At 43.3% G+C, this 118,991-nt stretch overlaps 3 protein-coding genes, 1 long non-coding RNA gene and 2 other non-coding genes across 9 annotated transcripts; 5 read left to right on the top strand and 1 right to left on the bottom strand.

The window, feature by feature from the left end:
• The first annotated feature begins 5,369 nt into the window (after positions 1-5,369).
• FAM76A (family with sequence similarity 76 member A) lies at positions 5,370-31,424 on the top strand. 2 transcript variants are annotated; one of them, XM_036102967.2, is made up of 9 exons: positions 5,370-5,579; positions 6,845-6,909; positions 10,918-10,972; positions 11,711-11,863; positions 14,935-15,092; positions 19,853-19,939; positions 25,218-25,353; positions 28,496-28,597; positions 29,118-31,424. In XM_036102967.2, exons 1-9 carry the CDS (start codon positions 5,499-5,501, stop codon positions 29,202-29,204), a joined length of 924 nt encoding a protein of 307 aa, XP_035958860.1. In that variant the 5' UTR covers positions 5,370-5,498; the 3' UTR covers positions 29,205-31,424. The 2 variants fall into 2 exon arrangements, with proteins under 2 accessions (XP_035958860.1, XP_077929713.1); XM_078073587.1 differs by having other exon boundaries at positions 10,918-10,999.
• A 7,177-nt stretch (positions 31,425-38,601) lies between these two features.
• STX12 (syntaxin 12) lies at positions 38,602-75,852 on the top strand. Its single transcript, XM_036102963.2, has 9 exons — positions 38,602-38,843; positions 54,359-54,428; positions 55,953-56,052; positions 60,952-61,089; positions 64,864-64,907; positions 67,654-67,759; positions 71,671-71,743; positions 72,457-72,539; positions 73,855-75,852. The coding sequence occupies exons 1-9, from the start codon at positions 38,726-38,728 to the stop codon at positions 73,945-73,947; spliced, it is 825 nt and encodes a 274-aa protein (XP_035958856.2). The 5' UTR covers positions 38,602-38,725; the 3' UTR covers positions 73,948-75,852.
• On the top strand, positions 61,297-61,369 carry TRNAE-CUC (transfer RNA glutamic acid (anticodon CUC)). The gene has a single exon. It is a non-coding gene; the product is annotated as a tRNA-Glu (tRNA).
• Positions 75,853-82,313: 6,461 nt separating the features above from the next.
• On the top strand, positions 82,314-101,104 carry PPP1R8 (protein phosphatase 1 regulatory subunit 8). 2 transcript variants are annotated; one of them, XM_036102966.2, is made up of 7 exons: positions 82,314-82,455; positions 84,347-84,407; positions 90,066-90,141; positions 91,450-91,670; positions 93,444-93,588; positions 97,478-97,542; positions 99,645-101,104. In XM_036102966.2, exons 1-7 carry the CDS (start codon positions 82,400-82,402, stop codon positions 99,996-99,998), a joined length of 978 nt encoding a protein of 325 aa, XP_035958859.1. In that variant the 5' UTR covers positions 82,314-82,399; the 3' UTR covers positions 99,999-101,104. The 2 variants fall into 2 exon arrangements, with proteins under 2 accessions (XP_035958859.1, XP_035958858.1); XM_036102965.2 differs by having other exon boundaries at positions 89,988-90,141.
• Positions 86,349-86,514, top strand: LOC118542596 (small Cajal body-specific RNA 1). Its single transcript, XR_004920677.1, has one exon.
• A 74-nt stretch (positions 101,105-101,178) lies between the features above and the next one.
• LOC118542594 (uncharacterized) lies at positions 101,179-107,324 on the bottom strand. Of its 2 annotated transcripts, XR_013448311.1 has the most exons (3): positions 105,356-107,324; positions 104,004-105,078; positions 101,179-101,594 (listed from the first exon to the last, which is right to left on the bottom strand). It is a non-coding gene; the product is annotated as an uncharacterized LOC118542594 (long non-coding RNA). The 2 variants fall into 2 exon arrangements; XR_004920676.2 differs by having other exon boundaries at positions 104,004-107,324.
• Positions 107,325-118,991: the final 11,667 nt, after the last annotated feature.

The following is a 118,991-nucleotide window of genomic DNA, read 5'->3' as shown; positions in this document are numbered from 1 at the left end:
CTCTCTTGCTGTTAACTCCACATCTGCAGCTACTTCCCCCACTGAGGTCTTGAACCCCTCACAGTCATCCACGAGGGTGGGAATCAACTTTTTCTTCCCCTTTTTTTTTTTTTAAAGATTTTATTTATTTGAGAGCGAGAGATAGTGAGAGAGAGAGCACGAGCAGTGGGGAGAGGAGGAAGCTGGCTCCCCACTGAGCAGAGAGCCTGACAAGGGACTCCATCCCAGGACCCTGGGATCATGACCTGAGCTGAAGGCAGACCCAGGAGCCCCAAGGGAATCAACTTTTTCTAAACTCCTATCAAAGTTGATATTTTGACTTCTTCCCATGAATCATGAATGTTCTTAATGGCATGTAGAGAGGTGAATCCTTTCCTGAAGGTTTTCAATTTACTTTTCCCAGATCCACCAGAGGAATCACTCTCTATGGCGGTTATACCCTTAGGAAATGTATTTCTTAAAAAATAACACCTGGAAGTTGAAATTACTCCTTGATCTACGAGCTGCAGCATACGGATGATATGTTAGCAAGCATGAAAACAACAATTAATCTTGATGTACATCTCCATCAGAGCTCGTGGGTGACCAGGTGCATTGTTAACGAGCAGTAATATTTTGAAAGGAATCTTTTTTTCTGAGCAGTAGGTCTCAACAGTGTGCTTAAAATATTCAGTAAACCACATTATAAACTGGCACGCTTTCATCCAGGCTTTGTTTTTCCATTAATAGAGCATAGGCAGAGTAGATTTGGCATTGTTTTTAAGGATTTTTGGAATGGAAATGAGCATTGGCTTCAACTTAAAATCACCAGCTGCACTGCCCCTAACAAGAGAGTCAGTCTGTCCTTTGAAGCTTTGAAGCCAGGCATTGACTTCTCCTCTCCAGCTATGAAAGTCCTGGATGGCATCTTCTTCCAGTAGGAAGCTGCTTCATCTACACTGAAAATTTGTTGCTTAGTGTAGCCACCTTCATCACTGATCTGAGCCAGATCTTCTAGAGAACTTGCTGCAGCTTCTACATCAGCACTTGTTGCTTCAGCTTCACCTTGCACTTGTATTTTATGGAGATGGCTTCTTTCCTTAAACCTCACGGAACAACATCTGCTAGCTTCAGACTTTTTTTCTGCAGCTACCCCCAGCCTTCACAGAATTGAAGAGAGTTAGGGCCTTGCTCTGGATCAGGCTTTGGCTTAAAGGAATGTTGTGGTGGGTTTGATCTTTTATCCAGACCACTTGAACTTTGTATCAGCAATAAGACTGTTTTGCTTTCTTATTATTCATGTGTTCACGGGAGTAGCACTATTAGTTTCCTTCCAGAACTGAACCTTTCCTTTACATTTACAACTTGGCTATCTGGCACAAGAGGCCTAACTTTCAGTCTATTTCAGCTTTTGACATGCCTTCCTCACTAAGTTCAATCATTTCTAGCTTTTGATTTAAAGTGAGAGACTTTTGGCTCTTCCTTTCACTTGAACACTTAGAGGCCATTGTAGGGTTAGTAACTGGACTAATTCCAATATTGTTCCCTGTGTCTCAGGGAACAGCCAGTTTATAGAGCAGTCAGAACACACACATTTATTGGGGTCCCTCAGTGGCTCAGTCGGTCAGTTGTCTGACTCTTGATCTTAGCTCAAGTCTCGATCTCAGGGTCACAGGTTGAAGCCCCGAATTGGGCTCCACACTGGGTGTGGAGCCTACTTAAAAAAAACAACACATGGGACACCTGGGTGGCTCAGTCAGTTAAGCGTCTGCCTTCAGCTCAGGTCATGATCCCAGGGTCCCGGGATCGAGTGCCACAGCGGAATCCCTGCTCAGCGGGGAGTCTGCTTCTCCCTCTGCCTGCTGCTCCCCCTTGTGCTCTCTCTCTCTGACAAATAAATAAATAAAAATCTTAAAACACACACACACACACACACACACACACACACACACACACACACATTTATAAATCAATTTCACTCTCTTATATAAGGGTGGTTTGTGTTGCCCAAAACAATTACAATAATAACATCAAAGATTACTGATCACAGACCACTGTAACAAATATAATAATGAAAAGATTTGAAATATTGTGAGAATTACCAAAATGTGACACAGAGACAAGAAGTAAACAAATGTTGTTGGAAAAATGGTGCATACGGACTGGCTGGATACAGTGTTGCCATAAACTTCCAATTTGTAAAAATGCAATATCTGCAAAGTACAATAAAGCCAAGCTCAATAAAATGATGCATTCCTGTATGTCAAAAATAAAACGCTTGGTTTTGTCTCTGAAACCTTTCCTTCTTATCTTCCCTTTTGCTGGAAATGACACCACCATCCACATAACTGGGTACATTGATCATAATTTCTCCCTTTCCCTTACCACCACCTAAATCCAGTCCATCCCTAAATCCTGTTGACTCTCTCTCCAAAATATATCTTGAATCTGTCCACTTCTTTCACTGCAACATTTTAATCATCATCTCTCACCTGGATGAGTGCGATAGCTTCCTCACCAGTCTCTGTGCCTCCAGTCTATTTTCCTCGTAGCAGCCAGACAAATCTTAAAAATACAAATCTGTCACTTGTCTGCTTAAAAACTACCAATGGGGGTGCCTGGGTGGCTCAGTTGGTTGAGCGACTGCCTTCGGCTCAGGTCATGATCCTGGAGTCCCGGGATCGAGTCCCACATTGGGCTCCCTGCTCAGCAGGGAGTCTGCTTCTCCCTCTGACCCTCCCCCCTCTCATGTGCTCTCTCTTTCTCTCTCTCATTCTCTCTCTCAAATAAATAAATAAAATCTTAAAAAAAAAAACCCAAAAACTACCAATGGGTTCTTCCCCATTATACTACATACATTGTACTTTGAAAAAAAATCCATGTCCGTATCAGGGTCATCTGGACCCAGCCAATCCCTGCCGACCTCTCTCCTCGTCTCTGTCCCGCTAAGCTCTAGCTATAGCGGCTTCTTCATTCTTGTACATGCCTAGCTGTATTCTGCCTCAAGATCTTCACCTTTCCCTCTGCCCAGAACTTTCTTGGCTAAGTCGTATGGCTAAGTTCTTCTTGACCTTCACGTGTTGGCACCTCCTCAGAAAATTATTCCCTGATCTTCTCTACCCAGGTGACTCCCCTTATCTTCTCTCCCCTATCCTAACATTGTTCTCTATCCTTGCGGTACGTCTCATCGTGCATAGTCCTTGCTGTTCGACTGAATACTGAATAAAGATCTGTTGAAAGAATGGATTAATTCACCCTGCACTGGGTAAAGAGGATACAGAAATGACTTAGATATGGTCCTTATATTCCGTAATGCCATAGTCTGATGGATGAAAAATGTGTAAATAGGCATTTAGAAAGCTGGTAAGTAATACATTGGAGATCAGAACTGGAACACAGAGAGACTCATACCCCAGTTTGGGGTTATGGATGTGAGTAGAAGGGATGCTGTATTTACATCCAAGGCAGCAGCATCTCCCTAATAAGAAACACAGTTGGGGCACCTGGGTGACTCAGTCGGTTAAGCGTCTGCCTTCAGCTCAGGGCATGATCTCAGGGTCCTGGGATGAAGCCTCACATCGGGCTCCCTGCTCAGCAGAGAGCCTGCTTCTCCCTCTCCCTCTGCCCCCACCCCCACTCGTGTTCCCTCTCTCGCTCACTTGCTCTACTCTCTCTCAAATAAATAAATAAATAAATAAAATCTTAAAAAAAAAGAAAGTTTTTTTTCTTCTAATAATGAACATTTACCTAGTGTACCAAGTTCCATGTACTGTTTTTACTGTTTCTTGTTTGTTTATTTTGTTTGTGTTTAATATGCCCAAAGTAATACAGCTTCTAAGTGATTGAGCTGGGATTCAAAGCCAGTCTAGCTCCCAAACCTAAATTCTTTTTTTTTTTTAATGATTTGAGGTGAAATTCACATAATGTAAAATCTACCATTTTAAAGTGAACAGTTCAGTGGCAGTTAGTACATTCATAATGTTATGGAACCACTACCTCTGTCTAGTACCAAAATATTTCCATCATTCCAAAGTAAAACCCCTTACTTATTAAGTAGTTTCCCCCCATTACCCTCCATGTACTGTTTTTGATCCTCATAATGATCCAGTTGTACAACTGAGGAAAGTGAGGCTCTGAGTTCAGTGATAAATCCAAGGTCACACAGCTAGTAAATGTGGAACAGTAATTTTGAATCTTAGTTTTCTGACCCCAGAGCCTAAACCTTTGATTAACACACATCTTTGGGCAAATCCCCAAGAAGGGGGCTGGATTTGGGTTTCAGAGATAAATTTTCTTGGGGCAGGGATGTAGAAACCATAAGTGCATCCTCAATTGTAAAAAATGCACATTGCAGCAATTAGTATTGTATAGGTGGTTGGCAGAACCAAAAATAATCTAAGGCCAAGAGCAGCTATAGGGCAGGGACTTGGAAAGGTCAGCACTGCAGGAAACTTTGCCAAAGTCTCAAGAACAAGAAGTTCACAATTCCTTGGGCGGCGGCTATATGTGCCAAGCTGGGAGCTGAAGAGAGGCAGAGTATCCAGGAGGATGTGGCTTGCCTTGGGGTGGGGGTGGGGGCAGGGTCAGCCAGGAAACCTCAGGTGGTTGTTTGCAAGAAAAGCTGGGCGTGCAACTGGGGAACACAAAGTAGGAAACAGGCCTCAGGCCAAATGTATCCCACCCTGAGGGAGGCCATCAGACCAGGAGGACACTGAGGGGTGGAGGGCCTCGCCTTAGTATTGTTCTACATCCTCCTGGAGGGGCTGTCATCACTCTAAGCCCTCTTCTTCAACATAGGGGTCCCTCTCTGGGGCTTCCCCCTTTCTCTCTGGAGGTCAACAATCCTCGAGTTTCCCCCCTTTGTAGGGATCTCTGACAGAGGGCACCCCTCTTAGGTTGTCTCTCATGGTTTCCTCTTCTCCCTCCCTGTGATGGTGGTGTTCTCTCACAAGCCCTCCACCTTTTTCAGGTTCGGGATCTTTCCGGAGTTGTAGTTTAACAACGCGCAGCTCTCTGCCCAACCGCGCCCCTCCGCCTCCCAGAGGGCAGCTCCATGGAAACCAAAACATCACAACTCCGCGGAGGTATCGCGAGAGGTGCGGTTGCGCCCGCGGCCGAGGAGAGGCGGAGCGAGGGCGGGAACAAAGAGCGAAGTGGGAGGGGTCTGGGCGCTTCCGCGGTCCCGGGCGGGAGAAGGTACCTCCTAGTGGCGCCCCCGCGTGACTGCGCTTTACATAATCGAGGCCGCGCGCGTCATAAGTGGCGTATTCCAGCCCAGACCGAATCAGAGTTGTCATAAGCCCTGTGTTCCGCCCCTTCGTACTTGATGGACGTCGAAATAAACCAGTGAACGGGCAACGAGCGCCGCCGTGCCCGCCCCGATCCGCCCGCACTCGCCGGCCCGCCCGCTTGCCGCAGCCCGCAGCCTGCTGCCGCCGCCGCCGCCTGCTTGTCCCTCAGACTGTCAGATAAAGCGGCGGGCCGGGCCGGCTGGGCGGTGAGCACGGCCCCGGCCGGACATGGCGGCGCTCTACGCCTGCACCAAGTGCCACCAGCGCTTCCCCTTCGAGGCGCTGTCTCAGGGGCAGCAGCTGTGCAAGGTGCGCGGGCTGGGGCGGCGGCCGGGAACTGGGACGCTAGAGGTGCGGCCCGGAGCCCCCTGTTCTGCGGGGCCGCTCGGCGGGGTCCCCCGGGCAGGGCGTGGCAGGCCCGCCTAGCTGAGGCGCCTCACCCGCTCCGCTGAGGGCCGGCGGGGCACGTGGGGGAGTCCCGGGCTCCGTCCAGGCCCCCGCGGCCGGCGTGTCCCGGTGCTTAGCAACCGCGAGGGATTGTTCTCGGACCCCTTGAGGTCAGGGGAGGGGACAGTGGGTCCCCTGCTTGCCCCCGACCAGACGCACCGAGATCCCTCCTGGGCTGGCTTCCCCGCCGTTGGTTGCAGACTGAGGGACCCCCTACGCCGCCTGGTACTGAACTCCAGAGTTGGGTGCTGCCTGGGAGGAGAGTCTTCCCAACTCGGGCGCCTCACGGGCACTTTCCAGCCAGTCTCAGAGTCGGATGTGGCGCGGCTTTATAGAAAAGCCCCACAATTAAGCGCACGAAGCAAAAGGATTTTTCAGCATCCAGTTGGTGACCTTCGGTCCTGGCCCTAACCAGCTACTGTTTTTACTCCTGAAGATCCAAGTTCTTTTTTTCATTTGAGTTGCTTCATCTTGCTTTGCCTATTTAAGCTAATAGAAGTGCTGTGAGGTGACAGTTAAAAGTCACCAAGGCGTCCTGAGATGGATTTTGAGATATTCCCAGATAATCCAGAGTTTGTGCCTCTGATATGGGAGACTTTCAATAACTGTATGTCATCGTTGCCTCAAATGGCCATGACTTTGTCACTCTCTGTTTACCCTGTAGGAGAGAGCTCAGATGTTTGAGTGCTTTTTTTAGGCTTTATATAAATACATATGTATATTTGAAATATATATATTGCTTTTAAGGAAGTTTCATATAGGTAAGCAATAATGATTTTAATTTAGCATTTTCATTTCACAAGTGAACCTGCTCAAAAATCAGACAATGGAAGCGGCAGAACTGAAACTAGAATCCAGGGCTTCTGATTTCCAGTCTGCGGCTTATTCGTACATATTTTTGTTTTATAATTTATGACTAGTTCCATATAAATTCTTTCTTAATTCCCACATCAATGCAGGCCAGTGATGCCAATATTACAGAAGAGAAAAATAAGGCCCAGAAAGTTCAAGTGACTCACTCAAGCGCAGTGGCTACGCTGGGAATAGTACCCAGGTCTTCTGCCTCCTACTGAAGGCTGTTTCCATTTCTGACTGCCTTTTAAAATTATATCCTCATTTCATTTCAGGAATGTCGGATTGCACACCCTGTTGTGAAGTGCACCTACTGTAGAACGGAGTACCAGCAGGAGAGGTACAGTTTTTGTTGACCATGGAAGATGTTAATAGGCTTTTTCCTCTTAAAATCGACAATTAGTTGCTTTTCACGGTACAGATCTGTAATTGAGTGCATTATACACAGATTCTGCAGTTTTATTATAACACATTGACGAATACAAAACACACTTCTCGTTCCCTAGTTATCCATTGACTGCTTTAATTTTTAAAGTTACTTTTTTTTAAGATCCTTGATCGTTTTATATTGTGTTTATAATCTTTATGACACGAAGAAACCACAACAGTAAAACAGTGAGCCTCATGTTTCAGTATGTTTATATTCAGAGCTTCAAGAATTTATAATCGAAAGGAAGATACTTTTAGAAATGTGACCATTCTGATAAGGGTTTGTTATTTTTTTTTTTTTAAATCTCATTTTTAAAAATGTGAAAAACATTTAGGTGTGAGTAAACACACATTTTTGGGAGACTTGCAATAGCAGCAAAGTAGTTTATTGGTGTAGTAAGTTCTGTGGGACTGCAACTGTAATAGATCCTTAAAGCAGGGTGGGGTCTATTTGCTAGCTCACACATAGACCTAGAAACCTAATTTTAATCAGTCTTATTTCAGTTCTAGGAACATTTTCCCAAACATTTAATTATGGATATTTTCTTTTCTTTTCTTTTTTTTTTTTTAAAGATTTTATTTATTTATCTGAGAGAAAGAATGGGAGACAGAGAGCATGAGAGGGGGAGGATCAGAGGGAGAAGCGGGCTCCCCGCTCATGTGGGACTCGATCCCGGGACTCCAGGATCATGACCTGAGCCGAAGGCAGTCGCTTAACCAACTGAGCCACCCAGGCGCCCAATTATGGATATTTTCAAACCAGAAGTGGTTGAAAGAATTAGACAATAAACACTCATATACCCACCACTTAGATTCTACGATTTATGTTTACTGCATTTGCATTTATCCATTAGTGTATTAATCCATCTTATTTGTAATGCATTTTAAAGTTGTGGACATCAGTATACTTGATGCAAAACAGTTAAGCATGCATATCATTAACAAAATTCAACATTTATTTACGGTCCTTCATTTTTTTAGAGATAAAATTTGTGCACGGTGAAATGCTCAAATCTTAAGTACATCATTCGATGAGTTTTGCAAACCGTGTACATCTGTGTAACCCCAAACCCTTTCAAAATAATAGAACATTATCATCACCCTAGAGAGTCCTCTCATGCCTCATCCCACTCAATCCCTACCCTTCTTGCCTCCCTCACACAACTACTGTTCTGATTTTCCTTTCCACCATGGATCAGTTTTACCATTTCATAGAAATGGAAACATATAAAACATCCTCTAGAAGCATTATGTTTTAGCTTTTACATTTGGGTCTATGATCCATCTTGAATTAATTTTTGGGTGTGGGGGAGATATGAAGTTTGACCCTGAATTTGCACCATACATAAAAATTTATTGAAGATGGGGGTGCCTGGCTGACTTAGTTGGTGGAGCATGTGACTTTTGATCTCGGGGTTGTAGATTCGAGCCCCATGTTGGGTGTAGAATTTACTTAAAAAAAATTAAATCTTAAAAAAAAAATTGATTCAAGGGCACCTGGGTGGCTCAGTTGGTGTAGTGTCTGCCTTTGGCTTCGGTCATGATCCCCGAGTCCAGGGATCAAGATCCGCATTGGACTCCCAGCTTAGCAGGGAGTCTGCTTCTCCCTCTGCCTCTCACCCCCCTCGTGCTTTCTCTCTCTCAAATAAATAAATAAAATCTTAAAAAAAATTGATTCAAGATGGATCATAGAAATAGTTTTTCTTTGTATGTTTTCTGAGATGTCAGGAGCATTTGTATATATATATATATATATGTCCCACTTCTTCAGTAATAAATCTAAGCATAAACTCAAATGTTCAACATCACAGAATTGCTGATGTGAATCCTCTTTCTAAAAGAGTTTCCTTTAGGGGCACCTGGGTGGCTCAGTCATTAAGCGTCTGCCTTCGGCTCGGGTCATAATATCAGGGTCCTGGGATCGAGCCCCACATCGGGCTCTCTGCTTTGTGGGAAGCCTGCTTCTCCCTCTCCCACTCCCCCTGCTTGTGTTCTCTCTCTCGCTGTGCCTCTCTCTGTCAAATAAATAAATAAAATCTTAAAAAAATAAAATAAAAGAGTTTCCTTTAAATGCACCTCACTTCTTTTTTTTTTTTTTTTTTTTTAAGATTTTATTTATTTTTTGACGGACAGAGACACAGCGAGAGAGGGAACACAAGCAGGGGGAGTGGGAGAGGGAGAAGCAGGCTTCCCGCTGAGCAGGGAGCCCGACATGGGGCTCGATCCCAGGACCCTGGGATCATGACCTGAGCCGAAGGCAGACGCTTAACGACTGAGCCACCCAGGCGCCCCGCACCTCACTTCTTATACTGCCTCTTTAAAATGGAAGAAAATTGCCCTGGAAAATATTTTGTTTGAATATTTCATTTTAATTTAAATGTTTTCTACTTTGGCATTTTTCTTTGTTTTAACTTTATGGTCACTTTTATAGGATTTTATGGGAAAATAATCACAAAATAGCTCATAGGCTGGATTTTTATGTGATTTTATTTTCAGCCCCAGAATATTGTTTATTCTTGCACATCAAGCATTTGCTTGTACCTCCCTTTGTGAAGAATTAAACTTTATTTGAAGATGATTTTTTTCCCCAAGGTGGTTTATCAGTTTAGATATTTAGGTAATATTATCACCTCGGGACCTTCACAAGACAGAAGATGTTTTTAGGGGCCTGGGTGGCTCAGTTGTTAAGCGTCTGCCTTCGGCTCGGGTCATGATCCCAGGGTCCTGGGATCGAGTCCCCACATCAGGCTCCCTGCTCAGTGGGAAGCCTGCTTCTCCCTCTCCCACTCCCCCTGCTTGTGTTCTCTCTCTCGCTGTGTCTCTCTCTGTCAAATAAATAAAATCTTTAAAAAAACAAAAAAAAAGATGTTTTTATTTTTATCAGTACTTAGTTGTTAGAGAAATTGGAAGTATTGATAAAATAGTTGGTCATAGCACCTATTTCCTCACATCTGGGATTTTCATATGCTTTTACTTACAGAGGAGAGTGTAGACAGAGTAAAGTCAACGTGGATAGAACCTCTTTTTTTTTTTTTTTTTTTTTTTTTTTTAATTTTTTATTTATTTATCTGAGAGAGAGACTGGGAGACAGAGAGCATGAGAGGGGGAGGGTCAGAGGAAGAAGCAGACTCCCCGCTGAGCAGGGAGCCCGATGTGGGACTCGATCCCGGGACTCCAGAATCATGACCTGAGCCGAAGGCAGTTGCTTAACCAACTGAGCCACCCAGGCGCCCTGGATAGAACCTCTTAAGTTTGTATTCGAAACACATATACTTTATTTCTCACCTCAGGTTTCTCAGCTGTTTATCCAAATTGAGGAGAATTACTTCTAGTCCATTTCAGTCTAACATAATATTCTTTTGAGGGTTCTGTCCATATTTGATAATTTTGTTTAGTGATACTTGGAGATGTGATAATCTCTCCATTTTAACTAAAGTCTCATTTTATCTGAGCTAATAAAATTAGTAACCACAAAAGAATTAATAGAAGAGTTATTGGCCAGATACTCAACCTTCAGTTAACCAAGTATCCAGACCACGTATCACCTTGGCACTTAGCAATGAGCAAATTCTGTGGGCTTAAGGAGGAATCAGTTTTCAGATGTTGTAAGTAAGACAGGTTTTTTCTTTTTTTTTTTTTTTTTTTTTTTTTTTTTTTTTTTTTTTTATTTTTATTTTTATTTTTATTTTTTAAATTTTTTTTTTTATTTTTTCATTTGCGAGAGAGACGGAGAGAGAACAAGCAGAGGGAGAGGGAGAAGCAGGCTTCTTGCTGAGCAAGGAGCCCGATGCGGGACTCGATCCCAGGACCCTGGGATCATGACCTGAGCCGAAGGCAGACGCTTAACCATCTGAGCCACCCAGGCGCCCAAGACAGGTTTTTTCTTATAAAAACCTTGTGTCTCTTTTTTCCTTAACAGTAAAACCAATACAATATGCAAGAAATGTGCTCAGAATGTGCAGTTATATGGAACAGTAAGTAGGGTTTCTCTGTACCTAACAGTGAGTACTCAGGTCTCTTGGAACCTTATATTCTGTGGATTATTGATGTAATTACCATATTTTTATTAGAACTAGTTACGTGTAAATACTTTCTCAGTGAAGTTTATCTAGTGTTTGAGCTTTCGAGCTTAGCTAATATTTAGTATTGAGAAGGTCTGTGTTTATGTTCATGATGGCAGGATTGTCATTATAATTTTCCTTGAGACCTTCAGTAACCAGTATGAAAAGAGGACGGGAAAGATAGATCCTACGATGTGACTTCTTTGTTTGGTAGCAGTTGACTGTTCATTTTGACGAATGAATTTTTGTCTCTCAGTGTTAGGGTTCTGGATACTATGTCCTTGCAGGGAATCTCCCAACTTGTGATATGGTGATAATGGCAAAGAGGCCTTTTGAGAAATTTGGAAGCCCTTGCCGGTTTCTCCAAAGAACTGGTTCTGTTGAATTTCTCACAGAAGTCCCAGCGTATATACACGAATGGGGTTTTGTTATTTGCTCATTTATTTGTTTAAAAGTCAGTAGTCCTGTGCAGAAGAACACCTTATGCGTAGTGTTAGGAATTGGGCTTCATTTGATCAATGTAGAAGGAAATTTGTGAAGTCAGGAATACATTTTTACAATGCCTAATGAACTGTGTAATAGGAATGGTTGCTTTAAAAAATGCACTGGTATTTCATAATATACTCAGTTGACCCTTTTTCTCTCCTTAAGCCCAAACCTTGTCAGTACTGCAACATAATTGCAGCATTTATCGGCAACAAGTGCCAGCGCTGCACGAACTCGGAGAAGAAGTATGGGCCGCCATATTCGTGCGAGCAGTGTAAGCAGCAGTGTGCATTCGACAGGAAAGATGACAGAAAGAAGGTAAATCTCGGTGTTCTTGTTGACTTTCTTTTTCTTTCAGAGACATTAAGGTGGGTCACTTGTGTCAAAAAGACATAAACAAGGGGTGCCTGCTGGGCTTGGTGGGGGGAGCATACAACTCTGGATCTTGGGGTTGTGGGTTTGAGCCCCATGTTGGGTGTAGAGACTACTTAAAAATAAAATCTTTAAAAAAAAAAAAAAAGAGGGGCGCCTGGGTGGCTCAGTCAGTTAAGCATCCGACTCTTTTTTTTTTTTTTTAAAGATTTTTTTTATTTATTTATTTGAGAGAGAGAGAATGAGAGAGCAAGCACATGAGAGGGGGGAGGGTCAGAGGGAGAAGCAGACTCCCTGCCGAGCAGGGAGCCCGATGCGGGACTCGATCCAGGGACTCCAGGATCATGACCTGAGCCGAAGGCAGTCGCTTAACCAACTGAGCCACCCAGGCGCCCTAAGCATCCGACTCTTAATCTCAGTTCAGGTCTTGATCTCAGGGTGGTGAGTTCAAGCCCCGAGTTGGGCTTGGTGCTGGGCATGGAGCCTACTTAAAGCCTACTTTCTTTTTTTTTAAGATTTTATTTATTTATTTGACAGAGAGAGACACAGCGAGAGAGGGAACACAAGCAGGAGGAGTGGGAGAGGGAGAAGCAGGCTTCCCGCTGAGCAGGGAGCCTGATGTGGGGCTCGATCCCAGGACCCTGGGATCATGACCCGAGCCGAAGGCAGACGCTTAACAACTGAGCCATCCAGGTGCCCTAAAGCCTACTTAAAAAAAAAAAAAAAAGACATATGACAGAAAGGAATTCTCAGTTCCTTTTCTAGATGCTATTGACCTTGAAGATTTTTAGACTTTGTTTTCTTCATTTACTAAATGTGGACCATTTTATTCTTTTTTTTTAAAGTATATGTATATTTTTAAGTTTGTTATTTATGTATGTATGTATGTATGTATGTAATCTCTACACCCAAGGTGGGGCCCGAACTCATGACCCTGAGATCAACAGTTGCATGTTCTTTTGACTGAGCCAGCCAGGCACCCCTGGACCATTATATTCTAATATCTGTTGAGTTAGTATTTCATGAGAATCTGAATTACAGTGATCAATATCCCATATAAGTGAAGTGATGATTGGCAAAATTCTATTGAATTCTGTAAAGGAGAGATTGTAAGTTAAGCAGGATACATGACCAGTTTCACTATCTGACTCTAATTATCTCTATCTGTTGAAATTAAAAGTCACAAGATGACATGGAGGAGAGCCCTATGTGGAGCGATGGGGCATTGGTAGAATAAAAGTGGTTTAGATTTGTTCTGTTTAAAACTCAGTGACTTCTGGCTGCACTTAGAATAAAACCCAAACCCCTTGCCTGGCCTGCATGGCCCATACTTGCCTCTCAGTCTCATCTGACCTCACACCTCCCACCCCTCACCTTGTTTCAGCCACATTGGCTGCCTTTCAGCCCTTCAGACATGCCCGTGTCATTCCCACCTTTGTGCTAGCTGTCGTTTTGCCTGATACATCCTTCTCCAAAGCATCTTAACTGGTTCCTCATGCTCAGATGCCACTTCTTCACAGAGACCCTTTACTAACTCACTCACTCATCCCTTATCGTATTACCCTGTTTTATTGTTTTCATAGCATGTAACATTGTGAGAAATTAATCTTGCTTTTTTGCTTGTTTGTCCACCTCCACTAGAACATGAGCTCTGTCCATCTTGTTCTTTGCCACATTTCCAGTGGCCTGGCACATACTAAGTGCCCCCCATATATATTTATATATATATACTTAGATTGATAAAAGTTATAGTTTATTGAGAACTATTTCCTCTCCCTTTCAATTGTTTTACCAGAAATGGCCAAAATATTAATCTGAAATATATCTACAGCTTGCTGTTATTTATTGAGAAAAAGTGTGCTTCTCATTTTCTACTTTTTAAAAAGTGACTGAAAAAGTGATTATTTTATATATCTTTTTAAATTGAGGTATAATCAACATACCTTATATTAGTTTCATATGTACAGTATAATGATTATAGATATTTGTGTATATTGGAAAGTGATCACAATAAGTCCAGTTAACATCCATCATTATACACAGTTACAGAATTCTTTTTCTTGTTTTTTTTTTTTTTTTTTTAAGATTTTATTTATTTATTTGACAGAGAGAGATAGTGAGAGCAGGAACACAAGCAGGGGGGAGTGGGAAAGGGAGAAGCAGGCTTCCCGCCTGACCAGGGAGCCAGATGTGGGGCTCGATCCCAGGACCCTGGGATCATGACCTGAGCCGAAGGCAGATGCTTAACGACTGAGCCACCCAGGCACCCCGAATTCTTTTTCTTGTGATGAGAACATTTAAGATCTACTCTCTTAGCAATTTTCAAATATGCAATATAGTATTATTAACTATAGTCATCATATTGTACATTATATCCCCGTGACTTAATTATTTTATAACTAGAAGTTTATACTTTTTGACTACTTTCATCCATTTCACCTACCCCCCACTCCCCACCTCTGGCAACTATCAATTTGTTCTCTTCAATAAATGTTCTTTTAATGAAAGAATACAGTACAGAAACTTTTTCAGTGTCCAGAGCTACTTTTTGGAGATGCTTAGGCTTACAAGAGCTAACTCTTGCTAACCAAATTCATTACTTTACAATGGGAGGATATAACTCTCCAGTGACCAGATTACTCCTGCTTGCCAACCAGAGCACATTTTCTCTGAATCAAGATACTGGAGAAGCTGACTTAGGAATCAGGAGGTAGCATATAATAATAGTTGGAGTATAAGCTTTGCAGTCCCGTAGACCTGGGTTAGCTGAATGATCCTGGACAAGTTACTTAATCTTATTATGCATCAGTTTCATCATCTTTCCAGTGGGAAATAACAGTAGCTGCTTCACAGGACATAGGGAGATTTAATTGAGGTAGAAGACTTGCCTAAGTTCACACACCTCATAAGTGGCAGAATTGGGACTTAACCCAGAGGTTCTAGCTCCCAGTACCTATATTCTGTAGTACCCATGTGCTACATTCTCTTTTCTTTATCTTTGTCTTCTTGTCTTTCAGGTAGATGGGAAATTGCTGTGCTGGCTGTGCACACTTTCGTACAAACGGGTCCTTCAAAAGACCAAAGAGCAGAGGAAACATCTGAGCATCTCTTCCCGTGCCAGCCACCAGGAGAAGGAACAGTATAGTCGACTGAGTGGTGGCAGCCATTATAACAGGTAACCCCAAGATGCATAAGATAGGACTGGAAGTATTGGTTGGTCAGGTAAAATACGCAATTAGCCATGGAGGATACCATTTGGTATACATTTTCCTAGTCTTTTCTCTCTAGTTACTATGCTTAGGAGGAATCTCCTTTACCATATTTTACAGTTCGTGTATCTTCCAAGTGCCAGAGAGATTTCCATAAGGTATCAGGATTTCCTGACTTGGTTTGTATTGTGTCTGAAAAGTTTGTGGAACTTGTTCTACTTTCCCTGTAATGTTCTTCTCACCTTTGGAGTGGGTTATCTCCTTAAAAGTTTGGACATTTCACTTTCTGAGGCATGCAGCTTTTTTAATGCATATTTGGACAGGAGGTTGATAGATGTTCTAGGTTTGTCCTGGTGGGATCTAGTCAAAAAGATGTCCTTTCATTGTAGCCTTAGCTTCCTTTCAGAGTATCTGAGGTATTGTTAAGAGTTCTGGCTCCAGGGGCGCCTGGGTGGCTCAGTCGTTAGGCGTCTGCCTTCGGCTCAGGTCATGATTCTGGGTCCTGGGATCGAGCCCCACATCAGGCTCCCTGCTCTGCAGGAAACCTGCTTCTCCCTCTTCTACTCCCCCTGCTTGTGTTCCCTCTCTCGCTGTCTCTCTCTCTGTCAAATAAATAAATAAAATCTTTAATAAAAAAAAAAAAAGAGTTCTGGCTCTGGATTGAATCCCAACTCTGCCAGGTTCTCTGTGTGGGATCTTGGGCAAGCTTTTTTCATCTTTAAAATAGGGAAATAATAGTATTAACTCATGGAATTGTTGTGAACATAAATTATATAGTGCATGCATAGTGATTAGTTTTATAACTGGCATATAGGAAGCATTCAATATATTTTAGTTACTGTTTGTTATTGTTACCATTATGATTTTGTTTGTTCATTTAGCAAACATTATTAAGTACTCTCATGGGCCAACGACTCTGCTAGGAAGGCAGAGATGAATGAAAGAATCATGCTGCTCACCAAGAGTATGTAGTCTGGTAGGGAAGACAGACCTGAAATCAAATCATTGCAATATAATTCGATGAGCATGAGAAGCATCAAGATACAGGCATGAGAGGCAGTAGTAATTAACTGCCTTGGGAAGTCAGGCAAGAGAGGCTCAGAGAAGAGCTGGTGTTGGAGCTGGATTTTAGGATGAGTTGGAATCATCACAGAGGGAATGGGCAGAGGCATCCTAGGCTGAGGAAATAGCGTTTGTAGAGACATGGAGGGCGTGAGACCACGTGAAATCCTGGGGAATTGCAGGTTCTTTTATGTTGCTGGACTTTATGTTTGAGAGCCAGGGAATGGGAGAAAAGGGGATTCTGCAGACATGTTAAGGAGCATGAACCTAATCCTGGGGTCTGTAAAAAAAATTAACCCTGATTACTATGGAGAATACATTGGAAGAAAAAGAGACTGGGGGCTAGTTAAGCTTTTTTATGAGTCCAGGGTAAGAGATGTTAATATTAGAATCTCAACTGAGGCCATGGCACCAGAGATCAAAGAAGCAGATTCAGGAAGATAGTTTAGAGGGAGAATTATGAGAAATTTAGATAATTGATGAACAGGTAGAAGGGTAAGAGCTGGGTGAGTAAAGGATAATTCTCAGGTTTCTTACTTGGGTGAATAGGTAGATTCTTAGAATATAGGAAGAAGAGAAGTTCAGTTTTTAAAAGAGGAGTTTGTGGGGCGCCTGGGTGGCTCAGTCGGTTAAGCATCAGCCTTCAGCTCAGGTCCTGACTCAGATCCTGGGATTGAGCCCCGCGTCAGGCACCCTGCTCAGCAGGGTGTCTGCTTCTCCCTCTCCCTCTGCTTCTCCCTCTCCCTCTGCTTCTCCCTCTCCCTCTGCTTCTCCCCCCTCTCTGCTTCTCCCCCTGCTCGTGCTCTCTCTGTCTCTCTCTCTAATAAATAAATGAAATCTTTTTAAAAAATTCAAAAAAATAAAATGTTGAGTTTGGAGAATCAAGAATTATTTTTTGGGAGCTTAGCCTAGAACTCACAAGAAAGGTTCAGATGTGGCCCATTGGTAGCACATAAGAGTCAGTGGGAATAGAAGTTGTTATCAAGTGTGGATTCCTGCTGCTCCACCCCAGACTTTAATTCAATAGGATGTAGGATAGAGTCCGTGAATCTGCATTTGGGGAATACCATTTCCAACCCATATAATAAGTAGTTGTTAAAACCATGCTCTTGGATGATATAATTCAAGTTGGAAGCTGAGAACAGAACTCTAGAAGCACTCAAGAAAGATAGAGTGAGTATTTGTAAACCATGTATCTGATAAGGGATTAATATAAAAAAACTTATGAAGAATTCATACAATTCAATACTAAAAAAAAAAAAAATCCAATTTAAAAGTGGGCAAAGGACCTGAATAGGCATTTTTCCAAAGAAGACATACAAATGGCCAGTAGATACATGCAAAGGTGCTAAACATCACTAATTGTCAGGGAAATGCACATCAAAACCACAATGAGATATTACCTCACGTCTTTTAGATGGCCATTATCAAAAAGACAAGAGGGGTACCTGGCTGGCTCAGTCGGTGGAGCATGTGACTCTTGATCTCAGGGCTGTGCGTTCGAGCTCCACTTCAGGTGTAGAGATTACTTTAAAAAAAGAGAGAGAGGAAAAGACAAATAACAAATGTTGGTGAGGTTATGGAGAAAAGGGAACCCTATACACCATTAGTGGGAATGTAAATTGGTATAGCCATTGTGCAAAACAGTATGGTGGTTCCTCAAAAAATTAAAAACAGAACTACCATATGATCCAGTGGTCATTCCTGGGTATATATCCAAAGAAAATGAAATCGGTTATCTTGAAGAGATTATCTGTACCCCCATGTGCATTGCAGCTTTATTCATAATAGCCAAGAGATGGAAACAATGTAAATGATTTGCAATGAATGAATGGATAAAGAAAATGTGATATATATACATACACACAGGCATACTCTATGGTATCACTTCTATGTGGAACCTTTTTAAAAAGCCAATTTCAGGGGCACCTGGGTGGCTCAGTCGTTAAGTGTCTGCCTTTGGCTCAGGTCATGATCCCGGGGTCCTGGGATCGAGCCCCGCATCAGGCTGTCTGCTCGGCGGGAAGCCTGCTTCTCCCTCTCCCACTCCCCCTGCTTGTGTTCCCTCTCTCGCTGTGTCTCTCTCTCTCAAATAAATAAAAATAAATAAATAAATAAATAAAAAGCCGATTTCATAGAAACAGAGATTGGAATCATGGTTGCCAGGGGCTGGGAAAGGGGGAAATGGGGAGATTTAGGTCAAAGAGTATATAAACTTTCAGTTCTAAGGAGAAAAAATTCCGAGGATCCAATGTACAGCAGAGTGATTATTCTTAATACAGTATTATATACTTGAAAATTGCTGAGAGTAGATTGTAAGCATTCTTGCCGTTAAAAAAAGTTTACTATGTGACGTGATAGATGTGTTAATTATCTTAATCTTGGTAATCATTCCATAACATGTGTATATCAAACTGTCACATTGTATACCTTACATGTATACAGTTTGTCAGTTACTCCTCAATAAAGTTGGAAGGAGGGAAGGATGGCATGGTCAGTGGTATCAAATATTGAAGAGATCAAGTAAGAAGGGGTCTTTCTTGAGGGTGAACTCATTGGGGCTAAAACTGATTTTTAGTGGTGTTGTGGGACTCAGATAGTAGATTCACAGAAATGTACTGAAGAAGAACTGGACAAAGAGTTCAACCTGGTATCCAGTCCCAGCTTCACTATTGACAAGCTATATATCTTTGGGTAGGTCAGTTAACCTCAATGAGCCTCAGTTTCTGCAGAGTAGAAATAGTACCTTGTATATACCTCACAGAGTTGGAAATGCATATGAAACATTAAATGTAAAAGTTCTTTTTAAGGGGTGTCTGGCTGGGGGCGTCTGGGTGGCTCAGTCGTTAAGCGTCTGCCTTCGGCTCAGTTCATGATCCTAGGGTCCTGGGATCGAGCCCCACATAGGGCTCCCTGCTCCGCGGGGAGCCTGCTTCTCCCTCTCCCACTCCCCCTGCTTGTATTCCCTCTCTCGCTGTGTCTCTCTCTGTCAAATAAATAAATAAAATCTTTAAAAAAAAAAGGGGGGGAGTCTGGCTGGCTGAGTTGGTGGAGCATGCGACTCTTGATCTCAGGGTTATGAGTGTGAGTCCCACATTGGGGATGGAGCCTACTTAAAATTAAAAAAATTAAAAAGATTTTTAGAAAAGTACTTTTTAAACTATAAGATAGATTATACTTCTTATTAAAATTTTATTGACTCTGTTCTCGTAGTTATTAATAAAGCAGGTAATATTTAATTAAAGCTAAGAATTTTGGGGCCCTATGGAAGAGAGCTACCCATGCATCCAGGACCTATGAAATCAACACCTTGGTGGATTTTAATAATCAAGAATAGGGGCGCCTGGGTGGCTCAGTTGGTTGAGTGTCTGCTTTCAGCTCAGGTCTTGATCCCAGGATCCTGGGATCGAGCCCCACATCAGGCTCCTTGCCCAGCAGGAGGCCTGCTTCTCCCTCTCCCTCTGCCTGCCGCTCCCCCTGCTGTGCTCTCTCTCTCTCTCTGTGTCAAGTGAATAAGTGAAATCTTTAAAAAAAAAAAAATCAAGAATAATTAGCTCTTGTATGGAAGAGCTGTGATATCATGTTGGTCCCATTTAACAAACTTTTGTGATGTTTTATAAATCTTTTATTTCTAATGTCTGTCTCTCTATTTTTGCATTAAAAGCCAGAAAACACTTTCTACATCTTCAATTCAAAATGAAATCCCAAAGAAAAAATCCAAGTTTGAGTCAATCACAACCAATGGAGACAGGTAAGCCAGTTGGTGTGTGTGCATGCTTCCGTTTGAGCTGCTGCATATACAGTTCCTGAAACAGGAATACGTTCCAGGGTATGCCTTGGACCTAGTCTAGGGTTGTTATTGAGTCTCTGAGGGTCATTACATTAGCCACTTGATATCTTATGAATAAGCAGTGTCAATATTTGTTTATAACTAATCCTGTCTGTAAAAGACAAGCACATATAACTGGATTTAATAGCAACTGAATCCTGTAGTCCACAAATAACTCCCCCACACTAATTTTAAGAAGTCAGGAGCTGTATGCTTTTCATTGTGATCTGTGCCTGTGGCCTCCTCCAGGCAGGGCAGGAGTTTGTCTTGAGAAGTGGAGCAGAGACCAGTTGGAGTTAAGACAGTATTGCTCAGTCTGTGAGGGGTAATCAATGCTTCCTTAGCATGCAGAAGGCCCAATGCAGATACTCAATCAGCAGAGAACGAGATGCATTTAAATATTTTTACTTCTTTTTAAACCTGTCTAAATACATATTTTTATTTGCTTTCCCTTCTCCTGAGTGCTGCTTCCTCTTGCAGCTGCTTTGTCCTAATGTCTAGAGTGCCCCATTCGTGTTGGTGCAGTGTTGCTTCCCAGCCAAGTCTTGGGGCCTCCCATTTTCCTGTTTCTGCAGGCCCAGGCATCCTGAAGTGAGACAGTGACATACTCTTCCCCAAAATCCTTGGAATCATTTCCATTCTGAAAACGCCCAGTGTAGGTTCTCCCTCCCAGCCAGTGGTGGATATGGGAGTAGATTAGCACGTAGGCTTACCAGGGCTGAATTTCAATTAAGGAGCACAAAGCATCTGTGAAATGTATTCTTTCCTGTTACCTTTTTTATTAACTTGATTTCAGATTCTACAGGGTGTCTTTTTTTTTTTTTAAGATTTATTGATTTATTTGAGAGAGAGAGAGAGTGCGAGGTGGGGAAGGGCAGAGGGAGAGAATCTCCAAGCAGACTCCCCACTGAGCGCAGAGCCCAACACAGGACTCAATCCCACAACCCGTGAGATCATGACCTGAGCCGAAACCCAGAGTCAGATGCCCAACTGACTGAGCCACCCAGTCACCCCTCACTTTGAAAACATTCTGACAAGCCTTTTTTTTGACGTCCTTTTGTAATGTCATGCAAACCCCCAGTTTTTTTACTGAGTATCTATCTTGAATTCAGTTCTATACCAGATGTTAATGGTCTCACTTCTGAGCTGTCTGTTGTAGCTGCCTCCCCATTTTCAGTTGATCGCAGACTACTTTCCTGGCCCTACTTTTAAAATATCCATATATGCTCTTGTCCTTTCATTGTTATCTCCTCTTGTCTTCTGAAGGCTGCTCTCTAACAACTTTCCATTCACCTTGCTGTTCTTTTTTTTTTTTTTTTTTAATTTTTTTATTGTTATGTTAATCCCCATACATTACATCATTAGTTTTAGATATAGTGTTCCATGATTCATTGTTTGTGCATAATACCCAGTGCTCCATGCAGAACGTGCCCTCCTCAATACCCATCCCCAGGCTAACCCATCCTCCCACCCCCCTCCCCTCTAGAACCCTCAGTTTGTTTTTCAGAGTCCATTGTCTCTCATGGTTCTTCTCCCCCTCCAATTTCCCCCCCTTCATTCTTCCCCTCCTGCTACATTCTTCTTCTTCTTTTTTTCTTTCTTAACATATATTGCATTATTTGTTTCAGAGGTACAGATCTGAGATTCAACAGTCTTACACAATTCACTCACCTTGCTGTTCTACCACATTCTCCTCTCTTAGTTTTTAAGTTTTGAGGCATATTTGATTTTTTTTCTCCTTTTTTTCCTTTTCCATTAGCCTTCTGTATCATACAGAGGGAACACATCACGTTAGGTTTTGGTTTGTTTTTGTTTTTAAGATTTTATTTATTTATTTAAGCGAGAGAGAGTGTGCACGAGCAGGGAGAGGGGCAGAGGGAGAGGGAGAGAGCCAAGTAGACTCCCCAGTGAGCATGGAGCCTGACATGGGGCTCCATCCCAGGACCCCGAGATCATGACCTGAACCGAAGTCAGATGCTCAACCAACTGAGCCACCCAGATACCCCTAGGTTTTTTATAAAACCTTTTCTCAAATAATTTTATTTTTTATTTTTTTCATAAATTTTTATTTATTTATTTGGCGGGGGGAGGAGCAGAGGAAGTGGGAGAGAGAGTCTTAAGCAGACTCTGCACTGAGTGCAGAGCCTGATACGGGGCTTGATCTCATGACCCTGAGATCACAACCTGAGCTGAAATGAAGAGTCAGACGCTCAACCAACTGTGCCACCCAGGTGCCCCCTCAGATAGTTTTATACTTCTAAAATGCCTTTGTCTTTTTTTTTTTAGTATCCTGCAGAATTCACAGCTTCCCTCTAATATTTTCTAGTTTCTTGAAATTGTAGCAAAAACTTTTCAATTTAAGGAAAATCTGAGTTCATGTCTAGCTTTTCTTCCCAGAGAAAATGTACCAGCTACTTTTTTATCATATTTGTTTGTTGTTCTGTTGGTGATAAAAAAGCACTCTCAACATTGGGTGATGCCCAGGCACACCTTGTGGTTTATTGTTCTAAAGGACATTCTTTTCCTTTCCTCGTAGGTTTTTTTTTTTTAACCTTTTTTTTTTTTTTTTAAAGTCTAACTTTTTTAAGATTTTATTTTTAAGTTGTCTCTACGCCCAGCATGGGGCTTGAACTCACAACCCTGCGATCAAGAGTCACACACTCCACCGACTGAGCCAGCCCGGCGCCCCTCCTCATGGTTTTATTTCATTCTCCATTTGAAATATGCCTGAAAGAGTAGACTTACTTTGTGTGGCCTTTGAGGACAGACCCAGGGCCAAAGGATAGGAATGACAGGGAGGCAGGTTTTGGCTTACCCTGAGGAGGATTGCTCTTATATTAAAAGGTTTAGAAAAAGGGTGCACCTGGGTGGCTCAGTTGTTAAGCGTCTGCCTTCAGCTTAGGTCATGGTCCCAGGGTCCTGGGATCGAGCCCCGCATCGGGCTCCCTGCTTGTGTTCCCTCTCTGCTGTCTCTCTCTCTCTGTCAAATAAATAAATAAAATCTTAAAAAAAAAAAAAAAAGGTTTAGAAAAGACAAGAAGCTTCCTAGAGAAGTAGTGAGTTCCCTGTCATTGGAGATATTTGAAAAGAGACTGGATCTAATTTTCTGCCTTGCTAACCTAGCCGTCTGTTTTCATTTGATTTCCAGCAGTTCTTATTAATCAGAAGTTAGAGAGTTAGAAAGGTCAGGCCCTAACACAGGATAGACACAACTGGTTTTGTCAACAGTGTATTGGTATGGGAAGAATCCTCTCTTAAGAAGCAGGTAGAGAAGAACATTAGGAGCTTTTGGGACCACAAGATTTATATTAGCCCATTACTCTGTTTCATTTGTCATTCTAGTTACGGGCTTAAGTAAATTCTCTTGGATTGAGGGAAGACAGTCCCTTGGCAGGTGTTGAAATTGGTGGAGACTTTGATGGGTTCTTTCAGTATTTTCTCCTGCGTGCCTTGTTTTATTATATGGCATTTACTTTTTTGTTACCCAGTAATTCTGCATATTCATCAGTTATAAAAGCAACGGGTCCATTCTTCTGACATTCTTCTCACATGCTTCATGTGGACCAAGAGAGAATATTCTTATCAATGGACTGTGTCTTCTAGCCATAGAATGTTTGACTTGGTAACTCTGAGGATGTCCAGTGATTCCACTTGCTATTTGGAGTTTCTACCTGTGTAGAGAAATGCTGGTTATTAGATGTAGTTTAAGATGGAGGAACAAACCAACAGCAAGGGGGGCCTAGAGTCATTGCTATATTGATGTAGGGAGCTAGGAATCAATATTCCAGTGTCTGCTTAGGAAGAACAGGTTTGTGTTTTACTTTAAAGGTTGCCTTGGGAGGAGTAAGAGCTTTCTTTGGGAAATCTCTAGAGAAGGGCAGGATTTGACTCTCATGGCAGTGATTCCTTTAACTTGTTTTGGGTGTAAGACATCTCTGACCAACCAGGGAAAGCTATGGATCCTCATCCTAGAAACCACCCATTGTATGTATACACCGAATTATACATACAATTTCAGAGGGTTACAGATTCCCGGGAGCTGGGCCTGATTAGAGGACTCTGCTAAGAGGACAGAGTTGACCTGGCACTTTGAAAAAATGAAGTAAGTGCTCAGGTGCTGTTATTGAGAAGAATCTGTTGAAAACCCGGGTTGTGGTGTGACTCTGGAATTTGCCACCTCTTTGTGTCTTTTCTAACTAAATATCATTGAATTTTTGATATTGGAAGTGGTGGTCAACAGGCCAGTTGCAGTGTAGGGGAAGTTGGCTTCCTTCCTATTAATTTCATCTTTTTGGGGCACCTGGGTGGCTCAGTCAGTTAAGCATCTGCCTTCGGCTCAGGTCGTGATCCCGGAGTGCCAGGATTGAGCCCCATGTCGGGCTCCCCGCTCAGTGGGGCTTGAAGTCTGCTTCTCCCTCTGCCTGCCGCCCCCCCCTGCTTGTGTGCGCTCTCTCTCTCAAATAAATAAAATCTTTAAAAGAAAATTTCATCTTTTTATAATTTTTAGAAGGGACTGACTGCTCCTGGGATGGAATGCAACAGCTTCTTTCTTTCTTTTTTTTAAGATTTTATTTATTTATTTGAGAGAGAGAATGAGTGGGGGGAGGGACAGAGGGAGAGGAAGCAGCAGACTCCCCACTGAGCAGCGGCCCATGTCAGTTGCTTAAACCGGCTGAGCCACCCAGGCGCCCCTAGGCATCAGCTTCTTAGCAGCTGCACCACATCATGGTGCTTTGGGGCAGAAAATAAAGAACCAAAAGATGAGCTCTGTGGGGAGTTTTAAAAGAAAAATATGTGAGCTAACAATTGGTAATTTATCCAGATTCTAGGGAAATGAGTTAGTCACAAAAAATTGACTGTTTCACCCATAAATAATTGGGAATCTTCAATACACCTGAAACAAAATGTCCTTGACTCTTGGGGAATGCATTTGTTTTCATCTTCAATGTGAGAGGAGATGCTGCAGAAATGCTCTGGGTTGTGGTTTGGTTGGTATAGTTATCTCATGATCACCTTGCCTGTGCAGTTTAGCAAATGCTATTGAGTCTGGCATGTATGGAGCATTGTGCTTACTGCTGGGAATTCAAATAGTTGTTCTTACCCTTGAGCTTGTAGTCAGGTGGCCTCTGGTGTGTCCTCAAGTAGAAAAAGGTTTATCCCTCCAAGTTATGATTTTTTTCCCCTCCATGTTTCTACTCAGCTTTTCCCCAGACCTGGCTCTGGACTCACCGGGCACTGACCACTTTGTCATCATTGCCCAACTGAAGGAAGAAGTGGCCACTCTGAAGAAGATGCTGCATCAAAAAGATCAAATGATTTTAGAGAAAGAGAAGAAGGTACAGTTTTGTTAATGCCTCTCAGGCTAGAATGATGCAAGGGTAAACATGTGGTACCATAGGGCATGGTGCTAACTCTTGTTTAACTGATTTTTATTTGGTACTGGCCACTGATGCTTTGAGAGATCCAGTGGCAAGGTTGGGCTATCCTGGGAGAGGCTTACTGTCTGCCAAGATGACTCATGACCTGGTATTACCATGGTGAATCTACCTCGGTCAGGTGCATTTAACAAGTTGATTTTTCTCAGCATTCAGAGGGAGCTTCCACTTCTCAGGGAGGACTCCTGTTAACCAGGCTTACAGAGGTGATGTGTAAAACTACAGTGCCCCTCTTAATTCATAGTGGGGCATAACTGACTCCTGCTCTTCTCAGCATGAGCTGCTTTGGAAGGTTGCAATCAGAAGGTGCCGAATGAGCATGGAGTCAGGACAAGAGGAGGTAGTTGTGTAATTGGAATTCTTAATGCTCTCAAGCTAAGAGAACCTCATGTCTCCATCTCTATTATTGGGATGGCCATGTCTGTGGGACAGTAATACTCAAAATATGTGGGCCAGGTCTCTCTCCTTCCTGGACTATGTTCAGGTAGGCCTTCCTCCATGACTAGTAGGTCATTTTGCTTCTATTACTGACAATTCCCTTCCTGAGTGACCCACTCTTTAAACACATTAACATCTTCAGTAAAGTCTTACTCTGGTCTGACAGCCCCGCTCTTTAAGGGAACTTTTTACATCCTTCTTCTGATTCAGGTCTATTTATCTTATTTTTAGGTTCTTAAAGAATATCTCATTTTTGTCTTAATATATTAATAACAATAATAGCTAACTTTTATTGGATACTTAACTATGTGGCTGACTATTCTGCGTGCTTTCTATGTATTAACTCATTTATCTTCCTAATAGCCCTTTGAGAGAGGAATCACTGTTATCATCATGTCACAGATGAAGAGAGCCTCCAATATTTTTCCTTTTAGGCTTTCATTCCCTTCATCTAGTTGTGTTTTTTTCCCTGAGACTGTATGTTTTTTTTGTGCCAAGTTTGGAGTGCTAGGTTTCATTGTGAATGGCTAACAAAGGCATTTATAACGTTAAAATATTCATATGCCTGCTTTCCATTTAATTTTGACCTCATTTTACAGATGAGGAAATGGACCCAAAGATATTAAATGATGTACCAAATCACACAACTAGTAAACGGCAGCACAAAGTACTTAACTCAAGTCTTTCTGATTCTGCTGTTCTTTCTACTAGCCTGTGCTTTCTTCTGCCAGGAAGGTGGAGATTCATGGGGAGAGACCAGTATTTTTTCCACTTTACTACATGACTATTGGATGAAAGCAGACCCAAGTATATCTTCTTCATGGACTAGATTAGAATGGCACATAAAAGGATTTTGCAAAATAGAGATAAAATGAACATTTGTTTCTACTGCTTTGCAGAGTTTGGGTTTTAGAAGGAGCAAAAACAAATAGGAGATTGTTTCTCATCACTTTCAGAATCAAGGTCACACTCCTTGGCTTGGAACACAGGCCCTTCTCCATCATGCCTGCCTATCTGTAGCATCATCTCCTGCCGTTCTCCATGCTCATCAGTCCTTCGAACAAGCTGTCAGTGACCTCATAGGCCTGGGCTGTGCCCACACAGTTTCCTTTGTTTGGATGCCCTTCTCCCTACCTTGTGTGCCAGCTGTACCTCATGTCCCTCAAAACTCAGCTCACACATCACTTCCCTGACGTAGATTTCTCTTCTCTTCTTGAATAGCATAGTCAATAGAAGAAGGCCTGGGGTTTGAATTCTAGCTCTGCCACTTGCTAACATGTATGATCTTGGCCATGTTACTTAGCCCTTTCTAAGGCTTGGTTTTCCCATCTATAAAATAGGAAGAATAATATTGCCCCCCCCAAAGGTTTATCATAGGATTGAATGAAAAAATAGAATCAAACAGTTTGGGTCACCTGGCTTGCTCAGTTGGAGGAGCATACAGCTCTTGATCTTGGAGTTCAAGCTCCATGCTGGCTATAGAGATTACCAAACCAAACCAAACTAAAACAAAAACAATCATGTATACACACACACACACACACACATAGAGATTACTAAAAAACAAAAACAACTATATACATATATATATATGTTCAAACAGTTTGCCTGGAACAGGGTTAAAAATTCAATAAATGGCAATAGCTAGGGGCGCCTGGGTGGCTCAGTCGTTAAGCGTCTGCCTTCGGCTCAGGTCATGATCCCAGGGTCCTGGGATCGAGCCCCACGTCTGGCTCCCTGCTCTGCGGGAAGCCTGCTTCTCCCTCTCCCACTCCCCCTGCTTGTGTTCCCTCTCTCGCTGTGTCTCTCTGTCAAATAAATAAATTAAATCTTTAAAAAAAAAAAAAAAGGCAATAGCTGTTATTCTCCTGGCTTCTCTCAAACCGTCAGTCATATTGTATTATAATCACTGATTTATTTGGGGGATTATTGGCATGTATTAAATACATAAAATCTTTATTTATTTTAATTTTTTATTGTTATGTTAATCCCCATACATTACATCATTAGTTTTAGATGTAGTGTTCCATGATTCATTGTTTGTGCATAACACCCAGTGCTCCATGCAGAACGTGCCCTCTTTAATACCCATCACCAGGCTAACCCATCCTCCCCCCCCCCAGAACCCTCAGTTTGTTTTTCAGAGTCCATCGTCTCTCATGGTTCGTCTACCCCTAAATCTTTATTTTTTTTTTAAGATTTACTTATTTATTTAACACAGAGAGAGCACAAGCAGGCAGAGCGGCAGGCAAAGGGAGAGGGAGAAGCAGGCTCCCCGCTGAGCAGAGAGCCCAATGCAGGGCTCATGACCTGAGCTGAAGGCAGATGCTTGACCACCTGAGCCACCCAGGCACCCCAATATATAAAATCTTTAAAACCTGCCAGTGATGATGTATCAGAAATGATATGTCAGGACTTTGTATCATTTTCAGGAAATCTTTAGAAAAAACAGGATACAGAATCCCCTGGCTTTGATATAGTTATGGATCTTCAGGAGAGCCCTGGATTTCATTCATTTGGGAAACCATTTAGTTCTTTGGTACGAGAACATTTTTCGTTGCACAGAGATTTCTTCTGGTCACTCTGCCTTTTTTTCCCCCCTCAGATCACAGAGTTGAAGGCTGATTTTCAATACCAAGAATCTCAGATGAGAGCCAAAATGAACCAGATGGAGAAAACCCACAAAGAAGTCACAGAGCAATTGCAGGTGAGTCTGCTTATTTTATGTGATAACCCTGGTGTATTTAGCTGATTGTATTTTCAAGTGATTATCTCTTAGATTTCTTTATTCTCAGGGTATTGACAAATTCACATTAATCGACCTTATAGCTGTCTTTTATTGTTTCACTGTTGGGTGTGTTCTGATCTTTTTCCCTCAAAAACAGTGGCAGTAATAAATGTGTGTTTTGATTTTTGGATAAGCCAGATGTGATTCCAGATGTCTGGATTATGAATTCTGTTTATCCAGCACATTAAGGCACTCCACGGTTTGTTTGTGTTGCACAAAGCACCCTTTTGTAACTGTGGATCCCAGGAGATTGAAGTGTGCTGATTAACCTCCAGCAAACACTATCTTCCCCTGAACCAAGCCCTAGAGCTTTCTGTTGTTTTCTGCCTCTAGAACTTGTTCTCTTCCTGACCCTCTACATTGTATGCCTTAGCATCTGCATGAAAAACATGTCCTGTCCTGTTAAAACATCCTTCTTTCACTGAATTTTTTTGTTTAGGCCAAAAACCGAGAGCTCCTGAAGCAGGCAGCTGCCTTGTCCAAGAGCAAGAAGTCGGAGAAATCAGGAGCTATAACCTCTCCATGAGAGACCATAAGGAGGCTCCCAGTCAACAGCACAGGGGTTCCTGGGTTAGGATTGGTGACCTGGCTGTTCTCTGGGAATTGCAAGCTTTCTTAAGAAATCTCTATTTTATTATAGTTATCCTTCTTTGTGGGATCGCAGTAGGCTGAATGGAAACACCTGGTTTGTGCTGTGTCATGACTGCATGCTTGGATGTTTGGGGTTCCAAGCTCTTTGTCTCATACTTTCACTCTTTCCCTCCCTTCTCCCCCCCCCCCCCCCCGACTACTCTCTGTCTCTCCCTTTTGGTACTACTCTTTGTGTGTGTGTGGTGGTCACTGCTCAGTGTTATGTGCAGAATGATTTTTGTTTGTTTTTTTGTCCATCATTGCATCCTGCCATACCCATGAGCAAATTGTTTGGCATTAATCACATATCACTGCCACCCTCTGAACTTTGAAAACTGCCACCTTAAGACTTGGTACAATGGAAGAGGCTTTCTCTCTCCAATAAACCTTTTGCTTCAGGGTATACTCTTGGGTTTTTTTCCAGGTATATTATGTATGAACTTTGTACTATGTATAGCCAGAGTTTTATTTATTTTTTAAAAAAAGAAACTTTTTCTTGATAAAGGAATAATGGTAGCCTAGCTTGTTCTTCTTGTAAAAGTGATGCCTCTTTAAAAAAAAAAAAGTTCTACTCTCTACCTTTTAGTAAAGGAATAAGACCTTTTCTTGTTACCTTGGAGTCTTAAAAACTGATTGCTGAGGTGAAACAATTCAATGCATCAGTATGGAGTTAAGTGCCTTTTGGAGGATTTCTTGGAAGAGCATTTAAGAAGAAGCTACTTAAGGGAGGTAGCAAAGATTTGAACAGTCTGTCTTTTTAAGTAAGGGCAGAAAGAAAGGTTGTCTAGGTTTTACTGGACATTTCCCTCCCCTACCCCTTTCTTGATTGTTTTATGTGACTGATTTTAAATTCTCACACTGCCACTTCTTTTTTTAAAAAAAAAAATACCTTTTACTTATATCATTTGTTATATTGGGCCATTGTCAGAGAACATTTTTTAAAAAAATGAGCAGATTCAAAATGGGATAATATTTGAACTACAGAGCATTTTGAGAGTCAGTATGAGCTGCTCAAGTATGGACTCTGAGTCTGATTTCGAGAAATGGTATCACTGTACCTTCTCCCCACTCCTCCTCATTCACCCCAGCCTGTACACTCCTTGCTTTGAATGGAAATGTATTGAAAACAGGGCTTGTCAGAAGCAGCTTGGCCTCAGCCAGAATTGTTTGTGTCCTATTTTCCCTTCTTGACCCAATAGGCACATGGATTTACTTTTCCAGGAGAGGAGATAGATTTGCACTTCCAGTCATTCTCTCAGGTCCTGTATGGGATGTTTGTGAAAGAAATGAGAGATGTGTAATGTCCCATGAAACACAGTAAAATCAACTACCTTGGAATCATTAATGGAGAGGGAGGGGTACTGCGGCTAGAGGTAACCATGAGGGCAGATGACCTTTGTACCTCAGTGTACCAAAATTGTAAGCAGTCAGTTTAACTTGCTAGGCATTTCCTAAGGCAAATGCTTATAATTTGTGATAACATTCTCACAAGTGGAGCCATGCACAGAATTGGACGGAGATGTGGAAATGGGTGGCTTCTTTCCGAGAAGAGAAACAATGGACCATGTTGCTTCTATCTCACTCTAGTAGGGGAGGTCATTTTCCCTTCTACGCAGGGGAAATGGCAGTGCTAAATAGTTTTGTAACTTTTTGAATGAGAAACTTTTAGGTAAAGATAAACTGTCAGATAATATTTTTCAGATGCATTTACGTTTGACTATGGGGGAAAGATTGTGAAAAACGTTACAGTCATGGTTTTTTGGGTTTTTTTAATTTGGAAGACTTGAGAAATTCTGTTTCATGAAGTGATAATATAAAAACACATACTTAGTTTTATACTAAATCTTTTTTTAAGGTCTTGGCATTTAATATAAAGCAGATTCACACATTTTCTAACTTTCCACAAGTTCCAAAAAGTGAAGGAAGAAACCTCAGTCTTGAAATTTTGGTTTTTAAAAATCATGACACTGTTTTACCATGAAATTGAGTAGCTAACTTTTGGTAACACCTTTTGTTCATTTGTATGTTTGTATAATGGACATTTTGAAACACAGGAATGTTTTGGTTTGTACAAACTTTGAAAAATGTGTGTTAATAAAAATTCAAATTGACTCAAGTATAATTGTTGGGTGATTGATTGACTGATTGATTGCTGGTTTACCACCAATGGACATATCCCATGATGCCATTCAGCCTAGAAAACATTTTGTCTTGTAGACTTAAACAATTAAAAGCCTAACTGTGGTAATAGGGAGTTTCATATCCATCAGAGAATAAACTCATTCTCTTTTTTCTTCTATTACTTTATTTTCCAATTTAAGTGCTTGCTTTGTTATAAACACTGTGCCAGGCAAGGAGGATACAGAAGTGAAGAAGATTGATAAAGTTACTGTCCTCATGGGCTCCCATTTAGTGAAATATTGGACACCACCATTGTTTCTTGATTTTGTATTTACCATTATTTTTCAAAATATAATACAGGATGAATCTTTATAAGGTATGAGTGAAAGGATTTTGAGATACCATCTCAAGAAGGAGAGGAATGTATTAGTTTGAAACTTTGGTACTGGTAGGTTTTAAAATTAATAACAGGTGCCTCTCAGACATTGTCACTGTCACATCCTGGTCGTTCTATTCCATAGACTCAATGACAACTTACTTTCTCTAAATTGAAGACAGTTTTATTTTGTAGGTACCATGGTCTGAATGTTTGTGCCCCTCCCCCCCTTCGTTGATATGTTGAAATCTTAATCCCAAAGATGATAGTGTTAGAAGGTGGGACCTTCCTTTGGAAGGTGCTTAGGCTCTGCCTTCATGAATGGAATTAGAGATACCTTGCCTCTACCACTATGTGAGGACACAGCCGGAAGGTAAGGACTGTAGACCAGAAGAAGGCCATCACTAGAACATAACCATGCTGGCACCTTGATCTTGAACTTCCCAGCCTCCAGAACTCTTGAGAAATAAATTTCTGTTGTTTATAAGCAATGCAGTCTGTAATATTTTGTTACAGCAGCCCGGAAGGACTAAGACAGTAAGCTATGTCTATGACCATCTTTATTGTGTGAGTTAATTTACCCATTTGCTCAGCCTTAAAAACCACTGTAGGGGAAGTATATTGTATAAACAGTTCTTCAAGAAGGTCTTCAGCCACTCGAAATAACCCTCAAAATTTAGGACTTTGGTTCCATCCTTTGCAGTTTAAGATCATATGTTACCTGCAGTATAGCTGTCTTCAACTGATGGCCGGCTCAAGGGTCTGGGAGGAGGGGCCATTTTCAGGAAGGCCAAAACTGTCAGGAGTTGCAGGGTATCCTGGTTATTATTCCTACATAAGAAACTATCCCCAAATTTAAATATGCCCACAGACCCTATCGATCAAGAATTTGGACAGGGCACTGTGGGGATGACTGGTTTGTTCTACAATGTCTGGGTCCTCAGTTGGGAAGATTCAAAAACCGAGGAATGCTTCCTGGGGCTGGAATCATCTCTAAAGGCTGTTTACTTGTATATCTAGCTGGGATGACTGGAAGTCCAGTAATGCTGACTGGAGCACCTTACATGGGACCCCTCCATATATAACTTGGACTTCCCCAGCATGGTGGGTCAAGATAATCAGACTTCTTCCGTGGTGGCTCTAGACTGCAAGCACAAGTGATACAGTGAACAAAGCTGAAGATGCATACACCTTCCGACCTGTCCTCAGAAGTCGCATTACCTTACTTGTGCAGTACTTTATTGTTTGAGCAGTCAGAAGCCCATCCAGACTTGAGGGCCGGGGACATAGATCCCTTCTCTTTATGAGAGGATGACAAAGTAGAAGAGCATGTTGAATGGAAGCTATTGTGGTGACTAACTTAAAAAATAGAATCTGCCACAAAGGGAATAGATTCTGGAACCAAACCAAATCCAAGAGAGCAAGGCAGAAGCTGCAATGGTCTACCTTCAGATGTGGCTCTCCATCATTTCTGCAATACCTTACTGGTTACAGAGATCAAATTACTGACACTATTCCAGGTGGAATGGTGCCTCCCACGTGGGTACATACCAGGAAGTAAGGATCACTGGGGTCTGTCTTGTAGGCTGGCTACCACATTGCCCTTTGGCCTATGGGATTGAGTAAAAACGATGTGAACCTCTAGATTTGGAAGCCAGAAATGAAAGCTGTCAGTTTGGGGAAAGTAGTTCATATTCCTCAGCTCTTCCTGGTATCAATGACTACTTTCCCTACCAGTGTTTGCCAGGTTGTCACTGCAACAGATTACCAACTCTACATGAAAAGTGATACTGGTGTCATGCCACGGTTAACTCTGAAGTCAGACTGCCTGGGTTTGAGTTCTGTCTCTCCTTAGTTTACGGGTGTTGTGAAGATTAAGTCATATCTGTAGAAGTTGTTAGAACAGTGCTTGGCACGTAGTACGCACTAGTTTTTGTAAGCAATTTTTATGTGTGACTTCTACAGAATCTACATTTTCTATTTCCTGAGAGGGAAAGTAATAGAATCATAAATTAAAATAACCGTGGAAAGGGGCGCCTGGGTGGCTCAGTCGTTAAGTGTCTGCCTTCGGCTCAGGTCATGATCCCAGGGTCCTGGGATGGAGCCCCACATCGGGCTCCCTGCTCCGCGGGAAGCCTGCTTCTCTCTCTCCCACTCCCCCTGCTTGTGTTCCCTCTCTCACTGTGTCTCTCTCTGTCAAATAAATAAATAAAATCTTTAAAAAAATAAAATAAAATAAAATAACCGTGGACGTTCACTTGTTTTTGGCTTCCATTGTTACCTTATCCCAAGATCACGTTTAGGCCCTCAGAACATTCATGCAACCCACAACTGGTATATCCTTTTTTTGACTCCAAACCACCCACCTCGTGCATGCCACTTCATCACACTGGTTCTTAGAGTGTCATTTTCTTTAATAAGATATTGTTTGCATACACTAAAATTTACCCATCTTCGTATATAGATCAAAGAGTTTTGATGGATGTATACCGTTGTGTAATCACCACAATCAAGATCTAAAACATTTCTATCAACTTCAAAACTTCCCTTATGCCCCTTGGTAGTTAATCCCCTCCCCCCTAACTCCAGCCCCTGGCAACCATTAATTTGATTTCTAGCCCAGTAGCTTTGCCTTTTCCAGAATGTCTCATAAATGGAATCATACAATATGAAGGCTTTCGTGTCTGACTTCTTTCATTTAGCACATACTTTTGAGATTTATCCATGTATTTGCATGTCTCAGTAACTCATTCCATGTTTCAGTAGTCTGTTCCTTTATTTTATAGCTGAATAGTTTTCCATCATATGAATATACTGCAATTTGTTTATTCGGTAACTGATGGACATTTGAGTTATTTCCAGCTTTTGGTTACTATGAATAAAGCTGCCTTACACATTTATGTACAGATCTTTATAGAAACGTGTGTTTTCATTTCTCTTGGGTAAAACACCTAGGGGTGGGATTGCTGGATTGTATGGCAAACTTGTTCAATTCTCTAAGAAACTACCAAACTATTTTCCAAAAGTGGCTATATGATTTTGCATTCCCATGAGCAATGCATGATGAGTGCTCATTTGAATGCAGTCTTCATTGCAACCTAAGTGAATATCTCCATTGACCCTTCCCTACCATTCCCAAGAAAAACTTGCCATATTGGTGATAATGATACTTTATTTTTTTTAAATATGAAACTTATTTACTGACATATAGCATACTTCAGAAGAGGACACATCACATGTATATGACTTGATGAATTTTCACAAAGTAAACACACCTATGTAATCACCACCACGAATCAAGAGGACTGCCACCAGCACCCTAGAAGCTCACCTCATGTGCCCATTCCCAGTTACTCCCTCTCTCAAATTAACTACATACTATCCTTACTTTAAATAATAATTCTGCTGGTTATGAATCTAATAAAAATGGATTAATACAGAATGTACTCAATTTTTTCTGGCTTCTTTTGGTAGGCATTATGTTTGTTATTTATTTTTTTTAAGTAGGCTCCATGCCCAACATGGGACTTGAACTCACGACCTTAAGATCAAGGGTCAAGGGTTGCATGCTCCACTGACTGAGCGAGGCAGGCACCCACAATGCATTATGTTTGGATGAGTTCACCCGCATTGCTTACATAGCAGTAGGACGTTTATTTTTGTGTTCTATAATACTACTACAATTTATCCATCCTATTGTTGATGGACATTCAGGTTGTTTCCAGTTTGGAATTAGTAAAAATAAATGCTGCTCTCACCTTCATCGTAATAGCCTCAAACTGGAAACAATTCAAATGTCCATCAATAAGAGAATAGATAATCAAATTGTAGTATTTTCATATGATAAAATACTACTCAGCAATAAAAAAGACCAAACCACTGATACATGCAACATAATGGATAAATCTCAAAAATATTATGTTAATTGAAATAAGCCAAGCACTAAACAATACGTAAAATATGATTCCATCTCTATGAAGTCCAAGAATAGGCAAAACAAATCTGTAGTGATAAAAATTAGAAAGTGATTTCTGGGGATGAGAGAAATTGATTAGAAAGGAGCACAGCTTGATAGAGCAATGTGTACAAACCTGCAGTTCATTGGTGTTTTTGTACAACCTTGACCCATTTGCTACATTCCTTTTTTTTTTCCCTATAAAATATGTGATAGAAAGGAGCACAGCACAAGGAAACTTCCCTGGGTGATGATGAAAAGGTCTCTATCTTGATATGGGTGGTAGTTCCATGGATGTATACAAGTGTCAAAATTCATTGAATTGAACACTTAACACCCGTACATGACATTGTATTGTAAGTCAATTATAACTCAATAAAAATAATACAGAAAATGCTGCTTAGTCCTAAAAAATGCTATTATGAACATTCCTATACTTGGTTTTTGGAACATATAAGTATTCATATCAGTTGAGTATTTAGTTAAGGGTAGAATTGCTGGGTCATGGAATATGTATGAATCACGGCTCTGCAACTTAATAGCTGTATAGCGCTGGGCAAGTACCCAGGACCTCTAGAGAACACCAGATTCCTTATCTGTTACCAAGGAGCTAATCTCACATTGATGGGTGCAAACCATGAAAACTGCTTTTGTCAATTAACAAAAGGACACAATGCTGAGAAAAATCACAGATTTTCAGAATATTTGCTATTCGAAATATCAGTAAGAATGTAATATTCCACTCCTGCCTGGAGGATTTGAGTTACTTTGACACAGAGGAGCAGCCTCAATTTCCCACCCAGGTGCAAAGCTTCAGATAAGGGGTTTCCAGATACAACATTCCACATTTATCTTCACGTTGTAGTTTCCAAGGAAACAAGATCCTGAGTCCTCTTGTTAGCTCAGGCCTGATGATAATCCCCTTACATGTAGCCTGGTGTGCTTTGAGGCTATCAAAACACTGCTTCTTTTAAAATTTTACCTACATTCCATCTTTTCCCCAAATCCTAGGATAACTCTATCTTCTCCTGTGCTTGGTGAGATGCCCCATGATACCTCTGGTGTGCAGTCTCCCTTCGCAGCACTAATTTTGTCAGACCACAGGTGGTTTTTATCAGATAGGCTTTATCTTGGGGGGTACCCATAAGGTTTGTAAAAGGTGTTCACACACTGGATAGGCATTTAAGAAATGGTAGTTATTTTTTATCATTCATGTATAAATATAATAAATGTTCATTTGACATCTAGTATTTGCAAGACACAAATGTATAGCTATGACAGAGAACACAAAATAGCACAAGGCACAGATGGAAAACCACTTTTTATTTTAGATGGAGAAAGAAAACAACAATAACAAAACCCTATGTCTTCAATTCCTAGGAGAAAAATACCTTTACTGAACTTCACCTTAAATAGAGTCAAGTGTAAATGAAAAAAAGACTATTTTATAGGTAAAGTACAATTTACATGATTAGGTATAAGATTTGACATAAAACTATGGATTCTAAGAAATGGTAGCATTTTAATAACCAGAATAAGAGCCCTCAAATGTCATCTATCCCTTTCTATAGAGAAAGAAATGCTCTTTAAAAAAAAATGCCGCAACGAAAATAGAAATAGCTTTGCTTACAAAATCTCTAAGGCTCATTCACTCATTTGGGGTCTCCTCCCAAACAGGCAAACAGCTTCCTCTCTTGCCATTCCCCAGAGATCGCAGAGTAGGCTGGGGTGGGGCTGGGTGGAGAACACAGGAAACAAACACTGCTAGTTTCCCCTTCACTTCTTATCTAGATCTCTTCCCAAACCCAAATCCTACCCACGTCTGTCCATTTACGATAAGCTCACCAAATGCAGTCTTCTATGGGAACATTGAGGTCACACACTCCAAATTACTTGAGGAATGGTTTCCCCCCCACCCTCTAGGGAATGATTTTCCCCCCACCCTCAAGGGAATGACTTAAAATTTGAGAGTCTAGTTCTCCAAAAAAAATCCTGGTTTGGGATATATAGTAAATGAAGAGGCTATTTGGGAAGGATTTAGATGGAGAATGAGTTTGGTAACATGAGAATGAGTTTTACGGAAGTAGGGAGATGAGGATGGAGTTAGCTTAATGTTTGGGTTTTGCAGTCAAATCTCAGAAAAGCAAATTAACCACCGTGGTCTTAATTTTCTCAGTTTTGTAAAAGGGAAAATAACTCTTGCTTTGTCGAGTTACTTTGCTTCAACATTTAAAAAACCGATTGTCCATTATCTATTCTGAACGTAAAAATATAGTTGGAACATTGTCCCTTGCTATGATAGAGCTTATGAACAAATGAATTGCAGTGAAGATTCATACATAGTATGTGCTCAATAAATATTATTATTATCATCGCTTTATTGCTTAGAAGAGGGGTGGAGGAGAAATGAAAGCGGTCTGTAAACCATAAAAGCGCTCCGCAATTATTACCAAAGCCCTTCAGGATGGAAGTAGAGTGAGGAATTTCAGGAGATGGTTACCGATCTGACTTTCAGGGTTGTCGAATTCTCCCATATTTGGGCCTGAATTCTCAGAATAGAACAGAATAGGATGTTAGGGCTGAGATCATCTGGTACAATTTTATGCTAATAGAAAATTCTTGCCTCCTGTCACCGCGCTCCGGCGAGAAACAACACTACCACACCAGCTCCTCCAATCCGAGCCCCAACCGTGTGACGTCAGCGCCCCGCCCCGTTGCCCCAAGGCGGAGGCGTCCGGTCTCTAAGCTACTGTCCCCGACACCAGTTCCAGCGGCGCTTGCGCACTGTGGGGCGGGGCGGGACGGACGCATGCGCGCGGCGTGGGGGCGGGGCCAGTGCGCACGCAGCCCTAGCCCCTTCCCCCGCCCTTTCTCTTCTCGGTTTCCCCGTCAGGCTGCGGGTTCAGTCTGGCGGCTGCTTCCGGTAGGAGCGCGGTGCAGGGCGAGTTGGTCTCAGTTCCTCGTCATGTCCTACGGTCCCTTAGACATGTATCGGAACCCGGGGTCCTCTGGGCCCCAGCTCCGGGACTTCAACAGCATCATACAGACGTGCAGTGGCAACATCCAGCGGATCAGCCAAGCCAGTGAGCTGGGGACAGGGCTGGGGGGCAGGGGCCATCCCGGGGACAGGCCTGGGTGAGGTTGCCGGGATGCGGAGCCCGGCCGAGGCTACGGCCAAAGCCACACCTGAGGCCGTCTCGGGCTCTCCACTGTGGGGGCGGCGGCTGCCATCCTCGAGTCTGTCAGGCCCAGGCTCCCCGAGGGTCCCGAGCCCCAGCTGAAGCTTGAGTTTCTTCTCAGGTGTACTGCCCTCATGGTATGGGGGCCAAAGCAGCAGTCCTGACAGCCCTAGGGTGGAGGGGTGTGTGTGTCATCTCGGGAGCAGTGAGTGAGTTCACTTGGCGCAGTGGTCAGCCGAGTTTTTCCTGTCATCTGCCTTACCCCCACCCACCTCTCTTTCCTCTTTGGCCAGTTTGGATCGGGAGTTGTTTACCGATCTAGACTTTTAAGTTACATTCTGCTCAGCTTTTTGCTCCTTGGAAATCAGCAGCTTTCAATTAAGGGAAGTGGAGACTGCATGTGTTTGGGTGACTTAATACCCAGCTCTTCCTGTAATGAATTTGTATATCAGATACAATGAGATGTATTTGAGGGGTGAGATGACTTCTGTTTTAATAAAGAGAGTTCACCGAAAACATTCCCATTTACATGGTTTTGTCTTTTGTAGCAAAAGATTTGCACATATTTTTGGGTTTCAAGCTGATGAAGCTTCTGCATTCCTTCCCTATTTAGCAGCTTTTTTGAACAAATCTCATACACAGAGAAGCTCAGGGACTTGGCCACAATCACATAGCAAGTAAGATATGGTAGAGTTGGTGGTGGATTTCAGAATGTCGTTGCTTGTCTTAGAACTAGCCCCCCCGCCCATCATTAGGGTCTGAGTAAGACTGACTGAGCTGATTGAGTCAAATACAGGCAGTTTCTTGTGCCTGAAAATCATCACAGAGCCTTATAAACAGGTCAGTGGTACAACTTTACTTGGAAAGAATGATGATCAGCATCCTTGTTTATTGTGTTTTTGTGAGCTTGGCTATACTCTGTTAATAGGTAGAACTCAGTTGGTCTTGAATTATAATTATGTTCTATATAAAGAGGGGGAAAATTTCTGATGAAAGTGTGAGACTGGGTGAATTGGAAGTGGAAGGAAGACTGTGTGGCCTGTTATGTATAAAAATTTAAAAAAGTTAATGTGACCACTGGTTTGAAAGTATAGTACTTTGTGTTCCAATTTCTCCTTTTGTGAGGGAACTGTAGTACCAGTTAGGTCAGGAGATTCTGGTTCAAGGCTGAAAGTTTATCATTGAGGCTAAATCTAACCTTAGTGTCTCTTTGTGAAATATTCATTCTACATATATTTGTTTGAGTATTAGGCATACTCATATACTGAGTATAGGAACTGGCATGGCATGGATTCTTTCAACAGGGAGCCCGTGGCGTACATATCAAATGAAATATAAAGTTGAAAGGGTTCAGTACTACAGAAGAGATATAGCAATATCGAGTAGGTATTCAGGGGAGAAAGATACCATTTTCACTTGGGAATGATCTAGGAAGGCATTGTGGCATTTGAGCTAGGTCTGGAAAGTGGTGGAGAGGATTTGAACTTTTACCAGTAAAGAAGGGAAGAGAAGGGAATAAAATGAACAAGGCGTGGTAGTGGGAAAGCATGGAGTATATATAGAAAAGTAGAATGATTTAATTTGGCTAGACGGGTGGACTCTAGAAAGTAGTGGAAAATTGGGTTGGAAAGGTAAGTTGGGGCCCAAACATGAAGGGCTTTAAGTGGTAAACTAAGGGGGCTGGATTTAGTTCTTTTTTTTTTTTTTTTTTTAAGATCTTATTTATTTGAGAGAGAGAAAGAATGAGCGGGGGTCGGGGAAGGGGCAAAAGGAGAAGCAGGGTCCCCGCTTAGCAGGGAGCCTGATGTGGTGCTATATCCCAGGACCCTGAGATCATGACCTGAGCTGGAGGCAGCTGCTTAACTGACTGAGCCACCCAGATAGCCCTTGGATTTAGTTCTTTAGAAATGTATAGATTACATTGGAAGGGAGAGACTGGATTTAGAGACACCAGTTAGGAACTGTGAAAATGAAAAGGAAGGAAGGGATAGACTTTGGTGACACAATTGAATAGGATTTACCTGTTTGTTGGGTATCGGGCTCAAAGAATCATTGGAATCAACCATTAATAACACTAATAGCTAACATTTGAGTACATACTGTGTGCCAAGCAATGCAAAAGGTGCTTTATATGCATTATCTTACTTAATTTTTTAACAACTCCGTTAAGTAATTACCAATATTATTTCTTTTTATGGGTTAGGAAACAGAAAGTTTACATAATTACTGAGCAAACTGGTACCTGGGTGGCTCAGTCTGTTAAGCGTCTGCCTTCAGCTCAGGTCATGATCCCAGGGTCCTGGGATCGAGCCCTGAGTCGGACTCTGTGCTCAGCTCACAAGTCTGCTTCTCCCTTTCTCTCTCCCTCTGCCGTTCCCCCTGCTTGTGCTCTAGCGCTCTCTCTCTCTCTCTGTCTCTCTCTCAAATAAATAAATAAAATCTTTAAAAAAAGTTACCAAGCAAACAAATGGCAATGCCAGAATTTGAAACCAGGTCTGTCTCTTATGACCAGTAATTAGCCTTTTTTATAATTTTTAATTAATATTACAATATTGTAGCAGCTGGCAGTTCAAGTTAGAAGTGACTTGTTCTTTTTTTACTTTCCATAGGAAACTGGGAAATACCTGAAGCTGTAGAACTTTCTCTTGTGGTGTGGCTAACCTCCGCTGTTAGATAGTTAGTTCCTTTGAAGAAGCATGGGACATGACTTATTCATCTTTATATTTCTAGTACTTATCTCAGTCCCAAATATATGATAGATTCGTACATTTACTGTTAACAAATATTCTTTGAGCGCCCTCTGTGCACTGGGATTTGAGTGATGAATAAGACAGACAAAATTGCTGCCATGAGAGTGTGTGTATATATACACATATATACATATCCGGTAGTAACAAGTGCTGTGAAGAAAATGGCAGGGTAAGGGGATGGAGGTGAGGAGAGAGAGAGGGTGGGTGTGCTATTATATTTTAGATCAGATGGTTAAGGAAGGGTTCTGTGAGGAGGTGACATTTGAGTAGAGACCTGAGTGAAGTGAGGGAGAGAGCCATGTGAATAGCTGGGGGAAGGCATTGTAGGCAGAGGGAATAAGAGCAAAGACCTTAGTGTGTTCTTTTTTTTTTTCTTTTTAAGTAGGCTCAATGCCCAGTGTGGAGCGCAGTGCAGGGCTTGAACTCACGACCCTGAGATTAAGATCTGAGCAGATCAAGAGTCAGACGCTTAATCAACAACTGAGCCACCCAGGCGCCCCTAAAGATTTTAAGTAATCTGTACACCCAATATGGGGCTCGAACTCACAACCCTGAGATCAAGAGCTGCATGCTCCCCCAAGTGAGCCAGCCAGGTGCCCCCCTAGGGTGTTCAAAGAATAGCAAGAAAGCTAGTGTGGCTAGACTGCAGTTAAAGAAGGGGAGCATAGTAAGAAAAGAAGTCAGGGAGGTAGCCAGGGATCATTATCATTTAGGGTCTTGATGCTTACTAAATAGTATATTTGAATGAGTGAAGTTTTTCTACCGTCTTTGAAGTCTTCCTCCCTCATTCTTCCTGTACTATGTGGTACCTACCACATCTTATGACCCTAGGTAGTATCAGTTGGAATTCTTCCCTTAGGGTTGTTTGGTGAGGAATTGGGAATTTGAAATTGGCAGGGTAACACTGTTTCTACCCTGTTAGTCAGGTTAATGACTTTCCCCAAATCTCTCCAAGACATGGTGGTTATACTAAGTATACACTCTGAATGTGAACTCACAGACATATACCCAAGTCCATACAGACCTGCAGGAACTCTGCCCATTGAAAATTTGAGAGAATAGCTGTTTTTTTTCCTCAGCTGTTCAGCCACAGATGTGGGTTTGGAATTGCCGAGCATATCAGCTGAAATATGGCAGGCCAGCACGTGGGTTGTTATAGATACAGCTAGGGTTGACTGCCTGGTACAGAAAGGGTTGTTATCAATATGTGTGGGGTACAGAAGAAATGTACTTGGCTCTGCCTATTATGGAGTGGAGGGTCTGGGCAAGTATTGCTGTGTCAGATATAGGAAAAAACCTAATAGCCTCCCAAGTTCTCTGAAGAGATTAAAGAACAGCATTTCTCTTTAATGTTACTTATTTATTGCTATGGTTTTTTTTTAACTAAAAAAATGAAAGGCAGTTGAATTTTTAAAACCAATTATCATGAAATCCCATAGGTGGTTCTTTCAAAGTTATTTTCACATTTGCCATTTGCTTTTTATTTCATTGCCATCTCTTAAATCTTCATGACCTCAACATCTGTATTACAGCAGCATACTCTCAGTGTCTCTCTTTCCATTCTTATTCATCCCGATAATGCTATCAGTAGTATGTCTAAAATCCTGTTTGGATTATACCACTCACCTTCTCAAGGGCCTGCAGTGGCTCTCTCATGTCTGCTGCATCAGATTTTAATTTCCTACCTTGTTTTCATTCTCTGTCATCTTTTTTTTTAATATTTTAATTTTAAGCAATCTCTATGACCAGTGTTGGGCCCAGACCTACAACCCTGAGATCAAAAGTCACACACTCTCCCACCTGAGCCAGCCAGCGCCCCTCACTCTCCGTTATCTTAACCCAGATTAGGCATATTGTCTACTTCTCTTCACCCTTTGCCATAGGCAGGGCTGTTTTTCTTAACATCCTTAAACACTTGTTTTTGCTCCAAGTTTTTGCTCATTCTGTTCCTCCTTTCTTTAATATCTTTCCCTAACTTGTTAGCTATCTAAATTATACAAAGCCTCTGAGTTGTGCTTAAATCCTGCCCCTTGTAACTAAGCCTACCTTTGATTTTGAAAGAAAGTGAAGTCAGGAAGAGCATGGGCTTTAGGGTCAGCAGTTCTGTGACTGAGTCCTTGCCCCTCTATGCACGGTTAACTCTACACACTATTTCCCCTTTTTGTCTGTAACCCTATCTGTAAAAATGAATAGAATTTTTTTTTAGATTTATTTATGTATCTGAGAGAGAGAGAGCGAGCGGGGGAAGGGCAGAGGGAGAGGGAGAGAGAGTCCCAAGTAGACTAACCACTGAGCGTGGAGCCCAAAGCAGGGCTTGATCTCAGGACCCTGAGATCATGACCTGAGCCAAAATCAAGGGTTTGCCACTTAACTGACTGAGCCACCCAGGCACCCCATGAATAGAATTATTAAAATGGGGTGTTTATTTTATTTTTTTAAGATTTTATTTATTCATTTGAGACACAGAGATACAGAGAGAGCACGAGCAGGGGGAGAGGCAGAGGGAGGGGGAGAAGCAGACTCCCCGCTGAGCCAGGAGCCCAATGTGGGGCTCGATCCCAGGACCTCGGGATCATGACCTGAGCTGAAGGCAGACGCTTAACCATCTGAGCCACCCAGGCGCCCCTAGAATGGGATGTTTAAAAGTAGAGTGACTGGCACATAGTAGACATTCAGTAAATGGTGATATTATTGGTTGAGTCTCTTGCCCTACTATGGTTTAGTAATTAGGTGAGCAGGCTCAGGAGTCAGACTACCTGGGTTTGAATCCTAATCTGCTTCTTACCACCTGTGTAAACATACTGCTTTATCTCTCTGTTTCTTAATTTCCTCATCTATAAAGTAGGGTTAAAAATAATATCTACTTCATAGGGTTGTGAGAATTAAATGATGTAATTATGTAAAGTGCTTAAAACAGTGCCTGCAACATAGTAATTGTTTAAGAAATGTTGGTTATCCTTTTGTCGTTGTTGTTTCTTTGAATTTGCAAGCACTTTTCATTCACAGTTTAGCACTTTTATTCGGTATTCTTTAATTAATTATTTTTGACCTTGTCATTCTAACTAGAGAGATTACTTTTAGTTTTCTGGGGATAGAAACAGCATACATTGTACAGTTCTCTTTAGCTCCAGTGCCTGGCACAGCAATGGATATGTAGTTGGCATTCAGTATGTACTTAATTGATGTTATCATTGCTAAGTATATTGTTCTTTGTCTTGAGTTTGATAATTATAGCTATCCTTAATTGAGTTCTTTTATGTGCCAGACACTGTTCTAAATTTAGCTCCATATTATCTTATTTTATCTGCTCAAAAACAGTATGAGAGTTCTCTTGTTATTCCCATTTTTTAGGTGAGGAAACTGAGGCACAGAGGAGTGAAGCCTTTTGCTCAAGATCATAAAGCTAAGCTGGATGCCTGGCTGGCTCAGTCAGTGGAGCATGCAACTCTTGATCTAGACATTGTGAGTTCAAGTCCCACGCTGGGTATAGAGCTTACTAAAAAAAAAAAGATCATAAAGCTCAGAAGTGGTAGAATCAGGAATAACACATAGGCAGTCTTAATTCAGAGTATGCTCTTAACCATTACATATTCTGTCACTGGCACAGTAAATGGAAGATTATGTCTGATATTTATTTATTTATTTATTTTTTAAGATTTTATTTATTTATTTGACAGAGAGAGACACAGCGAGAAAGGGAACACAAGCAGGTGGAGTGGGAGAGGGAGAAGCAGGCTTCCCGCCAAGCAGGGAGCCCGATGCGGGGCTCGATCCCAGGACCCTGGGATCATGACCTGAGCCGAAGGCAGATGCTTAACCGACTGCGCCACCCAGGTGCCCCTATGTCTGATATTTAGCGCTCAGGTTTAGTTTAGTTTAGAGCCTTAATATTGTAATATAGTGGCTACATTTTTCAAGTCAGGTCATTTTCATTGTAGCTATATGAAAACAATATAAACCTGATTTTTAGAGTAAGACACTGATAGGACTTCATTGTCATAATCACCACATAGGCTATCATTTTCCCATTTGGTATAAATGTTGTTTTTTTTCTTTGAAAAAGAAACACTATGATGGTAGTTACTTTGATATGACTAGACTTTGATTTGGATTAAGGTTCATTTGGAGATTCAGGAGTGCCTGGGTTGCTCAGTTGGTTAAGCATCCAACTCTTGATTTCAGCTCAGGTCATGATCTTAGGGTCGTGAGATTGAGCCCTGCGTCAGGCTCCATGTTCAGTGCAGAGTCTGCTTGAGATTCTCTCCCTCTGCACCCCCCAAATAAATAAATAAATAAAATCTTTAAAAAAAGGTTGATTTGGAGATTCAGATTCTACTTAAAGCTGATACCAGCTAAAAGCACATAAAGAGTGTTCAATTTAGAGTAATTCATAGTGTGGATATCAGCTGTAATGTACAATAAATTGATTTGTTTTGTAGTCTTCATAAAAGTTTTAGCCAGGACATGCTTTTAAAAATAAGAGGTCAATGATAGAAATTGAGGTCTAGTTTTAAAAATAACAAAATTGCTTACACAGAACTTAAGGACTTGTCTTTATATTTGGCCTAGTCATCTGGTTTCTAGGATTATGTAGCATTTCATAGACTATTATTTTCACCCAAAGGGTTGTAACAAGTCAACCTAAGGTAAAACTTTTATTTACTAGAATGCTTAGAAAAGGAGTTTTCTTATTAACCAAGTTGACCAGAAGACCCTTTTAGATTCAACCTATTTTATAAAAATCTTTCCAGAAAGTATCACTTTACTTCATTGTTAAGTACACTCCAGTGAAAATAACTGTGTATGGGAACATTCTATTCCTTTCTGGGCTTTAGGTTTATTAAGGGATAAAATTCTTGGATATAAAATAGATGGGTCATTGAGTCACTATTTTTATTTTATTTTATTTATTTATTTTTTTAAAGATTTTATTTATTTATTTGACAGAGAGAGACAGTGAGAGAGGGAACACAAGCAGGCAGAGTGGGAGAGGGAGAAACAGGCTCCCTGCTGAACAGAGAGCCCGATGCGGGGCTCAATCCCAGGACCCTGGGATCATGACCTGAGCCGAAGGCAGACGCTTAACGACTGAGCCACCCAGGCGCCCCGAGTCACTATTTTTAAATAAATCCCTGATGTTGGTGGTTTTGGAGGGCAGTATACAAAAAATTCTGCTTCTTTGGATTCCGTAAAGTAAGACACTTCTGTCCTTATGATTTGAGTTTTGGTGTATCTGATACCTGAGTCTTGCTGGAAACTTTTAGGAAAATATCTTAATATTCAGAAGTTTAGAAAGAGTTGACAGAGGCTTGGATTAATTCTGGTGCTTAGCTAGGAAATGACCCTTAGATCCCCCTTCCCCAAACTTCTGTAACCCCCCTAACAAATTCAGGTAACCTCAACAAACAGAAGAAATCAGAAAAGTCTAGATGAAAAAAGTTCTCAGCTGAGAATACACAGAGAATAGCTGATTTTTTTTTTAAAGATTTTATTTATTTATTTGACAGAGAGAGACACAGCGAGAGAGGGAACACAAGCAGGGGGAGTGGGAGAGGGAGAAGGAGGCTTCCCGCTGAGCAGGGAGCCTGATGTGGGGCTCGATCCCAGGACCCTGAGATCACAACCCGAGCCGAAGGCAGACGCTTAACAACTGAGCCACCCAGTTGCCCCGAGAATAGCTGATTTTTAATAGATTTTTTTCCATGTCCTATAAAATCCCCATTGCTCTCTAGGGTATTTAATAAAAAAATTTTTTAAGTTTATTTTTTAGTAATATCTACACCCAACGTGGGGCCCGAACTCACAACCCTGAGATCAAGAGTCACATGCTCAGGGGGTGCCTGGGTGGTTCAGTGGTTAAGTGGCTGCCTTTGACTCAGGTCATGATCTCAGAGTCCTGGGATTGAGCCCCGCATCCAGCTCCCTGCTCAGCAGGAAGCCTGCTTCTCCCTCTCTCACTCCCCCTGCTTGTGTTCTCTCTCTCGCTGTTTCTCTCTGTCATATAAATAAATAAAATCTTAAAAAAAAAAAAAAAAAAAGAGTCCCCATGCTCCAGGTGCCTGGCTGGCTCAGTTGGTTAAGGGTCTGTCTTCGGCTCAGGTCATGATCCCAGAGTCCTGGGATCGAGTCCAGCATCGGACTCCCTGCTCAGCAGGGGAGTCAGCTTCTCCCTCTCCCTCTGCCGCTCCCCCAGCTTGTGCTCTCTCTTGCTCACTCTGTCTCTCAAATAAATAAAATCTTGAAAAAGAAAAAAGAAAAGAAAGAGTCGCATGCTCTTCCAGCTGAGCCAGCCAGGTGCCCTGAGTATTTAATAAGTTTTGATTAGATGATTAATACCTTGATACTTTGACATATCTCTGGAGTTTCTAAGGAGGGTACTCTATAAAGACAATCAATAAGATGAGATCTGTTTCCTTAAACTTTTTATAAGATCTATCTTAATGTGTCTTCATATATTCAACTATTTCTTTTTTTTTTTTTTTTTAAAGATTTTATTTATTTATTTGAGACAGAGAGAATGAGAGAGAGAGAGAGAGAGCACATGAGAGGGGGGAGGGTCAGAGGGAGAAGCAGGCTCCCCGCCGAGCAGGGAGCCCGATGCGGGACTCGATCCAGGGACTCCAGGATCATGACCTGAGCCGAAGGCAGTCGCCCAACCAACTGAGCCACCCAGGCGCCCTATTCAACTATTTCTGGAGGGTGTGTGTGTGTGTGTGTTGTTATGCAAATTCAAAAATGAGTAGAATGTGGTCCCTGCCCTCCTGAGGCACATACTCCGTCCAGTCCCATTTGTACCCAGGTGGAACCTCTGTATGCCAAACTCTGGCTTGCAAAAAACACTCCTTGGTTGCATAGCATCATTCTGGGACTAGAGCTTATTTATTATTGTTGAATTTCAGCACTGAGCAGTGATAGGAGGACTCAGAGAACATTTATTCCTCACATACTTGTAAAGATTTAATGAGGAAAAAGTAGTACAAATGTAAGTATTATAATAATAGTAAGTACTCAGTATATGTTAGTTAAACCTGAATATCACATACAATTGGTGAAAAGAGACTCGGCAACATGAAATGACTTGCTTGGTGCCATGTTATCTAGTTAATGGTCAAGTGTGGCTTAGAGGTCAGGTCTTATTATTCCCAGCTCATGTTCATTCATATATTCTGCCTTAAAGAAAGTGTCATGATAGGGGCGCCTGGGTGGCTCAGTCGTTAAGCATCTGCCTTCAGCACAGGTCATGATCCCAGGGTCCTGGGATCGAGCCCCACATCGGGCTCCCTGCTCAGCGGGAAGCCTGCTTCTCCCTCTCCCACTCCCCCTGCTTGTGTTCCCTCTCTCGCTGTGTCTCTCTCTGTCAAATAAATAAATAAAATCTTTAAAAAAAAAAAAAAAAAGTGTCATGATATAAAAAGAGGTTAACTCAACCAACAATGATTTATGTACCCACTGGGTGCCTGGCGCTCTGCTGGACTCTGGAGAGTACACAGGAATGTTCCCCAAAGTGGGAGGGAGTTGGGGAAGAGAGGAGGTTAGAGCAAGGACATCAGCCTACCTGGGGCAGAGAGCTATTAAGTTAGGGAGGTATCAGATAAGTAGGGTGGGGCTAAGTAGAACACTGGAATTGAGGCCTGCCCTGTGTCACTCCATTCTATTTCCTTTAAGCCTCAGCCTTTTCAAAAAACATAACGTGGCACAAAGAATATAGCCATTGGAATTTGCCCTGGGTTTGAGTTCCAGTTATTATGATATTCTGTGTCTTCCCATTTCATTCCAATTTGAAGTCCTTGTTCTAGTTTAGAAGGCCCTATACGATCTGGCCTCTACATCTTTGGTCACTTTTCTTACCCCTCTCCTGCTTGCTCTACTGTGGCCGCAGTGGCCTCCTCACTGTTCCTCATTTACAAGAAGCACTCTTGCCTTGGGACTTTTACTTCATACTCTGTTAGAAAGCTTCTTCCCCATATATTTGTATGGCTTGATCTTTCACTTCCTTTAGATCTCTTCTCTGTGTCACCTTCTCAGAGAGGTTATCTCTAGCCACACTATGTAAGCTAGTACCCTCTCCCTGCCCTGTCTTTCCAGCCCGTACTTGAATTTTTCTTTTTTTTTTTGTAAGATTTTATTTATTTGTTTGACAGAGAGAGAGCACAAGCAGGGAGAACAGAAGGCAGAGGGAGAAGGAGAAGCAGGCTCCCCACTGAGCAGGGAGCCCGATGGGGGCTCAATTCCAGGACATTGGGATCATGTCCTGAGCCGAAGGCAGATGCTTAACCAACTAAGCCACCCAGGCACTGCTATTTTTCTTTATAGTACTTAATCACCGCCAGAGATATATGTTTATTGTCTGTCTCTTTTCTTTAAAATGTTAGCATCTTAAGAGCAGTCCTCGAGCTGCCTGGGTGGCTCAGTCATTGAGTATCTGCCTTCAGCTCAGGTCATGATCCCAGAGTCCTGGGATCGAGCCCCGCATCGGGCTCCCTGCTCAATGGGGAGCCTGCTTCTCCCTCTCCCACTTCCCCTGCTTGTGTTCCCTCTCTCGCTGTGTCAAAAAAAAAAAAAAAAAGAGTAGTTGTCTTCTAGAGCATAGGACAGTATAGAGTAGGTACTCTGAATGAATGAATGAACGAATGAATGAACGAATGAGTTCTGTCACATTCATGAGCCTCAGTGTGCCCATCTATAATATTGAGATAATAATGCTTATTTAAAGGGTTGTTGGGATTAAATAAAATAATGCATATCAAGTGTAAAGGAAAAATACTCCTGTTTTCCCTCTACTTTTAATACTTCTGACATCAGATGTGTGGGTTTTCCACACACCAAACAATTCTGAGATTCTCCAAACACCAGTTGGATTTCCTACAATTTAACCCAATTCTGATACGTCTGCCTAGAGTTAATAGCAGATGCCACATGTTAAGGGCTGAGTCCCACATGACTATTCCCCTTCAGACACCAGTTGCAAGTTTTGGTTATCACGTGTGCTTCTGACCAGTGGGCTGTAAATCCGAGGTTCCCAGGAACCCCTCCTTGGGTTCGATTAATTTGCTAGAGCAGCTCGCATAATTCAGGAGAACATTTTACATATTACATACATAATTCAGGAACAGCCAGATGGAGGAGATGCCCAGGGCAAGGTATGTAGGAAGGAGCTCGGACACCCTCCAACACCCGCCCTGTATCTTCACCTGTTGACCAACCCAGAAGCTCATCAAATGGAGTTCAAGAGTTTTTATAACGCTTAATCTTAATGGGCAGTGCCTATCATCCCTGCCCCCCACCGCCATTTCCCTAAAGTCAGTGGGTGGGGCTGAAAGTTCCAACATAATCACTTGGTAGTTCTGGTGACTAGCCCCACCCACCCTAAGGCTATCTAGCTCTAACTCACCCTAATAGCATAAACTCAGTGTATTCAGAGGGGCTCTTTATGGGGCACCTGGGTGGCTCAGTCCGTTAAGCAGCTGACTCTTGATGTTGATCTCAGGGTCCTGGGATCAAGTCCTCCATAGGGCTCTGCACTAGGCCGGGAGTCTACTAAAGGATTCTCCTCTCTCTCCCTCTGCCCCTCTCCCTGTGTATGCGCGAGTACGCGTGCTCTCTCTCTCTCTCTCAAATAAATCTTTAAAAAAAAAAGGGGGATCTTTATGAATAACAAACGACACTCCTGTTGTGCACAATATTCCAAGGGTTTTAGGTGCTTTGTGTCAGGAACTGGGGACAATGACCAAATGTATTATTTATTATATCACGTCAAGTACCTAGCCCAGTGTCTGGCACATAATAAATGCTCAATTAATGCTAATGTCTGCCCTCTTATAAATTATTTGTATGGCTAGCCAGTTGATAGCTCTAGTGGTATCCTGATTCCAATTTGACTGAGATAAGAGGGGAAATTCCATATGTTCGTGATGAAAAACTGTTACTTATCTTATAGAATGCTGTCTTAGCAAAATGCACTCATTATGGTGCTTACATTTTCCTGTGGAACCATTAAGCTAAAAGTAACCTCACTTAATAGAATAATTGATGTATTTTAGGAATGTTGGTCAAAAGGCAAAATTTTAATCACTTGAACACTATATCTCCATTATAAAATTAGAGTTACATTTTTGCTAAACAAAACAAAAACATGGTCTCAAAATAAGATAAAATCATAATTTGAAGTGCTACAAGTTTATATATTCTTTTTTTTTTTTTTAAAGATTTTATTTATCTATTTGACAGAGAGAGACACAGCGAGAGAGGGAACACAAGCAGGGGGAGTGGGAGAGGGAGAAGCAGGCTTCCGCGGAGCAAGGAGCCCGATGTGGGGCTCGATCCCAGGACCCTGGGATCATGACCTGAGCCGAAGGCAGACGCTTAACAACTGAGCCACCCAGGCACCCCAAGTTTATATATTCTTGACTTTGGGATTTTTTTGCTTTGTAACACCCATGATGTAGTGATTTCGGCTAGAAAGAAATAACTCGTACATATTTCTAAGGACTAGGTTGTTCAATTGCTACTTAGGAGTAGAGTCACCAGCAATCAATTAGATTTTGCTTAATCATTGTTTCTTATCAGACTTAGAGGCTATTAACTCATCAGTGTTTGTGTAAGGTAACTTGGTATTTCATAAACTTCAGCTTGCTTTTTTACTACTCTCTCTCTCCCTTTTTTTAAGATTTGTGTGTTTGTTTTAGAGAGAGAGCATGGAGGGGCGGGGCAGAGGGAGAGGGAGATAAAAGCAGACTCCCCGCTGAGCTCAGAGCCAGTCCGCGATCCCGGGACCCTAAGATCATGACCTGAGCCAAAATCAAGAGTTGGACTCTTAACTGACTGAGCCACACAGGCACCCACCTTTTTATTACTCTTGGTGACCAGATTAAGAGCAAGATTATGATTGAACCTTAAATTTTGTTATTTTAAGGAACACCCTATCCTAAGTTCTAACAAGTGAAGGTTTTTTCTTACTGGATATGGAAGCATTGTATGTACATTTTCCCTATAATATATACAAATGATGTAATATACATTGGTTTCCTCCTCATCTTCCACTAAGCCAGTCATCTAGCAGTCTGGTATCTCACAAGTGAAACTTTGGCATTAATGCTGAGAGAATAGGAAAGGCCCTCACAAAGGAGACTGTTTTGGCTGGAAGAGTCATATACCTATTGTGTTATGTTATCTCTTGAAGTTCTGGTGAAATTTGAAGATAATCGTGTTTCCTCTGGGCAAGGAGTACTCTATTGTTATGTCTGTACTCCAGCAACTTGGAATAGAAGTTAGTGAATGCTCTTCAGAAGCAAGCAAGCAGGGGTGCCTGGGTAGTGCAGTCAGTTGAGCATCTCTGATTTGGTTTTGGCTCAGGTCGTGATCTCAGGGTCATGAGATCGAGCTCAGCATCAAGCCCCATGTCAGGCTCTGGGCCCTGCATTCCTCAGAGTCTGCTTGGAGTTCTCTCATCCTCTCCCTCTGCTCCCCTCTGCCCCCCACACGCACACGTGCTCTCTCTCTCTTTCAAATAAATCAAGCAAGCAAGCAAGCAGACAACAACAAAGAAATACAAGAAAATTCCAACCTCTACAAATGAATGAATGAATCTAACTCCTTCATCCTCCCACCCAACCAGAAAAAGAACAGAACGCAGGACACAAAAGAAATCAAAAGGTCAACTACACTTCAAAAAAGCCCACAAAAAACCCAAAAATATTTAGAATAAGAAAAAAAAAAGATATCAACGCTCTATTTCTGATGCACAAATCAGTGAGGTACAGGGCTATTCACATTCCCAGGCAAGCTGGTGTTAGAGTGTTTCTCCTTATTGGTAGATGATCAGTTCCTCTGGACCTCTGCTTTCCTAGTCCAGGGCTAGAGGCCTAAACATCTAGAATTCAAACATGAACTTTTCTAGTCTTAGCAAAATATCTAGGAAAAGATAGAGAACGTTATCTGAACAAAACCATATATTTGACTGTAAACAACATAGTTAAAAGAACATAGTCCTTGGAGTTCAATGTATTTGGGATTGAATTTTTTGCTCTGTTACCTAATAATTGTGTACTCTTATATAATAAACTTATGTAAATGTAACTTATATAGCTTATCTAAATATATTTCCTCATCGGCAAAATGAAGATACACCTACTTCAGACTGTTGCTGTGAAAATTAATAAAATAATGTATACAGAGCTCCTAATATAAAAGCTCCTGGCACATAGAGGTGTTCAGTCAATGGTAATTTATTATTATTATTTTTTAATGGTAATTTGTTATTAATAACAAATGTACATTGTCTTTCCAAAAATGTTTGCTATAGAAAAATTATTGTGTTATGAATTTAAATTTTAATTGTTGCGAGTTGATATTTGGTAGTAAGGCCCTTTCAAAGGTGTTGAAATTTTAAACTAGTACCATGGGAAATCTGGAAAATTTTGAAAGTTCTTTGGGAATGATGAACAAAACTGCTACCCTTTACTTGGTGACATAGTTATCTATAGGAGAAAGGTGAACCTCGTAATTAGTTTTAGAAGGGAATGTATATGCCAAATTTTTTATCATAACATGCTTTCTGTTAGTTGCATGAACTTATTCAGGATGTGGAGAGAGACTAGTGATTTGAGAAGTAGGTTGCTCATGATGAATGTATTTTTCTTTTAAATAAATCTTTTCCCCCCCTCTCCCCAGCTGCTCAGATAAAGAATTTGATGAGCCAACTAGGAACTAAGCAGGACTCAAGCAAGCTACAGGAAAATCTGTGAGTAGCTTCCTAATGTGTTGGGTTCTGTGAGGGCCCTTTGAGGACACATCCACTGTCCTTGCTGCGTGGCAGCTTAGGTTTCCGGCCTATGGACTCAGAATGACAGGCAGTGGGACATGAAGTAATAGCTGGATTTGGAAGAGGGGCAACAAAATATATTCATGGGTTGTGATCTCTGCTCCTTTCAAAATCCTCAAACTCAGATTCTTTCTTCCCCTTGGGCTGTTTAGCAGAATACTTTGAGGAAGTAGGGAAGGGAACTTTTACCACTGTTAAACTGTATTCTGCCTAAATGAGCCTCCTGTTGGCACAGGACTCCTGATGATCTGCAGAGCTCCTCTAGTCTGGTGGGATTTCCAACTGTAAATATTAGAAAAATGTATTCACAATGATCTGAGGGGCGTCTGAGGGAGAGGAGAATGGACTGGTCGTAGGAACTCGTGATTCTTTTTATTACATCCTTTTTGACCCCATTTCTGCTTTTAGAAGTTCTATTCTTCATCTTTAAAATATACTGAATGATATTCTTTGTTTCCTGTCCTAGACAGTGTGAAGTGAGAGAATGACTTACTACTTTGAACTTTTTCCAGGGAGATGTGAAAAACCTTTGGGTGTGTTAGTAACGTCTGGGAGGTCCAGGCTCCTGTTTGACTGCCTCTTGTTTTTGACTCCCTCGTTTTTTCTCTGGGAGGCCCCTTTGCAGTGAAAAAATCGTAACGATTAAGTAGTATGGTTTCTCTGTCCTCCCTCAAAACCTTTGTAGAAATAGCCGCAGAGTAGAGGAAACTGTGACTAAAAGGGGCTCTTTTTATGTTTCCACTACTTTCCAATCCCACTTAATAGAATGCATATTCTTCCCTCTTTAATATTCTTCCCCTTATACTCCTTATATGTTTTTATGCAGTACAGGGCTTCTTTGTTTTGGAGGGAAGAGCCAGAAAGTCGAGCATGAAGGACGATAGGGAGCCAAGAATAAAGCTGAAAAAGTGCCAGCTTTAAGCAAGAACGTGGGAGTAGCTCTTTGGAAGTTGTTCCCTGGGGTAGAAGCTGTGCTTTTAATGCACATTTCATCCAACCCCCAGTGTCTGAATTCCGTCTCTAGTCAGTGGCCTGTGACAGACAGCAGCTAGGCAGAACTGCTGGGCAGTGGATGGGAGAGTTTTGTGAGACCTTGGTGTGTTCAAACTATTAGGTTTAGATGTGGGGGGCAGTTGCTCTTATATTTCTATCAGAACTGCTGATAGGCATTTCTTTTCTCCCCAAAGAGTTAAAATACCTGATCAGCAGGTTTCACTGAGGTAGGTTCTTTCTACTGAGTAACATGAAGATGCCTTGCGGTGGGTTTGACTGAGTCGTATTTCTGGATTTTTTTTGTGTGTTTGTGAACCTGGGCCTCTGGGAACCCATTCCTTCAAGTACCCCTTTCATTCCCTGCACTGGGGCACTCTGAGAACTAACTGTACTAACTGTAACAGCTCTCGAGGAGTGGGAATATCCTGAAACGTGTCTTTTCTCTCTTAGGCAACAGTTACAGCACTCTACAAATCAGCTCGCCAAGGAAACAAATGAATTACTGAAGGAATTAGGGTCCTTGCCTCTTCCCTTATCTGCTTCAGAACAGGTTGGTATTTTCTGGTGTGTGTGTTTGTTTAATAGGAAAGGACTTTGTTTTAATGGGAAGGCAGTGTGTGAAACAAAAATAACTTGGCCTTTGGTGCTAGGTAGACCTTCTCTGACCCTCACTTTCTTTATCTGTAAAATGGGGTTATGTGACTGTTGTGACAGTAGAAAGAATGTATGCACCGGGTCTTGCAAAGTGCTCGGCATTTAGTAGTAATCAGTATCTGCTGCTATTATTAATAATAACATACTAACATATTGATAAAATGAGCTTAACTGGTAAACATTCTCAATGTTTGCATCTCTGGGTTTTGGCCAGCAGCTTTATGTTTGCAGGCTTGGTCCTAGTTTGTTTTGTAGTCAGTTTCTATAAATTTTAATCAAATGTTTTTGCTTTCTATTTTGCAGTCACTTTCATGTCCCATCATGAGTTATTCATAGGTTTCAGGTTGAAGAAATGCCCAGGGGAAAGGATTTCTCTTTTCAAGTTATTTTATTCAGTGGTCATTGAGATCCTTTAAAAACACACAATTTTTAACTGGAGTTCATTGTTCCCTTGATGTGCTGGGCCTTTTCTTCACACATTCCTGAAGTCAGTGTGCCTCCTCCTTTATTGTGGCTTGACCTGTTTTACTTGTCATTCATGGTCTACCTCAAATCCTCTCTCTTCCAGGAAAAAAAAAAAAAACCTTCTCCATCTACCTTAGCCTACTGTGATTCCGTTTTTCTTTTAGCTTCTCTACCATTTCTGGGAGCACTTATTTTGCTTTTTATTATTGATTTTTTTCTGATGATGTCCTATTCTCCGATGGCTATAAAGACAAAGCCTACAACTTCCCTGTTCTAGGTTGTTTTTCATTCTGTGAGTTGTGCCTAGTTGTAACATGAAATAATTTTAGTGTGCCGTAATCATCATTTAAAAAATAGAGTAGGAATATCAGAATGTATACCATGTAGTAAAGGGAACTATTATTACAGGAAGCTTTCATTTCATACATATGTGTATATATGGAACTAGGTCAAGATGTCACATTATTTCTGCATGTCTCCATCAAAAAAAGTTTGAAAATGTTAGCTTAACCCATACCTGGCAAAACTGTTTAATGAAGCAGATGTTTAGTCTTTGGAGTTCTGGCGCCCCCTTGCACAAAAGAGAGGAGCCAAGACTAGATGCTTTGTCATTGTGCTACAAAGCAGCTCTGATAAAAAGTAATCTTAATGTAATCACCTTTGGTCGCCCATAGGTATGCTGTTGTTATTCATGCTGATATTTCACTTAGAGACCAGTTCCCCTTGCCATCCAGTATCTCCAATAAAAATCACCCCTTCCCTCCTCCCAGCTGGGCACTTAGGGAATACATGCTTGTGGATGGCTTTAGTAATAAAGAGAGAGTCTAAGGATCTTGATGAAAACAGAATGTTGAAAGTACTTAAGAGTTAATAGCCTAAGCAAAAATAAATAGAAAGTTAAATCTGCTACCAAAAGAGAGAGAGAGAGGATTTAATGTATTCCAAAATCAAAAAGAAGTTATTTTTGGATCATCCATGCTATTGTTCCCTTCCATTACCTTGGATCATTAAGAACACGAAATAGATCTACACATAATTCCTTGATTCTTTCCCCTGTTGTGCTGAATACCGTTCGTTTGCCCTTTCGATTCTTTCTTTATCTAATCAATCTTAGCTTACCACCATCTTTTTGCTCCTGTCCTGTATATCAGACCGTATATCCTCCTTTCAGTCTTTTTTCATATTCATGTGCTATCATCAGTGATCTTCTCATTGCCAAATCTAGTGGGCTTTTTTGAGCTTTTATTCACTTTTCTGTCTCATTTGAAACAGCCCATCCCATCTCTACTGAAACGGTTTTCTTCTTTCCATGATCCCCTTTCAGTGTGTCTCCCGACTCTGGTATCCTTTGCTGGCCTCTTTTCTCTTTCCCCAGGTGGAGTTTCAGCCTCCTTCTCTGACTCTCTGTCTTCCTCGAAGTAGGCATGTCCCAAGGCTCTGCCATTGACCTCTCATTTTCTTAGTCTCTGCTTTCTCCCTCAGGAGGCTTATCTATTTTTATGAGTTCCCTGGCACCTTTATGAACATGACCCCCAGATCTTTTCCTGGCTCTAGCCCTTAACCTCTAAGGACTAGGCCCATATTGCCAATTCCTACTCTAATATCTCCTCTTGAATATACTGCCTTCATCTAAAATTTAATGTGTTGTCTTATACTGAATTCCTCCCATTTCACCCAAATCCCTTAACTAAGCTGATTGATAATACTGATTGTCATAAAAAAAGTTTGTGCCTTTTGACCTAATATTCCCACTCATGCAAATTTGTCCTAAGGCAAAAAGGTTGGAAGAAAAAAAAACTGTAGTCTGGAAGTGGATTTCCTGTATTTAAATTCTACCCCTTCCGGGGCGCCTGGGTGGCTCAGTCGTTAAGCATCTGCCTTCGGCTCAGGTCATGATCCCAGGGTCCTGGGATCAAGCCCTGCATTGGGCTCCCTGCTTGGCAGGAGGCCTGCTTCTCCCTCTCCCACTCCCCCTGCTTGTGTTCCTGCTCTCACTATGCCTCTCTCTGTCAAATAAATAAATAAAATCTTAAAAAAAAAAAAAAATTCGGGCACCTGGGTGGCTCAGTCGTTGGGCGTCTGCCTTCGGCTCAGGTCATGATCCCGGGGTCCTGGGATCGAGCCCCGCATCGGGCTCCCTGCTCAGTGGGGAGCCTGCTTTCCCTCTTCCACTCCCCCCTGCTTGTGTTCCCTCTCTCGCTGTGTCTCTCTCTGTCAAATAAAAAAAAAAAAAAAAAAAAAAAATTCTACCCCTTCCACTTACTGACAGTGTGATCCTAGGCAAATTACTTAATTTCTTTGTGCCTTGGTTTTCTGATCTGTAAAATAGGGACTATAATAGTACCTAACTTATAGGTTGTTGTATAGATTAAAGTATTATGTTAAAGTACTTATAACCGTACTGGTACATAGTAAGCACTGTATTAATATTAGCAATTACAGTGGGGCTCACATTAGCTTTATTTATAATAGTTAAAACCTGGGAAGAATCTAGAAGGAATGTTTACATAAATTTTACTAGATCAACTTGATAGAATATTATGTAACAAAGACCATAATTGTGAAGAGTATGATAACATGGAAAATGTTTATGATATACTTAAAGATAGTATTTTTGTGGGGCACCTCGCTGGCTTAGTTGGTGGAGCATACAACTCTTGATCTCAAGGTTGTGAGTTCAAGCCCCACATTGAGCATGGAGCCTACTCAAAAAAAAACAAAACAAAACAAGGTAGTGTTTTTGGATTGTGAGATTAGAGAATGATGGTTTTTCCCTCTTATTGTTACAATGTTTGTGTGAAAATAAAAAATCCCAGAAAAAGGGAAAAAAGTTCCTCATCTAAATTTGCTTTCAGGGTGCCTGGGTGGCTCAGTTGGGTAAGCATCTGCCTTTGGCTCAGGTCATGATCCCAGGGTCCTGGGATCGAGTCCCGCATTGGGCTCCCTGCTCAGCGGGGAGCCTGCTTCTCCCTCTCCCTCTGCCCCTCCACCCTGCTCATGTGCTCACTCTCTCTCTCTCTCAAATAAATAAAATCTTTTAAAAAAAAAATAAAATAAATTTGCTTTCAGTATTACCATAATTCTCCCAGGTGTGATAATTTGAGTCATTCTTGACTTTAGCTCCCTTGTAGCCCCATAGTCAGTCATTAAGTCATAATGTTTCTTAAATTCATGTCTTTTGTGTTCCCTTTACGAATACAATGTCCTCCTAGCCTTTAACCTAGAATATTGCAATAGTCTTTTTGACATGTTTCTTTTTTCCATCCTACCCTGTACACCATCACAGACTACTTTTTCTAAATTATCATTTTGTACCCATCATGTTTCCTGCTCAGAAATCTTTGTTGCTCTTTGTTCTTTAGGGATTGAATCCCAAACTTATTAGCTTGGCATTTAAAACTTGCTCTGGTCAGCCCCTTCTCTGTCTTTCCAGTTCTTTTAGCTATTCTCATGAAAAAAACTTAGGTTCCAGTCAAACTATCTCCTTATAGATCCTCTTCAAATTTTTACTGCCATGCCTTTGCTCACACTGTTTTCTTACTTGGAATTGCCTTACTTCTTCCATCTGCTTATTCAGACCTTTCTCTTCCTTCAGTATCCACTTTCTCTAGGCCTTTTTGGCCACTTGAGTTCTTAATGATTATACCTGTCTCCAAACTCCTGTAGTACTAATTGGATATAGCAATTATTTATATTGATTTGTAACTTGTGTGTCTATATCCCTTATCTATAAGTAGTTGGTAAGCTGTTTGAGGTCAGGGATGAGTTTTTACTTCTGTGTTCTCAGCCCATAACAGATTCTCTCAGTATGTGTTTTTTTGAGACATAGAATCAGTAAGCTTAGTAAAGGTAGCCCGTAATAGTTTTCAGGTTCTCCAAGGTTTTAAACTTCACTACAGTATGAAGGAAAATGATTCTGTAGTTTTCAGGGAAGCTCTGAACTCAGTGTAGATGAATATTTTTAACATTTTAACATAGAACAATCTCTTTTGGGGTTCAATCTGAGCCTAAAGTTATTTATTCTGCTTTTAGATTCTCCAGGGAACCAAAATTCTCAATTGTATTTCCCTCTGAGATTACCTTACAAGGTAAATGACACACAGTTCCCAGGTTTGTCAGAATGAAAGAAGGAGAATTCAGACTTGGTCTGTGGCATTAATGAGGGATTTGAGTTAGCAAAGAACAAATTTATTAATTTAAGGAAGAGCCTGTTTTATAGTAATTTTCCTGGTTGGAAATCTTTAGAAGGAATAATTTTGCTTTTAATGGGAATTAAAACCAGATTATTTAGGGTTAATATGAAATTTCAAGTCCTTGTTTATTTCCTTAGCGCCAGCAAAAACTTCAGAAAGAACGCCTCATGAATGACTTCTCTGCAGCCTTAAACAACTTCCAGGCTGTTCAGAGAAGGGTATCTGAAAAGGAAAAGGAGAGCATTGCCAGAGCAAGAGCTGGATCTCGTCTCTCGGTGAGTTTATTCCCAAAAGAAGAAGACCCTTGCGATTGCAGGATGTTCTTTCCCACATTGTTGGGTTTTTTTCCCCCTCCTAACTCTGACCATTTTGACCATTAGCTTTTGTTTACCTGCTCCCCCTCAATAATAATACACATAGACATTAGCTGTTGTGAAAATGCCAGATTGGTACAATCCTTATAAAAAATACGTATGCAGGGCGCCTGGCTGGCTCAATTGGTAGAGCATGTGATTCTCACTCTCAGGGTCGTGAGTTCAAGCCCCATGTTGGGTGAGCAGCCTACTTAAAAAAAAATTTTTTTTAATAGAAGTAAATTAAAAAAATATGTATGCCTATGGTCTAACACTAGAAAGGAATATGCACAAAGATTTGAAAAAGTGACAGAATTGTGTGTGGTTTTTTTTTAATTTTATTTGTCTTACATTAAAAACTTAAGAAAAGAAACAATGAATCTATATCCTAGAATATAGCAGGGCTAGGTTATTTTCACTAGACCTCTCTGTGAAACAAATTAACAAATACTAAATTTTAACAACCTAACTTCTCAAAAGTATAAAATGGCCATGAAAATATTAAGGTCAAAATCTAAGAGAAGATGAGAACCCACAGAGAGGTAGGCTAAGCACTGAAACTGCTTTTGCATGGAGTACATTTACTGAGGGCAAACTTGAACTTTAGTTTTGATGTCTATGTGGCATGAGGAGGAAGAAAAGCTCAGAGTCCAGACAAGGTGGAAAATCTAAAAGAAGGTGCTCCTCCAATTAAACTGGACCCCAAAAGGCTGTATCCTTCAGATATGGGTAAACCAGAAGTAAGCCCTTCTTTCCTACAAAAAGATTGCATTAGCACTGAACTGAGCAAGCGGTGGAGGACAGCAGGAGAGAGGGGAAATCCAGGCAATAACTTGTACCACAGAGGAACCTTGAGGCAAATTTACTGCCCAAATTCATACTACATGAATGATCAGAAAGCCTCAAGCTTCAAGTAGTTCTGGACTGGTAGAGTACCTAGGTACCAGGCAGAAGCAAATACAAATCCTTTCTGGTTAGACACCTTTATCCTAGCCCTGAAAGAATACCCTCAAACAATTTTTGAAGTGTTGTGAGCAGCACAGGGTTAAAAATACCCAAGTACACAAAGAAACAAATAACTCTAAACAAGAACTAATAGAAACAACAATGAGGTAAAATGGACCTACAGAGACTTCATGTATTAGAATTATATGACAACTGTCCTTATTTTATTTATTTATTTATTTATTTATTTATTTATTTATTTATTTATTGAAAGATTTTATTTATTTGACAGAGAGAGACACAGTGAGAGGGGGAACACAAGCAGGGGGAGTGAGAGAGGGAGAAGCAGGCTTCCCGCCGAGCAGGGAGCCCGATGCGGGGCTCGATCCCAGGACTCGGGGATCATGACCTGAGTTGAAGGCAGACGCTTAACGACTGAGCCACCCAGGCGCCCCTGTCCTTATTGTATTTAAAGAAAATCTTGAAAACATCTGCAGGAAGCAGGAAACTACAAAAAACTTTGGAAAAGGGTCAAAATACTTTCTAGAATTGAAAAATATAATATGGAAACTAAAAACTTAATGGATAGATGATTTAACTAGAAAATAGAAGATATTATCTATCTCATGATATTATGTATCAGTATGTAGGACGGGGGTTAAGAAGTTAAATAGGAAGAAAGACTATGAGAAATGGAGAATAAAGAGAAAGGATGTGACCTAGTTTTAATTGGAGTTTCAGAATAAGAGTGGAGCAAACATAGAACAGAGGTGATATTTGAAGAGATAATGGCTGGTAATGTTTTAGAACTTATGAGAGACACTAATCTGCAGTTTCAAGAAGCCCAACAAATCCCAAAAAGAATAAATAAAAGACTCTCATCTAAATACATCAGAGAGAAACTTCAGAACACCAAAGACAAAGAGAAAATCATAAAAATAGCCAGGGAAACAATAGAATACCTTCAGAGAGGCAATAGTTGGATTGGCAGTTGACTTCTCAACAGCAACAGTGGAAGCTAGTTGAGGGCTATCTTTAATGTTCTAAAGGACAGTAACTGCCTACCTAGGAATCTAAACCCAGTGAAAGAAGATATACAGAATGAGAATTAAAGACATTTTCAGGGGCGCCTGGGTGGCTCAGTTGGTTAAGCGACTGCCTTCGGCTCAGGTCATGACCCTGGAGTCCCAGGATCGAGTCCCGCATCGGGCTCCCTGCTCGGCAGGGAGCCTGCTTCTCCCTCTGACCCTCCCCCCTCTCATGTGCTCTCTCTCTCTCATTCTCTCTGTCTCAAATAAATAAATAAAATCTTTAAAAAAAAAAAATAAATAAAGACATTTTCAGTCAAAAGTGAGTTTGTTCTCAGGACACCTTACTTAAGAATATTCCAGAAAATGAACTTCAGGCAGAAGGAAGGTGATCCCATATGGGAAGTCTGAAAAGCAGAACAGAATGAAGAGCAAAGAAAGTGGTAAATACGTGAAAAGACAGACTGCAAACAGGGAGAAGATACTGCTATATGTATAATTGACAAGGAACTAGTAACCAGAATATATATAGAACATATAAAGAATTCCCATGAGTCAGTATGAAAAAGATACAACCCAATAGAACAGTAGTTTCTCAGACTTTCTGATCTCAGGACCCTGTTAACACTTAAAAATTATTAGGGACCCCAATGAGCTTTTATTTGTATGAATGGCATCTATTGATATATATTAGAGAAAACTGTAAATGTTTATGTCAGGATGTATGTATAAGTGTTTATAGCAGCATTATTTGTAGTAGTCAAAAGTTGGACACATCTGAATGTCCATCAGTAGTAGAATAGGTAAATGCATTATGGTATATTCACATACTGTAGTATCATACAGCGAAGAAAATAAATGAACCACAGCTACATTCAGCATCAGGGATGGATCTGGCACAATCTGGCAAGATCCAATCAAAGCATGGAAGAATACAAACAGTATAATTCCATTCATGTGAAATTCAGAAGCAGGTAAAATGATATTAAATAAGGATACATATCACTGTATTGAAAATACAAGAAAATGATCATTGTAAAGTCAGGATAGTGGTTACTTTAAGGGCGAGGGAGGGGGCGTTGTAATTGGAGAAGGGCATAGAGGTAGGCTTGAGGGCACTAACTGTTTTGTTTCTTGATTTGGGGAAAAAGTAAAACAAAAACAAAAACAGAAAAACCTCACAGTGTTCCTCTGGGTGGGTAGAATTTTGAAATTTTCTTCATTTTCCTTGTTCTTTTAATTACTGCTATTAGAAAAAGGGAACGACTTCTTTTTTAATGGGAATAGATTGCTCTTTTAACATTTTTTCTTAACTTTTTTTAATACATGCATTAGACTGATCTTTGAAATGAGTCTGCCACTTTAGTGCCTGATATGCCATAAATGTCCATTTTTTTAAATCTTTACATGCTCTGAAAATTTGTTTCCCTGCAAGTTTCAACTCTTTCCCTTATTCTGCCTCCCTATTGTTTACTCCTCTCTCCAACCCGTGTTCCCTCCATCCTATTTAGTAAGGTTACCATTCTGAGCCCAGATTTGCTTTCAACTACTTCACACCCATTTTCTAGTTGAGACAGATTGCCAGAGCCCTGTGTCATCTTACAGATCCTGTTGGAGCCAAGGGATGTTGCTTTATACTGTAGCGAAAGGAAGCCATTGTTTTGTGTGTCTGTCTGTGACATGTTTCTGGATAACAGCAGCAATAATGCCATCTGCTTTCTAGGCGGAGGAGAGGCAAAGAGAGGAGCAGCTCGTCTCATTTGATGGGTAAGGAATTATCCGTACAACCTGCTGGCTAGTTGAGATGGATTCTATACTTCCTGCTTCTAATTTTTTTTCTTTTAAGATTTTATTTATTTGTCAGAGAGAGTACAAGCAGGGGGTGCAGAAGGCAGAGGGAGAAGCAGGCTCCCCACTGAGCAGGGAGCCCGATGCAGCACTCGATCCCAGGACCCTGAGATCATGACCTGAGCTGAAGGCAGATGCTTAACCGACTGAGCCACCCAGGCGTCCCTTTGCTTCTAATTTTAAAAATCAGTGTGGAGAAGAAGGAAAAATAAAGGAAGACCTGGGGTGGTTGACTTATAATCCACCAAATAAAATAAAAAAGTCAAAACCTTGGGCTTTTCCAAGATCTTTGAATTAGGGAAGAAACAATTTGAAGGTGAATAAAAGAGCCAGAGAAATCTCTGATGTGTTTGTGTTGGGGAGAGAGCCTGGCTCGCTAGGAATAAGTACGAACCCATGAATCTACAGATTAGGATGTTACCTCTAATTCAGATGTAATTTTTTCAAAGTTCTTGGGTCTCCGTTTACCCATCTGTAAAATGGAGGCAACTCATTCTTTTAGGAGTAGTACAAGAAAAAGCAAACAGTTTGCATCTGAAAGACATCTTCTTTCTTAATTTCTCCAGACTGAATTAACTAATTCCATAGAAATGTGTTGGTGGGGCGCCTGGGTGGCTCAGTCATTAGGCGTCTCCCTTCAGCTCCGGTCATGATCCCAGGGTCCTGGGATCGAGCCCTGCTTCGGGCTCCCTGCTGTGCAGGAAGCCTGCTTCTCCCTCCCCCACTCCCCCTGCTTGTGTTCCCTCTCTTGATGTGTCTCTCTTTGTCAAATAAATAAGTAAAAATCTTAAAAAAAAAATGTGTTGGTGTTATTAATTTAGAACTTAAAGTGCTCTATCATAGGTATGAATCTCTCTCTTCCCACTACACTGTGAGCGCCTCAGAGGGGTGCCTCGTGGGCTCTGTCTTACTCCTTTTTATATCTCCAGTGTGGGGAGGAAACTAAATACTGTGGAGATGATGTCTGATTTATGCATACTGTTGGAATTTTCGAAGTGTTTTATGTCTAGCATCATATGTAGTATGCCTTTCTTCTTTTTTTTTTTTTTTTTTTTTTTTTTTAAAGATTTTATTTATTTGAGAGCGAGAGAGAGAGAATGAGAGAGAGAACACGAGAGGGGGGAGGGTCAGAGGGAGAAGCAGACTCCCTGCTGAGCAGGGAGCCCGATGTGGGACTCGATCCCGGGACTCCAGGATCATGACCTGAGCCGAAGGCAGTCGCTTAACCAACTGAGCCACCCAGGCGCCCCTCTTCTTTTTTTTTTTTAATTTTTTTATTGTTATGTTAATCCCCATACATTACATCATTAGTTTTAGATATAGTGTTCCATGATTCATTGTTTGTGCATAACACCCAGTGCTCCATGCAGAACGTGCCCTCCTCAATACCCATCACCAGGCTAACCCATCCTCCCACCCCCCTCCCCTCTAGAACCCTCAGTTTGTTTTTCAGAGTCCATCGTCTCTCATGGTTCTTCTCCCCCTCCGATTTCCCCCCCTTCATTCTTCCCCTCCTGCTACATTCTTCTTCTTCTTTTTTTCTTTCTTAACATATATTGCATTATTTGTTTCAGAGGTACAGATCTGAGATTCAACAGTCTTGCACAATTCACAGCGCTTACCAGAACACATACCCTCCCCAGTGTCCATCACCCAGTCACCCCATCCCTCCCACCCCACCCCCCACTCCAGCAGCCCTCAGTTTGTTTCCTGAGATTAAGAATTCCTCATATCAGTGAGGTCATATGATACATGTCTTTCTCTGTTTGACTTATTTCGCTCAGCATAATACCCTCCAGTTCCATCCACGTCGTTGCAAATGGCAAGATCTCATTCCTTTTGATAGTATGCCTTTCTTCTAAATATGGTACCTGAAAAGAAGAGTTATAACATTTCACTAGCTTTTTATTTTAGTTTTCTCTTAAGAGGCATTTAACCCACTGGCTCCTGGGTGGCTCAGGTGGTTAGGTGTCTGCCTTTGGCTCAGGTCGTGATCCCGGGGTCCTGGGATCGAGCCCCATGTTGGGCTCCCTGCTCAATGGGAAGTCTGCTTCTCTCTCTCCCTCTAACCCACCCCCTTCTCGTGGTCTCACTTTCTCTCTCAAATGAATAAATAAAAAACCTTAAAAAATATTTTTTAAAAAAGAGGCATTTAAACCCAAAGTATAATCTCAAGGAATGTTCTGAAAACCAGAAGATGTGATTCTGTTAGACTAATTGGAGAAGCATTGACAGGTCACTTAGCCTGCTCTCCTCCACCCATTTAGTACCCAAGAGACCAACACAGCTTATATTCTGAGAGTGCTCTAGAAGAGGATGGGCCAGTGTGCTTCACTGACTTCAAGTCTCTGTCTGCTTTCCTTGTCTAGCAAGCCCTAGCAAGATTGTAGGTGCACCCCTAACTGGAAAACAGCAAGGAGTCCCATCCCTCATAATCCTGCTTCATCTCAGTTTTGCCCAGGGAAGCTGAGACTTTGTTTTCTTGGTAATATCAGCTCTTTGCCTCCAGATATGAAGAATGTGGCCCTCAAGGACTTTGTTATCGATCCCGGAGGCGTTGGAGCCCGGTCATGTCCTTGGCTAGGCTCCGCTGGTAGTAATGTTGTGAGTGTCTCATGCACACCTTAGGGAGGGGGAATCAGCTAGTGTGCTTGTTGCCTTGCAGCCATGAGGAGTGGAACCAGATGCAGAGCCAGGAGGATGAGGTGGCCATCACCGAACAGGATCTGGAACTTATTAAAGAGAGAGAAACAGCAATTCGGCAGCTGGAGGTAAGAGCCAGGTCGTGTTTTTTGTTTGACTCCATGTATCTGCACTCTAATCCACCTGGATTTTCTCTCGGCGATTATGAAAAAGCATGAAATGAGTCCTAATGTGATTTGCGTATTATGTCTCAATGTAATCATGGTGAATTTGAACTACTCTTATGGTGGTACTGGTCGTGGTGCCCAGGAAGACTCAAATACCATATCTTACATGGTCTGTGGGAGAATATGCATGAAGAACAGAGCAAGGCAAACAAATATTTTATTGCTCATTAAGACTTTGCCCCAAACCAGGGTACCTGGGTGGCTCAGGCGGTTAAGCATCTGGCTTTGGTTCAGGTCATGATCCCAGGGTCCTGGGATTGAGCCGCATCAGGCTCCCTGCTCAGCAGGGAGCCTGCTTCTCCCTCTCTCTCTGCCCCTCCCCTGCGCTCATGCTCTCTCTCTCTCAGATAAATAAATAAAATCTTAAAAAAAAAAAAAAAAGACTTCGCCCCCAGACCTCTTTGGAGAGAGCCCTTTTGGGGCACCTGGGTGGCTTAGTTGGTTAAACGTCTGCCTTCAGATCAGGTAATCATCCTGGGGTCCTGGGATCGAGCCCTGTGTCAGGCTCCCTGGTCAGCAGGGAGTCTGCTTCTCCCTCTGCCCTCTGTCCCCACTCCACCCCCCTTTTCGTGCTCTCACTCTCTTTCAAATAAATAAAATCTTAAAAAAAGAGAAAGAGAGCCCCTTTGTTTAGTCTGAATAGCTCAGAATAAAGGCAGGCCAAAAAGTTTGCTTAATTTTTGTGCATCCCATAGTCCAATCCCAAGTTGTAGATATGACTTCACTGCAAAGAAACAGGAACAGGTTTTTGTTTTTGTTTTTTTTAAATTTTTTTTATTATGTTATGTTAATCACCATACATTACATCATTTGTTTTTGATGTAGTGTTCCATGATTCATTGAACAGGAACAGTTTTTAAGGTGGGGGTTGAGGGAAAGGTCTTGAGGCCTTTCTTACCTGATTTTCCAACTTTAACTTTACATAATGACACGTATATTCTTAAACCTGAATAATTTTCTCCTCCATGCAGCTAGAGGACTGCCGTCCCTGGAGGGGGGGGTGGGCAATGAGGAGGAGGGGGTTTGTAGAGAGGAGAAACTTGGAGCTCCTCCATGACCTTCATCTGTGGCGGTGGCTCTGAGCTCTGACTGTACCTTAGAGTCACTTGAAGACTTTTTCCCCCAAGTGCCCAGCTGTTCTCCCTCCCACACCAGCTATTAGTTTTGACTATGTGAAATTCCTATTTTTTTTTAGGCTAAAAATGGGCAAATATTCACAAGATTTTTTTTTTCAAACTTCCCAGGTGATTATAATGTGCATTCAGGGTGGAGACCCACTGCCCTAGAGACCATCAGTGTCACAGTTCATCCTCAAGTTTGATAATTTTATTGCCTTCAAAGATGTCCTATCTTTTCTCTTTTCACCTACTGCAACTAACCATTGACTTGGTTCTCTAACGTTAGAAATACTGTTATAGCAGAGAGTCGAGTGAAACACAGAGCTAAGGAAAGGAATGTAAGGTAGAAGACGTCAGGAACATAATAGGCGCTTCACAAATTCTGCATTCAGCATTAAGTCCGAGTGCCTTAGCTGGGACTGGATTTTCATATCCAGTCATTTCCTACATCGAATATACATCTAATATCCTATTCTAGAGAAATAGAGGTTGTGTCTCCTCGACTCTCACATTGCGCATCTGACATTTCTGGCTACCAAATGTGTGGGCTTTTTCCACATCAAGCAATCCTTCGACACCAGCTAGGTGTTTTACAATTTAACCCAGTGCTGACACTGTACCTGGAGTTAGCATCAGATCCCACAGCTTAAGGGCTCAGTCCCACAACCCTCCCCCCAACTTGGGAAGCCAACTAAGTCTAGGCTGTTACCTATGCTTACTGACAGGCTATCAGTTGGAGGTTCCCATGACCCCCTCATTGGGTTTGATTAATTTGCTAGAGCAGCTCAGAACTTAGGAAAACAATTTATTTACTAGGTTACTGGTTTATTATAAAAGGATACAACCCAGGAACAGCCAGATGGAAGAGATATACAGGGCAAGATATGTGGAAGGGGTGAGGAGCTTCTATGACCTCTCCACCTGCACCACTCTCCTAGACCTCCGTGTTCACCAACCCAGAAGCACTCTTAGTCCTGCCATTTAGGGTTTTTATGGAGGCTTCGTTATGTAGGCATGATTGATTAAATCATTGGCTCTTGGTGGTTGACTCAGCCTCCAGCCCTCTGATAACACAGTTGGTTCCCCTGGCAACCAGCCCCCATCCTGAGGGGCTTGTTCTTTAAGCTCAGGTGTGGTTGAAAGGGATGTGTTATAAGTAACAAAAGCTAATTTTCTCTCTTTTACCACTTAGGAAATTTCAAGGGTTTTAGGAGCTCTGATCCAGGAATGGGATGAAGACTAAATATATATTTCTTATTATAAATCACGGTTTCACACCCATGTTATAACCAAGCTGGGCTATTTGCTCTTTAACTCAATTAACTTTTTGTTTATATGGCTTCCCTTTTGCTTTAAGGTACAACTCAAGGGGTGCCTGGGTAGCTCAGTCGTTAAGCGTCTGCCTTTGGCTCAGGTCATGATCCCGGGGTCCTGGGATTGAGCCCCGCATTGGGCTCCCTGCTCAGCGGGAAGCCTGCTTCTCCCTCTGCCTCTCTCTCTCCCTCTCCCTCTGCTTGTGTTTCCTCTCTCACTGTGTGTCTCTCTGTCAAAGAAATAAATAAAATCTTTAAAAAAATAATAAAGCTTTAAAAAAAAAAAAGGTACAACTCAAGTCCTGCTGCTTCTGCAAGCCTTCCTCTACACACCTTCCTATAACCGTTTAGTAGTCACTTCCTATATAATGACTTTTCTTATTTATCTTATTGTGTGCTCCTCCCACCCCCCACCTCCGTTAGCTAGTAAGCCTTTTTGTATCCACAGCAACTAGCAGACTGTCCCTACTACAGTAGATTCTTAGCAAGTAATTAAGGTTTTGATGTTCTGGTAAGAACTAGTCTTGCCAAGTTATGATTCGGAAGTCGTGGCTTTCAAGCATTGTTTTTTATTGTAGCGTTCTGAGAGGCAGTGTATTGCAATCAAAAGAGCATGGGCTTTAGAGATATTCTGGCTGCAATCCCTAGTTTCCTTACTGACCAGCTTTGTGACTAGACAGTTATATAACCTCTCTGAGCCTTATTATCCTCAAAGATACTTGACTTCATAGAGTGAATGATTAATGTAAATATCAAAGAGGCATAGTAACATAATGAAAACATCATGAACTTTTAATTCTCAGCTCTGCCACTTGCTAGCTTTGAGACCTTGGGACAAGTCATCAAACCTCCCTGAGCCCCACTTTTCTCTTCTGTACGATGGGGATAATACGTGTCTCATTGTGTTGTCATGAGGACCAACTAAGTAATGATTAATCATAGCTGACACTTACAAAGTGCGTATTGCACAGTTCCAAGAACTTTAAATATATCAACTTATTTAGTGCTTCTGCACTTTAGTAGGAGATGGGTACTGTCATTGTCCACATTTTAGAGGGGACAGCCCAGAGAGGTTCTTAACCTAAGATGGTACCACAAGACTGTGGAGGATTAACTTCACACAGCAAGACTGGGTTCTCTCTAGCTGACAGTCAGGCTTCAAGGGTCTGTGCTTTAATTACCTACCTGGTATAGTTCTTGGCACATAGTAGGCATTTAGTAGATATTAATTAACTTTATTTTCATTTTCAGTTTACGGAGAAAGCATGATTTATAAGCCTTAGAAACACATGTGTTATGTTTACACCAAAATTTTAGCTAAGTAGAGGAATTGAATTGTCTAACATGTTGCTTGATGTTAATTATTTTTTATGTTCCTTAGGCTGATATTTTGGATGTCAATCAAATATTTAAAGATTTGGCCATGATGATCCATGATCAAGGTGATCTAATTGGTATGTATCATTGATAACTTTAACCTCAAGGTGAGTTGATAGTAGTACTTGTGTGTGAAGAAGTCAGTAAGACATGTCTTAGGAAATTACGAATGCCATTTAAAAATTATTAAATTCATTTTTTGGCCCCCTTTTTATATTGTCAGATGTAGAAACTAAAGTGAGACCTCCATGATTACTCAGCTCACTTGCCATTGCTTCTTGTTAAGTCTTTGGCTGTTTAGGGAAATAGCTGTTGGCTTCCCAGCTTTTATCTCCAGAAACTTAAACCATTTTGGGATTAGTAACCTTTTTTATAAAGTTTTTTATTTGGAAATGATTTCAAGTTTAGAAAAGTTGCAAAAATAAAAAGACTACAAGGAATTCCTTTATAACCTTTACCCAGATTTACCTCTTGTTAACATTCTACCCCCATTTGCTTTAGACTTGCTCTCTTTCTCTCTAAATATACATGTGTATATATAATTTTTTCTGAACCATTCGTGGGTAAGTTGCGTACTTCACAACCCTTTGCCACTAAAATAGTTCAGTGTTTATTTCCGAAGAATAGAGCTATCATCTTACCCAGTTAGTAACTTTTGATTCCGTGGCTGGATAGTTGGAATGGTGGAATGGTGAAACCAGGACCCACAACATCAAGAGTGTGTTTAATTTGCAATCTGGAAACATCTGATTGTGGTAAAAACATCCACTGCCCTTCTGTTTATTTGCAGACAGCATAGAAGCCAATGTGGAAAGCTCAGAGGTACATGTAGAGAGAGCCACTGATCAGTTACAGCGAGCTGCTTACTATCAGGTAAGAGCACATACCAAAGAAAGTCACTGTATTGCAGACTTCACGAGCCATCACAGCTCACTGACACACTGAGAACAGCTGCAGGCTTTGGCTTAGGCTTCAGCTGGGGGCCAGTGGTCGTAATTGCAGTCGCGGTCCACTTTTAATATTTTCCTCTGTGGAGAAATCTACAAAAAGACATCAGTCCTTGAATAAACTGACACAGAAGGCTCTTAGCTACAAGGCTAATCCCAGAAGCTGGCATGATACCTAAATCTGGTATAAGGCTAATTTTATATTCTGAACAGCTAAAATTTGTTTCAGTTAGTATAGTAATAGGTACAAAGAAGGACTTTGTGGCTACTTTATGTTGACTGCAGCCACAGAGGATGGACAGAAAATCAATTCCAACTGCTATTTGTGAATAAGTAGGGGGTTATCATTTTTCTATGAATAAATGGGAGTTAATCGTTCTACTTTGTATGAAGTGTTATTTTTTTACATATTAGCTGAAACTCTGGTTTTGTGACTTTTACCTGGGTCTTTATCTCAAGTGTGCAGGTACTGTGATTGACGTCCTCTTCATTTCCTCTCCATTTGGTGCTGTATGGCTTTTTCATAAACAGCATTTCAGTCATTTTCCATGTTCCTAAGATAGTTGTATTTTACCTGGAAATGTTCTTAAGGAAATTTGTATTTAATAATAGTGTTTCCTTTTAAAAACTGAATGATGATGTTAGTGTTAGACAGTAAAGGACTTATGAAGTAAATTATATACATCCACTCAATATTATATTATGTGGGAGTTAAAAGAGATGTCTATGAAGAGTTTATAATAACATTTTTGTGCTGAAATGTTAAGTGAGAAAGACATCAAACATCATACAGTATGATCCCAATTCTGTCAAATAACAATGTGCATAGATAAAAGATCATGAGAAAATACAATCAGAGTGTCAGTGGTTTTATCTGTAGATGATTATTTTCTTTCTGCTTGTCTGTATTTTTTACAGTAAACAAAAATTTTATAATAGGTATAAAACCTTTAATAAAATACACATGCACAAATAACTTATCTTATTACAAATAATGCCTAGCAGCATAGGTATAAACAATCCCTTTGCAGAAATATATTAGGGGATCTGGAATTAGAATTTGCACTACTGCCTTGCGCTGATAACTGTTGAGATTTTGGGAGGGTCTCTGCATATCCGTGCACGGATAGAGTTAATGCTGGGATTACAAGGAGGCAGATTTATGAAACACTCTTGGAGTCTTAGATATGAAAATTTTTACTTGTCTCATGAGTGTGTTCTTTATATATTTTTCTCCTCAGAAAAAATCTCGCAAGAAGATCTGTATCCTGGTGCTTGTCCTGTCCGTGATTATTGTCATCTTGGTATTTATTATCTGGCAAATTTATAAATGAAGTGATTGCCTCAGAGCCGCCTTCTGCTGAGCTGTTTTCAAGGGCACCTGCTTACTGGAGTCTTTCCAGAACAAACTGATCACAAGAAGAGAGCATACACCAGAATGTCCTGTAATAATTTAGTTAGAAAATAACTACTAACTAGTCCTTTGGAATTAGTGACCTATGGAGACAGTATTTATCAATTTATGCATACATTCTATTGATTTCTCAAATTAGGAATTAATTTATGTGGATTTTGCTTTCTCTTGTATTCTGATTGCCCTTCATCTCCAAGTGTTTACTGAAAATTCCATTCTAGATACTCTTGTTTTGACAGGTGACACTACAGTCTTGTAATATTGTCATTTTATGTATATACTAGATTCACCTTTTTACTAGCAACTGAGGTAGAATTACTTTCTGACAGCCAACACATTTGTCAGAAACTATATAATAAGCTGGTACTTTTTATTATTTAACGTTTCAATTTGAATTTCCAAGAAGCCTATTCTCTATCTGCTTTGAAAGATTTTGGCAATATATTTAACTGGAAAGTAAAAATTGCACATTTGATCCCGATTAAAAGTATCTATTTGAGCTGGCCAATTGTCAAAGTACCTGTTAACGGGGTTTAAAGTTTACTTTATTACCTGCTAGTGTCATCCATGGCAGTTCATCTGCACACACACTAAACTGTCTTGTTCACTTTTTTAAGAGATTAATTTAATTAACATTATTATGCTCTCTGGGGTCCCTCTCCCCCTGTCTGTATAGAAAGGGAGAATTAGACAAAGCATGCTTTTGGAAAGCAAATAGGAATTGTTTGGAATGATTTAAACTTTTTGTTGTTGTTCACTTGTGGTTCTACATTCCTGGTGAATGATGAATATTGCTGTCAAAAGGCTGCCCCTTCCCCCATAAGGGCTGCTGGGCATTTGATGGCAGGAAGATTTTAAAAGCTAGACTGAGGTTGGTTTAAAATTTAGTTCTGTGAACCTGGTGATAAAGCAAAGAAAGGGTTCATTTTTGTAAATACTGCCGGTTTGGAATAGTGATGTTAGACTTACCCTAATTTATGAACAAGAGATTAATCTCCATGCATAGTTTTAGACAAAAAAAAAAATGTTTCAATAAAAGATTGCTGTCTTGTAATAGAAATGTTGTCCATTTCCCTTTTTCACACAGGTCTAGAGCAGTTAAAGGGAATAAAATTTCTGTAGGCTCTCACATAAGTGTGAATTGGGCCAACAATTTCAGTTCATCCTTTAGTGAATTAGAGGACTGGGCTACCCTGGATATATTTATATTCATTTCTTCCACTCCCTTTAATGTTCCTTAATCTCCTTTTTACCAAACTAATGTGAATAGTAGGGAAACAAGGGCCCAAATGCCTAAGTTTCTTTGTACTCTTGCACCATTCCACTCCTTAATACAAATAAACATTTTAAAAAAGCTTTTGTAGTAAGTTTTTATGAGTTAACATGTGGTAGCTATTAGGTAAAGTGCTGTCCTGAGAAAAATTGAGACTGGCAAGAAGACTGGAGGTCAGGTGATGATTGGCTTGGGGGTGGAATAAGGGCCGATGCTGCCCTTTCCTTGAAAAACAGGATGGAGCTACTGGGGTGTCACAGGCGGCCCAAGCAGCAGCTCCAGGGCTCGTTCCTTGGTTCTACAATCAGCTGGACTTGGGTACATCATTTGTAACATTTAAGACCAAAAAATTCCTGATTGTGAAAAACGATTTCAATTTGGGTTAAATGAAGCTATCATAGTTGTGTTCTATAATACTGTGTAATCCAGTGGTGGTGATAATAGTGGTCGTGGGTAGCCAGTCTGACCTTGGCTTAGAATTCGAAGGGCCTGGAGTTTATGGTAGTTGCCAAGAGGTTCTGCTAGATGATCTTAATAAACCTGTTCACAGAATCCTCCTTATCTCTGATTTGTTTGTCTTTGGGGGGAAGGGGGCATCATGATCTAGGACAGTGGTTCTTAACCATGGCTTCACATTAGAAACTAAAAAAATACTGATACCTCAGTGCCCCTGCCACAAGATTTAATTCAGTTAGTTTGGAGTATAGCCTGGGCATTTAAAAGCTCTAGGTAATTCTCATGTGTAACCATGGTTGAGAACCATTAGTTCGGAGGTCAAAAACTAGACTGGAGCACAGAAGGCTGAAGAATCTTGGCTCTGCCATTAACTTGCCATAGGTATTTGGATAAGTCATTTAACCTGTGGGCCCCAAGTTTTCTCAGTAGCTCTCTTCTAGCTATAACATTTTCTGATTATAAGGATCACAGGGGTTTGGTCTGAGCATAAACATTCTGTTTGCCTCGGTATTCCTTTCCTTTCCTCTTCCCCTTTTTCCTTCCTTTATGGAATGTTCTAGAAGTAATAAGCAGATCTACCATTCTCTGAAGTGAATTAAAACTGTAGTACTATATAGTACTATACAAGGTAAAGTAGAAATGTCATTCTGGGCCCTTCCTCTGGGGATGTTCCAGAACAAGAACTTGTAGCTGCTAGACTGATGCTCCCAGGGCTGGTTTTGTCCTGTCTCATCTGCTAAGGAGTGGTGATACACACTGTCTTATCTTATGCCATTGGGCAACAATATCAAATTGGAATTACCATTGCATCAGTGCAAAGTAAAACACCCTAACCCACCTCCATTCACCTTTTTAATTGATGTGTAATTGACATACAATATTCTATAGTTTCAGGTATATAACATAGTGATTTGATATCTATATACAATGTGAAATGGTCACCACGAAAGTCTTGTTACCGTCTGTCACCAAAGTTTTTACATTATTGACAATATTACCTATGCTGTATATTATATCCCCATGAGTTATTTTATAACTGGGAGTTTGTACCTCTTAATCTCCTTCACCTATTTTGCCTGCCCGCAACCCCTCCCCACTCTGGTAACCAGCAGTTTGTCTCCTGTATATATGAGTCTGTTTCTGTTTTGTTTTCTTTGTTCATTTGTTTTGTTTTCTAGATTCCATATAAGTGAAATCATATGGTATTTGTCTTTCTCTGACCTATTTTATCTAGCATAATACCCTCTAGGTCTGTCTATGTTGTCACAAATAGCAAGATTTTGTTCTTTTTTATGGCTGAGAAATATTCCATTATATATATGTATATATATAATCCCATTTTCTTTATCCTTCCATCTATCAGTGGACACTTGGGTTACTTCCATGCCTTGGCTATTGTAAATAATGCAGTGAACATAGGGGTGCATATGTCGTTTTGAATTAGTGTTTCCATTTGCTTCAGATAAATATCCAGAAGTGGAATTGCTGGATCATGTGCTAGTTCTATTTTTTTCTATTTTTAATTTTTCAAGGAACCTCCATACTGTTTTCCATAGAGGCTATACCAATTTACATTCCACCAACAGTGTACAAGATTTCTCTTTTCTACACATTCTCGCCAACACTTGTTATTTCTTGTCTTTTTGATACTAGCCATTCTGACAGGTGAGAGGTGATACCTCATTGTGGTTTTGCTTTGTATTTCCCTGATGATGAGTATCTTTTCATGTGTCTATTGACCATCTGTATGTCTTCTTGGAAGAATGTCTACTCAGGTCCTGTGCCAGTTTTTTTTTATATTGAGTTACATGAGTTCTTTATGTATTTTGGATGTTAACCCCTTATTGGATATATCATTAGCAAATATCTTCTCTCATTCAGTAGGTTGCCTTTTCATTTTATTGATGGTTTCCTTCACTGAACAAAAGCTTTTTAGTTTGATATAGTGCCATTTGTTTATTTTTGCTTTTGTTGTCCTTGCCTGAGGAGACAGATCCAAAAAACTATTGCTAGGGTCAATGTCAAAAAGCTTACTGCCTGTCAGATCTTATATTTAAGTCTTTAACCACTTTGAGTTAGTATATAATTTAAAAGAGTGGTTCAGTTTCATTCTTTTGCATGTAGCTGTCCAGTTTTGCCTACACCATTTATTGAAGAGACTGTCTTTTCCCCTATTACATATTCTTGTCTCTTTTGTCAGATTAATTGACCATATGAGAGTTAGTTTATCTTTGGACTCTCTATTCTGTTACATTGATCCATGTGTCTGTTTTTGTGCCAGTAACATACTGTTTTGATTACTATAGCTTTGTAGTATAGTTGGAAGTCCAGGAGTGTGATATTTCCAGCTTTGTTCTTTTTGTTCTTCTTAATACTCCATTCTTTTTTAGGGGTGCCTGGCTGGCTCAGTTGGTGGAGTGTGTGATTTTTTTTTTTTTTTTAAGATTTTATTTATTTATTTGACAGAGAGACACAGCAAGAGAGGGAACACAAGCAGGGGGAGTGGTAGAGGGAGAAGCAGGCTTCCCACTGAGCAGGGAGCCCGACGCGGGGCTCTCCAGGATCCTGGGATCATGACCTGAGCTGAAGGCAGATGCTTAACGACTGAGCCAGGCACCCCAGAGTGTGTGATTCTTGATCTCAGGGTCATGAGTTCGAGCCCCATGTTGGGTGTAGAGATTACTTAAAAATAAAATCTTTTAAAAAACCCAAACAACTCCATTCCTTTTTTTTTTTTTTCCCCTTCCTATTGAGAGGTTATCCTTAGTCACGGGAATGAAGCTTTTGCTTTTGATCACTAAATGCAGACCAGAACCCAACTCATATTTCAGTCTACCCTATTTCTTAGGGCTAGGAATCGCCTGCTTCTCCCTGCTTTTCTAAACATGTTAAGTGTATCCCAAAGTTTCACAGGATTTTTCAGTATTGTTTTTCAGTGCTATGAAATACAACTACTTTAGACTCTCCATTTAACCAGGATATAGTGTGAAAGGTTTTTTGTTTTTTGTTTTTAAGATTTTATTTTTATTTATTTGACAGAGAGAGACACAGCGAGAGAGGGAACACAAGCAGAGGGGGTGGGAGAGGGAGAAGCAGGCCTCCCGCCGAGCAGGGAGCCCGATGTGGGGCTTGATCCCAGGACCCTAGGATCATGACCTGAGCCGAAGGCAGATGCTTAACGACTGAGCCACCCAGGCGCCCCAGTGTGAAAGGTTTTGATACCCAACCCTGATCCTACTTTTAGGCCATTTGAGTAGTTCATTTTAATACTTATCCAAAATGCAATTTGATTGACAATGTAGCACTTAATTTTTAAGGGATAAACTTGAAATAATAGGCTTTTTAATGTTGGACTCTAATTATGGACCAAGTTTTTACCAGTCCATGAAGAAATGAGAAAAATGATGTAGTGGGCTTTTTATTTTTATTTAAGATTTTTTTATTTATTTGAGAGTGAGTCAGAGAACACAAGTAGGGGGAAGCTGCAGAGGGAGAGGGAGAAGCAGGCTCCTTGCTGAGCAGGGAGCCCAATGCAGGGCTTGATCCCTGGACTCCGGGATCATGACCTGAGCTGAAGGCAGACCCTTAGCTGACTGAGCTACCCAGGCGCCCCTATAGTGGGCTTTTTAAAGTACCATCTTTGAGTGTGAGATAATGACCTTCCAACTTTTTAAAAAGGATATTTCAAGATTATAAAAATGAATAGGTGGTGATGTCATTGGGAAGTCTTCATTTTTAAATCTCCTTAGTTGACAAAATAAAAGTTGACATCCCTATATTACTTTTTTTCCCCCTGGTCCACAACATCTCTGTCTGTGAGACACTTGTCTAGACTAGCCCCATTACTTTACAACTGAAGAAGCTGAGGCCAGGAACGGCAGTCTAATACAGGAATTTAAAGCTAGAGGAAGTGCTCTACATGTGCATGGTCATTTGTGGGATAACATTTGAACCCTTACTACCAGTAATTTACTATGCTAAATGTAAAATTTTTTGAATATTTCTTGTTTCCTTTTTATGGATTAGGAAACTGAAGCACAGTAAGTAGCCTGCCCATGGGCACACAGTTTAGGAATGATGGAGCCAGGATTTGATCTCAAGCACTCAGACTTAAAACCACACCTGGAGACACTCTACACTGTGTTTTTGCTCACCTCCTCTTTCATGAAGCATTCTCTCAAAATCTGGAGTAGTGGCAATTTCTGCCCATCTTTTCTTTGGTCAGGACCTTGTGAACTTTTCATTCACCACCCTGCTAAATGAAGCCTCTGGTTTGTAGTATCTATTCACAAACACACATTTTTTGTGTCTCCATTTGATTACTCATAAATCAAAGAGGTTTTAAGAAAGTTTTCTGACATCAATATGCTCCTCATGTCCTTGGGTTCCATTCTAAGGGGGTCTCAAAGTCTAAGAAATTAATCTTAGTTGAGATACCAGACTCCCAAGGCAGCTGGCCCATCAGTCTTTCCATTTCAGGGACTGCTGCCCTTCAGTTTGCTGATCTATACTGACATCATTGGCGCCCAAACAAAGGGCATTTTGCTTTATAAGGCCTAGGTAAATGTAAGGTACCATTACATCAGAAGCCAGTGTGAATATCAGCTGTGCTGGAAACAAGAAACATGGCTAAGGAGTAAAGAATTATAAGGGTAAGAATATAGCGTTAGGTTTCTTGGGTGTATAGTCAGCACTAGAAGGGATCAAATAATGGACCACACACAGAAGCTGAGAAATTGAAAGGCAAAGTTGACATTTGTTATCAGGTCACCGTTAGCTAGAAATGGCTTCAACACCACCTTATGCCTGAAAAGCGCATGGAACCTTGAAGGCCTGGACAATCTCTGTAGATAAAAGTACCTTGTTCTTTTCTGTTACACTTAAAACACTTGAGAATAATTCCTTCTCAGGAATCATGCACTCATGCTCAAAGGAGGAGCCATAGCCTGTTTTCTTGAAACTAAGTTTAGAATTTGTATTTTTCCTATCAGCCTGGTCTTTAGAATCCCATGACTGGAAAGGAGGATATTAACAGGTCATTTGATAAGTGTTCCAATCAGTTAGCATCCTTGCTGGATAAGTTTACTGTGCTTTTGAAGGTCAGAGGAAAAGGTGATTTTCCTGCCTGCCTACGAGTTGATAATTTAAAAATCCAAGTTAATATTATGCTGCAGTTAAATTTTGATGCCCTGGAGAGGTCAAAAGGGCAAACACCAGGCTGATGTTTGATTTAAAAATCTAAAGGACCAGGGGCGCCTGGGTGGCTCAGTCGTTACGCGTCTGCCTTCAGCTCCGGTCATGATCCCAGGGTCCTGAGATCGAGCCCCGCATCGGGCTCCCTGCTTGGCAGTAAGCCTGCTTCTCCCTCTCCCACTCCCCCTGCTTGTGTTCCCTCTCTCGCTGTGTCTCTGTCAAATAAATAAAATCTTTAAAAAAAAAAAAAAAGGACCAGTAGCAGGGAATCAAGAAAACAAATAACTCCACCATAGAGATAACTTGCTGTGCAGTGCTGTTTTCGGGTGAACAATAATTTTGCAATTAATTGGTTTCTTTAAAAACGGCCAACTAATCCTCTCCTGTTTTCTACAAAAATGAAAAAGTGTTGGGAATCAGTTGTGTGCTAATAATAAATGTAATTGACCAACATCTAAGTATGAGAGACAGTGGTGATTTAAGAGCACGGCCTTTGGCATCATACTGATTTATGTTCGAATCCCACTCACTTGTTCTAGGTTGAGACTAGGTAACTCAATCTCTCTGAGCCTCCCCTCAGGAATCATACCTATCTCACCGGTGTTGTGAGGATTAAATGAGATGATGCATATAAAACATACTTGCACAGATACGTAAGCATTCAATAAAGCCTTTACAATCAGAGGCCCTGCTATTTATTGGTCTCTCTCAGCCTACCGTAGGCCTAGGGCAGGCTTGAATCCTAATGCTTCCTTGCACTATTTAATCACCATGACCAAAATTTTAAAATCCAAAGGGGCCACAGCTTAACTATTTCATTCATGCACACTTAAGATTTGGAAGCCTGCCTTCGAATTGGATCCGCCCTTTGCTGCAGTTTGTCCAGTTTTCATAAACAAACTAGATGATCCCCTAAAGCAGCTTCCCAGATAATCTACAGAAATCCTCAGACCCAGATTTGGATTAGGAAGGGGATGTAAGTAGCATGCATGCAGCTCTGCGAAGAGCCGTTAGAAGAGAAACTGATCACTCCACTCTCTGAGTTCTGCCCTCTAGCTTCTCCCCAGATTGGGGTGGAAAGGCTGATGGTGCAAGCGCAGGACAAGGACAGGGTCCCAAGACTTTAGAGCCCAGGGGCGTCTGGAGAACACAGGGGAGACCGATACCCCTCCTTACAAGCACCTTTCCTCAGACACTTCCCGGCCAAGGAAAGCCCTACCCTCCCGAGACTCTTCCAGAGAAGCCCAGCTGTCTCAAAACACCGGAAAAGAACTTAAAAATCAGACTCCAGTCTTCACGGCCACTAGACACGTCCCATGCGTGCGTAGGAATACGTGCGCGCGCGCGCGCGAGTGCGTACGCACAGACTGCTGGGATGCCGCCTCTCCCCTCGGGTCTTCCAGTTTCCCGGCGTGCTTAGGGCCCGCCAAATGGGAGGGGGAGACGCAAGATGGCGGCAGCCGCGAACTCCGGCTCTAGCCTCCCGCTGTTCGACTGCCCGACCTGGTGAGTGGCGGGGTGGCCAGGGCTGGAGTGGCCTGGCCAGGGCTGGAGTGGCTAGGCCCGGACTGGCAGGGCGGCTCATTTCTCGCAGCAAGCCGAACGGCTCAGAGACCCTGGAACTGATTGAGGGAGAACTGTCCGTCGGGCCGGGCGGCGTGTGGAGGAACCGGGAGCCTGGAGCCCGGGCCCAGAAACTGAGGAAACCCAGACTTGGGGGCTCTGGGGTGCTCGCTTAGGCAGTCCCTTGGGCGATTCAGCCGGTTGCTGGGGCGCTTCGGGGCCTTGGCCCCGAACTTACCCCAACTCCTGACTGAGTGCCTGGTGCTCTTGTGGAGCACCGTACCTGCCCCCCTGCTCTCTGTCCCGAGCGCGCACGAGCCCGCTTCCCGGCCCCAGCCCAAGCTCAGTGCCCCGCATCCCTCTGTCGTTGCTGCATCTCCCGTGCGGTACGTGTCTGTCTCCCGCAGACTGGAAGCGCCCTGAGGGCCGGGACGGCTTGACCCATCTCGAAGCCGGGCACAAGTGGACGTCAGTAATTGCTGAGATGAACCCCTTTCGACCCTTCTCAAGCTCTTGGGAATAATGGAATAATTTAATTTAGTCTTTGAGCAGGGTGCAAGATGAATACATATGAATTGCCTTGCAAGGAGACCCATCCGAGTTAGAGCTGTTTCTGCTGTAGCTCGTCACAGTTTATGCATAATTCCTTTTTCTTTCCCGTTATATTGAGCTCCTCAAGGGCAAGGGCTGTCTGATTCATCTTCGTGTTCCCAGCTCCTAGGCCTAAGCCAGGCACATAGTAGGAGTTCAGAAGGTATGTTGTGGATGTAACATTTAACTTTCCTTTCCCTGTTTTCCGTACAGAATGGGCTTTTGTCCAATGCACTGTCCTTTCAAGAACTGCCGTATAGAGGAGTTGGGACAGGATTGTGAGATGACTATGTTGCATCTTCAGTTAGATGGATGAGGATGCAGTGTGTGTGTGTGTATGCAAATGTAGGGGCTCTGGCAAGATTGTTCTTTCTTCAAACTTAAAAGGAGCAAAGACCGGAAGCAAGTGAAAGTGTGGCTGTTTTCTGGGTCCCTCTGCATTTTTGTAGCACCCAGTTGTTTCAGTCTACAAATTGTATGCCTATTTTGGTCCCTTGCTGCATTGATTTAAGAAGTTGGACCAGGACTGTAAACTTAGAGTTAGAAGAGACTATTTGAGATCACCTACCATTTCCTCAGAGTCTGGTATGTACCAGGCACTGTTTGGTGCTTTGATGTATATGTATCCCTCATGAATGGTGTTATAAGAAGTATAGAGAACAGTTCCCTGAAACATGCCATTCAAGGAAGACCTGTTCAAGAGTAACAAACATCTCTTGTATTTATTGGTACCTGGTTTTATGGGCATGCTTTTGGATTGCCCTAGCTCCCTAATTATGCACCTCTGATTGGTCTCAGAGCTCAGGACAGTACCCTCTGTTTATTCTGTGATGTGACTAATCTTGATCAGCCCCAAACACCAACTGATTTATTCTGCCTTTATCGGGTATTAGTGGTAGTGGTAAATCTTAGATTCAAACTCCAAGTAACCAGACTATCGCAGCTATAGTACTTGGACTCTGTGTGCTGCTTTTTCTCTGAGGTTGATATCCAGTGTTTAAAATATAGGTTTCTTTGGTGCTGCTCTAAATACAGATCCACTAAAGTCTGTTTTAGAGCAATTGAATCACTGGGGAAGTGTCAAATGTAGAAAGGAGCTGTAATAACAGTGAAGTAGATGACATTTCTGCTTGAACATGAACTAATTATAGGCTGGTAGAAGAGCTGCATTGTTGAATGGGACAGTGATTGTAAATGGCATTTACAAACTCATCCTGAAAATGCTTTTCTCACTATTTTTCAGGGCAGGTAAACCCCCACCTGGTTTACATCTGGATGTAGTCAAAGGAGACAAGCTAATTGAGGTATGGAAATACATGTCTTCCCTTTTTTTCTCATCACACTAAACATTTTTGCCAATGACTCACTTTTCCACCCCCTCTCCTGTGCTTTGTTTTCCAGCAATGCTACTTTCGTTCATCTTGATTTTTTTTTCTATTAAAAGCACATGGTGATATAACACATTCAAACCTAGTATCTCCCACAGACACTCAGTTTTTTGTGACTTCTCTCACCTTCCAAATGAAGGGTTTTAATTGATCATAGGCTTATGAGTCCCCATCAAACTGAACTTGGTGAATTCTCTCTCTCTGAGTACATGGAGTTGTGTGGAAGTTACAAGATACGCAGTAACTGAAGAAGAAAGTGAATGATGTAGGTTGCATTTCACTTTTGGGTTGCATTTATGCAATTCAGGCCCAAGCCTTTCTTTCTTTTTTTTTAAAGATTTTATTTATTTATTTGACAGAGACACAGCGAGAGAGGGAACGCAAGCAGGGGGAGTGGGAGAGGGAGAAGCAGCCTTACCCGCTGAGCAGGGAGCCCGATGTGGGGCTCGATCCCAGGACCCTGGGATCATGACCTGAGCCGAAGGCAGACGCTTAACGACTGAGCCACCCAGGCGCCCCAGGCCCAAGCCTTTCAAAGAAGTATAGTAAGCTAAGACACTTGCTCAAAAAAAGAGAATGGCATGGTGATGAAACTCATTCATTCATTCAAAACACTTATTGAATGCTTACTGTGTGCCAGTCATTGTGCTCAGCAGAGGGCCTGCAACAGTGAACAAAACAAGCATGGTTCCTGTCCTCAGATTATCTGGTAGGAAACACAATCACACAAAAATTACGTGATTATAATTGAAATAAGTACTATACAGGAAAAGTTTAGCAGAATTCCAGCTTTTATACAAGTCTTTAGAATGAACACCACATGGAACTTCATGAGAACATGAATTTTTTTTTTTTTTTTTTTTAAGATTTTATTTATTTTTTTGACAGAGAGAGACATAGCGAGAGCAGGAACACAAGCAGGGGGAGTGGGAGAGGGAGAAGCAGGCTTCCGCAGAGCAGGGAGCCCGATGCGGGACTCGATCCCAGGACCCTGGGACCATGACCTGAGCCGAAGGCAGACGCTTAACGACTGAGCCACCCAGGCGCCCGAGAACATGAATTTTGATTAGATACTAGGTTGTATAAGTTTTTTAATCCTTAACGGTGCCATTTACTTACCAAGAAATGGAGATTATGCCCACTATGACCATGGAGTTGTGAGTCTCCATGTCTTAAGGCAATTTTATGTTTGCTTACTCAGGTAGAATTTAGGTTCAAGGCCTCATTATTGAATGCAGTTGGTTTTCTTTGGCGTGTATAGTAAAGATCAAGATGGTTGAAAGGCATCTGTGAGATCTCCTGAAGGAGACCCAGGTGTTTTGCAAAGTATTAAGGCATGCGTTGTGATGAATTCTGTTAATTCATCATGCCCTTAGCCAGTCACTTATAGAGGCCTTTTGTCTTGAGTTCTTCTGTCTTAAAGGTTACAAAACATCCAGATTATTCAAGGAAATAATTTAGCTAAAATGTCTGTAAAGCCTTTTTTTTACTATAGACTGTTCCACAGGTGTAAAATATCGTTGCTAAATAGCATGAAGCTTTGAAGACATAGAGGAATTTATTTTGGTACTAGAATTTAGTAAATCTCTAGTTTGTAGTAGAAAGAAATAGACAATGAGGCGTAGCCTTAATGCTAATATCACATTCCTTTGTGAAATAATTTATATTTTCAAAGCACTCTGATTTGTCAAACATCCCTCTGATTACTGGTTTCCATTAACTGATCGTGTTTTCTGTCTTTCAGTGCTCTTAGGTATGCTGAGTTGCCACACGATTGTCAAGTTACAATCCTTAGACATCACTGTATTGTTTTGGAGACGAATAGACCTAAGAGATGCTTATTTTTAAAGATTTAGGCAGCACTTGATACTAACCGAGCTATCTATATCCTAGCCTTGTGTCAAAGGCTTGTGATGTGTTGTGATAGCTGGGTTTAAGAAGTGCAATATTAAAACAAAAGCCATGAGTCTTTTAAGCCCAGTGTGTAAAGACACACTCTGAGTTATAACTCAGAGGCACAACTGAATTGTGGTTATTAGCCATAGCTAGTCAAGAAATTGTGGTGTTAGTTACTATTGAAAAACCAATAAATTATTTCGTTCACTTGACGTCCAAGAATTAACACATTTCCTTAATTCTAAGACATACTGTTACCCCCATATACTTGAACATTTCTGTAATTGAGATACCTTTAAAATATATAAATTTATTTATTTGACAGAGAGAGAGAGGGAGAAAGCACAAGCAGGGGGAGCAGCGGGCGGAGGGAGGGGGAGAAGCAGGCTTCACCACTGAGCAGGGAGCCCGATGCGGGGTTCAATCCCTGGGCCCTGGGATCATGACCTGAGCCAAAGGCAGATGCTTAACTGACTGAGCCACCTAGGCGCCCCTTGAGATACCTTTAATAATGAATGTATATCTTTAATTTGGAAACCCTTTCTCCTTCCCAACCCCCTGAACACCTAAATCTCTGAAATGTCTTTGGCACCTTAGAATTAGAGAAATTTGGCCAGTGTTATATTAGAACCCAGGAGTGGGTGATCTTATGTATTGCTTCCTTGAGACCAGCTTATGAGCACTGTAGTTAGCAAATTTAAGTTTGTGCATACATAATGTGTGCATATAAATATAAATGAAAAATGCTGTGAGATTCAGCCTGCATAGCAGTACCTGGAAAGAACAAGATGTTGAAATTTCAGGGCTCTCTCAGTTCTAAATCAATGTCTAATTTTTAACCCAAATCTTAAAACTTGGGGATGACATGGGGGTGGTTGAGCTGTCAGGCTTTTGTTAAATCTTGGGGCTCCATAGCAGTACAGGCCTGGCATAAGCTCTGCCAGCAGCAGATGGGCACTGCTGGACAGTTTCCCATAGGTGACCCACATACGTAGACTAGCTTGAACCAATTGGGTCTTAAGGCTAAGCCTGAAAGAGGCTGGGTAAGTGATAGTGAAAATCACTTTTAACTATGGGTCATAGTTACCCATAGTACTTGTTCACTTCTTAAAATGTTCCTTGCCTTATGGTGCATTTTTTCGATGTAGGTAGAGTGAAAAAAATACATAATGTAGTGGTTAAAAGAGCTTGGACTCTGAAGTAAGACGGACCTGAATTTCTAATCCAGCTTACAAATACAGTAGTATCCCCCCTTAGCTGTGGTACCGTTTCAGTTACTGGCACAGCTGATCCCCCTGACATGTTGTCAGAGGTCAGTAGTGGTCTAATGCTGTGTCACAGTGTCTGCGTCGTTCCCCTCACTTCATCTCGTCACATAGGCATTCTGTCATCTCACATCATCACAGGAAGAGTGAGTATAGTACAATAAAGTATTTTGAGAGAGATACCACATTCACATTAACTTATTGCCGTATATTATAATTGTTCTCTTTTATTATTGTTGTTAATCTCTTACTGTGTAATTTATATATTAAACTTTATCATAGGTATGTGTGTATAGGAAAAGACACAGTATATAAGGTTTGGTATATACGAGGTTTCAGGCATCCACTGGGGGTCTTGGAATGTATCTCCCACAGATAAGGGGGTAACTGCTGTGTTTAGCTGTGTGAACTTGAATATGTTAATTATGTTCTTTGAGTCTCAATTTTGTCATCCTAAAAATAAGAATAAAAATACCTGCCCACCGCACAGAGAGGTTGTGGAGACCAAGTGACATAGCAGGAAACCTAGCACAGTGTGTGGCGCCTGCGTGCTCAGCAGTATCAGTGGGAGGTATAGTTCTGGGTTCATAAGGGGACACTGAAGCACAGGGGAGAACAGTGGCCCAGTGTGAGTTCAGTGACAGCCAGGAATGAAATCTAAGCCTCTTGAGTCCTACCTGGTACTATACTAACTTGACTATTTCTCTACTCAGCTTTGTGCTGTCTTCTCTTGGGGATTTCAGGAGGAGTTAGTGTGGAATGTGAACTAGAGCTTAAGGAGACCTGTGTGTAAAGGAAAAATATAGCATTCTTGAGCAGTCAAGTTGTAGACTTCTAGAACTGGGAAAGTGTTAGCAGTAATTCATCTAGAGTCCTTCATCTACAACAACCCAGTCTACAACCAACCAGCAAAGGCTTTACTGATTCAGGATTAAAAGAAAGATAAGAATCGGGAGCCTGACTGGCTTGTTCGGTGGAGCGTGCGACTCTTGATCTCGGGGTCATGAGTTCAAGCCCCACATTGGGTGTAGAGATTACTTAAATAAAAATTAAAAAAAAATTAAAAGAAAAATAAGGACATTGTTGTGAGTGTTCCATAAAGCTAAAATGAGCTCAAAGAATGTCCTTTATCCTTTCCTTCCTACTTATTTGGTGTTGAAATGACCTTTCTTTTATAAAATGATTATGATGCTACTAATTGGTGAGAATTTTTTTTAATGTCCTTCTTTGGCAAAATCAAAAGTTAACAATTCTACATCAGCTCCTTCTCCCCTCATAATTTTTTTTTTTGTAATAGTTTCCTGGTCTGTGAAATCCCCTTTTCTGCTGTTATACTGGGACATTCTATAGTTTTGGGTCCTTTTTAGTGCCATAGCAGTGTCTAGAAACATTTTAGAGCTCTTCTCTTAGAATTGTTTCAGATAGTGGCACATTGTTTACAATATTGGCATTGCAGGTCATTCACACCTGAGTTCAAATCCCAGCTCTGCTACTTAACCAGCTGGGCTACCTTGGATGAGTGACTTCATCTCTCTCCATCTGTTTTCTTGTCTTTAACAATAGAGGTGATACTTGTTTCACAGAGTTGTTTTGAGAATTAGATGAGATTATGCTTAAAATGCCTAGCGGTAAATAGTCTGTCAATAAATGTTAATCCCCATACCCTTCTTCCCCAAACCTAGAAAATCTTTGCCCCATGAAGTAGTTCTATGTTTGGACACAGCAAATACTCATTTAGAGTTAACTTAGAGTAATATTTTTTTGTGGCCAATGAAGTTAGATTTAGGTACTCATACAATGATATCTAATGTAATTGTACTTCCTAAAGAGGGTTCCAAAAATACTTTGGGGCTATGGCAGCATGATTAGAATACACATAGGTGTTTACACCCCTTTCCTTTCCTCACCGATTGTTAATATTCATTCGAATGTAGATTTTCTGAACAGCAGTCTTACTACTTTGTAGACATGCTTTGTACTTCTTGTTTTCTGGTTGGCCTAAAATTAAGATCCAGTGAAATCTTAAATTTCCAGTGGATGGAAGACAGCCACTCCCACAGGCTACATTCATCTAATAGAATTAAGAAAAGTTCTTTTCATACCAACACAAGACCTTTAACCACTGCATTTGGGGAGATTAATTGCCATCCCCCCTCCAAAATGCTAGTAAATTATTCTGAGCTTTTTATCTTGAAGAATAGTGGGAAATAATTTTGTTTTCACCTTGGCAAGGAATTTTATTTACTCAAGATTCTCTACTTACTAGATTGGAAGAATTTTTGCTAAACCCTGTTGAAACAAGATTTAAGTAATATTTAATTTAATATTTATTTAGAAACTGATTATTGATGAGAAGAAGTATTACTTATTTGGGAGAAACCCTGATTTGTGTGACTTTACCATTGACCACCAGTCTTGCTCTCGGGTCCACGCTGCCTTGGTCTACCACAAGCATCTGAAGAGAGTTTTCCTAATAGATCTCAACAGTAGTAAGTAACTCACATCCCATCCCGTTTCACACATTCCCTTTGGGGCAATGTGAAAATGCTCTTTGGGTTCTTCAGTTTTGAAATCATGTTTTATTGCTCATCGAGGAAGAAGTTTATGTTTGGTTTTTAAATCAGCTCCTCTTTCTGTGATATCTCCTATTTTCCTGAAATAATTGATGACTAGAGAGAGAAGAGGGTTTTGGGAAGTCATGTCCTGGAAAAGGCAATAGGTATATACAGAGAACAAAAAAAAGGTACCCAGGAACCAGGGGCTCTGGGTATTCAGGTGTTTATAGGACCGTGATAAAATTGTGGTCCGGTTTAAGCAGAAGCCATGGAAAGCTCCATTAATGTATTAGAGTAGTGTTGCAGGACATTAAAAAATACTTGCTTTGAGCAAAGTTTAATTTTTTATGATGGGTTCTTTATTCCAGCTACATTTTGCTTTGACTATTAATAATACCAGTTTTAATTCCATGAGCACACTCCGAGTAAGATTTTCATCTTTGCCAAAGATAATCCCAGAAATGCACTTGAGACTTAACTGCATGGGGCTCTGAAGTTTATTCATTTTGCTCATGTATCAGTATAGTGTAAAATGTAAAGCCTCCTGCTCCTGGGCTGATCATGTGCTACTCCTTTTCCCCTCCTCTAGCGCACACACACACACACACACACACACACACAATCTGCTTATATAATGACTTTGGAGGGGCTTGTCTCACAAGTACTTACTTGCAAATTTATCTCATCTTTTCTTTCCATTTTATAACATGCAGAATGCTGACATGGAGAAATATTGAGACTCTCTAGTAGAATTTTGGTTTGACTTGGCATTCATAATGCACCTGTTTCAGCCAATGTCCTTTATTGTCCTGGGGAAAACCCAAACATAACTGCCACCAGGCCAGAAGTTCTTATGTTCCTTACACTTGGGGCTGGAGAGGTCAGACCACAGCAATGCCTGTCTTCTGCCTTGCGGGTCATGGCTGTTGTTGGGTTGGAGCGATTCCTGCTAGACCCAGAATGAAGCCAAACCTGTCCAGCGGAGAGTGAGCAATGGTCTTTGTTCGATGGGGTAGCGACGGGTCTGGAGATGTGTAAGAAATCCACTGAAGAGATTGAAGACTCAGTGAAGAGTTTCCTTTTCATGGTGACCCATGACAAGGGATGCAAAGCGGACCCCATGCTATTTTCATTTTAAAAAGCAAAACTGATGTGCTGGGAGGAACTACTCGCCCTCCTACAACTCAGGTTGGTTTTTGTTTCTGTGTTTCTCTCTTATATTTCTGATTTGGTTATTCCCAGCACACGGCACTTTCTTGGGTCACATTCGGTTGGAACCTCACAAGCCTCAGCAGATTCCCATCGATTCCACAGTCTCGTTCGGCGCATCCACAAGGGCCTACACTCTACGTGAGAAGCCTCAGACACTGCCGTCAGCTGTGAAGGGAGATGAGAAGATGGGTGGAGAGGACGATGAGCTCAAGGGCTTGCTGGGGCTTCCAGAGGAGGAGACCGAGCTTGATGTAATTCCATATCCATCTACGGTGTTATTTTGTCTTTTGGGACTCTGGGTTTTGCAGTATGTAGCTGTTCTGTGTAGCTTGAAATGCCAGTGACTTAGCTTCAGGAGGTTTGCTGCTTTTCCAGTACAGTGTGTCCAGATGTGATGCACCTGGGACAGCTGCGCTGTGTGGGCTTGGTTATGTCCAGCCGGGCCTCTCGAGGAGTTCCTGTCAGACCTTCATGGTCGTCTGTATACCTTCACTGGATGTTAGAAGCCAGGGCTGGGAGTTAAACTTTCCTGGAGCTGCCCTGTCCAGTGTGGTAGCTACTAACCACATTTCTGGTACTCAGTAGTCACATGTGGCTAGTGACTACCATATTGAATGACAAGGATATAGAACATTTCCATCACCCAGAAAGTTTGGTCAGACAGCACAGGCTTAGAGAGACTGAAGCTTTCGTTCATTTACATTGCTTTTTTTGTTTGTTTTTTAAGATTTTATTTATTTGACAGAAAGAGACACAGCGAGAGAGGGAACACAAGCAGGGGGAGTGGGAGAGGGAGAAGCAGGCTTCCCGCCGAGCAGGGAGCCCGATGTGGGGCTCGATCCCAGGACCCTGGGATCATGACCTGAGCCGAAGGCAGACACCTAACGACTGAGCCACCCAGGCGCCCCAACATTGCTTTTTTTTTATATGGCTCAAATAGCCTAAGAATCTCTGAGTAGAACTAGACTGCTTTTGGTCTTATGGGCCTAGCTGCCCTGAAGGCCATGAATTTTACAAGATGTAATTTTAAAGTGCTAAAGTTGTCCTTTTCTAGAGGCTAGCCCCAGTGGCTTGTGATGCATCTGTTGTCCTTAACATGTCCATCGCTGCACTGGTGTGACTGGTCTATTCAGGTAGACCAAATGCCAGCATACCCTTACCCACCCTCATGCATTTACCTCTTGTTCATCAAGGCAGTTTCTCAGCCCTTAGGAAAAAAAGCACAACAGAAATCTTATCATTTACATGTTATTTTGTTCTAAAGAAGTAGCCTCATAGCCAGGCACCTTGCTGACAGTCACTGGTGCCCATCTCTCCTCCAGGCTGCTTCCCTGTCTTTTAAGTTCAGTTTATTAGGTCCTCCCTGGGTCTTCATTCTCAAGACATTTAGAGTGTCTCAGACTGCAGTGCAGATTGGAATAGGTCCAGAGGATTGGGAAGAGGCAGGCAGCAGTGCTGAGGCCAAGTTAATCATTGAAATAGATGGGTGGTTATGAATAGAAATGGGGCCATACACAGGGACGGGGAGTGACAAACCATTAATGCCAAATATTAAGTGCACTGGCCCTGTCCTTCTGAGCTTCAGTTGGGAGGGCTACTGGGAAAGAAGCTGTCAGTTGCCCTCTCTCATCTCTGTTTCGTTACTTTAAGGCAGTTCATGGAGTTCCTCCCGGTCACATTCTTTAATTCTCAGCATGAAGACATGATAGTCTTTCCCCCAGAAACACAGAACCTCACCTCAGGGATATTTGCACAGATGACCTGTTCTCAACTCAAGGTTCTTCACCTCCTTGTGACCATCATTGCCCCACTAATTAGTGGGGATGTTCCATATTTTGTCAAAAGAGGCTTGTTAATAGTAGCAGTCTAAGGGCAGTAATGAGTCTTTTCTGAATACAAGAGGATCTTGTTTGCCTGGGGAGGTTAACATTCGCTCCTAAAGCCTTCTTGCCCCTGTTTAGCTCTATGGTCTTCAGATTCCCTGTGTACTGACTCCTGTCTGTCTTGTGTGAACCCTGGCCTAGAACCTGACAGAGTTCAACACTGCCCACAACAAGCGGATTTCCACCCTGACCATTGAGGAGGGGAATCTCGACATTCAGAGACCAAAGAGGAAGAGGAAGAACTCACGGGTGACTTTCAGTGAGGATGATGAGATCATCAACCCAGGTGAAATGTCTTCCTAGTTTCTTCCAATGAAAAAGCTGTGATCTCAGAGAGTAGTGTGCACAATGCGTAGGTTGGTTATAATGTTTCTCAACAAGGTGTAGGATAACCAGTGCTATATTAAGGAAAGAGAATTCTTACAGGTCATCAGTGGAGTACCCTCAAACACTCAAGTATTATCCAGTTGCAGTGTGAAAGAAATAGACAGAGAAAGGGCCCGCGTAATGCAGTATACAGAGCCAGGCTGTAATTCCCACCTGCTGGTCCAGCAAGCCTGTGTCATAGTGGAGATGGAAGTAGAGTTGTTTGTTGTCTTTTACCTCAGAGTAGAGCATTACTGTCTTTGTGGAATTCTGAGTGTGAGTGGTAACTCTAAGATTGGAGAGCCTTCTGCTGTCACCATTAACTGCACTAAAGACTTGCCTCTCTGTAAGGAAGTAATGTATAGAGAGTTTGTATGGAGACGTCATCAAGGTGAGAGCATCTGTTTATGGGAAGGCCACCAAATTCACCAGTTTGTTCCATCATTCAACATCCATTTATTGGGCTCACATATATGTCAAGTACTCTGGTAGGTAGATGACATTGAGCCAGGAGGTATCATTTGTATGATGAGGATGGAATTGAGATTCTGAAAACCTTGTTAGAGATCAGTCTCAATGGATAGAAACAAAGATCCCAAACTAACAAGTTGCTTTTACTTCCCAAATGAAGTACAGTGAGAATAACCTTCAGGTCCTGCACATAGGTTCAAAATATCAATTATTTAAATGGAGAGGATCCATTCCAGTGACAGCTCATTAAAAAAAACCCAAATCTAGTTAATTGAATGAGTCATCAGGGGGATGTGGAAACTAATCAAGTGCAGTTTAAAATTGCATTAATAGAACAGTAGGGGATAGTAACCCCACTCACCTGTGTTCTGAGCAGAACTCACCCAAACAGGTTACCAAATGCAAGCACAGCCTCAACCACTGAATGTGTTATGTAGTCCTGAGGGAGGAGGAGACTCACAGCTATGGAACACTGTCCCCCAAATGCTGGGAATGTAGGGGAACTATGCTTGAGGAGGCATGGCCACTGTGGTTGGATATTTGCAGGGCTGACCTTAGGGAGGAAGGAGTAGGCAAGCCAGAGCCAGTGAGTAGCAAGTATTTGGCTCAGCATAAAAAGCAACAACAAAATCCTTATATTTAGAAGAAGAATCAGAAAGATCCCTATGAAAGATCCAACCATTTGTTTGGTGTGTGAAGTAGAGAGGATTACTATCCAAGCAGTGAATGCCCAATGGAAGTGTTCAGGCAGGGGCTGAGTGACCAGTTGGGGAAACTTATTTCTGGACCCCAGAACCTATTGAATAAGAATTCCTAGGGGTTGGACCTAGAGATTTTATTGTTTTAAACAAGCTCTTTTTTGTACTGATGAACAGCCAGCAATTTGGGAATCACTGGATAGTCAATCTTTTAAATCTCTTTTAGAACTCAGGGTCTGGTCTTTTGTTTTTCTCCTTGAAAATTATTGCCCTGGGGAGCACCTGGGTGGCTCAGTCAGTTAAGCATCCCACTCTTGGATTTGGCTCAGGTCGTGTTCTCAGGATTGTGGGATCAAGCCCCTTGTTGGGCTCTGTGCTGAGTGTGGAGTCTGCTAGAGTTTCTTTCTCTCTCTCTCTGTCCCTCCCCTTCATGTGCTTACGCTGTCTCTCCCTCGTCCTCTCTCTCTCAAATAAATAAATAAATCTTTTTAAAAAAATTAAAAAAAAAAAAGGAAAGAAAATCATTGCCCTGGCGCGAAATGTGTATTCAGACAGAGCCTCGCATAGCGGTTAAGAGGACCTGGGTTTGAAATGAGCCTCTTCACTTAGTAGCTCTGTGACCTTGACCAAGTGACTTAACAGATATTGGCCTCACAGGACTGGTGGGGAGGCTAAATGATTAATATATGTACAGATACTTTATTTTTTTATTTTTTTAAAGATTTTATTTATTTATTTGACAGAGAGAGACACAGCGAGAGAGGGAACACAAGCAGGGGGAGTGGGAGAGGGAGAAGCAGGCTTCCCGCTGAGCAGGGAGCCCGACGGGGGGCTCGATCCCAAGACCCTGGGATCATGACCTGAGCCGAAGGCAGACGCTTAACGACTGAGCCACCCAGGCGCCCCTGTACAGATACTTTAGATCAGTGCTCAGCACTCAGTAAGCCCTTGACAAACATTAGCCATTATCCTCACTGTCATCAACCATCACTTTTGCATTTTATCCGTGCAGCCGTTCCTATGCCAGAAGTAGACTTACTAGCAAGGAACTTGTTGGTAGATCTTCGAGGAGCAGAGGTCTCGTGGAATGGGTGTATCCTCTTTCTTGGAGTGGAATGGCTAGAAATGAGGAGAGGGTGAGAGGCCCGAGCACCGTTCAGCCAGCATGGCACAGGACAGGGTCCCCCAGAGAGTTATCCTCCCCCTCCACAGGCCTTTTGCACACGTGGGGTGCATACCCCGTGAGCCACCCCTCTTGGGCTCCAGTTGCTCTTTTGCTTCATTTAGCTTGCCTTGCTGAGGGGACGATTGGAACAGGGCTCCTATGGGGTGAGAAAAAAGGTAAGGATGCCTTTTACAGAAACCTCGTCCCTTTCCTAATGAGCCTGGATATCTTTCCTTCTTTCTTCTATATATTGTTCATTCACTGAGCAAAGACTGGTTGTGAATGTAATGCCAGGGTGTATTCTTTGGAGGCATCTTAATATGTGAAAGACCAGACTTATTAAACAAACAAGGGATTAATTACTCAAATAGTGAATCTTTGTTTTCCGAAGGGATTCATAGGGGTGTTTCTTTGAATAGCAGGCACCCTCTATGCATTTAAAGTCAGATATACAGCCCCTAATACGAAAACAGTTCCTTTCCCACCACTATATTAAGACAAAGGGGCTTGGAGTAGTTTTTTTAGTAATGATAGTAAGTCTGCCTGCCTGTTTTCCAGACCTTCAGCCTTCAGCGAGAAAGGTCCCGTTCATCCCAGGTGATCCAGCCCAGTCGTCCCTTCTGTGCTCCAGGAACACTATCTTGCACCCCTCCATTGTGTTGTAGCCTATCTGGCTTTTCAGCTGTGAACTCCTTAAAGGCGGGACAGTATCTTGCTCTTTATTTTGATGCTTGATGTCCAATAAATGAGGCATGAGAGAGTTACTGCAAGCACGTCCCTTCCTTGGTCTTAGCACTTTTCTTCCTGGAGTGAATGAGGCTAGAACCAGTAATGTGTATGTGTGTAACCTGTGAAAAGGGGGCTGCTCTCCACCCTGCCTGGACAGGGGGCTTCAGCTCCTTTAGTAAGTCTTGATTGTATACAGTTGTTCAGGTCAGGAGGCCAGGTTAACTTGGAAGCCCTGGGCCTGAATCCTAATTTCTGGTATTTGCTAATGAGTGGGCATTGGCAGGGTACGTGGTGTGTGACCGCTTCCCATGTGTCATGTGTCATTGTTTTATCACTAGCTTGGGGTTGATGAAATCTGCTCTTTGATTTCCCCCTTCAAAGAGGGACTGATCATATGGAATGGGAAAGAACTTGGGAAAGGCAGGACAGCACAGTGGTCCAGAGCCAAGGCCTATTTCTGGCTGCTTGGACTCAAACCCTGGTCCTTCCACTCCCCAGCAGGGTGACTGGACCAGGCACTTCACCCCTCCAGGCCTGAGCATGTCTGTTAGATGCTGATTGTAGTCGTACTCGCCTCGTGGAGTTGTGAGGATTTAACAGAGTGCCAGCGCTCAGTAAGCACTTGAAGTGTTAGTTGTATTTTACTGTTTTAATATGAGTTGTGATTACTTTGTTTGCAGTGGGCCCTATTCCCTTAATCATCCCAGCAGAGTATCAAACTAACCCATCTCTCATATCTTCTGCAGAGGATGTGGATCCCTCAGTTGGTCGCTTCCGGAACATGGTGCAGACTGCAGTGGTCCCAGTCAAGGTAGGAAGCACCTTTTAACAGTATTTGAAATGCCATATAGTCTGGTTTAAAAACCCACGCTTTTATGTGTAGGTAAGTGTTAATTATGTGCTTAATTTTAAAACACATTCTTTGCTCTTCTCCTATTTTTCATCATGTGGAAATATTTTCATTCCACCTGAATCTACGGGATCCTGGAGTGCCATAGAAAGACTGCAGGTGACCAGCCAGCTTGATGCTGCGCGTAAATTATGGTGCGCTGGGGGTCTGTAAAGTTACCTCCCAGCAGGACGCAGAGAGACCCACTTTTCTTTAGCCTTGCCCTTCTGACTCCAAGTAAGCTATTAGGCTTATTAGGAAGAGGCATTGTTGCATTTCTGCAGGGCCCCTCCAGCTATGGCCGTGCCTTTGTTTTGTGATTGGGAATGGCACAGATAGGAAAGGCAGCCTAGACTGGATTAGGCTGAAAGATCAGGTATGTTGAAGAGCCAGGAGGTGAAATTACAGAGATGTTCTGGTTGCTCAACATGTGGAGGAACTATGTCACCACTTGGACTGTCCACAGGGAGCAGATGGCCCCTTGAAGTAGTGAGATCCCTGTGAATTAGAGATCTTTAAGAAGTGATTGGAAAATGCTGGTCAGAGGTGCTATAGAAAGTTTTACTTAAAAAAAAAAAAAGTCTTTAGGTGCGCCTGGGTGGCTCAGTCGTTAAGCGTCTGCCTTCGGCTCAGGTCATGAACCCGGGGTCCTGGGATTGAGCCCCACATCGGGCTCCCTGCTCAGCGGGGAGCCTGCTTCTCCCTCTGCGCGCGTCCCCCCGCTTGTGCTTGCATTTTCTCTCTCTCGTTCTCTCTCAAATAAATAAAATCTTTAAAAAAAAAAAATCTTTAGGGGCACCTGGGTGGCTCAGTCGGTGAAGTGTCCGACTCTTGATCTCAGCTCAGGTCTTGATCTCAGGGTCAAGCCCTGCGTTGGGCTCCATGCTGGGTGTGGAGCCTACTTAAAAAAAAAAAAAAATCTTTGGACTATATTAGACTAGATTGATTACCTATGTCAAGTTTTTGGTTAGTCTTTTTTAATCCAAAAGGGGTAGAGGGTTGAGGGGGATCTTTCATGAACGTTCATAAGCCACTGTGAAAAAGTACCAGACGGAATGTTTCTCTGCATCTCCATAGCGTTTGTGTCACATTCCTCCTAGAGCTCTTTTCTCTCTTTTTGCTTCTTCCTTTGGAATGTTCTCTTGTCATTAAAGTATAAAACCAGGGGCCCCTGGGTAGCTCATTCAGTTAAGTGTCCGACTCTTGATTTCGGCTCAGGTCATGATCTTAGGGTCATGGGATTGAGCCCTGTGTCAGGCTCCATGCAGGCGTGGAGGCTGCTTAAGATTCCCTCTCTCCCTCTCCTTTCACTACCCCCCCAAAACAAAGTATAAAACCAGCAGGTATTTTTACTTCTTTGTCAGTTTTATTATGATATAATTTACATACAGTAAAATACATTTTAAGTGTATAGTTTGAGTTTTGACAAATGTATACACATGGGTAACCACCACTGTTATTAATATATAGATTTCCATCACCCCAGAAAGTTCCCTTATGTCCCCTTGCTGTCAGTTCCCCCCACTCCCAGCCCCAAGACCCAGTAGACTACTTACTATCACTACAGATTTGTTTGCTCTCAGATTAATGTTCAAAAATCAGGCGATCAATATGAAGATACTAACTTTTTACTTAAATACTACTATTAACACCTCTGCTTCCTGAAAGGGTATTTTAACATCAGAAGAGAGGGAGGCTGTGACTATAGGATAAAGAGTAGTAACTTAAACTGGATAGGTTTTACTTTATGAAAAGTTCACACATTATCCTCATTTTTCTCAGTGTGTTGTAGGATTGTGAACCCTTTGTGGGGAGCGGTGTTTGGGAGCCCTCAGGTTAGACAGTGACTATCTGGTCTCCAAACCCTGAGACTTCAGGAGACAGTGAAATAGGTTGTCTGGGAAACAAAACAAGCTAGAGGGTTGGGGGTCTTCTCCGAGTTTTCTAGGGCTGGAATAGAAAAGGCTAACTAACACCCTCTTGTGCCTCACCTACTTGCTTCCTCTGTTCCTTACGAACCACAGAAGAAGCGGGTGGAAGGCCCTGGCTCCCTGGGCCTGGAGGAATCGGGGAGCAGGCGCATGCAGAACTTTGCATTCAGTGGAGGACTCTACGGGGGCCTGCCCCCCACGCACAGTGAGGCCGGCTCCCAGCCGCACGGCATCCACGGGACAGCACTCATCGGTGGCTTGCCCATGCCATACCCGAACCTCGCCCCTGATGTGGACTTGACTCCCGTTGTGCCGTCAGCAGTGAACATGAACCCTGCACCAAACCCTGCGGTCTACAACCCCGAAGCCGTCAACGAACCCAAGAAAAAGAAATATGCAAAAGAGGCTTGGCCGGGCAAGAAGCCCACACCTTCCTTACTGATTTGATATTTTTGGTCATGGAGAAGGGTGGGATTGGGTGGGAATTGGGTGGAAGGGTGAGGGGGGAGCTAATGAACTAGGGAGAAAAACTTTCCATGTGTGCGGTCTCGTCTTTCAGAATGTCTCCTGGGGCCCTAACCGTGTACTATTAAAGCTGGGGAATATCCCATAAAGACCTGTCTTCAGAACACTTTGAGTGTAGAGCAGTGTTTCATATTTCCTGATAAGTAGGCTGCCCTGGCTCTTTCCCAGGTCTTCTATCACCTCCTTTTTCTTTTCTCCCTCGTTCTAGGGGCATTTTGATTTACAGGCGCGTTCCCTGGGAGGAGACTCCAGGCCCTCAGGTGGGATCTAGAGCCGTGGCGGTGGCAGCAGCATCACCAGCCTGTGGGGCCAGCAGCCTGATTTCTGTTGACTGTCCCTGTAAGTCCCAGATAGCGAAGGGGTTGCCGTGGATCCCAGGGCGATCAGAAGAGGGTTTAGAATTCTTCAGTTAAGCTAAGGTTTCAACTCAGAGATGTTTGCCTAGGTCACTGGTTTTGAGGTCTGATAGTTAGGCTTTTTTCTCTTTTGTCCTTTCTGTTGGAATGAGAACATTTTGATTTTCCTTCATCTGTGACCAGTGCCATAGACACAGATGGGTAGTTGGAAACTTACAGTATTGTTGGAACTTTACCTGTTTCTCTTGTCACATCTGAGTACCCTACTTGCCGAAGTTTCTCGTTTGATTCCAGAGTACTGTCCTCTACTCTCTAAAGTCTTGCTTTCCTTTTCAAGTGTGTTGTGAAGGCAATTTTTAAAGGATATGACCAGTTAGAGCAGCAATTCCAATTAAAAAGGAAAAGATTTTACTTTGCAAGTACCTGATGTCTTTAAGAGGACATTTTTAAATGTTGGTTCAGAGGCTCTCCCCTCCTTTACTGAGAGCTCTCATAACCCAGAGCTCCAGGACTGGGCCCAGCTAACAAACATAGGAGACGAAGGTAGCAAACAGTGATAGGAGCTTTGTACAGAGATTTGTACATTTGTGTAATAGGCCTTTTCACGCTTTATGTGTAGCTTTTTACCTGTAACCTTTATTACATTGTAAATTAAACGTAACTTTTGTCATTCGTGCCGTCTGTGACTCGGTTGCCATCCCGGATTCCCGCCGCCGTCAGGGCACGTTTGTCAGAGGTACAGTGGATGGACTTGGGAGGCGATGCTCTGGCCCCATTTTATTACCACAAATAAAGATGCCCCCTGCCGAATGTGGAAATTCTAATTAGAGATCCCAGTCCCCAGACTGAAGCCTCACTGAGCAAAGTGGGTTAAGAGGTGCCTGCTGCCCTTCATCGGGAGGCAGAACCGCACAACGGACGCGGGGCGCCAGGGCCTCGGGACACCGGTCCCTGGTGGGCATCGTTGCCTGGGCCTGGCGGCCTGCACTCTGGCTCCAGCCGCTTGCGTCGGGAGGTTTGTAGGGGATTTCAGCCAGAGTTTGGATCGAATGCGTGTGTCTTGCACACAGGACCTCATATGCAGGGATTGGCTTTGTGATGAAGATGCCAACTAGCTTCCAGATCCCTTGGGTTCAGAGTGCGGACTGGAGGCAGGAGCAGCCTGCGGAAGAACAGGGATCCATAAGATCTCAGCTGTGTAAGAAGTTGACTTCTGTGAAAATGAGGGTCCCCATCTTACAAGGACACCTCCCTCGTACTGTAGTGAAGGTGACCGTTCGTGCTGGTCACAGCCCCTCAGCAAGCACCTGTCTACCCTGCCCACCATTTACAGCAAGTCATTTCATTTCCAAAGCCCTAAGGAGGGGCCTGTTTTTATCCCCACTTTAGAGGTGAGAAAACCGACAAAACAAACTTCCCTATGGTCCTACTATAGCAGAACTCTAGTCTGAATCCAGAGCCCGAGCGCGGGCTGACGCAGCCTCTGGGATGAGCGAAGGCGACAGATATGCTCGGCAGGCTGTAGCTCTGTTCATGGCTAGGTTTGTTTTGAAGTTAAAAAAAAAAAAAGTTTTCCAAACCGGATGACTCACTGAAGTTATGTTAAAGGGCTTAGATCTAGTTTAGGTAATAAACCCTTGGTGGCAAAAGAGCTTCTACCCTGCATGATTTGGTTTCAGAATTGGAGTTGCGGGGGGAAACTTGCAGTGTAGTCTCAGAGAAGGCTCAGCAGAGAATATCCAAGCCTGCCAAGCTATACCTTTCCCTGTAAGGGCCCGTTTGACTTCAGTGGAAGCAGGACTGCTTAATTTGGTAGTTCCCTGACCTAAGGAGGTGTGTATACGTGGAAACCTGGTCCCCCTGGCACCATCCTTCTGAGTTGTTCCAGTCAGGTGGTCGTGCCTCTCAGAGATGGGCAACTCGGAAAGGGGCTCGGTTGCCTCTCGCCCTTAACACAGCTCCAGACGGGCCACAGGTGGATAAGCCCCTCCTGTTCACCGCAGGACTGGCAGATGGTTACCACTCTAGTGAGCACGACGCTGCTGTGGGACTCAGCACCTCCCCGGCCTGGCACATGCACCCACCGAGGAGAAGCGACTGCAGGTTTCCCCAGAGTCCTGTGCTGGCTTGTGGGCCATCGGCTAAGGAGGGAGGGAATGACCCTTGTTCCCCTCCCCAGGGCGGGAGAGGGTGACGAACCCCGTGGAGAAGGACACCTGTTGACGGGAAGCGGCCCATTCCCCAGGTGTTCCCCGCTCAGAATCAGCTGTTTGGTGACAGCTTGCCGAAAATACGCCCATTATCTGCAAATCATAGAGTTCTAGAGTCCAAAGGACTTAGGAGATCCTGTCTGGATCCTTCATTTTGCTTGTGAGCAAACCATGGTAGTGGGGCCCCACTTCTTTCAACTAATACAGAAATGTGTGAGCTGGGCACACGGAAGTGTGCCACCCCGCCTGCAAGAGGCCTGCCTTCTGGAGGGAAACGCGCACTCTAGCGATGCTGTCACCTGCTGGGGGCTTTAGTGGAAGGATGGACAGGTAAAGACAGCTGAGATGGGCAAGGAGGTCAGGGAGGCCTCTAGGGAGATGACATTTGAGTAGAGCACTGAAGAAAAGTAGGGAATTGCCATACGGAGGAGCATGGATTCAAGCTTCTCAAGGCAGAGGAACCAGAAGGACCAGGGGATGGCCCACAGGGGGTGGAGGAATCAGAAAGGCAGAGGCCAGATCCCACCCTGTAAGCTTTGCTGGGGAATTGGAAAGTTTTGAGTTACCAGGAGACCACAGAAGGTGTTTTTTCCTCCTTACTTTAAAAAAGAAAAAGAGGGGCGCCTGGGTGGCTCAGTCGTTAAGCATCTGCCTTCGGCTCAGGTCATGATCCCAGGGTCCTGGGATCGAGCCCCGCATCGGGCTCCCTGCTTGACGGGAGGCCTGCTTCTCCCTCTCCCACTCCCCCTGCTTGTGTTCCCTCTCTCACTGTGTCTCTCTCTGTCAAATAAATAAAATCTTTAAAAAGAAAAAAAAAAAGAGGAAGAAAGAGGAAGGTGGGAGGGAGGGAGGGGAGGAAAGGAAGGCAGGAAGGAAGGTTGGCTTAGTAGAGACATGCTCATGTAGAAATACTAGAAAATCCAGAGCACGTGCATCTCGCCCCACCCCCACCCAGAGTCAGGGAGACTTCCTTGGGGGGATTTCAGGAATCAGATGTTAGAAAATGCCCCTGGCGGGGGATGAATAAGGCTGTCCCTGGCCACAGGTGAGTCTCCCTGAAGCCAGGGAGACAGGCGTTCTAGTGCTCCCTCTCTCACAGTTTAGCAAACCTAGAATTAAGTCTAAATGTTGAGAGAATACGGAAGAAAAAGTTTCCAGTAATTCTGTCTTCGGAAGCGGGGGGGCTCAGGGGAGAGGGTCCTGGAAAGCTTCAGAGGGACGACCTTGGATGTTTTCAAGTGGCAGAGGGGAGGGCACGCAGGAGCGCGCAGGGACAGGGGCAGCCGCAGGAGCAAAGGGGGCCGGTGGATGAAAGTCCCCAGCATCCGATGGGGGTGGCGGGAAGGCTCTGGAGTGCTCACCTACTGAGTTCGGATGGCATCTGTCTCCGTGGAGTAAAACCGTTGCCTGTTCCACTGGGGGAATTGGGTTCGGAGGCACCGCCCTCTGAACCGGGGCGGAGGTGCAGTTCCGGACTCGGCCAGCAGGCGGGGCCCCGCTCCCATTCTTGCAGCCGCTGTGGTGGCAGTGTGACCTCCCAGGGCGGCGGGCCGGTCGCCGAGGGGAAGAGGAGGGAAAGCGGTCTGGCTTTCTGTCCTGCAGCCTGCGGGCACTCGTTCTCCCAACAGCTCTGAGAGGAGGCCGGGAGAGCCCCATTTCACAGCTGGGGGGCTCGAGGCTCTGGGAGAGCACCCCGCCCAAGGCCACACTCTGGCACGCGGTAGAGCAGGGAGTCACACCTGCACCTGACGTTCTGCACTCTGAAGGGCGCAGGGAAGCTCCTGACGTGGGTTGCTGCCCTGCCTGTGCCGGGGGTCTGTGAGAGACAGGAGCTTGGGCCCTTTCCGATTTTTCTCCCTCTCCACGTGGCCGGGACACGGGGGCGCAAGAGCACCCGGCTCCGGGGGTCCCATACAGACCAGGTTGGACCACTGGCCGCTGACAAAATCCAAAGGCAGAGAGACATTGGTGGTGGGACAAGAAAGGGACTTATTTCAGTGAGGCTGACACTGGGAAGACAGGGGACTAGTGTCCTAAAGACTGTCTCCGAAGTGCTGAAAATACCTCCAGGTTTGTATTAGGAGAATGTGGGACACAGGCCGGAGGGTCCGAGCAGGGGGACAGTGAAGGTCAAGTGGGTCACTGTCTTGTCAGTCACGTGGGGTCTTGCTGGGGTCAGGGCCATCCCTATTGCTTGAGGGGGGAGTTGCGGTTCCCTTGGGGGACGCTGTGCCTGCAGGGTCTTCTGCCTAAGAGGTAAGCTGGAAGGAAGTTAGTCAGTTAGAAAGTTTGGGGTCAAGATGGAGGTAGTGCAAGGCCTCTTTACCCCTTCCGTCTCCATCTCTGGTGCCCTTCGCGGGCTCGGCTATCTCCACGCCTAGGGCCCGAAGCACGCACACTGTTGCACCTTAGGCTGGGGGCAAGGTTACCCGTGCCCTGCAAGCGAGATGTGGGAGGAGCTCTCAGGAGAGACCCTCTGCTGCCCAGGTCTCCCGGCCGGCCTGCCTGCCTGCCTCGGCCCCCACCCGCCATGCCTCGGCCTTCCTGCACCAGCCAGGCCGCCACTGGGCACGGGAGCCCGTCTGCCCCCCTGCAGCTGTGCCCTCCTACTGACGGCCAAGGCCAAGGCCGCCCTCTCCTGGGCCCATTCCCGGCAGCATTCAGGCTCAGACCGCTCTAGACCTTCTCTTGATTCCATTTCCCCACCAGCTACCTCAGCTTCCTTCCGTTTCTCTGCTCCACTTTGCCGTCCCACTTCTGGAAAGAATGGTCTTATCTTGCTGTCTCAGCTTCCTCTCCTCCACTCGCTCTTGCATCCACCCCTGGCAGGCTTTTGCCCCAACACTCCATCAAAACCTCGCCTGCGGGGCGCCTGGGTGGCTCAGTCGTTAAGCGTCTGCCTTCGGCTCAGGTCATGATCCCAGGGTACTGGGATCGAGCCCCGCATCGGGCTCCCCGCTCAGCGGGAAAGCCTGCTTCTCCCTCTCCCACTCCCCCTGCTTGTGTTCCCTCTCTCGCTGTGTCTCTCTCTGGCAAATAAATAAAATCTTAAAAAAAAAAAAAAAAAAAAAAAAAACCTCGCCTGCTTCTACCCTGGTCAGTCATGTCACAATCACTGCTCCGCCCAGAGTACTCCGGAGGCCCTTCATTACCTCCAGAGGAAGACCCACTCTTTCCACTGCAAGTCTGGCCCTACTCTGCACCCACTCCCGTTACCTCTCTGTTTTCCTACCTCTCCCCGCCTTGCTGACTCTGCTGCAGCCACCTCGTGGGGGGAGGCGGGGGGCTGGCTGGTCCCCCAACCCTGCCCCTGTGGCTAGGACTCTTCCCAGATGTCAGCATGGCCCCCTCCCTCACTGCCTTCAAGTTGTGAAAGAGGAAAGCAGGCCGTGACCTCTAGGGGCTGGCCTGGCGCTCACAGCTGGGCCTTGGTGTTCTCCCGTCAAACAGTTTTACAGCAGGGGCGCCTGGGTGGCTCAGTCGTTAAGCGGCTGCCTTCAGCTCAGGTCATGATCCCAGCGTCCTGGGATCGAGCCCCGCATTGGGCTCCCTGCTCGGCGGAGAGCCTGCTTCTCCCTCTCCCTCTGTCTGCTGCTCTGCCTACTTGTGCTCTCTCTCTCTGTGTTAAACAAATAAATAAAAATCTTTAAAAAAAAAAACAAAAAACAGTTTTACAGCACATCAACATCAGACAAAGCCACGCTGCGTCGGTGATGAACACAAACAGCACCACTCTGTAATCATGTCTGAACCCAGACAAAACATGAACATTGCCCAAGCCCCAAGAAGGACCAACCATCTTTATGATGGGTTGACTTGTGGTTCCAAAAGGTATGTCCAACTGGAACCTCAGAATGTGACCTTCTTTGGAAAAAGAGTCTTTGCCGGGTAATTAAAGGATAAGGGAGGGATCTTGAAATGAGATAATTCTGGATTAGAATGGACTAAATCCAATGATGAATGTCCTTCTAAGGGACAGAAAGGAGGAGACAGACACACAGAGGGGGAGGCCGAGATTGGAATGATGTGTCTACAAGCTAAGGAATGCCAAGGATTGCCCGCAGCCCCCAGAAGCCAGGAGAGAGGCGTGGAACGGGTTCTCCCGCAGAGCCTCCAGAAGGAACCAATCCGGCTGACGTCTTGATGTGGACCTTCCAGCCTCCGGTCTCCAGAACTGTGAAGGGCTACATTAGTGCCACTATAAGCCACCCAGTCTGTGGTGACGTTACAGCCAACCTAGGAAAGGAATGCAATCGCCCCCCGGCTAGTAGGAACTAAAGACAGCTGTAACCTTGGCCTGGTCTCCCCTCCTTCTAGATAGAGTTTATTAGGATCCCCAGTGTAGAACTGGCCTGGCTTCCTGAAAGCATCCAATCTAGAATCAAGCCCTGCTTCCATCAGCCCTCCCAAATCCCCTACCCCAAGCTTGAATCCTACACCAAGGCCTTCCTGACAAACACCCTCTCACCGAGTCACCCGTAAGCCCTATGGAGTATGCAGTCCCAGCTTGCTAACTGCCTTGTGTTCCTGGCGGTCTTTGGCTGGAGGGCATTGGCGAAGTCTTCACCCAAAGGCCATCATTTCCAGCTAAAATTGCGGCCTGCCCACCTCCCTCTTTCCTACCCCCTCCCCTTGCTCCGTTTCCCCACCTTGTCCCACACTAGGCCATCTTACTGACTTTCTCTTTACTGTTTGTGGTCTGTCTCCCCCCACCCCCCGCATGTGAATGTGAACTCCACTAGGGCGCAGGGATCGTTTGTCGGTTTTGTTTCTGGACCAATTCAAAATGGCGAGAACCTAGCCCTCCGTGGCCTCTCAGTAAAGATTTGTTGAGTGATTGAATCGGCGCTGGGCCAGGAGCAAGCCCAGGGAGCTCCTAACCAGTTTGGCCATCAAGAAAGCTTCCCTGGAAGGGCCCAGGAGGGCTGGGGCTGGGTGGGTAAACAGAGGTGATCCAGACGCAAGAGTGGGCTTTACGAGAGTATTCGGGCATGTGCAAAAAGCCTGGGGAAGCGAGGGGTTACTTCAAGACTGGGGGAGAGGGGCGCCTGGGTGGCTCAGTCGTTAAGCGTCTGCCTTCGGCTCAGGTCATGATCCCAGGGTCTTGGGATCGAGCCCCGCATCGGGCTCCCTGCTCCGTGGGAAGCCTGCTTCTCCCTCTCCCACTCCCCCGGCTTGTGTTCCCCCTCTCGCTGTGTCTCTCTCTGTCAAATAAATAAATAAAATCTTAAAAAAAAAAAAAAAAAGACTAGGGGAGAATGAGCAATTCAAGGTGGCTGAAGAGGAGGTTCCGGAAGAATCAAGCAAGAAATGAGCCTGAGCTCATCAGGGGCCAGGTCATCGGGCGGCGGACAGTGCTGTGGAGCAGGTGAGGGAAGGCCAAGGGCGAGGCTGTCAGAGGGTGAAATGGCGTGAGCTGGGTCAGTGGCAGCAGGAAAGAAGGGGCAGGGTCCGGGGGAAGGGAGAAAGCCCAGGGTGAACTGGGTGTCTGCTCTGGGCATCTGGGTGTTCAGAGATGCCATTCACCACGGAGGGGAACATACCCCTGGAGCTCAAGTTTGGGCTGGAGACTCCCAGGCTTGGCAGATGGACGCTGAGGCCTTGCAGCGCCGGATTCCGAAGACTTCTACCAGAGAGGCCATAGCAGGAAGGGCTTCAGGGAAGGGCGGAGGGAGGCCCACTTCCCTCCTCCTCTCTCTCTGGGGCCTCTAGAGCTTGCCTGGCCCCCTGGGTGGGGTCACTTGCTGGGACAGAGGTCTCCTGTCTCTGCTAATGAATAATGCATTGGAAGCAGGGCGGGGAGGTTCTGTGTGGCACCAGACAGAGGCAGCGGCTGTCACTCTGGAACCAGAGCCCCACCTGGAGGGGGAGAGGGTGGTCTGGCCCTGGGACTCTGGCCCCTGTTACTCTGGGAAAGCTCATTACTGGGGCTGATGTGGTCAGTCCCCAGAGGAAGTCCAGCCTCCAGCGGTCCACAGGCAGCAGGGCTGGGTTGGGCGGGGGCTGGCACACCCCTTCCCTGTCCCAGTGGCCCCAGCCACCTGCTCTTCCCCCCACCCCCACCAGAGCCAGAAGCAGCCCTGCCCATATGGGAGGGGCGGGTGCCCTAACCCAGAGCCCATGGGCTCCATCCCCCTCTCCCCATGCTGCCTCCTAAATGCCTTTCGGTCTGCCCACCGCCCCCCTTCCCCACCAGCCCGGGGGGCTTCCCTCCCCTCTCTGCGGAGCCCTGCAACCGGCCTCCTCAGAGCCCCTCCCTGCCTTCCACGCCCTCTTGCTCACCTCCACCAGAACCAGAATTGCTAAAGTGCAGGGCATTTCATTCAGTTCATCAGGGACTTGTTCCCAAAACCTTTGGGTTAAAGGCCAAACTCCTTTCTGGGGTTTCACAGGGCCTGTTCCCACTAGAAACTTCTTTCAGTTCCTCAGTGTACATCCTCCTCTTTATCTCTCACTCACCCTCAGCTCACCCATCACTTCCTCTGGGCAGCCTTCTCTGGTCCCCAGGCTGCGGAACGGTCTGCTCACGTAACCCTCACCCACTGGGTTTTCCCTCACCTGGGAGCCAGAGAGCAGAGACTGGAGGCCTTGTTTAGCACGATTTCCCAGCAAACCCCCCGTGGGCCAGAAAGAGAGATGGCTATGGAGCCCTTCCACCTCCCTTCCCTCCCTGGATCCGTGGATCCTGCCCCATGGGGTGAGCAGATGTCAGTATGCTCCTTCCCAGCTAGAAGGAACAGCCTGAGTCCAGAGGCTGTGTCCCTTCGCTTGTGATGCCCCCCCGCCCCCCCCGCAGAAGGTGTCAGACCTGAACCCAGTGGCCTCCCACTGGTGCTGGGAGGAGACATCACCAACTGAAGTCCCATTTCCACAAGACTCCCAAAGCTTTGGGGAAGTAAGAGAATGAGGAGGCAGGGCACAGGTTCCTGTGGGAGAGGCACAAGAGAGGCTGAGGAAGGGAACTTCCCCTGCTCTGAGCAGCTTAGAGGGGTGGTTCGAGCCCTGGACCCTGGCTCAATCCTTTCCTGACTTCGGGACTTGGCGCACACTGCTTTACCTTTCTAGGTGGCAGTTTTCCCATCTGTAAAATGGAAAGAAGAAGATAATCTACACCTCTGGGTATTTGCAGGCTTAACAAAACAATGCACAGAAAGCACCTGGTACAGTGTCATGGTGAGCCAAGGCCCTTCCTGGGCCTTCCCAAGGCCTCCATGTAAATGCAAATTCAAGTTTGTGCATTGCCTGGATTGGGATGGACGGGGCAGACCCAGTGGAGGGGAAAGAGGAAACAAGGCAGAGTGCCAAGTGCCATCTCCGTGCTGTGGGACAGGGTCCTGGGGCTGAGGAAGATGGAGAAATCCTAATGAGAGGGAAGAGGCCTCTTTCTTCAGTCCCTTTTCCTTACAGCTGGGGAAACTGGGGCTAAGAATGGGCAGCAGCTGTCGCTGTTGCCTGAGTATTACTCAGAGCCAGGTTTGGTACCACAGCTTTCCTGAACTTACTGCACTGAATGTAAGTTTTGCACCTCTCTGGAAGCCAGGCCAAGCGAGTCATGGTGATGAGGCCACATGCTTTAGACTCAGACAATTACTTGTCTCAAGATCACAAGGAAGAGGCTGTTATGTGATAAGCCAAGAACCCAGGGCTCCAGACGCCCTGGGACGCGTTCTTCTGCCCCAGAGAGTGTCATCCTCCCAGGATCTGGAGGAAGGTGTGGGGGCTGGGGGAATGAGGGCAGATCCCATTCCAGAATCCTCCCATCATCTGTTCAACGAATGCCAGGCTCTGTGGAAATAGGCAAAAAAGAGACACGCGCAGCCCTCATGGCGCGTGTGGCCGGAGGGGCGCAAAATCTGCCAAAACAGAATGTGTCTCTGTGGCAAGAGGATTTGTTTAGGCTATTTTTATGAAACAGAAAACTCAAGAAGCTTTTCTTCTTGCATCTCCCCTGACTCTTTAAAAGGATTTTGATGGAAGACTGTTCCAGGAAGGGAGCTATCACCAATGGTAACTACAGTATAACATGAACCTGGCGTGGTAGACAGGGAGGAGCCTCGGAGCATCGGCTTGTGAAAATTCCTCTCTCTGTCCCACTGTTTCTGTAGGCATCCCCACCCCCAAGCGTTTTTGTTTACCAAACATTTACTCTTTCTCACCTTCCTGTGAATTGTCTTCCTTCTCTTTTTTTAAAGATTTTATTTATTTATTTGACAGAGAGAGACACAGTGAGAGAGGGAACACAAGCAGGGGGAGTGGGAGAGGGAGAAGCAGACTCCCCGCCAAGCAGGGAGCCCGATGTGGGACTCAATCCCAGAACCCTGGGATCATGACCTGAGCCGAAGGCAGACGCTTAACAACTGAGCCACCCAGGTGTCCCGTCTCCCTTCTCTTTGAAGTTCCAGACTTCTAAGCCCTTCTCTTTAGCTCCGGATGGCATATAAACCTTAATTGCCCGACTGGGCCTCATATTCTTATGGAGGTGCCATAGATAACGTAATTACATTTGATTTTCTGTTAATCTGTCTCCTGTCAATTTAATTCTTAGACCACCCAGAAAACCTTGAAGGGTAGCGGAAAATTTTTTCCTTCCCAGCATAGCCTGCTGAGGAAGAGATGCTAAGAAGAAAAATCACAAATAAAGGTAACATTGTAACTGTGAGGAGAGCTGTGGAGAAGGCATTCCTGGTACTGTACAGGGAGATCTAAGGGACCATACCCTGTCTGCAGGGAGGGTCAGGAAGTCTTCTTGAGGATGTGATTCTTAGGTTGAGACTCAGGATGAAAAGGTTACTAGAAAATCTGTATCTTGGTTTCTGCATCCTGTTCCTGACAGAGGGCTCTCCTAAGCCCTTATAAATTCCTAAGTGGGGGCACCTGGCTGGCTCAGTCAATGGAGCATGAGACTCTTGATACTGGGGCTGTGAGTTCAAGCCCCATGCTGGGCCTAGAGATTACTTTAAAAAAACTTCCTAAGTGATAAGAGCACTAAGAGCATCTTTGTTCTACTATAGGGACTCTGGGTGGGCTTCTGGATGGCTCCTGGAGGGCAGCTGTTCACCAGAGAGACTAAGCCATGAGTAGAAGCTTAGAATTTTCAGCCTCTTTGGCCCCCACTTCTCCAGGGAGAGGAGAGGGGCTGGAAACAGACTTACTAACTGATCAGGCCTATGTGAAGCCTCCATAAAATCCCAATAGTACAGGGAGGTGGGTAAACACATCCACACCAGGAATGTGGTGCACCCCACACCCCACCCCAACTCCATGGAGACAGAAGCTCCCGCACTCAGGACCTTCTCACACCTTGCCCTATGTATCTCTTCATCTGGGTGTTCATCTGTATCCTTTATTACATCCTTTAATAAACTGGTAAGTGTAAGCAAGTGTTTCCCTGAGTTCTGTGAGTCACTCTAACAGATTAATCGAACCTAAGGAGAGGGTCGTTCTCCAATTGATAGCCAGTTGGTCAGAAGCATAGGTGATGACCTGGGCTTGCAACTGGCATCTGAAGTGAAGGAGGGGGCAGTCCTGTGGGACTGAGCCCTTAACTTGTGGGATCTGATGCTCTCTCTGGGTAGATAGAATTGAGTTGAATGGTAGGACACCCAGCTGGTGTCACAGAGAATTAGTTGGGATGGAGGAAATTTCTTGATAAGACGGGGTTTTTTCCTACACAGTTACCCAGGCAAGAAGGTGGTGTGCATTCTAGGCAGAGGGGATGTCATATACAAAGGTCCTGTGGTGGGGAGAAGTACAATACAATCTAGAAAAATGCTCCAGGTTTACCTTTTCAAGAATGTGAAGTAGAGGCATTGTATTTCCCTTTTCTTCTCCAAAATCACTCCCTACCCATATACACACACATACAGGATGAGAAGAACAAGAAACAGAAACTCTACCTTCTAGGAAGATATTTCTAGGACGATACCTCAAACTATAATATTGTAGAAAAGCATCAAATGCTCTGTATTCCAGTATGGTTGGGATATTCTGTTTTATTTAAACAAAATATTCTGTTTTGAATAACAAAATTATTAAATAATTGTGTCTTTTCTCTAGTTCTAAGACTTGGCCTCCTTAGGCCAATAAAATTCCAATGTCTGGCCATAAGAATGAAAATCTTCCTAATGAACAACAACTATGAAAATAAGCCTCGGAAAGATGAGAAGGTAGCTGTCCTTTGTGCCCCGAAGCTGTAGAAACAGAAATACTATACTACATCATATAAATGAGTTTAAGGATCAGACATGATAGGGGTCAAAACAAGAACTTTCATAAAAGTTATCCATCTTGTTTTCCTGTCCAATATGGGGGTTTGTTTTTGTTCGTTAAAAACATGTTACCTTTATTAATATAAATCTGTCCTGGGAAGGGTTGTTTGCACAAGAGAGTCTTTTTTTTTTTTTTTTTAAGATTTATTTATTTATTTTGAAGAGAGAAGAGAGAGCACAAGTGGGGGAGGGGCAGAAGAGGAGGAAGCACAGAGCCCAACTGGGAGTGGGTGGAGGAACTCAATCCCAGGACCCCAAGATCATGACCTGAGATGAAATCAAGAGTTGGGTGGCTCAGTTGGTTGGGCGTCTGCCTTTGGCTCTGGTCGGTTGTGGGCCTGCATTAGACTCCCTGTTCAGCAGGGTGTCTGCCTCTCCCTCTGCCCCTCCCCACACTCATGCTTGCGCGCGCTTTCTCTCTCTCTCTCTCTAAAGTAAATAAATAAAATCTTAAAAAAAAAAAGTTTCAGCAGCTTATCCGACTGAGCCACCCAGGTGCCCCTGCACAGGAGAATCTTGAAAGATGACCATTTCAGGTTGTACAACACTCTGTGGAAGTAATTCTTTAGTCCAAAAATAAGCCTGTGATGGTAACTGGCTATCTTCATTGATAATTTGATCTGTGATAATTATGTTACAATTGTCATTTCTTTTTTTTTTTTTTTTAAAGATTTTATTTATTTATTTATTTGACAGAGAGCGAGAGAGAGCGAGAGAGGGAACACAAGCAGGGGGAGTGGGAGAGGGAGAAGCAGGCTTCCCGCGGAGCAGGGAGCCCGATGCGGGGCTCGATCCCAGGACCCTGGGATCATGACCTGAGCCGAAGGCAGACGCTTAACGACTGAGCCACCCAGGCGCCCACAATTGTCATTTCTTAGTTACTTTTAAGCCTTTTTTTTGGAGGGGTGGGTCAAAGCAGAAGACAATCCTTGGCAGCTCCCTCTTTCTCACATGATATGTAATGCCCATGAAGAACAGGATGACTCAAAAATACTATTTTTTTTTTAAGAAATTATTTTTAAGTAATCTCTACACCCAATGTGGGGCTCAAGTTCACAACCCCAAGTTCCAGAGTCATACCCTCCACTGACTAAGTCAGCCAGGCACTCCTCAAAAATACAATTTTAAAGAAGTTCTTGCAAATTAAAAATATAAAAGCAGAAACTATTAGAAGTAGAAGAATGGTTAGAAGATGAAGTCTGTGAAATTTCCTAAAAATCTCCTAGAATATAGAACAAGAGGGCAGGAGATAAAGAAATGGTTCAGAAGATACAACATATATTTAAAGGAGCTCCTGAAAGACAGAAAAACAGAAAACAAATAAACAGAAAAGCAAGGAAGTTTCTAGAACTGAGAAAAAATATCCACGGGTGCCCAGAAGCAAGAATGGAAGATCCACAGATGGCTGAGCATGTGAAATGAACATCAGGGACTGAGAGAAGGCTCCCAACCTTCATACTTAAGGGGACTAGAATAAGAATGACATTGGACTTCCTAATAGCAAACATGTTACTACAAGACATAGGAACCATGCTTCCACATTTGGGGGGGAACATTGCTTACAACCTGCACCTTAATACCAGCCAGATCACTGCTGAAGGATAAACAATGCTGCACATTGGATTTAGGCTTGCTTAGAAACAGAGATAGCTTTTTTTTAAGATTGCGATAAAATCCATATAACGTAAAATTCATCATCTTTTTTTTTTTTAAGATTTTATTTATTTATTTGACAGAGAGAGAGACACAGTGAAAGAGGGAACACAAGCAGGGGGAGTGGGGGAGGGAGAAGCAGGCTTCCCGCTGAGCAGGGAGCCGGATGCGGGGCTCGATCCCAGGACCCTGGGATCATGACCTGAGCCGAAGGCAGATGCTTAACAACTGAGCCATCCAGGCGCCCCTAAAATTCATCATCTTAACCATCTAAAAATTTTATTTATCTATCTACCTACCTACCTACATGTCTATCTATCTATCTATTTATTTATTTATTTAGAGCATGTGTGTATGGTGGGGAGGGACAGAGGGAGAGGGAGAAGGGTGAATCTTAAGCAGGCTCCACGCTCAGTGTGGAGCCCAATGCCGGGCTCAATCTCATGACCCTGAGATCATGACCTGAGCCGAAATCAAGAGTCAGATGCTTAACAGACTGGGCCACCAGTCATGCCTAAAAAAATTTTTTAAGAGTAATCTCTACATCCAACATGGGCCTTGAACTCATGGCCCCAAGATCAAGAGACACATGCTCTTTCAACTGAGCCAGCCACGCACTGCCCATCTCAACCATTTTTTTTTTTAAAGATTTTATTTATTTATTTGTTTACTTGAGAGAGAGCAGGGGAGGGGCAGAGGGAGAGGGACAAGCCTACTCTGCACTGGGAGTGGAGCCCCACGTGGGGGCTCAGATCCCAGGACCCGGAGATCAGGACCTGAGCCAAAATCAAGAGTCAGACGCTGAACCGACTGAGCCACCCAGGCGCCCCTCCACCATTTTTAACTATACACTTCAGCAGTGTTAAGTACATTCACACTGTTGTATAGTCAATCCCCAGAACTTTTTCATCTTGCAAAACTGAAACTCGATCCTCTTTAAACAATAACTCGGGGCGCCTCGGTGGCTCTGTCGTTGGATGTCTGCCTTCGGCTCAGGTCATGATCCCAGGGTCCTGGGATCGAGCCCCGCATCGGGCTCCCTGCTCCGCGGGAAGCCTGCTTCTCCCTCTCCCACTCCCCCTGCCTGTGTTCCCTCTCTGGCTGTCTCTCTCTCTCTGTCAAATAAATAAAAGTAAAATCTTTAAGAAAAAAATAAACAACAACTCTTTATTTTCCCTTCCTGCAGCTCCTGGCAGCCACCATTGTACCTTCTTCCCTTATGAAGTGGACTGCTCTAGGTACCTCCTAGAAGTGGAATCGTACCTTACTTGCCTTTTAGTGACTGACTTATTTCACCGAGCATAATGTCCTCAAGGTTCATGCATGTCGAAGCATGTGTCAGGATTTCATCCTTTTTATGGCTGAATAATATTCCACTGTACATTTGTCCATTCATCTGTGGATGGACACTTGGGTTCCTTCCACCTCCTGGTTATTATGAATAATGCTGCCATGAGCATCGGTGTGCAAATATCTATTTGAGTCCCTGCTTTCAATGCTTTTGGATATATACCTAGAAGTGGGGTTGCTGGATCATATGGTAACTCTATTTTTAATATTTTGAGAAAGAGACCACTTTTCATTTAACTTCTGCTGAAAGGAGACAGCAGACCCAGGCTGCTCTCCTCAAACCCAGAAAGCCTGATGTCCTTTCCTCTGCTCACCAGCCGAGCAGGTGTTGCAGTCCCTTTGCAGAGAGGAGTGAAGCCTCTGACTTAATGAGCAGGTGGCTTGGTTTCCATAGGGTCCCAGTTAGGAAGTACAGGGCCAGAAAGCTCTCTGGGCTCAAACCCACTTCCCCAGGCTGGAGGTCAATGGTTTCACTTTCTGGTCTGTTCTTTCCCATGCTCGCCCCCAACCTGAGACCTAGCCAGTTCCCAGGCCTGAGGAGCTCCTGCCCAGCCCCCCTCAGCAGCCCCTCTCCCTCCCCTCTTCCCCTCTTCCTCTCTCCTCCAGTCTCCTCGCCTCCCCTCCCCTCCCCTCCCTTAACCTCTCAATCTTCTGTCCCCTCCTGTCCCCTTCCATCTCCCTTCCCCTCTCTTATTCCCTCCCCTCCCTTCTCCTTTCTCCCTTCCCCTCCCCATCTCTGTCCCCTCCTTTCTCCTCTCTCCTTCCCCATCCTTTTTTCTCTGCCCCTCACCTCTCTCACCTCTCTCACACCCTGCCTCTCCTCATCGTCCTCCCCACACTGGAGGTTGTGAAATTTCCTTTGTGCACCGCTCCCCCCCCCCCACCCACTGCTTTATAAGATCTAGAAGGCAAGGCTTGAAGTACTTTCTCATCACACTGAGCACGACAGCCCTTCAAAGCTTCACAACCAGCCCCTCGGTCCTCGTTGAGGACATAGGGAGAGTGAACATGCCTTTCCAGAAGTGAACATGTCTGTCCCTCCACCCTCATGGAAATCTGCAACGGGGGGGGAGCCTCCCTCCAGGATGGCCTCCACCGTGGTCTCAGGGAATCCTTGGCAGGGAGCTGTTTATATTATCCTTACAAAGCATGTTCTAGAAAATCTAGAAAACTGGGAAAAGACAACAGATCGCCCTTCACGTCCCCGGGGTTGCCAGTGCCGTGAGTGATTCTGGTTTCATTTGTGAGTTTTGGGCACTTGTCTCTGCTGACCTGGAGCGTGACAGCTTCCAAGCCTGAGCCTACGAGCGGGTGTGTAACTGTGCGGTGGGGGCCCCAAAGCCCACAGGCGCCTTGGACTTGGGAAGGGGCCACCTCAGAGCGGCCAGGGGGCCTGTGCCAAGGGGCAGAAGCCCACAGCACCAAAAGCCCCTGACTGCTATCGTGTTTTCCACCAGCGCCCCCCTTGGCCAACGGGCCATGCTGGTGGACATAAGTAGACAGCCGGATGCTGTCACAACCCCCGACAGATGCTGCACTCCCCTCCTGGGAAGGACCCCGCCCCTGGAAAGGCCGTGTGGGACCAGGTGCAAGAGCGTTTGGTGCCAGCAAAGCAGGCAGGGACCCAGCCCCCATGCCCCACCCCCAGTCACCTTGAGTCACCCTACTGCTGTGACCACCGGAAGCCTGGAGCCATTCATCCTCCGACACGGAAAACTGTGAAACTTATAGAAATGAGGAACTCCAGTTCTGGGTTGTGGCAGGCCTCTCCTCTGGCCTCCTTCCCCACTTCCCCCCCGCCTGCCCGCCCCTCCCCCCCACCTCTCCACACCCCACTCAACTCCTGAGGAGCCAGAGATCCAGGCTGGTGCTCTGGGGCTGGGAAAAGTGCAAAGGGCTGGGGCCAAGGCTACCTCAGGCCAGGCCCAGCTTCCAATCCCAGTTCCTCCATTTGCATGCTGTGTAACAGCAAGGAGGACTGTTTCCCACTCAGAATCTCATTTTCCTAAACTAGAAAGCAGGGAATTAAGAGAAGTAAATGAGATGAGACCCTCAGAAAGCAATAATAAGAACGGATGTTGAGCACCTGGCACGTGCCCTGTGCCCATCACACTATCATTTCCACCAAGACCCTGCTCCAGCGAGTGCCCATTGTACAGAGGGGACCGAGGCTCAGAGAGGTTAAGGAGCTTGCCCAAGGTCACACAGCTAAGAAGTGGTGGAGACAGGCTTTGAGCCCAGGTCTATTTTCAAAGCTCATCTTTTTATTCTTCATCCTCTGCTGCATGCAATTCAAGGCCAAACTAAACCAAGCAGAAATCTGTCAGACTTACTTGGTCCGCTGAAACCCCTGGGGAAGAGATGAGTAACTGCCATGGTCTCCTCCAGCCTGCCTCAGAAGCCTTTGCCTCCCCAGGGCGCCTGGCTGCTCAGTGGAAGAGCATGCAGCTCTTGATCTCAGGGTTGTGGGTCTGAGCACCACACTGGGTGTAGAGATTACTTAAATGAATAAATAAACACTTAAAAAGAGGATTCCTAGCTTCCCCCACTTTCTTGTCGCATGATATCAGGCAATACTTTTCTGAGCCTCTTCTGAGCCTCAGTTTCCTCACCTGTAAAGTGGGAATGATAATGTCTGTCTTGCTTACTTGTAGAGAGGATTAAGTGAGTGTATGTTTGTACTGAGCCTGCTCAGAGTAGGTGCCCACAGAATCACACCTGCCAATGTTTCTGGAAACATAGAAATGCCCCCTCTGTCCCATCCCCTCTGCTTAGCATACCCTCCTCCTGGGCTTGTAGCCCCATGGCCCCTGGCATACCTCTGTGCCACTCTTCTCAGCTCTTGCAAGCATCCTTCCTCCTTTTCTTATTGGGTCCATTGGAGGCTCAGCAACATTTCAACATGACTGAAATACGCCCTCAGAAGATATAAATGCCAGATACCATTTGACCCAGAAATTACACTTCAGGGATCTCTCTCAAGGAAGCATTCTCCATGCATTCATTCAGTGAGTCATTAACAACAGCGATTTATTGAGCATCTATTGTTTGCCAAGCCCTGTGATATGTGATTGCTAC

The sequence above is a fragment of the Halichoerus grypus genome, chromosome 5 (assembly GCF_964656455.1).
Source record: "Halichoerus grypus chromosome 5, mHalGry1.hap1.1, whole genome shotgun sequence".
NCBI lineage: Eukaryota > Metazoa > Chordata > Mammalia > Carnivora > Phocidae > Halichoerus > Halichoerus grypus.
Note: the sequence above shows the minus strand (reverse complement) of the source record. Positions and strands in the feature narration are given on the sequence as shown.

What these genes read in the sequence shown, in the direction of transcription:
- FAM76A (XM_078073587.1), top strand. Translation starts at nt 5,499, where the DNA reads ATGGCGGCGCTCTACGCCTGCACCAAGTGCCACCAGCGCTTCCCCTTC. An exon ending in AGGGGCAGCAGCTGTGCAAG is followed by an intron (nt 5,580 to 6,844) that starts GTGCGCGGGCTG and finishes ATTTCATTTCAG; the next exon opens with GAATGTCGGATTGCACACCC. An exon ending in GGGTTTCTCTGTACCTAACA is followed by an intron (nt 11,000 to 11,710) that starts GTGAGTACTCAG and finishes TCTCTCCTTAAG; the next exon opens with CCCAAACCTTGTCAGTACTG.
- STX12 (XM_036102963.2), top strand. Translation starts at nt 38,726, where the DNA reads ATGTCCTACGGTCCCTTAGACATGTATCGGAACCCGGGGTCCTCTGGG. An exon ending in CCTTATCTGCTTCAGAACAG is followed by an intron (nt 56,053 to 60,951) that starts GTTGGTATTTTC and finishes TTATTTCCTTAG; the next exon opens with CGCCAGCAAAAACTTCAGAA. An exon ending in AGCGAGCTGCTTACTATCAG is followed by an intron (nt 72,540 to 73,854) that starts GTAAGAGCACAT and finishes TTTTCTCCTCAG; the next exon opens with AAAAAATCTCGCAAGAAGAT.
- PPP1R8 (XM_036102965.2), top strand. Translation starts at nt 82,400, where the DNA reads ATGGCGGCAGCCGCGAACTCCGGCTCTAGCCTCCCGCTGTTCGACTGC. An exon ending in CCTAATAGATCTCAACAGTA is followed by an intron (nt 90,142 to 91,449) that starts GTAAGTAACTCA and finishes GGTTATTCCCAG; the next exon opens with CACACGGCACTTTCTTGGGT. An exon ending in CTGCAGTGGTCCCAGTCAAG is followed by an intron (nt 97,543 to 99,644) that starts GTAGGAAGCACC and finishes TACGAACCACAG; the next exon opens with AAGAAGCGGGTGGAAGGCCC.